The 103,290-nt window shown below is 41.8% G+C and overlaps 1 protein-coding gene across 3 annotated transcripts; it reads left to right on the top strand.

Annotated features, from left to right (window-relative positions):
* The first annotated feature begins 17,200 nt into the window (after positions 1-17,200).
* On the top strand, positions 17,201-76,364 carry rmp24 (ribonuclease MRP subunit p24). Of its 3 annotated transcripts, none has more exons than XM_080204470.1 (6): positions 17,201-17,272; positions 38,097-38,210; positions 41,656-41,678; positions 41,767-41,966; positions 67,752-67,972; positions 76,150-76,364. In XM_080204470.1, exons 2-6 carry the CDS (start codon positions 38,122-38,124, stop codon positions 76,301-76,303), a joined length of 687 nt encoding a protein of 228 aa, XP_080060596.1. In that variant the 5' UTR covers positions 17,201-17,272; positions 38,097-38,121; the 3' UTR covers positions 76,304-76,364. The 3 variants fall into 3 exon arrangements, with proteins under 3 accessions (XP_080060596.1, XP_080060608.1, XP_080060601.1); XM_080204482.1 differs by lacking the exon at positions 17,201-17,272 and adding an exon at positions 21,978-22,068; XM_080204475.1 differs by lacking the exon at positions 17,201-17,272 and adding an exon at positions 36,670-36,806.
* Positions 76,365-103,290: the final 26,926 nt, after the last annotated feature.

Raw genomic sequence — 103,290 nt, 5'->3', positions numbered from 1 at the left:
ATAGTGACCCGAGCCGGGAATTGAACCCAGGACCCTGGAGCTGTGAAGCAGCAGTGCTAACCACTGTGCTACTGTGCTGCCCACAGAAGATAGAGATAGCAGGGGTATAGCATTGAGCATTATTTTGAGGCTGTGCCCTCTAGTTCTTGTTCTGTGGATCAGCCATACTCAGCAGGAGTATTGCATAGAGGTAGAGGATCAGCCATGCTCATACTGAATGATGGAACACGATTGAAGGGCTGATGAGAATGTTAGGATGCCCCTCTGTTGAAGACTGAGATGTATAGTGGGAGTTTGCATCCAAGCTTAGGCTGGATAGGGATCTGCTCCCCAACTGAAATGAAGGTGTGGCAGTCTTTCTACTTTAAAGTGGTGTATGTCCCATGGCAACAAGCAGGATTGGAAGGCAGTGGATCAGTTAGACAAAGCTAGGATGGGGAATAAAACAGATAAGTGAAGGGAGAGTGAAGATGGGGAGGAAGTGTTTTGGATGCAATTTGGGCCCTATGAATAGAAGAGAGTGGGAAAGGAAGAAAGGGTAAGGAGATCTGTAAAATATGTTAAGCATAATTTTGCAGTGGTATCCTGATATGATTTTTTTCAATAACTTGCATCATTTCACCAGCAATTCTGCCAATCTCCAGCTGGAGATCAGAAATTCTCTCTACTCCTGGTAGAATTCCTTAATTCATAAAATTGCCTATGGTGTATTTGCATTTAATCAACAAAGGCCTTTTGCCATCTAGTAAAAGGGAAATAAGATGCTAATTACCATCACAAGTTACTGCATAAGTAACCAAGGTGTAACAATAAAACGTTTGAATGTTTTACAGTTTATTAAACTGTGTGCAGTGCCAGCAACTAGAACATAATGCATTTAATAAACCATATCTATATTCCTGATAATTTTTTTCAATTCACAGGAATTTCAGTTTCTTAAGTAATAGCAGATGCATTAGTAGTTATTTATCAAAATTTGCTGGATTCTGGGGAAGTGCTGGCAGATTGGAAAATAGCTACCGTTACGCCGCTGTTTAAAAAAGGTAGCAGACAAAAGGCGGGTAACTACAGGCTGGTTAGCTTAATGTCCGTAGTTGGGAAAATGTTAGAATCCATCATTAAAGGAAGGGTTCGATCAAGCAGACGCAGCATAGATTCATGAAGGGAAAGTCGTGTTTGACGAATTTACTGGATTCTTATGAAGATGTGACTAGTGCGGTAGACAGAGGGGAATTGGTTGATGTGGTGTTTTTAGATTTCCAGAAGGCGTCCAATAAGGTGCCTCACAAAAAGTTGCTGCAGAAGGTTTGGATACGTGGAATTGGGGGTAAAGTGTTAGCGTGGATTGAGGATTGGCTATCTAACAGGAAGCAGAGAGTTGGAATAAATGGGCACTAATCTGGTTGGCAGTTGGTAACTAGTGGCATGCCGCAGGGATCGGTGCTGGGGCCTCAACTGTTTACCATATACATAAACGATCTAGAGGAGGGGGCTGAGTGCAGGGTAACAAAGTTTGCGGATGACACAAAGATGAGTGGAAAAGCAAATTGTGTGGAGGACGCAGAAAGCCTGCAGAGAGATTTTGATAGGCTGTGAGTGGGTGAGGATCTGGCAGATGGAGTATAACGTTGGCAAATGTGAGGTTATGCACTTTGGAAGAAATAATAGTAGGATGGACCGTTATTTAAATGGTGAAAAGTTGCAGCATGCTACTGTGCAGAGAGACGTGGGGGTCCTTGTGCACAAATCACAAAAACTCAAGTCTGCAGGTACAGCAGTGATCAAGAAGGCAAATGGAATGTTGGCCTTTGCGAGGGGGATAGAATATAAAAGCAGGGAGGTCTTGTTGCAATTGTACAAGGCACTGGTGAGGCCGCAACTGGAGTAGTGTGTGCAATTTTGGTCCCCTTATTTGCAAAAGGATATATTGGTCTTGGAGAGAGTACAGAGAAGGTTCACCAGGTGGATACCGGAGATGAGGGGGTTAGCTTATGAGGAGAGAGTGAGTAGATTGGGCCTGTACTCGTTGGAGTTTAGAAGGCTGAGGGGGGATCTTATAGAGACTTACAAGATAATGAAGGGGCTAGATAGGATAGAGGTAGAGAGATTCTTTCCACTTAGAAAGGGAACCAGAACTAGAGGGCACAGCCTCAAAATAAGGGGGTCAATTTAGAACAGAGTTGAGGAGGAACTTCTTCTCTGAGGGTAGTGAATCTTTGGAATTCTCTGCCCATTGAAGCAGCGGAGGCTACCTCGTTAAATGTGTTTAAGTCATAGGTAGATAGACTTCTGATCAATAAGGGAATTAAGGGTTATGGGGAGCAGGTGGAATTGAACCACTATCATAAGAACATAAGAAATAGGAGCAGGAGTAGGCCATCTGGCCCTTCGAGCCTGCCCCGCCATTCAATAAGATCATGGCTGATCTGTCATGGCTCTGATCTTATTGAATGGCAGGGCAGGCTCGAGGGGCTAGATGGCCTACTCCTGCTCCTATTCCTTATGCTCTCAAATAAGAGTCTAGAAAAGACACGATGATGCACTTTGAAAATCAGTGCAACTGACAGAAATATAAGTTTTCATTGGCTAAAATCTGGCTCCAGCTGTTTTGGTACAAGTTTTAAACCAAAGTATAACACTTAATAATCATATCACTAATAATTCCAGATCAACCTTTTGTCATGTTTTTTGATGCAGTCAGATGTTATCCGGCTGGATAACTTTACTGGCAGCACTGGAAGGGTTAAACTTCAGTGAGGAAGAAAGTTAGTTTAGGTGTGATTTAATGCTGACAAAGGGTTAAAACAATTAATTTAACCTATATCAGTTATTGATAATAAATAGTGTTATGCTGATAGCTTAGTAAGCTTATTTAAACAAAACTATAATGCTGGTCTATATTGAGCTGATCCAAGTCAGGATGGACTCAAAGACCAGGATTTTATCATCCTACCCCAGAAGGTTGGAGGAGGGAGGGGGTCAGAAAGAATGGTTTCTCAACCTTGACATTTTACCAATGGTGGAACAGGATGAGAAGAGTCTGACCACACAAGTGGGCAGGCAGTGTGTTTACATAATTGTAATAATGCCCTATTCAAAGCCAATAGCAGGGTGACCTTCCACTCCAATTGCCACATGTTGTGGGGAGATGGGGCACTGTCTGAATGGAGACAGCCTCCCTGCTGCAATTAGAGATGTGGGTGGGAGGAATGGTCATTTGGGCCAAAGAAGAGACTGCAAGCAGGGAAGGCAGCACCCATGGCCCTGACCACTTTCCAGGAGTTTATCCTTCGCCCTGTGATTTTTTTTTAAACTTAACACCATTAGATCAATTCCTCAGTGGAGCCCATTTCTCTTGGTGGCACTGCTGAGGCATAAGAGCTGCTGATCCCATGATTGAGCTGGCAGCTTCAGTATCTTGCCCAATGTCCTTAATTGAATGTTGGACCCATAGGCAGCCAATTAAGAGGTTACCTATGTAACTGCTGACATGCTAGCTTGTAACTTTTTACACTCAGTGTTGTGATGTCCTTTATAACATTCAGTACAAAGGCACTAAAATTATCCAGGGTGTACCTGTAATATAGAGGTATGAAGTTGGTCAGCATCTCTGCTCAGCAGTTCAGTGGCCCCTGTGAGAACTGCAGGTATAAGCTTAAAGTGAGACTAAGCTTGGGCTACTGTCTCAAAAATCACCATAAAAGCTAATACAAGAAGATGATTTGGACCTGATGGTTATCATTGTCTTTGGAAAACCAATAAAGAATTCTGCATTTTGGGAAGAATTGGAGGAATAAACTTTCCGTGTGACATAACGGAGATGGCCCATCATTGGCTGGCAGTGGGATCTTCTGATCGCACTTGTCAAAAGGTTTCTTGTTCAATGCAGACCCACCACCAGGAAACCGTGGTGTGGTTTGCCATCAGTGGGCCTGGAATATCCTGGCAGTGAGAATGGTCAGAAAATTTTATCCATTATATGTGGAAGAAGGAAATGAAAATGATTGACTGGGGTCCTGTGGACTATAGTGTGTACTTCATGGCTACAATAACAATCCATGAATGATAAATTCATGAGTATGTTACAGTCAGCAAGTAGGAAAAAGATTGTCCCTCAGGTCCTCATTGTATATGTTGTTTTGCTTTTGCAATATTAAACTGATTGCTTGCTTAATTAGGAACTAAATTGGTCCTATTCACTAGATTCCCCATAATGTTATCTAGTATCTATAACAACGTCTTCAACTTTTTATGAAAGGGATGTTAGTACAAATAGTCTAATTCAAAACATTATAAATGTAATAGAAGAATTTGAGTGAATTTGTTAGAAAGCATAGTAGAGGAAATAGGGGATCAATTCAAGTCTTTGTTTTAATATTACACCTCTAAAGGAATTATTACATTTATAAGCAATTATATTTTAATGTAGGATTTGTTGTAGACCATCTCTTCTGCAGTGTTCTATTCTTGGTGTGATAGAATGGTGTGCTTTAAATGCCGTGGTAGATGTGATTTCTGGCAATGTTTCTTTTTTTAAACCTGTTATTAAAGTGAGCAAGAGAGAAGAGTAGTGAGAATCTTCTACAGATTTATGGTATGTAAAGGAATACAAAATAATCCAGGAATGAACATACTTGTTCATTAATTGCAGCAAGTAATATATATACAATATACATATATTACTGTATTATATTTAGCTTTCAGTTTGTGCAAGAGACAGACTTGTTGAAGGAAATGACCTTTTATGATGTGAGCATGAATGAAAAATATTGGGAGAAGCCTGACTTGTAATAAATATGATGTGGAGATACTGGCATTGGACTGGAGTAAACACAGTAAGAAGTCTCACAACACCAGGTTGACGAAGGGGCAAACCCTGAAAGCATTTACTACCAAATAAACCTTTTGGACTTTAACCTGGTGTTGTGAGACTTCTTGTATAAATACCCAGGTCATTTGAATGTTGTAGCTCAGCTTCATATTTGCTGAGAAGCTGGAAATAAACATAGCTTTGCATCACTAAGATGAAATATTCTTGTCAGGAATTTAAAGTGTATACTCAAAACATAATTTCTAAAAATACAGTTTTCCTATATTTACTACTTACAGTTTTTTAAAAAACTAGATTCTTCAAGCATAAAATATAACAGAAGTTCTATCAAAATATAACAGATGTTCTGTCAAAATATATTTTAATCCCTTAATTGCACCACCTGTCAATGGATAACTAATGAATCCAGGAATGTTCTAGTCAGCTACCTGATCTCAAACGCGCGAAGACTTTTATTGCTAAATAAAGAGACATGCTGTTGAAGTTTTTTCATCTTAAACTCAGGACATATGCAAAAATTTCAAAGGGAAAAACAATTTAAACTGTATGAGAAAAGAGTTGTGATGGTTGGTTAAGCCAAGCAACTCTGGTGGAGGCATTGCCATGGGAGAAAAGTAAAAAGGAGCATGTTCAGGTTTGCACCTTTTTTTTGAATTAAACAATATTGTAGACAATATTATCTAAAAATAGAAATATACAGACAACAGTTCCCTAATGTATTCTCCAGTGATTGATTACAAAACAAAAGCTTTGACAGCGTGTCTTTTTTCAACACAATACTTTGTGTAATCTTACTAACTCCAATGTACTAAACTATATTGATTCATGATTTTAATATTTTTTAAAAATGTGTAATGGGTATCATCATCAACATTTCTTGTCTGAATGGATGATTTCTTCATTATTTTCTCATTTGTTTTACTTCCTAATGCAGTTGGTGACAAAATATACTGGCAATGTCATTAATTCATCAAATTTTTCAATGCTACATTCTACTTTGGTTTTGTAAGATTAGCAAAGTAAGCTTCTGCTACACCATAGTACAATAGACTGGTGGCTCAGGATGCCAAATCTTGCAAAGAGAATTGTTATGGGAACAGAAATAGGCCGTATAGCCTTTTGAGCCAGTTCTACATTGTTATATTATGGCTGAATTATATCTTAATCCTGGTCTTTGCCAATAAAAATCTATCAATCTCAGTTTTGGAATTAGGGATTGACCTAGCATCAAGGGCTTCCTAGTGAGAAAATTCCAGATTTCTAATACCTTTTGAAAATGATTGTTTATTGACACGAATCTGAAATGAATGGCTTTAATTTTATGTCTGTCTCCTTGTTCTGGACCTCCCCACCAGAGGAAAAAAGGTTGATAGAGAAACTATCAATTGCATTAATCATCTTAACACTCCCTTAATCTTAAATACTCAAATATAAGCCTAATCCATGCAACCTTTCCTCATTTAACTCATTATCAAAGAACAAAGAAAATTATAGCACAGGAACAGGCCCTTCGGCCCTCCAAGCCTGCACTGATTGTGCTGCCTGGCCGAACTAAAATCTCTGCCCTTGCAGGAATCATATCACTCTATTCCCATCCTATTCATGTATTTGTCCAGATGCCTCTTAAAAATCACTATTGTATCTGCTTCCACTACCTCACCCAGCAGCGAGTTCCAGGTACCCACCACCCTCAGTTTAACAAAAAATTTGGCCCTCGCACCTTAAATCTATACCCCCTCATAATTGACTCTTCCACCATGGGTGGGGCGGAAGTTTCTGACTATCCACTCTGTCCATGCCCCTCATATCCTTGTAGACTTTTATCAGGTCGTCCTCTGAACCTCTGTCATTCCAGTGAGAACAAACCAAGTTTCTCCAACCTCTCCTCACAGCAAATGTCCCCCGTACCAGGCACCATCCTGGTAAATCTGTTCTGTACCTCTCAAGTCTCCACATCCTTCTGGTAGTGTGGTGACCAGAATTGAACTCTATATTCCAAGTGCGACCTAACCAAGGTTCTATAAAATGGCAACATGACTTGCCAATTTTTAAACTCAGTGCCCCGGCTGATGAAGGCAAGCATGCTGTTTGCCTTCTTGATTACCTTCTCCACTTGGGTTGCCACTTTCATTCTGGTAAATCTGCACTGTATTCCATGCAAGGTGAATATAGCCTTCCTAACATGTGGTTTCCAATATTTGAAATACAGTATTCTAAGTGGAGTCTTATCATAACTTTAACTGTAATATAACTTTCAATCCCTCATATGTCGATACATTGCATTTACTTTAATTTTTTTGTACCTGACCACCAACTTTTAATGGTTTCTTAAAAGTTTCACAATGTTTCTGTAGTCTTGGGTAGTCAACTGTTGCAAGGTTGATTGGTGTTTATAGAATTGTAAAACACTAGGAAAAGCATTGCATGGTCCCTTTAAAAAGGTGGTACTTTTTCTGTGCTTTAGGATATTTTACAAATATTTCAGTCTTACGTACTGATATTTTTTATCAGAAGGCCAAGCAGCAGGATTACCAAGGCATCAGGCTTTTTACATTTTTTTGAATACAGCCAATGAATTTGAATTAGGCACTTGAATTCCAAGATCCTATAAAATTTGAAAGTGTCAATAACCTAGGACCAATCATACTTTGGGGGATATTGATATGTTATCACAGATGTAAAAGTAGGGTGGCTGTAGGATAAAAACAGAGAGCATCTGCCAGAGTAATGACTCTTAGTTCAGCTGTAGAGGGAGAGAATTGCTAGCTCTGTTTCATTTGTACATAATGTTCCTGTATCATAGAAGCCTACAGTGCAGAAGCAGCCATTTGGCCCATCGAGTCTGCACCAACCACAATCCCAACCAGGCACTATCCCCATAACCTTACTTACTTATTTTGCTAATCCCCTGATACTAAAGGACAATTTAGCATAGCCAATCAACCGCACATCTTTGGAGTGTGGGAGGAGACTGGAGAAAATCCATGCAGACATGGGGAGAATGTGCAAACTCCACATAGACAGTGAACCAAGACTGGAATTGAACCCAGGTCCCTGGTGCTGTGAGGCAGCAGTGCTAACCATTGTGCCACTGTGCCACTCAATGTCTTCAGAGAGAGTACCATCTCAGTAGAAAAGGTAATAAAGAACAAATTCCATACAGAAGAATCAACCAAACCAACCAAATTTAGAGGTGACTAAAATTCTACTTTTTTTATTAATAAGTGGGAATTATATTTATCTGAACAGCATTCCATTAGAATTGTATTTCATTTGGCTAATAGTTTAGTTAACTTGTTAGATAAATAGTTACATGTTGACTTTTAGAGGGAGTCAGGGAGTTACTTTGATTTAACGACCAAAAATTGCTGAAGAACAAATCGTACCACTTCACACGCACTCTAACAGATTATGAGGCAAGGTACTCCTCTTTGAGTGATTAGGTGTTAGTTCTCAGAGGGGGGAATCCACCTCTGCTTCATAACACCACTGTTCATCCTTCATCATCTAGCTGGATAGGAATACACTCACCTCATTCCATTCTTATCTTTCCAGTTGTAGCCAGAGATCACCACTAATTTTTTTTTTCCCCTTCTGCCACACCGTTATCTCTGGAGTACTCCATCTATGCTTCGGCTTTCTATTTCTCATCCACTTGCTGTACCTCGGCAATATCTAAATATACAGTGATGATTTCCATATATGTACACTGACAGCCAGGTCTACCTCTCCACCAACTCACCAGATCCTCTCATTGCCTTTGATTTGTCTCGCAGTTGTCTGATGTCCAGTTGCTATTTTGGAAAGATTTTTCAACTGTGCCTTTAGTAAATGTATTTGGGATCTAAGCTGACTCCATAATATATCTTGGAGTTTCTAATCTGATCCCTAACACAATTTGTATGTTGACAGTGACATAAGTAGAAAAACAGAGGGCAAAAGGGAAGGAGAAACTCATCACCATCACTATGCAGACAGAAATGAGAAAACTAATGGGATAAAAAGTTGACAAGTTCCCTGCACCTGATGTGCTAATGTTGTACCTGTTAATTCTCAGATACTTTCAACCAGTTTGCTTACTCTAAGGTTTTACCCAGTGCTCTTATTTGCAAGATGGATAAAGGATAAATACAAGTAAAGGTTCAATAAGTTTATTAATAATACCATTAACCCTTAAATTACCCACATAAAACAAGAGGATACCCCAGACTCATAAGAACATAAGAAATAGGAGCAGGAGTAGGCCATCTAGCCCTTCGAGCCTGCCCTGCCATTCAATAAGATCATGGCTGTTCTGAAGTGGATCAGTTCCACTTTCCTGCTTTCTCCCCGTAACCCTTAATTCCCTTGTCTATCAAAAACCTATCTACCCGTGACTTAAATATATTTAGCGAGGTAGCCTCCACCACTTCAATGGGCAGAGAATTCCTGAGATTCACCACCCTTTGAGTGAAGAAGTTCCTCCTCAACTCCGATCTAAACTGCTCCCCCCTTTATCTTGAGGCTGTGCCCTCTAGTCCTGCTATCCTTTGAGTGGGAAGAATCTCTCTACCCCTACCCTATCCATCCCTTTCATTATCTTGTACATCTCTATAAGATCCCCCCTCATCCTTCTAAACTCCAACGAGTACAGACCCAGTCTATTCAGTCTCTCTTCATAGTCCAACCCCCCTCATCTCCGGTATCAGCCTAGTGAACCTCCTCTGCACTCCCTCCAAGGCCAAAATATCCTTGTGCAAGTGTGGCGACCAAAACTGCACACAGTACTCCAGCTGCGGCCTCACCAGTGCCCTGTACAGTTGCAGCAAGACCTCCCTGCTTTTATATTCTATCCCCCTCGCTATAAAGGCCAGCATCCCATTTGTCTTCTTGATCACCTGCTGCACCTGCAGACTGGGTTTTTGCGACTCGTGCACAAGGACCCCCAGGTCCCTCTGCACCGTAGCATGCTGCAGCTTTTTGCCCTTTATATAGTAATCCCTCCTACTATTATTTCTGCCAAAGTGGAGAACCTCACACTTGGCAACATTGTACTCCATCTGCCAGGTCCTCGCCCACTTGCTCAGCCTATCTAGATCCCACTACAGACTTTTCACACCCTCCGCACAATTTGCTTTTCCACTGATCTTTGTGTCATCAGCAAATTTTGTCACCCTACACTCAGCCCCCTCCTCCAGATCATCTATATAAATGGTAAATAGCTGAGGCCCCAGCACCGATCCCTGCGGCACTCCACTAGTCACCAACCACCAATCAGAATAGTACCCATTGATACCAACTCTCTGCCTCCTATTAGACAACCAATCCTCTATCCATGCTAACACCTTACCCCCCACTCCATGCACCCTAACCTTCTGAAGCTAGCTTTTGTGAGGCACCTTATCAAACGCCTTTGGAAAATCGAGAAACACCACATCCACCGGTTCCCCTCTGTCTACCGCACTTGTCACATCCTCATAGAAATCCAATAAATTCAAGTATACTACCCGCAAAGATGGTTTGGTTAAACCGCAGACTCGATTCTCTGAGTCCCTCTGGTCTGTTATCACAAAGGTGAGTCTTGATGGCAGCGCCTTCCTTCTCTGATCCATCTTCCAGATGGTCAAGATCTCCTCCCTCGTCAAATCTTCGCTGCTGATGTGTCTGAAATGTGTACCTTTATCCCCCGCCTGCCTGCTTTTCCAGAAACTTCTCTGGTTTCCGGCCAATGAGGTCCTAGGAGGAGGTTCCAATACTCAGTGGGTTTCTTAATGTCTGCCTGACAGGACCCCAGGGCCCACCCACAGGTGTCCATCTTCATGCTGTTGTTTACATGTAACCTGTTGCCAGATAAGGTAACTGCAGGAAATCTACGTGACAGAAAGTCTGACCTGATCTGGGCTTCTAACAATAGGCCAGTGCATTTCAATGGGTTCCAATTTCTCCTGGGTCTCAGTAGAGTGCAGTGATCTTTGACGGGTGATCGATGGGCTAGGCCCAGACATAGAACCGTAGAAAATTACAGCTCAGAATCAGGCCTTTTGGCCCTTCTTGTCTGTGCTGAACCATTTTTTTTGCCTAGTCCCACTGACCTGCACTTGGACCGTATCCCTCCAAACCCCTCTCATCCATGAACCCATTCAAGTTTTTCTTAAATGTTAAAAGTGACCCCGCATTTACCACCTTATCCGGCAGCTCATTCCACACATTCACCACTCTCTGCGTGAAGAATCCCTCCCTAATATTCCCTTTAAACTTTTCTCCTTTCACCCTTAACCTGTGCCCTCTGGGTTTTTTTTCTCCCCTAGCCTCAGTGGAAAAAGCCTGCTTGCATTCACTCTATCTATACCTATCAAAATCTTATACACCTCTATCAAATCTCCCCTCATTCTTCTGCGCTCCAGGGAATAAAGTCCTAACCTATTCAATCTCTCTCTGTAACACAGCTTCTCAAGTCCTGGCAACATCTGGCCGCACCTGCGCAAAGATATTTTGGCCTTGGAGGGAGTGCAGAGGAGGTTTACTAGGCTGATACCGGAGTTGAGGGGGCTGAGCTATGAGGAGAGGCTGAATAAACTGGGCTTGTACTCATTAGAGTTTAGAAGAATGAGGGGAGATCTAGAGGAGACGTATAAGATGATGAATGGGATGGATAGGATAGAGGTGGAAAGACTCCTCCCGCTCAAAAAAGACAGTAGGACTAGGGGGCACAGCCTCAAGATAAAAGGGGGGTGGTTTAGAACGGAGTTGAGGAGGAACTTCTTCACTCAAAGGGTGGTGAATCTCTGGAATTCTCTGCCCGTTGAAGTGGTGGAGGCTACCTCGCTAAATATTTTTAAGACGCGGGTTGATGGGTTTTTGATAAGAGAGGGGATTAAGGGTTATGGGGAGAGGGCGGGAAAGTGGAACTAAGCAGCGACAGATCAGCCATGATCTTATTGAATGGCGGGGCAGGCTCGAAGGGCTAGATGGCCTACTCCTGCTCCTATTTCTTATGTTCTTATCCTTGTGTTGCTGTTAAAATACAGAAACCAGTTTGGAAGAGCACTGTCTCACCTGGAGCATGATATTGGGATATTGCAATTTGCCTCAGTGCCCTGGGCAAGGCAGGGGAGAGAGAAACCGGCAAGCAATGTTGCTGCTGCCTGCTGCTGCCCTGTCGGAGGAGCAGTACCAAGCAAAGTGCCCAGTACTGGGTAAAGGTGAGAAGTAGCAAAGAAAAGTCACTGATGGGAGTAATTCATTGGCCCCTTGACAGTATACATCATATAGAGTATAAACCCAGAAATATTCGGCTTGTAAGAAAGTGACTGCAATCATTATGGGAGATTTTAATCGTTGTATGGAGATGAATCAGAGAGTTGGTGCAGGCTCGATGGGCCAAATGGTCTGCTTCTGCACTGTTAGGAATTCTATGGTTATATGAATCAAATTGGCAAAAGTAGCCAAAGGATGAGGTCATAGAGTACTTGGGACTGTTTTGTCAAACAATAAGCTTGGGAACCAACTCGGCACCAGGCTATTTTGGACCCAGTAGGTCCAAAATAGCATGATTAATTATAACATGGTTAGTTAATAACCTCATAGTGAAGGATCCTCTCAATAAAAGTGACCATATGTTTGTGTATTTGTACAACTGGCCTACCCAAGTTTTGACACTGTTTGATTTTAATATGTCTAACTCTTTAATTTAGGATATCCAATTTAATCAGCCTTAAAACCAAGCTCTGATTATATTACCACATTTGCATCCCAAGGTCTTAAAAGAAGTGGCTGCAGGGAAAGTGGGTATATGAGTTGTACGTGGAATCTGGAAAGATTCTAGCAGATGTGGGTGGGGGGGAGAGGCAGTGGCGCAGTAGTATTGTCACTGGATCAGCAATCCAGATACCGAGAATAAGATCTAAGGACCCAGGTTCAAATCCCAACATGACAGATGGTGAATTCAGTAAAAAATCTGGAAATAAAGATCTAAGGATAACCATGAAACCATTGCCAGTGGTTGTTAAAAACCCAAGTTTTAAAAAGGAAATCTGTCATTCTAACTTGGTCTGATTTACATGGGACTCCAGATCCACAGCAATATGGTCAACTCTCAAATGCTATCTGAAATGGGGGTCAGTGAGGGATGGGTAACGCTCATGTCCCGTAAAATGAATTACGGAAAAAAAAGGAAAGCAACTATTCAAGAAAGGAGGGAGACAAAAAGCAGGAAAATATAGTTAGTCTAACATTAAGAAGTCTCACAACATCTGGTTAAAGTCCAACAGATTTATTTGAAATTACCTTCATCACCTAATGTCCAAAGATGTGCAGCTTAGATTGATTGGCCATGCTAAATAGCCCCTTAATGTCCTGGCTTGTACCATTTAGAGGGATTAGCAGGGTGGATATCTGGGGTTGCGGGTATAGGGCCTGGGGTGGGATTGTTGTTGGTGCAGACTCTATGTTTGAATGGCTTCCTTCTGCACTGTAGGGATTCTATGATCCTATCTGTGGGGAGAGAATAGACACTTTGTCAGAGCTGAGAGCAAAGAAAATCAGAAAAGGTTTATACTATGAAGGTGGTGGGGGATGGGGAGGAGAGGTTTGCTGCAATGGGACAAAGGGAATGTAAATGAGAATGAAGAAAGCTGAGAGGTTTCATTCATGCATTCTGAGATCTTATTGGACACCAGAAGTGATATGAGAGTGACAGCTCTTGACATCAAGACAGCATTTGACTGAGTGTGGGTGGCATCAAGGCACCCTAGCAAAACTAGAATCAGTAGGTATCGGGGGCAAACTCTCTGCTGGTTGGAGTCATACTTACTACATAGGAAGATGGTTATGGTTGTGGAGGTTCAATTATCTCAGCTCCAGGACATCACTGCAGGAGTCCCTCAAGGTAGTGTCCTAGGCCCAACAATCGTCAGCTGCTTCATCAATGTGTGATAGTGTCCAAATGAAGCAGTGGCCTGATGGGAAAAATGGTCAAGTATTTAGTAATAAAGTAAGGACAGCAGACCAAGCCGTTTCAAAATGCCAGGCCCCTGTAAAGCTGACTGACTGAACTAAGAAATGACTACAACCAGTGAAGGCCAAATGCTTGGCCTCAGTTGGCCTTTACACAGATGACTCCATACACCGTGAGATAACATACGAGACATTAGATAAGGTCAGGAAGGAGGGAGTCATAGAATTTGTTCATTACAGAAACCAAGGCATGAAGGAGTCACAGAACCAAGGTCGGGGATGAGGGAGTCACAGAATTTGTTTTGTTCAATTTACCACTGCTTGTATTACTAACATCATTTAAGCTGATAAGAAAATGTATGATTATTGAATTGATCCTTGTAGTGGACGCAGTCTTGGCATAGAATCAGCAGTTAGTGTGGACTGCTCTGTTTCCAAGATTTGGCCATATGCTGCATGCAGTTTTGTGATAATAAAAACTAGTTGATTTTTAGAAAAGCAAACGTTGTTAAGTTTAATTATCACAACCTAGGAAACAAGAGATTCTCCAGTACAACAACTGACCTTCCCTCTGTCATAAGGTCAGAAGTAGGGATTTTCGCCGATGATTGCACAATGTTCAGCACCATTTGCAACTCCTCAGATACTGAAGCTGTACATGTTCAAATGCAACAAGATCTGGAAAATATCCAGGGTGAAGCTGACAAATGGCAAGTAATATTTGCGCCACATATACCAGGCAATGTCTACCACCAATAAGAGACACTCTAACCACCTCCCCCTTGACATTCAATAGTGTTACCATTATTAAATCCCCCACTGTCAACATCTTTGGGGTTACCACTGACCAAAAACTCAACTGGACTCACCACAAAAACACAGTGGCGACAAGAACAGGTCAGAGGCTAGGAATATGGTGGTGAGTAACTCATCTCATGGCTCCCTAAAGCCTATCCACCATCTGCACTGCACAAGTCAGGAGTGTGATGGAATACCCTAAACTTGCCTGAATGGGTGCAGCTCCAACAACACTTAAGAAGCTCGACACCATCCAGGACAAAGCACAATTGATTGGTACCACATCTACAAACATCCACTCCCTCCATCACCAATGCTCAGTAGTAGCAGTGTGTACTATTTACAAGATACGCTGCAGCAATTCACCAAAGATCTTTAAGGCAGCATTTTCCAAACATGAGCACTTCCATCTAGAAGGACAAGGGCAGCAGATACATGAGAATACCACCACTTGCAAGTTCCCTCCAAGCCACTCACCACCCTGACTTGGAAATATATCACCGTTCCTTCGCAGTCACTGGGTCAAAATCCTGGAATTCCTTCCCTAATGGCATTTTGGGTCTGCCCACAGAACACAGACTGTTCAAGAAGACACCTTACCACCACCTTCTCAAGGGCAACTAGGGATGGGCAATAAATAAAGCTGGCCAGCCGTGATGTCCATGTCACATGAATGAGTAAAAAAAACTTCTAAGCACCTCTTTCATAAGAACATAAGAAATAGGAGCAGGAGTAGGCCAACTAGCCCTTCGAGCCTGCCCCGCCATTCAATAAGATCATGGCTGATCTGTCGTGGCTCAGTTCCACATTCCCGCCCTCTCCCCATAACCCTTAATCCCCTCTCTCATCAAAAACCCATCAACCTGCGTCTTAAAAATATTTAGCGAGGCAGCCTCCACCACTTCAATGGGCAGAGAATTCCAGAGATTCACCACCCTTTGAGTGAAGAAGTTCCTCCTCAACTCCGTTCTAAACCGCCCCCCCTTTATCTTGAGGCTGTGCCCCCTAGTCCGACTATCCTTTCTGAGCGGGAAGAGTCTCTCCACCTCTATCCTATCCATCCCATTCATCATCATATACGTCTCAATGAGATCTCCCCTCATTCTTCTAAACTCTAACGAGTACAAGCCTAATCTATTCAGCCTCTCATAGCTCAACCCCCTCAACTCCGGCATCAGCCTAGTAAACCTCCTCTGCACTCCCTCCAAGGCTAAAATATCCTTGCGTAAGTACGGCGCCCAAAACTGCACACAGTACTCCAGCTGCGGCCTCACCAATGCCCTATACAGCCGCAGCAAGACCTCCCTACTTTTATATTCAATCCCCCTCGCGATGAAGGCCAGCATCCCATTCGCCTTCCTGACCACCTGCTGCACCTGCAAGCTGGGTTTTTGCGACTCATGCACAAGGACCCCGAGGTCCCTCTGCACCGTCGCCTGCTGCAGTTTTTCTCCACGTAATTAATAATCCTTCCTACCATTATTCCTACCAAAGTGGACCACCTCGCACTTGCCAACATTAAATTCCATTTGCCATTTCCTGGCCCATTCGCCCAGCCTATCTAGATCCTTCTGTAGACTCTCCCCACCCTCCGCACAATTTGCCTTTCCACCAATTTTGGTGTCATCAGCAAATTTCGACACCCTACACTCGGTTCCCTCCTCCAGATCTTTCTTCATCCTCATTGACATTCCCTTTGTCCAATTACAGCCCCAGCCCCATAGTATAAATCTTCTCTGATTCTCTTAGCTCTAATGAAGGGTCATCCAAACTTGAAACGTTGGCATTATTACTTTAACCTGGTGTTGTGAAACTTCTTACTATTATTACGTCTCCACGGATTTTTTTTAAATGTCCAATCAAGGCGAATTCAGAGTCTTATCAAGTGAGACACTCCCGATCCAAGCTAAGACAGGGTTCTCACCACCTGTCTTCGACTTGATCTACATGATCCAAGCTGATTGGATTAGGCATTGCACCACCTCCAACGCTTGAGGTTATTTGCATCTTACCAAAAGGCCAATATGCCACTTTTAATTGAATTGACTGAATTGGAATAAAAACAAAAAAAATCAAGTCCAATTCAAAGTCTCAACAAGTTGAGACATTCCAGATCCAAGCTGACAAGACAGGGCTCTCACTTCCTATCTTGAACTTGATCTACATGATACAATCTGATTGGAGTAGGCATAGCTCCTCCTCCAAGGCTTCATCTCATTTGCATCTTAGCCAAAAGGTCGAGAAGCCACTTCTAAAAGTTGCTTCAAATGAAACTACGATATAACTTAATGACTTCAACCCAGCACAGCATCTCGATACTACACTTGATCTTAGCCAAAAATCCGAGAAGCTCCACAGATGCTCTCAGACCTGCTGAGATTTTCCAGAAAACATGACGGGGAAACAGCGCTCCAACCCAGACCTGCCTCTTCCAACAAGCTCCCCCACCGCTATACGTCACCACGCTTCATCCCCCGCTATACGTCACCACGCTTCATCCGCCCCGCCGCGCGTCACCACTCTCCACCCTCCTGCCGTGCGTCACCACGTCCCACCCTCCCCCCCGCCGAACGTCATCATCCTGCACCTCCCCCTGCCTGGCGGAATGCCACGCCTCTTTCCTGTCCCGCCCACACAGTCCAGCTAGGAACTTTCCGAGTGAGAACTGTCTCTCTCCCCCTTCCTGTCCTTCCGGGAGCGGCCCTGAGGGTGAGTGTGGCTGGGTTATACTGACTCTCTAAGGCAGCAGAGGTCCCTGTGGTGCTAAAGCCGGTTCGTGTCGGCTGGGCGCAGTGTGTGATGATGTGAGTCTAGTGACGGGCGGGGTGTTGCAGAGAGGGTTCACGCTACACGCCAGACATCCAACATGGCACATGTTCACTCATCTGGGATATTATCCAACTCCTGCTGGCCCGAGCTTCTTCATAATCAGAGTTGTGGAAAGGTCTAAATGCTGGAATCACCGGCAAATAGTTCCAGACCTGTTCATATGGTGTTGAGGAGAGGAAAGGGCATAAACGAAGCAACTGGAGTTAGTTTGCCCTCTGGAATGATGCTCCAAGGCTTTGATAACTAACCAAAACCATCTTCCTTTGCAATATATAGGAGTCCAATCACTGGATAATTTTCTTTTTGACCCCCCCCCCCCCCCCCAGTTACTTTTTGAACTTTGTTGGATTTTCAGTCCCCTACCCCCACCCCTTATCTGATGCATCACAGGCTGTACCATGAGGCCTGGAGCCAAGTGTTTCTGGCTAAACCTGAACTGAGCAATGTAGATCAGATTATTGATGTGTAGGTGTTGTCGATGGTTGGAAGAATGGAGATAGAACAGTTAGATTTTTCTGTATTTCTGTGGAGATAAGTTATGTCCAGATAGTCAGTTTGTCAGTCGCATGATTGATTACACTGGAACAGCTTGTAAAGACGCCAGCTCTGGTACAGTTGTTTCCAGTGCAGTAGCTGGAATATTATCACTCTGCAGAAGACATTTACAAACACTGTAGTGTGGTCTCTTTCAGTGGTGGTGTTCTTTAAAGTCAGTGGGAAATGGCCAACTGCCTTTCTTGATGTGTCACTTCTGTGGCGTGGATGTTGTCTGCTACTTGTAACCTCACAGCTCGATGTTACCTGTTATAAGCTGTTAATAGTCTATTTAGATTATCTAATGACTCCCTATTAAATTTATAAGACAGGTATCATGTGAGACTGAATATGAAATTATAAAAATTGAAATATACAATTCTTGTGAGAAGCATTGTTTTGGATTATAGTGAACTGCTAAGTAAAATATCATGTCATTGCTTAGACCCATATGGAGCTAAAGAGTAACGTGGATGCAGCTGACTGTAAGCAGTGGAAAATGCGTACATATAATAAAGCGATATTGATAGATTATGTGAGTAGAGCAGCAGTTTGGGTAAAAGTAAGCAGCATTGGTCAGGAAGGGGCAATAAGAGTGACATGAGGGCAAATCAAACAATACTGAAGGCGCGAGATCTATGCACAAAGCATTCATAACAAATTAGTGAATATATAGCACAGATAGATGAAACCCATCAATTTCTAAAAGTCATGATGGATTGGAAAAATATTCCAGGATACTTGAATTTTAAGAGTATGCTAAATGGAGAAGATGGAAGAATAACGCTGATAAAGGATTGGGCAAAAATAGTAGACTAAAGGATCTTAGCTCAAAAATTGAGAGATAGAATTAGTTTGGATACTAAGAGGCAGAAAACATAGATAGGAGTTGTTCATGGACTCTGTAACAGTTGTTGTAATTTAGGATAGAGAATAAATCAGGAAAATTGAGAGTAATAAAGTAATTGGGCAATCTGAAATTTGCAGTAATAGGATGGGAGTCAAGTTCATGAAATGTATAGCAGATAGTTTTCTGAATTAGTATGTTGAGGAGCTAACAAGGAATTAGTCTATTTTGGATTGTACTGTACGATGAGACAGGATTAATTAGTAACCTTGTAAAGGGGCCTCTAGGCAAGAGTGACCATAATATGAGAGAGTTTGAAAGTCAGAATATCTGGTCTTATATCTAAACAAAGCAAACTATGTAGGTGTGAGAAGTGAGTTTGGGTGAATTGGCTAAGGTGGATTAGAAAACAACATTAAAATATACAGTAGATGTGCAATTGCCAGCCATTTAAAGAATTATTATATAATTTGCAACAAATTTACATTATTTTGAGCCACAGAAAGATTTGAATATACATGCTGATTAGGTATTACAGAACAGTAGATACCAGAAAGGCTTACAATGTGACCAAAAAAGGTGGGGAGCCCTGAGGATTTGGGAGGATTTTAGAATTCACCAAAGGAGGACGAAGAAATTGAAAGAGAATATGAGAATAGATGAGCAAGCGACATACAAGCAGAGTGTAAGCATTTCTAAAGATTCGGTTGTCATGGAAGAGATTAGCAAGAATAAACTTTGATCTTTTAGAGACAGCGATTGAAGAAACTATAATAGGGAATATGGAAATGACAGCGGCATTAAACTTTATTTCCGTCCTTACGGTAGAAGGCAGAAAGAACATTCTGGAATAAATAAGGATCCAATGGTCTAGTAAGATTGACGAACTTAAAAAGAACCAAAGAAATGAATAGGATTAAGTGGCAATAAATCTGGACCTGATCCCCTCATCCTCGTATCTTAAACGTGCTAGTTCAGAGATGATGGATATAGTAGTTTATATCCAGAATTTCGTAGATTCTATAATAGTTCAAGATTCAAATATTTCAACCATTATCTTGCTATTTAAGAAAGGTTGGATGGAGGATGCATGGAATTGTAGGCCAGTCAGACTAATCGCAATTGTATGTAAAATGCTAGAATCTGTTATTTAGAACATAAGAGTATATCATAATATAAATAAGCAGAGTCAACATAAATTTATGAAAGGGGAACTTTGTTTGACAAATCTGTTGAGGTTTTGAGGATGTAACTAATGAAATGGATAAAGGGTATCACTGAAATATTTGTATTTCAAAACGCAAGTTGTAATGGTGCAAAAGTTAATAGTAAAATTAGGACTTGTTGGATTGAGGAATAACATATTGGGTGGATTTATTAAAGGATAGAAAACAAATTTGGGAGAATTAGGCTGTTCTGAGGTTGGCAGGCTGTCGCTGCTTGCTACGACAGCAAAGGTTAGTAATTGGGCCCCAGCTTCCTACAATCTATAATAATGAATTTAATATGGGAACCAAGTGTAACATATCCAAGTTTGTTGACAATGCCAAGTTAGATGAAAAAGTAAACAGGGAGAAGATTGGAAAGATTCTGTACGGATTGGGTGAATGGGCAACATTTTGGTTGATGGAATACAATACGTGGTGAAATATGAAGTTATCTACTTGGGTTGGAAAAATTAAAAAAAAAAAAATTTTGAGTGGTGAGAAACTGAGAAATGTTTGTATTCAAGGGACCTGGATGTTCATGCATTTGATGGGAAATTAACACACCACTGCAAGCAGCAAGGGCAGCAAATTCTGTGTTAGCTTTTGTTACAAAGGGATTGACGTATGAGAGTAAAAAAACTTGCTACAATTATACAGGACATTGGCGAGGCCACACCTGGAGTACTGACTGCAGTTTACCTTATCTATGACTAGACATATTTGCCCAAGAGAACTACAACAAAGATTCACCAACTGGTTCCGAGGATGAGGGAATATTCTTATGAGGAAAGGTTGAGAATACTAAGCCTATATTTCCTAGCATTTGGAAAAAGAGAGATCATCTAAATTAAACATACAAAATCCTTGAAGGGCTTGGCAAAGTAAATGCTGAGAAAATATTTCCTTGAGCTGAGGAATCCAAAACACAAGGTCACAGTCTGACAAGGGGTTAGCTATTTAGGACTAAGGTGAGAAATTCCTTTACTAAAGTGTTATGAATCTTTGGTGTTGTCTACCCCTGAGCATTCTCAATCAGTCAGTATATTCAAGACAGAGATACTAAGGGAATTAAGAGTATTAGAGTTAGTGCAGGAAAGTTCAGGTACTGTTGAATTTGGAGCAGGCTTGAAGGCCTAAGTGACTTATTCAAGCTTCTATTTGTTATATTCTTAGGAAGGATTTTCACTTACAGCTAATTGGTCTCTTTAGGTCCGCACATGTGTATGTAGTCAAGATAAATTTGAGTCATTTACTTCAAGCTTAGAGATGATGTGTAAAAAAACCAACGCTGAGGGTTGGAGAGGTGGATGAAGAGAGAAAAGGTAAGTGAAGAGTTAAACAGAAATGGAGAATAGACAAGAAATGAAGCGGCATGTCGGTGGGAAAGATGAAGTGTTCAGTTCTAAAGAAGAGGAATTCAGATCAGCTTAGGATAAGCAGACAGGGATTGAGCAACCAGTCAGCCACTGGTAACAAAATACAGCTGGTTGGGAGGATTTGTAAAATGCAGTCTGACAGGTAATTACTATCAAAGGACAATGAAACAGGCTAAGTGTAACCTGTGAATGGAGACCTGCAGCTCATGAGTTTGGTGTTGAGTGGAATAGAAATTGCCAGGTAGTGGAGGAAACAAAAATGCAATCAGCAGTGAATGAATGGTATTTGAGCTGGAGGTATGGCACCTACCCAAGCAGCTCCTTTTTGGGGAACTCTCTACTGGAGGGCAGAAGAAACGTTTCAAAGACACACTCAAGGCCTCCCTGAAGTCGCTTGACATAGACACAACCACCTGGGAAATGCTGGCACAAAACTGCCCTACCTGGCGCTGCCTCATCCACAAGGGCTGCCAAGCTTACGAAGCAAGGTGCATTGCTGAAGCACAACTTAAGTGCGAGCTGCGCAAGTCCAGAGCCAGCAGCACAACAACTACAGTGCCTACAAAAGTCTGTCCAGTATGTGCCAGGACATTCCTTGCCCGAATTGGCCTGATCAGTCATCTTTGGACACGCCGCATCCAGGTTCAAAATGACTAATGGTGTCGAGGTCCTAGTCAACAACAATGGACGAACAACATGGAGTGGAACATGGTTAGTTAATTCCTACACAGTGGTTGGGGGTATGGGCAGCTAATGGTTTTGTTTTTCAGTTTGCTTTCGGATGGAACCTCTACCGGTGCTTCCAGAAACCTTGATACTAACTAGTTGGATTTGCTGCTTCCCAGCTGTCGTTCTCCAGGAATCTTTGGGAATGCTTATGTTGCACAGATTCCATATTTCTGTTCTGTGGGGCGAAGAGGGACCATCATCTTTGGAGTTGAGAAGGAGATCAACATCTTGCTTGGTGGGAGTGGGTGTGGTGACAGGCAGTTTACTGATTTACTGTGTTGGGTAAATGCTGATTACTTGCTCTGTGTGATGGTGGGGGTAGTGAGGTTTGGGGTCTGTTTTTGCTAAGAGGAATCTTAATGCTTTATTGTGTATGAGAGTTATTGCAGGGATTTCTAGTTCTCAAATATACTGTTGGGCTTGGAGCTTACAACCCAGTAAGAATACCAATTGATTTGACAGTAAAAGTAGATTGTGGTGCTATATGAATGTATCGTCTAAAGGATGAAGTACCTCGTTCTATACATGATGATGAGGAGCTCTTGTTGAATTATGTTTACTGTGGCCCCATTCTGCTGTTGCCAGGATCAGTCCAAAATTCCCTGTCCTCCTGTTGATGGTCTGGTGTGTGCTATTCCTGGAGGCCATCAGGTTGAACTACCACTTGAAATTAGTTTGATAATATCATTTTGTAAAGCTCAGGGAGGGATAGTGTGAAGATTTTCTGTGTCTCGTTGGTATTATTGCATTCTTGGGTCATGTCCTTACTGACAAAGAAGAACCTGTTAGTTTGTATAAGTGTCTATTGTGCTCCAATAAGTTAATTGGTGTACTGCTACCCAGTGGCAAATGTAAAGTAGTGCACTGAGTTCAGATAAGCAACAGATCAGCCGTCACTTTACAGTAGGTGCTCTTGAACTGTAATCAACAAGTTATGTAACAGTATCACCTGCAAGTACAAATCTTTAGAATCCTAAAACCACTCTCTTTAATGCATACATAGTGAATTGTTGCTCATCTCACTAGCATATTTCACATTAATTTTAAAAATTACTTGATTGTATGACTAATCTTTATACAGAAAATATAGCTTTTGTTGCAGTGGATCTGTGGAAGTTTGATTCTAAAGCATGGTCAGATTTGGGATCTGGGGCGCCTCAGAAGCAAGAAGATTGTGAACTTCTGCACTACAGTGGGAAATTTCCAAACTTAGATTTGTTTATGTTATCTTCATGTCCTCCAGGCTTCATTCCAAATTAAATAGCCAGCCTTTTCTTTATTGAGAAACAGATTGAATTTTCCAAGTTGTTCTCCACTAATCTTAGGATGATGCACCAATGTCCTACAGTTGCCTAAGTTGCAGACGATATTTAAAGAGTGATAAACTTTCCAAGATTAAGATAATTTGTTTTGACATATTGTGAAATAAAGAAATTCTCTTTAGTTCTAAACGGGGCTCTAAGCCATTACTTAACTGAAAATTGAAGAGCAGCCTTCCAAAATTATTACTGTGTGTTTAATGCAAGTTGATGTCATAGGGTGCAGAACCCTTGATAGAATTACAACTTCTTATGTCTTTGGGACTTCATTCACAACCTGCCCATCCACAAAATGTGAGTAGAATGTAATATCCATCTGTTCATAATTCAACAAGAGCTACTCATCATCAGGCTTAGAATAAGGTACTTCATTCTTTAGACGATACATACATGTAGCAGTGCAATCTACTTTTACTGTCAAATCAACAGGTGTTCTTCCTAGGTTGTAAGTTCCAAGCCAATAGTATAGTTTTAAAACTAGAAATCCCTGCAACAACTCTCACACACAATAAAGCATTAAGGTTCCTCTTCTCATGCCATCAAACAAGCAATGAGAAAGAGTCAGGCTTTTGTCAATAATTATAGAGTAGCTTAAGGTAATTAAAACCATGGATCTATAGTTTTACAGTAAGAAATCTCACAACACCAGGTTAGTTTTACCACAGCTATTGGTCCTACATTTTTTCTTCAATTCTAATAGATATTTGCTAGGCATGTATTTGGCAATTGTCAGGGTGGCAAGTTTGAAATTAAACTCTCATGGATAATGGGTAATTAACTTGTACTGCAGCAGATTAGGATGTAATTTACTGACTCTTCAGGTGGGATCCAGCAGCTTTGAATGGACAAAAATGAGAATAAAGGCACTGAAGAATTCCATATGTAGAATACAAAGCAAGGAAATTGTGATGAACTTTTATAAAATACTGGTTTGACCTCAACTGAAGTTATGTCGAATTCTGGGCATCCCTCTGAAGGAAAGATGTGAAGGCTTTGGAGAAGGTGCAAAAAAGATTTACAATATGTCAGAAGTTGCAGCGTGACATAGATAGGATGCAAGAGTGGGCGGAGAAGTGGCAGATGGACTTCAACGCAGGTGAATGTGTAGTGGTCCGTTTTGGCAGGACCAATGGGATGAAGGAGTGCAATATCAAGGTTAGGAGTCTTAGCAGTGTTGAGGAGCAAAAGGAGCTTGGGGTCCGGGTCCATAGGACTCTTAAATCGGCCTCACAGGTGGAGGATGTGGCCAAGAAGGCGTATGGTGTACTGGCCTTCATTAATCAAGGGATTGAGTTTAGGAGCCGGGAGGTAATGCTGCAACTTTATAAGACCCTTGTCAGACCCCACTTGGAGTACTGTGCACAGTTCTGGTCGCCTCACTACAGGAACGATGTGGAGGCTATTGAAAGGGTGCAGAGGAGATTTACAAGGATGTTGCCTGGATTGGGAGGCATGCCTTACGAAGATAGGTTGAGGGAGCTAGGTCTCTTCCTGGAGAGACGAAGGTTGAGAGGCGACCTGATAGAGGTTTATAAAATGTTGAGAGGAATAGATAAGGTAGATTCTCGGAGGCTATTTCCCAGGGCTGAAATGGTCACTACGAGAGGGCACAGGTTTAAGGTGCTGGGGAGCAAGTACAGAGGAGGTGTTAGGGGTAAGTTTTTCACTCAGAGGGTGGTGAGTGAGTGGAATCGGCTGCTGTTGGTGGTGGTAGAGGTGAACTCGCTGGGGTTTTTTAAAAGATTTCTGGATGAGTACATGGGATTTAATGGGATTGGGATTTACAGATAGTTCTATGGCCTGGTAGGTATGGATACGATTGGCGCAACTTGTGGGCCGAAGGGCCTCTTTGTGCTGTAGCGTTCTATGTTCTAATAACGAAGGACTTCAATTATGAAGGTAGATTTGGAAGACTGCCCTTGGAGAAGAAAAGATTGAGAGCAGATTTAGATCAAAGTGTACACGTTCCTGAGGGGTCTAGATGGTGAAACGGGAGAAACTTTTCCACTTGGTGGAAGGGTCAAAGACCAGAGGAAACGAATTAAAAGTGAAAGGCAAAAGAAGCAAGGGGTTAGGATGTGGATAGAGCTCCTTGAGATGATGATGGAGACAGATTCAATTATGACTTTCAAAAGGGATTTGGATAAGCACCTGAGATAAATTTTCAGGGTAACAAGGAAAGGGCAGGGAAGTGGAGTTATCAAATTATTCATGCAGAGAGCAAGCACAGAAGGAGTCCTCCTATGCTGTAGCCATTCTATGGTTTTGTGATTCAAAGGAAACATGGGGTTGAGATATTTTTAGAAGACTGCCGCATCAGTTGTTCAACTGTGCTCCTTTCAACATAGTTACCTGCTGGGAGAACAAGATTGGGGAATTTATTCAGCTATTGAGCTATTTTCAGCTATTAGAAATTCAAATTAAATACAAAATTGTATATAACAGCAAGGAATTGATGTACAATTTTATTGCAGAAGTAGGTTCATCTTGAAGATGGGGCTGATTTGTGTCCCGGAAAATTTAGATTCCAAGAGGTTGCATAAAAAAAATCTCCTTTAAATTAGCAAGCATGTGTAAGACTGGATTAAAAACAGCATCCATAATGGACTCCCTGTGCAGAATAAGGATAGGGTGGCAACCAATAATTTAATGAAATAAGGGTACACCAAAACGATATTATTGTATTGATGGCTGACTATGATCCCGAATTTGAAGACAATAATTATAAGGCACATTCTGTACATAGTTTAGTTTAGTTCCGTTTTTTTTTGCATCACAATATAGTACAGTAATTAAATATGATTGGGCAAACCCTCGATAATGATTCAGCAGATGGGAATAATAACTTGCATTAATAGTGTTTTTAATGTAGGAAAATGTTCAAAAGGTGCTTCACTCAAGCATAATTAGAAAAAAAATTGCCAAAGAAGGAGAGGTGACTAAAAACCTGGTCAAATCATTAAGCATATGGCATTTTAAAAAAAAGATTTTGCAATAAAGGTCTAAAATGAATGGTGGTTCTGGACTATAGCCTCAAAAGTGTTAACTTAGAATTTGATGTACAAAAATTACCCATAAAATAGGGTACTCAGTTGAAAAAGCTGCTGCTCGCAGTCCATTTGAGTGTGAAGGGCAAATAGAACTATTATCGAAGCAGGAGAGTTCAATAAACTACAGTATAACATTTTTAATTAACATAGGACTGAGCTAAGTCTGTATTTTTAATTGAGTGGGATTTCTAATGATTTGCAATTAGCAACTTTGAGAAATTAAAGCTGAGTATATGAAATTAGTCAGTGCAGCAATCAACACTTGACCACCTGAGCTTCTGATTAATTGAGATCACACGGGATTCATATTGTCCCATTTTCAAATTAGGTATTGTGTGGACATTGTTGCCCTAGATATTAGGCAAATCACTGCAGTTGGTGCTGGTAGGAGCTGGTTCTATTGTAACAGAGAAAAAATAAAACTGCTTTTTATATGGTGTGAGCTCCACTGGTCTATTCAGATCCTGACATTTATTTATGTGTTACATAAATAACTAGCTACATATGAGCTGCACATTGGGAGGCTAGAACCATCACCAATTCAGTTGGGATATCACTCAGGTGATCAGATTCTGAGTGGACCAAATAGTTGTCCTTAGAAAAGGTCCAAAACATTGAACAACATCTGTTTTTCCACAGATGCTACCTGACCTAAAATATAGACAGAAGTTTATGTTTAATTGTCATATTTAGAACATCTGAAATACTTGATTTCTGACATTTCGTATTATTGTAACTGGCCCAGTCATTCTATAACCACTTGCAATGGCAGGAAGACTTACCTGCCCCTTCTGATGTTTAAACTTGATGCTTGGGGGAAAAATATCTAGTGAGCATCAGGTCAGCAAATGGTAAAAGGGAAAAAGAGTGGGCCCTTAGAATTCCTAACTGATACAAATGGAGGTGAAAATGCAATAACAAGAAATAGGAACAGGAGTAGACCACACAGCCCCTCAAGCTTGCTCTGTTGTTTAATGGGCTCCTGGATGATCTTGGAGTTCAACTCCGTTTTCCCACTCACTCCCCATTTCCCTTAATTCTGTGAGCCCAAAAATCTGTCCATTCTAGCCTTGGATATGTTCAATGATGGAGCATCCACAACCCATGAGATAAAGAATTAAAATATTCACAAACCTTTGAAAAAAAAAGTGGTCAAGAACCATTACAATTTTCCTATTGATACCTTGTGTGGACCCTTTTCAGTAAACTATGTATTTGATAGATAAACCAGAACATATTACTATAGAATTTGTTCTTATTGAACATTAAATACAAATAACTTCTGACTGCGAATGCAAATATATTAGCATTATAGAACCGTTAAGAGCACATTTTTGTGTGATTTTTAGATACCTCATGCTCAATTAAACATTGTGAATCCTCTGCAATACCAATGTGACAGGAACTAGCGATGTACAGTATGAGGAGAAGAATGAAATCAAGCTTACCATCATTGATGGAAAAAAAGCTGGACAGAGAGACTAGTATAATGTGATCTATATAGGTTAAATAGCTGATGGTGAGTACAGAACTAGTTCAGAATGAACCAGCACAAAATGAGACTAGAGGTCAGAAAATTTGTTTCATTAACTCTCGCATACATGTGACATATACTTTCAGCTCAATCAAATATGCCGTTGTTGATTATCGCCTTAAGACAATCCAAGCTGGATAAATGGCTAGATATGGGATTAAAGATGAGGAGGAAAAATATAGATTGAATTACCCTTCAGGCAGGCTGATTTATGCGGGGTTAGTTTGGGTTGAGGAAGATTGTTTTGAGCATGGAACCTGTTTCAGGGTTAATGAAAGAAGATTGAGATACATCAGAGATTTTCAGGGTTACCGTTGAGACCACGGAATTGTATTCAGAATTTTTCATTGTTGAAATTAGGGATATAATTCAAAATAAGAGTTAGAAGTACATTGATAAAGAAAGGAATGGACCATGGAGTGGCAATAATGGATGAGTGGATATAATTTTGTGGGTACGTGGTAGCACAGAACCATGTGGGAGGCACGGTAGCACAGCAGTTAGTACTGCTGCTTCACAGCGCCAGGAACCCGCATTCAATTCCTGGCTTGGGTCACTGTCTGTGTGGAGTTTGCATGTTCTTTCCGTACGTGCGTGGGTGTCCTCCAGGTGCTCCAGTTTACTCCCACATTCTGAAAGACGTGCTGGTTAGGTCCATTGATCCGAACAGGCGCCAGACTGTGGTGACTAAGGGAATTTCACAGTAACTTTGCAGTGTTAATGTAAGCCTTACTTGTGACTAATGAATAAACTTTACGTTGCTACCCATGTAGGTTTCAAGAAAATGAGGGAAGGAGTTCTGTGTTTGTTCACTGTCTTTGTTGTGGGGTTGCTGTGTTAGTGACATTCAGAGAGCTATTCCTGGTGCTGCTTTGTATTATTACAGTGCATTTTTCCACATATATATATATCCATATTTAAGGGTTAATGCAATTCCCTTGTCTGATGGTTGTGGTTCTGATGCTCCACCTTTGCCTTGGCTCTGCTCAAATTCTCCAGACTTGTCCATTCTAATGTATTCCTGGCCAGTCTCCCATTTCCTAAGCTCTGAAAACAAGGTAATCAAAACCTGCCTGGAGTTCGCACATTCTCCTCGTGTCTGCGTGGGTTTCCTCCGGGTGTTCCGGTTTCGTCCCGCAGTCCCAAGGTGTGCAGGTTAGGTTGATTGGCCATGCTAAAATTGCCCTTTAGTGTTCTGAAATGTGTAGGTTAGAGGGATTAGTGGGTAAATATGTAGGGATATGGGGTTAGGGAATGGGTGGGATTGTGGTTGGTGCAGACTCGATGGGCCCAATGGCCTCTTTCTGCACTGTAGCGTTTCTGTGATTTCTATGATACTTTGCTAATATTTTCTTGCCTAAGCATGGTCCATGTCCTTCTATTCCCTGTCATTCTTGTATCTATCCAGATGCCTCTTAAATGTTGTTATAGAATCTGCTTCCACCATCACCTATGGTTGAGTATTATGTTTTGTTTTATAATGTTCCTTTGAACTGTCGCAGGATTGTTTATTACATTAAAGCGCTGTATTAATCCAAGTTATTTTTGTTGTTCCTTGACACCAGGTCGTCTTTGGAATTTTTGGGGCAAGTTTTTAATATTTTTTCACACATTGTCTATCTGTGTGGAGTTTGCACTTTCTGTGTGGGTTTTCTCCTGGTACTCCAGTTTCCTCCCACAGTCCAAAGATGTGCTGGTTGGGTGGATTGGCCATGCTAAATTGACCCTAATGTCAGGGGGATTGGCAAGGTAAATATGTTGGTTTACGGGAATAGGGCCTGGGTGGGATTGAGGTCAGTACAGACTGAAAAGAACAAAGAACAACACAGCACAGGAACAGGCCCTTCGGCCCTACAAGCCTGCGCTTCAGTGAGTGCCTCATTCCAATCCTCCTCCTACCTACAACTTCTGTCTACGCCTCTTGGACTCCACAATAAAGGGATGCAAATTTAGAGAATTATATGTGCACCAGATTAAGGGAGGTCTAATTTAGGGACAATTTGTTAACAACAATCAGCCTAAAAGCATGGTTTTGGGGCGTGGGAGGAAACCGGAGCATCCAGAGAAAACCCACGCAAGCACGGGGAGAATGTGCAAACTCCCACAGACGCCGACCCAAGTCAGAGATCTGACCCAGGTCAATGGTCTCCTTCTGTACAATAGGGATTCTACGAATGTGGGTGTCACAAGCATTTATTGCCTATCACTAATTGCCCTTGAAGATGGTGATGAGCTGCTGTAGTCCATCCATGTGGTGTAGGTTTACCTATGATGCTGTTAGGGAGGGAGGTCCAGGATTTTGACCCAGCAACAGTGAAGGAGGAGGGTTATGATATTAAATTCAAGTCGAGTGTTATGATGCCGTTTGGGAGTGGCACAGCTATTTTCGGGGAGAAACTGAGATTTGTGTGGCTGACCGCTGTTCAGAGTGTGGCTTAGCTTCTGTTATTTTTTGCTATTGAGCAGGGAACATTGGAAGTATGTAGTGCAGAAGATAGTCACTGAAATTTTAGTTTTACTACCTTTTCTATTTAACTAATGAGCTAGGGAAATACTTGTGCTTAGCTTTCTGATTTTAGGCATGCAAAGAAACAGACAAGGACAAAGTTAAAAAGATTGAGCACTGATATGTTCTTTGATTTGTAAATCTATGTGTACGATAAATAATGCTGCTGGAACATAGGTCTGGACTAATGATCCCACCACCATGGCAGCTGGAGAATTTAAATTCTGTTTGAATAATTTGGGGATAAAAAGGAAGTATTAATGATAGTGGCAATAAACTATCGAATTGTCGTAAAAACACATCTGATTCTGTAATGTCATGCTCGGGAAGGAAATCTGCCATCCTTGACTGGTCTAGCAGTGTTTGACTGTTGACCTACAACAATGTTTAACAGCCCTCTGAATTAGTCTAACAAGCTACAAAAAGACACTTTGGTTTCACCCTTATCTGACTTTTTTTTCAAACCGGCCACATAGCATGAACCTAGACATTGAACACAACAAAGGCACACCCACCCATCTACCCTGAGATGCCACCCTCACTAACTAGTCCAGCAATAGCCTGGCAGTCACATTCTCAGAATTATATCTTTCAACCAACATCCCAGACTTCTCCATCGCTATCCCTGGGTATGTGTTGTCCATCCTATAGAACAGATCTACCAGAGATGGCAATACTGTGGGGGACAGGCCGAAGGAATAGTCCTGAAATTCTTACAAAAGAACATAAGAAATAGGAGCAAGAGTAGGCCATCTAGCCCTTCGAGCCTGCCCTGCCGTTCAATAAGATCATGGCTGATCTGGAGTGGCTCAGTTCCACTTTCCTGCTTTCTCCCCATAACCCTTAATTCCCTTGTCTGTCAAAAACCTATCTACCCGTGACTTAAATATATTCAGCGAGGTAGCCTCCACCACTTCAACAGGCAGAGAATTTGAGATTCACCATCCTCAACTCCGATCTAAACTGCACCACCATCCCCCCCCATCTTGAGGCTGTGTCCTCTAGTCCTGCTATCCTTTCTAAGTGGGAAGAATCTCTCTACCTCTACCCTATCCATCCCTTTCATTATCTTATATGTCTCTATAAGGTCCCCCCTCATCCTTCTAAACTCCAGCGAGTACAGACCCAGTCTATTTAGTCTCTCTTCATAGTCCAACTCCCTCATTTCCAGTATCAGCCTAGTGAACTTCCTCTGCACTCCCTCCAAGGCCAAAATATCCTTGCGCAAGTGCGGCGACCAAAACTGCACACACTACTCCAGCTGCGGCCTCACCAGTACCCTGCACAGTTGCAGCAAGACCTCCCTGCTTTTATAGTCTATCCCCCTTGCTATAAAGGCCAGCATCCCATTCGCCTTCTTGATCACCTGCTGCACCTGCAGACTGGGTTTTTGCGACTCATGCACAAGGACCCCCAGGTCCCTCTGCACCGTAGCATGCTGCAGCTTTTCGCCCTTTAAGTAGTAATCCCTCCTACTATTATTTCTGCCAAAGTGGATAATCTCACACTTGCTAACATTATACTCCATCTGCCAGGTCCTCGCCCACTCGCTCAGCCTATCCAGATCTCTCTGTGGACTTTCCCCACCCTCCGCTCAATTTGCTTTTCCACTCATCTTCGTGTCATCAGCAAATTTCGTCACCCTACACTCAGCCCCCTCCTCCAGATCATCTATATAAATGGTAAATAGCTGAGGCCCCAGCACCGATCCTTGCGGCACTCCGCTAGTCACCAACCACTAGTCAGAATAGCTGACTTCAACGTTAATATCAGATCTTATGAGATCTCATGGCCTTAGGCCACACAGAGGAAAGAAAACCTTCTGCTGATTATCAACAACTGCTCTACCTCCACTGAGGGTCAGTACACCTTCATGCTAAACACTATGTGGAATAAGAACTGAGAGCAGCAAGGGTACTGAATGGACTCTGTAGGAAACTTTATTGTCCATCTATGGCTCTGTAGCATCATTGCTGGCCGAGTCCTGAAGGACAGCTACCGGACTGGCATGTGACAGGAGTACCTAGAGGGAAAAATTTACTTGACCTCACCCTCACCAGTCCATCTACACAGATGCATCTATCCTTGGCAGGCAGTGACAACTCGTTCTTGTGAGAACAAAATCCCACCTCCATACTGAGAACACTCCCTCTAACTTGAGTGACACTATCACTGTACAAAATGGGATTGATTCAGATTTAGCAATTCAGAACTGCATCCGTGAAGTGCTTTGGGTCATTATCAGCAGCAGAATTGTATTCATCCACAGCCTGTAAGCTTATGGCTTGACATGAGGCGGCATGGTGGTTAGCACTGCTGCCTCATAGTGTCAGGAATCTGGGTTTGATTCCAGCCTTGGGTGACTGACTGTGTGGAGTTTATATGTTCTCCCTGTATCTGCATGGGTTTCCTCCGGGTGCTCAGTCCAAAGATGTGCAGGTTAGGTAGGTTGGCCATGTTAAATTAACCTTAGTATCCCAAGATGTGTATGTTAGGGGGCTAAATACTTGGGGTTACAGGGTCAGGGTCTAGTTAAGATGTTCAGTCGGAGAGTCAGTGCAGACTCGATGGGCTGAATGGCCTCCTGCGCTGTAGGGATTCTGTGATTCTGATATGCCTGACTCTAGCTGTTTTCCCTAGCTTAATGAATCGTGTAGAAGAACATGCCAGGAGCAGCAGCAGGCATACCTAAAAATAAACTGCAACCTGATGAAGCTAAACAGCATGCTATAGAACAGAGCTGACCAATTGCAAAACCACTGGATCTGATCAAGCTCTGCAATTCTACCATGTTGAGTCATGAATTGTGGCAGCAGTTAAGTAACTAACTGGAGGAGGAAATATGCCCAATTTAAAATGATGACAGAGCCCAGCATGAAAGACAAGACGTTTGCAAATACATTCAGATAGAAGTGCTGAGCTATTGATCCCTCCTGCTTTCTCCTGAGATCCCCACCATCACAAATGCCAGACCTCAACCAATTTGACTCACTCCATGTCTTATCAAGAACTGGGTATGACAAAGACTAGGGTCCCTGACAACATTCAGGCTCTTGGTGCTAAAGACTTCTGTTCCAGAATTAATTGTCACTCTAGCCAAGCTGACCCAGCACAACTACATCACTGGCATCCAACTGACAATGTGGAAAATTTCCCAGCTATTTATGCCTAGCCCGCAAAAAGCACAGTCCGATCTGGCTAATTACTGAATCATCATCCTTTTCTTAATCCTAAGTAAAGTGATGGAAGGTGTTGTCAGAAGTGTTAAGAACATAAGAAATAGGAGCAGGAGTAGGCCATCTAGCCCTTCGAGCCTGCCCCGCCATTCAATAAGATCATGGCTGATCTGTCGTGGCTCAGTTCCACTTTCCCGCCCTCTCCCCATAACCCTTAATCCCCTCTCTTATCAAGAACCCATCAACCCGCTTCTTAAAAATATTTAGCGAGGCAGCCTCCACCACTTCAACGGGCAGAGAATTTCAGAGATTCACCACCCTTTGAGTGAAGAAGTTCCTCCTCAACTCCGTTCTAAACCACCTCCCCTTTATCTTGAGGCTGTGCCCCCTAGTCCTACTGTCTTTTTTGAGCGGAAAGAGTCTCTCCACCTCTATCCTATCCATCCCATTCATCATCTTATACGTCTCAATGAGATCTCCCCTCATTCTTCTAAACTCTAACGAGTACAAGCCTAGTTTATTCAGCCTCTCCTCATAGCTCAATCCCCTCAACTCCGGTATCAGCCTAGTAAACCTCCTCTGCACTCCCTCCAGGGCCAAAATATCCTTGCGCAGGTGCGGCGCCCAAAACTGCGCACAGTACTCCAGCTGCGGCCTCACCAATGCCCTATACAGCTGCAGCAAGACCTCCCTACTTTTATATTCAATCCCCCTCGCTATGAAGGCCAGCATCCCATTCGCCTTCCTGACCACCTGCTGCACCTGCAAGCTGGGTTTTTGCGACTCATGCACAAGGACCCCGAGGTCCCTCTGCACCATCGCCTGCTGCAGTTTTTCGCCACGTAAGTAATAGTCCTTCCTACCATTCTTCCTACCAAAGTGGACCACCTCACACTTGCCAACATTAAATTCCATTTGCCATTTCCTGGCCCATTCGCCCAGCCTATCTAGATCCTTCTGCAGACTCTCCACACCCTCCGCACAATTTGCCTTTCCCCCAATCTTGGTGTCATCAGCAAATTTCGACACCCTGCACTCGGTTCCCTCCTCCAGATCATCTATATAAATGGTAAATAGCTGAGGCCCCAGCACCGACCCCTGGGGCACCCCACTAGTCACCAACCGCCAATCCGAATAGCACCCATTGACCCCCACTCTCTGCCTCCTATTTGACAACCAATCCTCTATCCACGCTAACACCCTACCCCCAACTCCATGTCCCCTGACCTTCTGCAATAACCTCTTGTGAGGTACCTTGTCAAACGCCTTCTGAAAATCCAGAAAGACCACATCCACCGGCTCTCCTCTATCCACTGCCCTAGACACATCCTCATAGAACTCCAGTAAATTTGTCAGACACGACTTCCCTTTAATGAAACCGTGTTGCGTCTGCCCTATCAAGCAATTCCCTTCAAGATGCCTCGCAATTTCCTCCTTAATGACGGATTCTAACATTTTACCTACCACAGACGTTAAACTAACCGGCCTATAATTCCCCGCCTTCTGCCTGGCACCCTTCTTAAACAACGGCGTAACATTAGCCGTTTTCCAATCTTCCGGCACTTCCCCGGAATCCAGCGACGTCTGGAAAATAACCACCAAGGCATCCACTATAACCTCCGCCGTTTCTTTCAGAACCCTCGGATGCATTCCATCCGGTCCTGGCGACTTGTCCACAATCAGCCCCTCCAGTCTGTCGAGCACCACCTCTCTAGTAACAGTAATGTCATTAAGACCCTCCAGTCCTACCACCTTTCCATCGCTAACACCCGGCAAATTATTCACGTCCTCCTCCGTGTTATCAAATGACAATTACTGTTAGGAAGCCATTTTTTAAAAAGTAGAATTTCTAGTGACTGACTTAAAGGAATCTGTACAAAAACAAGTTATGTTTTAAGATTTTTAACAAACTAAAATCAACAAATACTACTCGGGTGACAAATGCACTAAATTATAGAAAAGATAACCCTTGTTAATGACTCTACCCAACTACTAATCTCTCGCTCTGTATAAAGCTGCAGAATTGCAGTTTTATAGGAAACTATCCACAATCATTCCTGGCTTTCAGTGGGTTTAATTCTTCCAATTTTGCTGAGTTTAAAATCTCTTGCCTGCCAAAGGTCCTTTCCATCAGTTTCCTGAGAATTTCCAAATCAGCTTTCAGCAATAAGAGCCACTGTGGTCATTCCTTTTCCCAGCCTCACCATGGCAAATCTCCTTAACTCTCTTAACGTCTACAGGTTTCTTCTCTTTGACCAGTTGGGAAACTTTCCCCAGCATTCTATCTGGAAGCCCTTCCCTCTGCAGACCACATTAGTTGTGTTGCCGCCATTCCTCTATGTCTCTGTCTCTCTTTGCAGGGCTTTTATTAAGACTGACTGGCAAACTGCAAGTCTATAGAAAAACAACAACAGCTGCCTTAGAATCTGTAAGTCTCCCCATTGTATAACAGCTGCCTCTGTTTTGTGTATTTTGTGAAATACACTTCAATAGGATTTAACCTGGGCCCCTGGTCTTCATGGTAACCATGCCCCACAGTTGTTGGCAGAACTTGTCAGTTGACATTACTGCTTTTTACCTTGCATTAAAAAGACAGCCCAAAATCTGATAGTGCTTTTAAAACCTCTTATTTGTAACATTATTTGCCAATAACCTGCTCATGGAAACACAGTTTGTGTTCTGGGAACCACTCTGTCATTACGTGATGCCTTGGTCCAAACACAGAAAATATTTGAATTTGTGAAGTGAGATAAGAATCACTGACACTTGATGTCAAGACAGCATTAGACAAAGTGTGGCATCAAAGATGGCCAATTAAATTTATTTATTATTAGAAATTTGGCAGGTCGTAGCGAACTCTACACATGTTGGGATCATACCTAGAACATAGAAAGATAGTTGGGTTTTTGGAGACCAATCACCTCAGTCCTAAGTCATTGCTGCAGAGTTCCTTGGGGTACTGTCCTCTGCCCAACAATTTTCAGCTGCTTCTTTAATGACCTTCTGTCCATCATAAGGTCAGAAGTGGGTATTTTTGCTGAAGATTGCACAGTGCTCAGTTTTCTTGCCTTCCTCATAATGAAGCAGTCTTTGGCTGCAAAGAACAAGACCTGGACAATGTTGAAGATTTGCCTGGTGAGTAACAAGCAACATTAGGGCGGCACAATAGCACAGTGGTTAGCACTGCTGCTTCACAGTTCCAGGGACTTGGGTTCAATTCCCGGCTCGGGTCATTGTCTGTATGGAGTTTGCACATTCTCCTCGTGTTTGCATGGGTTTCCTCCCACAGTCCAAAGATGTGCCAGTTAGGTTGATTGGCCATGCTAAAACTGCCCCTTAGTATCCTGGGATGCTTAGGTTAGAGGGATATGGGGGTAGAGCCTGGGTGGGGTTGTGGTTGATGCAGACTCGATGGGCCAAAGGGCCTCCTTCTGCACTGTAGGGTTCTATGATTTATGATCTATGATTTGTGCCACACAAATGCTTGGCAATGTCCCTCCCCAATCAGAGAGAGTCTAACCACCTCCCCATGATATTCAGTGGTATTGCTGATGCTGAATCACCCAGCATGAACATTCTGGAGGCCACCGTTGACTAGAAACATGATGCACAAATACTTTGATTATAGGAACAGGTCAGAGGCTATTTTAGGAGTAACTTACTTCTTCACCAGCTGCTCCCCACTTCCCTCAACCAAAAGATTGTTTACCAAATATAAGGCACAAGTCAGGAGCATGATGGAAAACTGTTCACATACATGACTGCAGCACTAACACTCTAGAAGCTTAATTGCACTCAGGACAATGTAGCCCACGTTATTAACACACCACCTGCCATTTTAACATACACTTTCTCCACCACCAACACTGTACCACTTGTAAAATGCATTGCAGCAACTCACAAAAGCTTCTTCAACAGTACCCTCCAACACAGTAGTGTCTATCAGCTTGAAGGATAAGGGTAGGTGGTGCACAGGAATACCTCACCTCCAAGTTGCCCTCCATTCAAACTTGGAACTCTATCGATAGTCCTTGGCCACAGTTGTTGGCCTAGAACTCCCTAGATTAACACCACTGCAGCTGCACCTTCATGAAGACTGCAGTTGTTCAAGAAGCAGACTCCCCACTATCTCCTTGAGGGCAATTGGGGATGGGTAATAAATGCTGGCCTTGTCAGTGAGGTCTGCCTCCCAATATTCCTGGTCCTGCTCAGTTAGGAGCTTTGAGAAAAGGCAATGCTGCTTCCTTATGGGTTGGGAAGTCCAGTGCAAGTTCGATGTCAATGGAAGCTAGAATTTGAACTGTGGGCTCCAAGAAAAGTTCACTAGAAATAATATCGCAACAAAGAACACTGTTTCTTTGTATGTAAGCAATCTTTTGGTAATTAATAATTGGTACTGATTGATATACATTTCAATTTGTCTAGATCTACAACCTGCTGATGCTGTAAAATGGTCGATCTTGCCAAAAGACTGCTATTTCTCAAGAATTCAGCTTTTCAGCTGAGGGAAACATGTCCAGCAGAGGCACGTTACCTCTTGTAAGTAATGTACATTTGGCTAACTTTAACCAACTTCTTTCACTGATTCTGTTACCATATTACTGATCAATTGGATTTAAGACTGTACTGTAGAGATTATGTCCTGCCAAATTGAGATGTTTTAGATTAGAAACACAGAAACTAGAAGTAGGAGTATGCTATTCGGCCCTTTGAGCCTGTTTCACTAGTCATTATGATCATGGCTGATGATCAAATTCAGTATCCTCATTTCCCACCCCCCCCCCCCCCAAATATCCCCTGATCTCTTTAACCCTAAGAGCTATTTCTAAGTTCTTGAAGTCGCACGATTTGGTCTCAATAACTTTTTGTGGTAGTGAATTCCACACATTCACCACTCTCTGGGTGAAGAAATTTCTCCTCGCCTCAGTTTAAAAAGGTTGACCCCTTATTCTCAAACAATGACCCCTGGTTCTGGACTCCTCCACCTTCGGGAATATTTTTTCTGGATCTACCCTGTCTAACCCTGTTAGAATTTTATAAATTTCTATGCGATTCCCTCTCATTCTTCTAAGCTCCAATGAATACATTTCTAACCAACTTCATCTCTCTTAATATGGTAGACCTGCCATCCTAGGAATCAGCCTGATAAATCTTCACTGCACTGTCAGTATAGTAAGGCCATCCTTCCTCAGATAAGGACACCAAAGCTGCACAGAATACTCCAGGTGTGGCCTCACCAACATCCTATACAATTGCAAAGTGGATTTTAAATTGATCCACCTTTGGGTTGACCAGATAGTTTGCAAATAATCTGACTGACTGTGCCAGTCTATTCATAACACCTGTTTGTAAACTGCTAAAAATATATTTTAAAATACCTTAAATCAAAAAGATTTGTGATTTTGACACATCCCCTTTTCAATCTTTTTTCAGTAGTTAACTTGCATTTCAGGGCGGGAGCTCACTGCGCAAATGAGACAAGCAAGCAGTCTCCATGCTTGTAATAATCACCACTTTAAAGTAAAGGAGAAATTAGTTTTAAACAAAATGGTAACCACGTTCGTACAGGGGAAAAGTGGAAATCCAATTTTGTCCATTTTGGATGAATGTCTCTATAATTAGATCAGCACTGTGTTAATGTTCCCACCATGACCCCTCTTAGAAGCTTTCCATATATTCATTATATGGAGATGTTGGAAGCTGTGTACAGATATTTTCTAATTTGACACACAGTGAATGATTGTGAAGTACTAGGGAATCTCAAAAATCATTCCTGATTATTTCAACTTGCTCACAAAAAGAAAAGTTTGCCTTGTCATTTTGGGCATCACAGAAATTGAAATGCTCTAAACTGCTTTGGGAATGGAAGCAATTTTCACAGTAACTTTATTGCAGTATTAATGTAAGCCTATATGTGACACTATTAAATAAACTTTAAGTGCTGTTCCATTTCTTAGTTCATGGTTCTTCCTCCCCAGGTCTGAATGTCACAGGATGCTGGGCAGCTGCAGATAGCCTAGCCAAAAGTGTATGAGTTAATCATACTGCTACTTTTCAAAGTAACTTTTTATTCCCAGCTGAAGGGGATTCAAATGGAAGTAACTATTGGTGAATCATGTTGAATAAATTGTAATTCCCCGTCTGCAGTATTCTTTTAAAGCAACAAAGTTGCTGTAATCATGGCTTCACTAAAACTTTCTAAACCAAAGCTTTTCTGAGTGGGTACTTAGGACCTTAAATTGTCTTCAATATTTTGTATTTTTCTATAATTCTTGACTTATTAGAACATTATTTCAGTCCTATTATAATACAGAATCACAGAAATGAGAATATTTGGCCAATCAAATACACCAGCTCTTCAGCAAGCGTCATGACATACTGCCATTCCCCTACCTTTTCCCTGTATCCCAGCACACTTTCTATTCAAATAGTCATCTAATGTCTTCTTGAAGGTCATGATTGAACCTGCCTCCACCACACTTCAGAAAGTGCATTCCCTAGACTGGAACCATTTGCTGAGTGAAAAAGCTTTTTCTCCCATCACACTTGCTTCTTTTGCAAATCACTTCAAGTCTGTGCCCTCTAGTTCTTGATCCTTTTATGAGTGGGAAAAGTATCTCCAACGATTCTGTCCCACCCCCTCATGATTTTGAACATCTCTATAAAATCTCCTCTCAGCCACCTTTTCTCAAAGGACAACAATCCCAACACTCCAATCTATCCTCATGACTGAAGTTTCTCATCCTTAGAACCATTCCTGCAAGCCTCTTCTGCACTCTATCCAGTGCGTTCAAGTCTTTCCCATAGTGTGGTGCCCAGAATTGTACACAGAGCAGTAAGGTTTAACTTCTAAAAGTTCAGCATTACCTCCTTGCTCTTGTACTCAATATATATTTTGCAATGAAAGCACTCTTTCTTTTGTGTGCTGCCTTTGAATTCTGAGTAGGTTAATATGGGCGGAGGTGTCAGTATTGCATAAGTTCAGTAGGAGTGTGTTAATGTTTGCAAAGGTCTCCGGGAGGCATAGCAGTATGTCCAGGAGGTTTGATGTAATGTGTCAACATTTGCAAGTGTCTTCAGGAATATATCAATATATGTTGGGATTTCAGGGAATGTATCCATCACATGAAGAGGATACCACCGTGCAGAAGTTTGGGAATCGGTATTAAAATAAATCTATTGTTTTAAACTAAGCTGACCACTGTACCTGTACTACTGTTTTCAGTAAATAGAAATTTTATAAATTACAGTGATTTCAAAATAAAGTACGTGTTTGTGTGTTGGTGTGCTAAATCCATGTTGAAATCTTTCAGCTTGTTTTTACATAACATTCAAAAAGCAATTGTTTCAAAATGACCGCCAAAGATCAATGGAGAGAATAAGGTGATATATCATTGTCAAATGTACCTTAATTATTCTAGAGAAGCGAATTTAGAAATATCGGAATAGCTGTAACTCAAACATTTCCTAAAAATCACTGATTAGGGTGATTACAGGGGAGCATTCTTGCATTGTTAGGTTTTATAGGCCTGAAGCTCAGCCTACCTACATCTTGTGGCCATCTTTGCTGCCGGTACCAATTCCTTGCCAGTGTCAGGTGTTTGTTCAATTTTAAGGTGATATTTTCTCTGCCTGTTGGAATATAAATAGAGTCCTACCAAAGCAAAAGAAAGCTGGTATAGATTATTCAGATTTTGAACACTTAGTTATCTGTTAAACCTTAAGCTTTTTGGTGATCATTTTGTGAAATTGTATTGCATCATTCTAAGAGCTAAGAATTCTAGATTATGGAAATGTGAAATTAAAACAGAAAATGCTGGAAATACTTGAGTTTGGCAGCATCTGTGGTGTGAGAAAGAACGTTAATGTTTCAGACTCTTCTCCAGCTCTTTGCACAGGTGCTGGACCTGCTGAGTGTTCCCAGTATTTCTTACTGCATAATAAAGTCTTGGTTTAAATAAATTTTTATTTTTTTTTCTTTCAGGTGGACGCATCAGTCTGTAACAGGTTAGCATAAAACATTGTGCTGTTTCATTGTTTGGATTGACATGCAAATTTTGAACCAAATTTCATTAACCATGCCTGTTCCTTGCAGGAATGCAAGTTAAACAAGAAGGAGTGTGTAGCCACTGCTTCGAAAGCTTTTTTCTTGGAAACCACAGAGTGCGACTGAAACCCAAAAGGAGGATGATGAGGCAGATAAAAAAGCTACTGCAACATGAAGCAGCCAATTGGAAACTTAATTTCAAACAAATACGCCAGCTGCAGAAATATAGAAACTCTAGGAGTACATTGGTAAGATTTGAACCAATCCTCTCACTGTGTAAGCAACTGCTGTTATTTTTACCCTGATTTTTCTCTCCGTTTTCACTATATCTTTGAGCTTCAACGTCCTAGAGCAAATTCTGGCCTTCAAGTCAAATAGGGCTGTCTGACACTGAATTAGGATAATGTCCAATATATATAGCAAACACCATAGAATTCAATGTGGATATGTCACTGTAGATAAGTGGGCCTAAAGCAGGAATTTCTTTCTGGAGCAGCAGAGTCTTTTTAACATTTGTGTGTGTGAGACACTGTAGGTCACTGTGCTGTCCTACCGTAGGAGGAGCTTTGGAAAAAAAAATCGCTTTGTCTAACTGTTTTTATTTGTCATGTGATGTGAGCATTGCTAGCAAAGCTGGCATTTTTATTTTGTCCATCTCTGATTACTGAAGAAGATATTGGTGAGCTGTTGCTTTGAACCACTGCAGTCTGTATAACTACTATGCTGTTAGGAAGTGATTTCCATGATTTTGACTCAGCAACAGTGAAGGAGCATGATATAATTTTGGTTCAGGACGATGCATGATTTTTGAGGGGAACCTGCAGATGATAGAGTTCCTGTGCACCTGATATTCTTGTACTTCTTGGTTTCCCAAAAGGAATCAGGAATTTTGAAACAATCAAGAATCTAAATGAGTGCAATGCTGGAGAGTGTTTTCCTTTGTTTACCTTGCTGCAGCAGGGAGAATTTAGACAACACCTGGATTTGTAACTGCTCACAGTGATAGGTTTGCAATGCTGTTGGATTCTGAATATTGTCATTTGTACTGAGGAATTCAGATGGCTATAGAGGACTACATACCTATCATCATCTGTACCCTATTCCTTTCCTGTAAAGTAGTAATAACTGCACTATTTAAAGGTAATTTAAATGATATCATGCTTTTGAGACAACCTGAGGATGTGATATGGTGCTATTTAAATGAAAGTTCTTTCTTTCTCTTATTACCAATGTAACAGATGCCATCAGATCTATTAGGAAAATAGTGTAAAGTATGAAGTAATTTTCAACTTCAAATTTGGCACAAAGGGAATGCCAGCTATTCGGACCTACAAGTTTTTAATCATCTTAAAAGATCAGAAAAATATTCTTTGTACATCGTCTTGTTACAAGGTACAACACTGCATCAATTTTTTTATGGTTACAATGATGGAGGGAGGGAAAGAATTATTAGCTTTCACTACTTCCAGGATGTATGATCTATAAAATCTTCTGATTCCATTTTCTGATATTTACTGTATTTGGGCATTTTAGCAAATCTACATGCTGACTCAGATATACTTCTATCTGAACATCCAACTCAACAGATTCTTGGGCCCATGAGACACAGGGTGACCACCCTTTTTTGTTACTTTTCCTGGTTTGGCGTACCCTCTTTATGAAGCGCGTCTCATTGCCTGACATGATCCACTTCATGTCTCTTTTCTTCAGGTACACTCTATCCCGCTACTTCCATCACTACCTTTTGACTCTCGCTGTCCAATACTTAGTTTCCATGTTTTAACTTAAATTCTGGACCAAGACTCAGACAAGGCCACCTTTTACCACTTGCTTGTACTCCATACTGTGTGTATACCCCTACACCATTCCAACTCCAATTCTCTGGACTGAAGTCATCCCCAAGTCAGAACTACAGTATTGAGCTCCCATTTCCCTAGTCTTTTAACCTCTTTTATATCAGGAGTGTTATTGATTTTTCTCAATTACTTGATTGCCACATTTGTAACTAGCAAAACTTTGAGTCTCCCAACCTAGTTATTCCACTTTGTACAGCCCTGTTTTTCATTCCCTCAACAGACACAGCTGTTAACACTGTTGCTTCACAGCCCCAGGATTCATTTTGGTGTCTGCATGAGTTTCCTCCAGGTGCTCCGGTTTCCTCCCACAGTCCAAAGATCGTAAAATCCTACAGAGTGCGGGAGAAGGCCATTTGGCACACTCCCACCTTGGCCCTATCCCCAAACTCCATGCATTTACCCTAGCTAATTCACCTGACACTAAGCTGCAATTTTAGCATGGCCAATCCACCTAACCCTCACATCTTTGGACTGTGGGAGCACCCAGAGGAAACGCGCACAGACATGGGAAGAACGTGCAAACTCCATACGGACAGTCACCCAAGCTGGGAATCGAACCAGGTCCCTGGCACTGAGACAGTGGAGCTAATCATTGTGCCACCCCAGATGTGCAGGTTAGGTTGATTGGCCATGCCAAGTTAGTGTCAGGGGGATTAGCAGGATGAATATGAGGGGTTACAGGAATAGGGCCTGGATGGGATTGTGGTTGGTGCAGACTCAATGGGCTGGAAGGTCTTCTGCACTGTAGGAATTCTATGAATAGACAGAACAAAACAATTTGACAGTCAACAGATCTGAGAAAAGCTCTGCATTCCTGCCATGGCAAGTCATGAATGGTAATGGGCAATTAAACAAGTAATTGGATGAGGCAACTCCGTGAACATCCCTGTCCACAATAATAAGTCAGCCCATCGGTCATCTTCAGTCAGAAATGGTTGATCCATCTTGGTCTCTTCCTGGGCTTCACATCAAAGAGGCCGGTCTTTAGCCAATTTGATTCACTCCATGTGATATCAAGAAATGTTTGAATGCATTAATACTCTAAAGACTATGAGATGTCGCCAAGGCTCAGCTTATTACTGAGGATTGGTGCACAAGAATTAGCCACATTCCCAACCAAGTTGTTCCAGTAAGGTTACAGCACTGGCAACTACTCAATGTGGAAAGTCACCCATTTGTCCTGCTCACACAAAGGAGAGCAAATCCAATCTGGTCAGTTATACCATCAGTTTACTCTTAATCACCTACAGGGTGATGGAATATGTCATTGACAGTGTTAACAAGCACTAACCTGCTTACCAATATTTAGTTTTGAGTTCCACAGGGGTACAGGGTTCCAGATCTCATTATAGCCTTGACCCAAGCGTGGACGAGTTGATTTTCAGAAGTGAGCGCGATTGTCCTTTTCATCAAGGCTGTATTTGATAAAGTGTGGCATCAAGGAGCCCTAGCAAAACTGAAGTCAATGGGACTTTGTGTGTGTGTGGGGGGGGGAGGCGGGGGAGGGGGGGGGGGGGAGGTGGTGCAGGAGAATGTTGTGGTTGTTGAAAGCCAATCATCTCAGCCCCAGGAGTTCATTGCATGTGTTTCTCAGTGTAGGCCCAATCATCTTCAGCTGCTTCACAACTGATCTTTCCTCCATCATAAGGTCAGAAGGAAGGATGTTAGTTATGGTTGCATTGTGTTCAGTGTATTACACAACTCCTCAGATACTGAAGCAGTCTATGCTTGCATGCAGCTAGACCCAACAACATTCAGGCTTGTGATAAGTGGCATTCATGACATGCAGATGCAAGATAATGACCATTTCCAACAAGACAATATCCAAATATCTCCCCCTGACTTTCAATGGCATGACCATGTTGAAACCCACAATATCAACACATTGGGCCTTAACGTTGACCAGAAACTTAACCAGACCAGCCATACAAATAGTGTGGCTATAAGAGCAGGTCAGAGGCTGGGAATTCATCTCCTGTCTCCTGTCTTCTCTCCATATCAGTTCCAATATGTCACTAGTGGCTAACATTCCATAACTAGATGAACACTTTCAAGATGGAGAAATGTAATGGTTAATTACTTGGCCTCAAATTCAGTCTAATCCTCTACTCTTTTCAAATCAATGGGCATCTATGGTTCATATGTGAGGCTCGATAAGAATGTCAGATCTCATTTCTGCCTCTGCAATTAATGACCTTCACACTCAGAAAAGCCTGGTGTTTATTTATTCAAATTGATTTTTTTTTAAACTGCAAAACATTGTTTATTTAAATGTCCTGATTTTTGTTTCAACTCCTGTTCTCGAAAGGTCACAGGAAAGCACTTTAACCAAGGACAATATATGGGGTCAGGTGACCTGCCTTTTGAAGTTGAAGAGCCTGCTGCCATACACTTTGAGGCTCACACACACAAGTAACTGTAAGAGAAAAGATTGAATAGTGGTAAAAAGAGAAAATTGGCATTTTTTTCCAAGTCTGTGGTTTTAAAAAGTTTGGCTTCAAAATGCAATGTAATGAAGCCTGACTGGAAAGGAACATAATTTATTACAGAACACGGAGTGGTGTACACGCTAGTTCCTACCCGTTGCTACTGCTCAGCAGGCCCAGTCCAGGGCCTGCCTTATAAAAGGCACAGGTAATATGTTCCTGTTGAGCAGGCCACAGCCTGTTACCAAGGGAACTCCTACTCAGTGAGCCCCAGAAGGAAATCAATCAGTGATTTCCCCATGGACTTCGTGAGGGTATAGCCTTGTATGACCCTGCCATGTTTCCTCAAATAACTCCCAGAATCCCCAGAGAGCCATTGCCAAAGTTCCTCACATGGACTATATCTCCTGGTTTGAAGTCTGTCTAATCTCTGATCATCATGGCCCCTTTCCTGAGCTTCTTGTTTTAACTCTTATGCTGCTGACCAAATTTGAAAACGGCAGTTTGGTCTGTAGTGTTCCTCGTTGTTCGGTCGTTGGTACGCTTCTTTGCAGTAATCTGTTCCGTTCGGTATGACGATGGCCAAATTTGAAAACATCAGGCTATGGCTAGTCTGAAGGCATCAGTCCATCAATAGTTCCGCTGGGCTCTTTCTGTCATCATCATAAGCAGCGTAGTCCTACAGTTTAAAAAGAAAACTTGCGAGCTTTGTTTCTAGAGAACTTGTGGTTTCTTCATGCCACTTTTGAATGTCTGGACCGTCTGCTCAGCCAGGTCGTTTGAAGATGGGTGGTAGGGTGTCGTGTGGATGTGCCTTACTCCGTTCACCCTTAGGAAGGTCTGAAACACCTCATTGGTAAATGGGTCCCGTTTTAAAAATTAAAAACATGGAATCCATAAATGGCTGTACAACATCTGCATGTACTCGCACTCACGATCTCCCTGGCCATTCCAAGGGTGCGCCGAGGCTACTGGTGGGGCCTTCTGCATTTCATGATAGGTTTTGCACCATTTGACCAGGTTTGCGATGTCACTGTCTATGCCAGGCCACTGGACATAGCTCCTTGTGCACATTTTCATCTTTGAAATTCCTGGGTGGTCATTGTGCAATTCTTGAAGTAGCGGTCGCTGGCCTAGATGCAGGACAGCCACATGGGCTGCTCACAAGATGACGCCATCTTCTATACTCAACTCCTGATAGAAAAATAAGGTTTCAAATCCTCTGAGGTACATTATCACGTTGATCTGGAACACACACTCTTTTCCTTTTTGATGGGACGCCAGCATCAGGAAAAAAGGTGTAAAACCTCCTCCAAATCTTCCTTTGCAGTAGCTCCTGAGATTAAAATGTCATCCAAGTAGAGTGCACTCCGGTCAGCCCTTGATGGATGTTCTCCATCACCATTTGAAAAATGGTGCAAGCCAAAGACACCCCAAAGGGCAAGTAAGTAGACTCATACTGCCCTTTTGAGTATTTATCATAGAAACCCTACAGTGCAGAAGGAGGCCATTTGGCCCATTGAGTCTGCACCGACCTCAATCCTAACCAGGCCCTACCCCCATATTGCTAGATATTTATGCGCTATTCCCTCTAACCTACGGATATCATGACTCTAAGAGGCAATTTTAGCATGGCCAATCAACCTAACCCACAAATCTTTGGACTGTGGGAGGAAACTGGAGCACCCAGAGGAAACCCATGCAGACATGGGGAGAATGTGCAAACTCCACACAGACAGTGACTCAAGCCGGAAATCGAACCCAGGTCCCTGGAGCTGTGGGGGAGCAGTGCTAACTACTGTGTTACTGTGCTGCCCCATTCTTCCTGTGTGACATTCTACCTGGAAGACACTTCCAGCTTCAGTTGGAGGTAGGCATGGCTTGTGTCTAATTTGGAAAACATGTGACCTGACCTCCCCCCGCCCCCAGCCAGCTTTGTATACAAGTCTTCTACGCACGGTATAGGGTATCTGTCTAAGAGGAAAATTTGACAGTCAATTTATAATCTCCACAGAGATGGACCAAATTGTCAGGTTTCAAAACTGCAACAACTGGTGTGGCTCATTCAGCAGATTTTATTGGGCGTATATTGCCAAGTTCCTTTCAGATGTTCCAATTTGGCATCTAATTATACACACAGAGCATAGGGGACCAGTCGTGCCTTAAAGTATTTAGGTTGGATCTCTGGATCCACATAGATTCAGTAGCCTTTACTGGGGCAGACCCTATGACTACAAGTACAGCACGGGTATGCTCACTCTTCAGTTTATTGTGGAGAGACTTCCTGTCTAGTTTCAGAATCTCTCGGCCTCCAACAACAATCACCCTTCCTTGCCAGCCCGAGTGGTTGTCCTGCGTCTAGGCAGCGATCACTACTTCAAGAATCGTACAATGGCCACCCAGAATCTCTGGGTCCACGTAGATCTTGGCTAGGGCCAAGATCTTTGAGGCCTTCCTGAAACACTTAAGGATACTTCCCAGTGACTTAGTTTAAATTGCTAGTATCCATCTTAAAGATCTGTTGCCAATCCAGGCAGATTTTCTATCACCAGTCTCTTCCCAAAAGACTGGACCCTGGTCTTTGCACCACTGTGGGGGAGTCAGACTGCCTGTTGTCTATGTGTACATGATTACAGTGGTCCAACACAATACGTATGGACAATCCAGCTGTGGTGTCCCACAGGCTTAAAGACGATGCATAATTGGAGTCGCCTTATGATTTGCTTCCTAATAATAAACAACAGCCCCTGTGTGTGTCTCCATGTTTAGTGGGTGGCCATTTACCTGGCGTTTGATCTTGATTGGAGCCACTTTGGGTGTGGCAATGCAATTTAGCTGCACCTATTCCTCTTCTCCAGCTGGTTTATTTGCAAAACCCTGTCCTGATGTGGATTATGCCTGGGCAGTACACATTTTGCCAATTTCAGCAGCTTTGTCTGGGGCAGACCGTGTGACTTCAAGTGCAGCAGTTTATTGTGGAGAGACTTCCTGTCTAGTTCCAGAATCTCTCGGCCTCCAACTCCAGTCACACTTCTTTGCCAACTGGGGACTTGGTTCTGCAATATGGGGTCACTCTGAGGGCTGTACTGTCTATGGCCTCTGAAGCTCCGGGCCCCTGTTTTCGCAGGAAGGGGCATAATTCTATGGCTTTTTTGAGACTTAGAGTTGGTTCAGTCAGTAGCTTCCTTGGGGTCACAATATTATTAACTCCACTTACTTAACAATCCTTTAACATTTCCGGAAGTGCTGACTCGTATTCAGTGTTCTGCCAATATCCACAGTCTCATCAAGAATTCAGTGACTGGTTCCCCAGAGTCCATTTGCCATGTTAAACATCTAATGCTATAATATAACAGTTTAAGGTTGAAGAGGTCTGATACCATATCTACCGATTCATCAAAAGACTTTGAATTGGGGCTGCCAAGTAGGTTAAACTCCTAATGATGCTGAAAGTCAGGGCCCCACAAGTGGTCAGGAAAATGAGTTTCCAAATTCCCAATTAGCAACATTTTCATCGTCCCCCCCCATCACTGTCTTACCGGGTTAATTGAAAGGCGAGGCTGTCCAAAACTTTTCTTGTTCTTTGTCGCTTATGTAATGACTCAGGAAGGCCGACTGGAAAGGAATGTAGTTTATTACAAAATGCCAGAGCAAAACCACCACCGTGGTGTACGCACACCAGTTCCTACCTGCAACTACAGTTCAGCTGGCTCAGTCCTGGGCCTGCCTTACAAAAGGCTCAGGTAATGAGTTGCCTGTTACTAGGGGACCTTGTACTCTGCAAGCCCCACAGAAAGATCAATCGATGAGTTCCCCATGGACCTTGTGGGGGCTATCACAGAAAATAAAGGAAGAGAATTTGGATTTATACACCACCATAGCATATAATCAATGGTAATTTTGAAGAGTAATCACTGCTATATAGACAAATTGGCAGCCAATATGTGCTCCCACAGATAATGAGTTAATGTGTAGGTGAATAACAAGATAATCTAAGTTCATTGTAGTGAAAGTTGAGGAATATAGAGTACTCCCTGCTCCTCTTGATATCACCCTGGGAATGCTTACATCTATCTGAGCAAGAAGATTGAGACTTTATTTAATATGTTGCCTAAAAGGTGGCATTTCCAATACTGCAGCAGTTCTTCAGTAATAGATTGAAATGTCTTTCTAAATTGTGTTCAAGCCTGTGGTGGCACTTGAATTTACAACCTCTGACTCCATGGCAACAACTGATCGTCGTTCACAAAATGGATATATTTGGTATTCACTACTGCCCCTAACCTTTTTCTTTGGCAATCTACGTTTTCTCCCCTGTAAATTTACATCCTGCTCTTATCAGTTTTCTCTTTTCTGTTTTTTGAAAGATATTTTACAGTTTCATGAAAGCAAGGGAGCATTGAAAAACTTGGGCCGCATTGTGGTTAGCATTGCCTCACATCACTAGGGACCTAGATTTGATTGCAGCCTTGGGTAACTGTGTGGAATTTGCATGTTTTCCGTGGGTTTCCTCCCACACTGCTGAGTTGTGTGGGTTAGATTGATTGGAATATACTAAATTGCCTCTTTGTCAGGAGGCAAATACTAGTGATGTGTTTACAGGATTAGGGCTTGTGTGGGATTGTTATCTGTGCAGGCTCAGTGGCCCAAATGGGCTCCTTCTGTATTGCAGGGATTCTATGATTCTCACATAAGCCTAATTTATGCTCCCCTACTGTATTCTTTCGTTATTCACTCTTTCACCTGATGGCCTGCAGGCCAGGGTACTAAAGGAGATGGCAACAGAGATAGTGGATGCATTAGCTGTGATATTTCAAAATTCCTAGAATTCTGGTCAGACCCCACTGGATTGGAATCATGCTAATATGACATCCATATTCACAAAGAGAGAGAGTCAGAAAGTAGGAAATTATAGGCCAGTTAGCTTGACCTCTGTGGTGGGGAAGTAGCTGGAATCAATCATTGAGGAGGAGATGACTGAGCATTTGGACAGACAAAGCTAAATCCACCATTGTCAGCATGGTTTTATGAAGAGTAAGTCATGCTTGACAAACTTGCTTGAGTTCTTTGAGGGCGTAACCAGCAAAGTGAGTAGTGGGGAGCCTATGGATGTTGTATATCTAGACTTCCAGAAGGCATTTGACAAGGTGCTGTAAAAAGACTGATCCAGAAGACGAGATAGCAGGGGATTTGGGCAGAGTACTAGATTGGATTGAGGGCTGACTGACAGAAAACAGAGGGTCGGGATAAATGTGTTTTTGGCTGGCAAAATAGAACTAGCAACATGTCGCAGGATCAGTCCTTGGACCTCAACTATTTACAATCTATATAAATGATCTGCAAGCAGGGACAGAGTGTAATATAAGCAAAATCTGTGTATGATACCTAAAATAGGTAGGAAAGCAGGCAGTGAAGAAGGTACAAATAATCTACAGGTAGATATAGGTAGGCTAAGAGAATGGGCGAAAATTTGGCAGATGGAGTTTAATGTAGATAAGTGTGAGGTTATCCATTTTAGCAGAAAAAATAGAAAGGCAAGTTATTACTTAAAAAGGAAAGCAGATTCAAAATGCATCCGGGCAGAGGGATCTGGATGTCTATGTTCATGAATTGCTGAAAGTTGGTATGCAGGTGCAGCATGTAATAAAGACAAATGGGATGTTGGCATTTATTGCAGAAGGATTGACGTATGAAACTAGAGAAGTATTGTTGCTATTGTATAGGGTGTTGGTGAGACCATATCTGGAATATTGTGTCCAGTTTTGGTCTCCTTATTTGAGAAGAACGGATGTAGTGACATAAGAAGTTGTTGAAAGGAGATTCACTAGATTGATTCTGGGGTTGAAAAGGTTGATATATGAGGAGAGATTAAACAGTTTAGGTTTGTATTTGCTGGAGTTTAGAAAGATGAGATATATTGAGGTATATAAAATTTTAAAAGGGGTTGATAAAGTAAATGTAAACCAAATGCTGCTTCTTTGGTGCAATCTAGAACAAGAGGTCACAGGTATAGGTTGAGAGGTGATGGAGTTAAAACTGAGATGAGGAAGAACTGCTCAGAGGGTGGTGAATTTGTGGAACTCTCTGCCCCATAGCATGGTGGAGACTGAATGGTGTCAAAAGGGAGATAGACATATTTCTAATATTTAAAAAAGGGGAAAAGGAGAAATGGGAACAAGTGGGAGGTGGATTTGAGACCAGGGAGAGAGAAATCATGATCTGATTGAATGGCAGAGTAGGCTCGAAGGGCTGATTTTTGCCTACTTCTGCTCCACTTCCTATTTTGGAAAGCTAGACACAGTGGAAGACAGAGATTTAGAGGCCCATGTACATAGATCACTAAAATGTAGCAGCCTGGCACAAAAAATAGTCAGAAAGACTTGTGAGATGTTAACCTTTGTAACTGGAGAGGAAGTTTTGCTATAGCTATACAGTGTCCATATACAGTGGGACGGCGGCACGGGCTCGTTGGGCCGAAGGGCCTGTTTCCCGTGCTGTGTTGTTCTTTGTTCTTTGTACATCACGTCTAGAGAAGAGGTTCTGGCACCATGCTTTGGAATTAGTTCTGTGCAGGCTAACTAGAATTCTACTAATGATCTTGAGATTTAGATTTCGAGGAAAGATTAAATGAGTTAGGCTTCTATGCCCATGAATATAGGAGTTTTAAGTAGCTTGGCAGCAAAATTGAAGCCATAAAAAAGGGTAGTGATGGCATGGATATGAACTTGGCTGAGTGACAGGCATTAGTAGTGGTGAACAGTTGTTTTTGACTGGAAGAAGGAATGCTGTGGGGTTCCCAGTGGTCGCTATGATGACCATTGCTCTTTTTGAAACATATTTATCATCAGGAATTGGTGTACGGGGCACAATTTCAAAATTTGTAGATGACACAAAACTTGGATGTACCAGAGGTTTTGTGGAGGATAATGATGGACTTCAGGACAACATGGGCTGGTGGAATGGGCAGACGAGTGGCGGATGAAAATTTAATGCAGGTAAGTGATATTTTTTGGTAGAAAGAAAAAGAAGAGGATTATTTGCTTAAGGGCACATTTAAAAAATATCAGTGGCTAGGCTGGCATTTTTTTCCATCTGCAATTTCCCTGAGAAGTTGGTGGTAAGCTACCTTCTTGAATGACTGCAGTCCATTTGGTGTAGGTACACTCAGTGCTGTTAGGAAGAGGATTCCAAGGATTTTGATCCCGCAACAGTATAGGAACAGCGATTATAGTTCCAAGTCAGGAAGGTGTCTGGCTTGGAGGGAAATTTGCAGGTGGTGATGTTCCCATACATCTGAAGAGGTCGAAGAAGAAGCCTCAATGAGGTTCTACAGTGCATCTTGTATATAATAGGCACTGCTGCCACTATATGGTGGTGGTGGAGGGAGTGAATGTTTAGGTTGGTGTAGAGAGCGCTGTTCAAATAGGCTGCTTTATTCTGAATGGTGTTGAGCTCATCGAGTGTTTTTGGAGCTGTACCCATTTAAGGAAGTGGAGAGTACATATGCCTGACTTGTGCCTCATAGTTAGTGGACAGGCTTTGGGAAGTTAGGTAAGTTGCTCACCTAATTCACAGCCTCTGAACTATTTTTGTAGCTACAATATTTATATGGCATGTTCATTTGGCTTCTGGACAATGGTAACCCTTAACATGATGATGGTTTTGAATCCATAACCCAGAGCATTATCCTGGGTCTTTAGATTACAAGTCCATTACGGAGAGCTGGAATATATTGGAGAGGCAGTTTTCGTTATACAGATTGCGGATATTACCACTTCTCTACCCCCACCCCGCCCCCAACTTCTACCTATACTGTCATGGGCAGTTGCGTCCGCAACAGGTAAATTGGTGTGGATAAAGCCAAATTTGTTTTCAGTCTGGCAGTTGTCCTTTAGGACCTTGTTGGCTTGGTCAGAGATGTGCCACCAAACTGTTCCTGAAGATGGACAGTTATGTCCCCAATTCAGAGTACATTCTGTGTATTTGTTACTTCATGCTTCCTCCAAACTGTGTTCAATGGAGAAGTGTTGAATCATTACACTAGCAGCTCTTTTCAGCTAATGGGTGGTAATCAGTAGGAGGTTTTCTTGTCCGTGTTTGACCTGATCTGTGGAGACTTCATGGGGTCCAGAGTTAATGGTGAGGATTTCCAGGGCAGCTTGTTCCTGATGAATACCACTGTGCTGCAGGCCCTGGTGAATCAGTCCTGCTAGTGGGACAGGACATGTTCAGGAATGGAAATGGAGCTGTCTGGACTTAGTCGTAAGGAGTAGGATCCTGGGCTTTATAATGAGAACCACAGTAAGTGAGTACAACAGTAAGAAAGATATGAGGGATCTTTTGGAATGCTGGTTTTGCCTCAACTGCAGTATTTTATCCAATTCTATATACCACACTTTAGGAAGAATATGAAAGTTTTAGAAAGGGTGCAAAAAAGATTGATGTGAATAATTCCAGGGAATTGGAGAAAAGAGAAAAATTGCAGGGTTACTAGCTGAGTTGCTTATGCAGAGAGCCAGCATGAACACAGCAGACTGAGTAGCCTCTTACTGTTATGTAACCATCCTATGATTCTATTCTTAGTTCCATGAAATAAATAGAAATGTTGTAAAATGTACACAGAAAATATTTGCTACTAATAAAATTCATTTCCGACCTACAATTATGAATCACAACAAACTAAGCCAATACTAAAGTATTAGGTAAATATTCACACAATATAAAACACAGATTTGAAAACCGAAAGCCTCCAAAACAAATTTCCAACAGAATATGAAGGAGCACACCGGCATAGTGTAAACAAACCATTATTCCACTTTTCCCACTTTCAGTGCAGACCATTGACTTCTTCAGTTTTCCTTGGATAGCAATCATCATATCAGATTTATGTCATATCAAAAACCCTTTCACCTGATCAGATCTTTAGTATGAACAAAAAATTACAATGCAATCATTTTTATTTTAACCTATTTATTTTCCTTGAAACGGGACAATGGATAAATTTTAATTGTAATCAATTTCTAAAAGTAAAGGTTGTGGATTGGAAACAGTTTATCAGATTCATTTTGCATCGCCTGGAAAAACCACAATGATGCTCTCAATGGCAAAATTAATGAGAACAGTCCCAATTCTAAATTGGATGCAACACTTGTTTGGCAAATGCAGAATTTCAGACTTGCATTGAAAGCTTCCAGTGGTCCTTCAATACGTAGATTCCTTACAGTGCAAAAGGAGGCCATTCAGCCCATCAAGCTTGCACCAACAACAATCTCACCCAGATTTTACTCCATAACCCCACGTATTTACCCTGCTAATCTCCCTGACACTAAGGGTCAATTATCAACCTAACCTGCACTTTTTTGGACTGTGGAAGGAACCCAGATGAAACCCATGGGGAGAATGAGCAAGTTCCACACAACAGTCACCCAAGGCTGGAATTCAACTTGGTCCTTGCCACAGCAGAGCTAACCAAACCAAGATGGTGCCGGAGCAAGGTGATTTCTTGCAAGCTGTGCCCAGCGTACATTCTAATTCTGTGTTTATAAAACTTCATTCTAACTCTTCTCTCTCTCCTTTCCTTCCCTACGTTCGGTATATTTTGTCTGTCTAGTACGCAAGAAGCAATACTTGTCACGTGTATTAATATACAGTGAAAATAATAAAATCAAGCACTGTACCATCACGCTGCCCTTAAGAATAAACATAAATTATCTTCTTAACACAGTAGCAGAGTGGTTAGCACTGCTGCCTCACAGCGCCAGGTACTTGGGTTCAATTCCCGACTTGGGTCATTGTCTGTGTGAAGTTTGCACATTCTCCCTGTGTCTGCATGGGTTTCCTCCAGGTGCTCCGGTTTCTTTCCACAGTCCAAAGATGTGCAGGTTACGTGCACTGGTCATGCTAAATTCTCCCTCAGTGTACCCAAACAGGCACCATATTGTGGCGACTGGGGGATTTTCACAGTAACTTCATTGCAGTGTGAATGTAAGCCTACTTGTGATTAATGAATAAACTTTACTTTTAAAAAAAATATACTTTTTATGTGGTAAACACTCTATTTGTAGTCTATACTGTACTACTTTACATTGGCAACTACTTGTTTTCTGACAGATTATTGGCACCCAATTTTATTAATCAATTGTAAAAAGGATCCTTTCAAATTAATGAGATAAGGAAACTCAAATCACGTTTTCTTTGAGGTTCAGATGCTATTTCAGTTCTCCACCATCGTAAGTAAAATTAATCTTAATATATTACAGAATTACCTATTTCAACACACGGTTCTGGGTCTTCCTGCGCTGCTTCTCAGTATGTGATGCAATTATTCCTTCAGATCTTATTCTAAATTCCAGATGCACCTTCACCTACGATGGACCATACTTGCCTACACAATTGTAATGAACAACAGCATGACTAAAATGTTGTTCAACGCAAAACACACAATTTGTGTACGACTGTATATTATGTTGATCAATGGAATGTAAACACAAACATTTTAAGGATCTCAGTATAAATGTCAGCTTCAACTCCTGAAGCAGGGAGAGATAGTCTTTGCTCATGAGCAATACCACAAGAAATTCATTTGTATATAATAGAAATAATATGGCACATTTGAAGCCTGTATTGAAAGATCCTTGAATTTAAATTTGGTGCATTTTCTGCACCAGTGCAGAAGGCAGCCAGTTGACCCATCAATCCTGCACCGACAACAATCCCACCAAGGCCCGATCCTTCATAATCCCATGTATTTATCCTACTAATCTCCTGACACCATGGGCATAGACACCATTTAGCATAGTCAATCAACCTAACCCGCACATCTTTGGGAGGAAACCAGAGCACCCGGAGGAAACCCATGCAGATACGGAGAATGTGCAAACTCCACACAGTCACCCCAGTCTGGTATTGAACCTGGGTCTCTAGAGCTGTGAGGTTGCAGTACTAACTGCGGTGTACCTAAATAATGAATTGATAGGTCATGGCCTATTTTAGGGTTTAACTACTAGAATCATGGACACAAACTGACCCAGCTTTCTTAATGCACCACAAATAGAATATAAATGTTCTGATGGTTCAGGAACTTGAGTGAGCAGGAGGCAATTCGATGTACACAACCCATGGATTTTGCTTGAGTAGAGGTAGTCCTTTTGATTTTTTGGAAGGCTGTTAAATTTTCTTTGTCTCAGTAATTTTTTTCAATCTATCTTGTTTAAATTGAGAAGTCCATCTGAAGGCACCAGAAAAGGGCTATGAATGGTTAACGAAAAATTACCATGTGAAAATTAATATTCAAAGAGCTTGTCTATGCCAGTTTACATTGCAGATTAGTGCAACAGATGAAACTTGTTATTTTGTGATATCTGAGCTAAGAAAATTGACCCTGTAACGGCTGTAAATTTATGGTGTGTCAAGTTACTGTTCACTTATACATTTACTGTTTAATGAATCACTTTGACAGTTTTATAGCCAAAGCTACAATTTAATGAGGCATTTACATTACCTGCCTAAGTCAAGTAATGACATGTTATAACCAGCAACCAAATTCCTGTGACCAGCAAATTCTGTCCACCCGCTCATCCTGCTGGGTATTGGGACAGGTTGTGGTTCATTTGGTAATCTGACCTCGTCTGTGTGACGAGGTGTCATCTTCTGTTTTGTAATTTTCTGATGAAGCGCCTATGAAGAGATATCTTACTGCATTAAAAGTGCTTTGTGAATATAAGTTGTTATTCACAAGTCCTGGCTTACCTATGGAAATGGTCTGTGACACTAAATTCAAGTAAAATGTATCTTGAGTAGAAGCCAAAAAAAGTAGTCTCTAAAATGAAAAGCGGTGGTTATTCCTACCTTTAGGTACTTAAAATTATCAATAAAAAAATTAGAACCTGAAGTTTTAATCAAGATTTAGTGTAGTTTTGTCAATGCAGACTCAATGTGGTGAAGAATCTCTTCTGTACTGTATGACTTTAAAATATCCCAGTATTAAATATCTGAGCTATGATTGAGAGAAACATTTTTGTCTGTTTTTTTTCAAAGTAAGTTTTATGACCTATATTATTAAATTAGATTCTTTGGTAAAGCAGTACTTCATATTACAAATTCCTGCCCTGGTTTAAATTGCTCAGTTTATAGTGGTTGAGTCATTATCACAGTTACATAAATTTGTCACTTTGTGTAAATCTGCTCAAGGCTGATGTACTGCATAGTTCTTTGTATCCCTCTAAACTAATTAGAATACAGAACACCATGAATGAATTGATGATCCTCCCTTGTGGCAGGGGATTGGCTCAACATTCTGTGAAGAGCTAACAGTGGCTACAACTAGCCCCACCCAAATCAGTACTCCAGTCTGACTAGAAGCTAACGCGTTTATCTGCCTTCATCAGAAACCATTGTTCAGTACGATACAGCTGTACAATTTGTAAATCGTAAATGTCAAGTTTATTTTGTTATGGCAGCATTCGTGTCAGTAAGTATTCAATCTTTTTAAAATTAGTGTTTTTAAAATAATCAATCTTTTTGTTAAATTAGTGTATTTAGTTATTTACAATTACCTGTAGATAGATTATGGTATTTATGTGAGCTAGCACTATAATTAACAAGTCAACAAATAGAAACATATATTTTAAACTGATCTCTTTAATTGTGCATGAAAAGGTTCAAGCAGAATCTAGTTCAAAGCTTAATGGAAATTCGCTATTCTGTGCTGCTAAATAAAATTGAACTGACCTTCAGATGTAAGCATGCAGTGCACGTCTGTTCATCCAAAGCACTCTGGAGAAACCCGTTGGGTTTAGATAACAAGAAGTGCATCAAAGAGTTTGACAGGCTGTCAGCAGCATGCTGCGTTCATAGGTTCTTTGCCAGAAATAATAGAAATCTGCCCACAGGAATATTTATAGGATTTCGGTACAATCATGCTTTTGCAGTGCTAATGAGCTTGTGTTTCAATGGAACTGATTTTTCGCTGTATATCTCTGGATTAGCCGTATAATATATGTCTTGGGGGCCATTTAATAAATACTGCATATTAGACTGTTAGCCTAGATAGACAGTGCTTTGATTTACTGTCACTTGGCACTGAGTTGTGACTAATCCTTGGTTTATTGTAATATATTGCTTCATATGACATCTGTGCAATGGAGTTGTTAGTACGCATGTTGCATATCATGTATAAGTAATTGTTTCCCCCGTCAAGATGTCTCTGATTTCACTCTACGTTTGGAAAGGAACAATAGTTAATGCTTTGTCATAAAATAATCATTAAAATATTCTAACCCAGAAACAGGTCGTTCAGTTCATCAAATCTCCCTATGAAGCACACAATATAATCCGACTATTGTGCTACATTTTCATACCCTTTAATAGTCCCTCTTTTCAAGCATTTTCTCTCTAAAATGGACTCTGCATCAACAACTATTTCTGACAAAAGGATTTCTCATTTCTGTGTAAAATCTCTATAAAGAATTTTCCCTATCTTTGAGTAAATATAAAATTAATAAATATAAATTATGATTCCGTTGACACTTTACCTTAAACTGCTGTCTTGCTATTATCCATCAGAATCTAAATATATCACAATTTCCTAATTTTTATTGCTGTCATTTTTGTTCTATCATGCTGTACAAAACCTACTCCACTGTTATAAATACAATATTTAGTTGTGCAACAAATCTTGTAGGCAGGGATTGCAGCTGGCTATTAATAAAGGAGCAGTTAGAAGATTGAATTTATTTCATGTCACCTAATATAGCTAAAAAAAAAAATACATTCACAAAAGTAAAATTATGTTCCCAGTCCTTCATAATATTTTTTCAGACTAATCTTTTGGTAATGGCTCCTTGTTAATATTGAGGTCACATACTCTGGTCACCCTTTGATACCACAACTTATTCATGTCTGAGACTTGGCATCGTTTCAACAGGCCATTTGAATGCAAAGAGCATTGACCACAAATGTCTACACACCTTCATTTTCAAATGTGAGCAATGATTAATTTTCCTCCTTAATAGCCCAGAATGTGATGAGGCAAATTGTAATGTTCTTGCTAGCACTCTGAGAGAGCAGTCCAGAAATAATTCCACTGCGTTGTCTTTCTGACTTCATGCCATCCATCGTCTGATATCTTCATCTAGTTCAAATATTTAGTAATTTTTTTCTTAATTTTTAAATTCTTTCATGGAATGTGGGCATTGCTGGCTAGACCAGCAATTGTAGTGTATCCCAAATTGCCCTTGACAAGGTGACGGCCTTCTTAAACCGCTATGCTCCATCTTGTGTAGTTACACCCCATAGTGCTTTTAAGAAGAGCATTCCAAAGGTTTTGACTGAATGACAGTAAAGGAACAGTGATGTAGTTCCAAGTCAGGATGATGTGTACCTTGGAGGCCATCTTGCAGGCATTCCCATGCACTTGCTGCCTTTATCCTTCTAGGTGGAGGAGGTTGGAAGTTTATAAGTTGAAGGCAACTTGGTGAGTTGCTGTATTGTATGTCATACAAAAGCAAATTACTGCGGATTCTGGAATCTGACCAAAGGCAGACAATGTTGGAAAATCTCAGCAGGTCTCTCAGCATCTGTGGAGAGAGAATAGGAGCTGATGTTTTGAGTCTGGATGACCGTTTTTTGAATTTGATGTTATATAGTATGTGTAGCTGTCACTGTGTGCCTAGTGGTGGGGGGAGTGAATCTATACAATGCTGGATGGTGTGCCAAACAGTTGGTTGCTTTATCCTACTTGGTATTGAGCATCTTGAGTGTTGGAGCTGCACTCATCTAGACAGATGGAGAGTATTCCAATAGTAAAGTTTATAATGGAAACATTTAAAGTTTATTTATTAGTGTTACAAGTAGGCTTACATTAACTTTGCAATGAAGTTACTGTGAAAATCCCCTAGTTGCCACACTCCGGTGCCTGTTTGGGTGCACTGAGGGAGAAATTAGCATGGCCAATGCATCTAACCAGCACATCTTTTGGACCGTGGGAGGAAACCAGAGCGTCTGGAGGCAATCCACTTAGACATGGAGAATGTGCAGACTCTGCACAGACAGTGACCCAAGCCAGGAATCAAACCCAGGTCCCTGGCGCTGTGGGGCAGCTACAGTGCCACTGTGCTGCCTCGATGTGACATGAATCCGGTAATATTGAAGGATTTGTATTGAATTCAGTTTATGAAATTTCATCATGTGTAATTCAGATACAAAATGGGTTTTTTTAAAAATCTATTCACAAGATGTGGGTATTGCTGGTTAGGCTAACATTTATTGGCAATCTGCAACTGCCCTTGAAGATGCCATTGAGCTGCTGCAGTCATTATAGTGAAGGTACACTCGTAACTCTAACATAGGAAAATAAGAAATAGGAGCAGGATTAGGCCGTAAGACCACAAGACAGCTCTGCCACAGATTAAGACCATAGATTTAAGGACAGTCTCGAGGGACCAGACAATTGTTTTTCTATATATGATCTACATATACCTAGAAATTCGGTGTCAACCTGATGAAACTATAAAACAAGACAATGGGCCTGATTTTATCATTGCATCGTGCTCGTTTTCAGGCACAAAAACGTGGTAAAGTCGGGTGTGAGACCATTAATGCAGTCTGCGCAAATGGCCACTTTACCGAGGCCCGGGAATGGCCGCAATCCAATTTACACCCGAAAAGAGCGCATTTGCATGCATTTAAATTGAATTAATGAACTGCCTGCCCAACTTTTGCAGCATTTCCCCCTTTACCACCACGTTTGCCAATCTGGAATCGTGCCGAAATAAACATGCTGAATAAAAGTCTATTTCAGGCACTCCAGCTGCTGAAGAGGTGAGTTCAGAGCTTCCAACAGCCTCTGACTCAGATTGGTGGCGGGTGCAGAAGAGGGAGGTGGGTCAGATCATTCTCTGGTAGTTGGGGGGGGAGACAGGAGGAAGGCCTGGTTGGGTGGGGAAGGTGGGTCAGATGTATCTCTTTTTGGGGGGCGGGGGGAGCAACCATTTTCTGGAGGAGGGAGTGAGGCCAGATCTTTCTCTGGTGGAGGTGGGAGTGAGGCCATGTCATCCTCTGGTTAGGGAGGAGGGAGGCAGGTAAGATGTATCTCTGGTGGGGTGGGGCAATCACTCACTGGTGGGGGGGGCAGGGAGGCCAGTGGTGGGGGGGGGATGTCCACTGCCAGTCTCCAGGCGGTTGGTGGAGGGAAAGGGCACAGGGGGTCACGATTGGTGTGGGGATGGGGGCTGGATGAGTGATGTCTGTGGGGGCCATCACTCCCGCTTTTTTGCCCCCGGGCCGCTTTTTGTGGCTTGGGAGCAATCTTGACATGGGCGCACTTTTTCAAATTGTTTTCTAACTGTGCACGCGCAGTTCAGAGCTCTGATCGTTACGGGCATGCTAAGCCCAGCCCATTGTGCAATTCAGACCCGTGATTTTTTTTCAAGCTAAGTGCACCTGAAAGCGGATTTCAAAGTTGGATCTGAATTGTGCCCAGATTCAGCACTTAGAATGAAAATGGTAAAATCAGGCCCAGTGTGTATGCTAAAGAGCAGAAGCGGCATGCAGTCGGGCTAAGTCATCCTACAACCAACGGATCAAATCAGTGCTTGCAATGATTTTGCATCTAGTCATGATAGTGGGAGACAAGTAAACAACTAACTGGAGGAGCAGGCTGCACAGACATTTCCCATCGTCAATGATGGGGGAGCTCAGCACATCAGCGCAAGGCTGAAGATTTTGCATCCATCTTTAATCAGAAGTGCCAGATGGATGATCCCTTTGGCTTCCTCCAGAGACCCACAGCATTACAGCTACTAGTCTCAATCAATTGGATTATCTTAATGTGATATTAAAAAAAACTTAATGTACTTGATACTACAAAAACCATGGGCTTTGATAAAATTGCAGTAATAATGCTGAAGACTAGCAGCAGAACTAGCCATGCCCCTAGCCAATCTGTTTCAGTATAGTTTCAACACTGACATCTGCCTGACAGTGTGGAAAATTGCTTGGGCATATCCTGTCCACAGAGGGCAGGGCAATTAATGCCTCATCAGCGTACTCTCAATATGGGGACGAGATAGGCTTGGATTGTTTTCTTTAGAGCAGGGAAGGCTGAGGGGGATATGATTGAAATGTGTAAGATTTTGAGGGATACAGACTGGGTGAATACAAAGTAGCTGTTCCCCTTGGTTCAGGGGTCAATCACAAGGGGGTTTTGTTTCAGAGTGAGGGGCAGGAGATTCAGAGGAGGTTTGAGGAAAACAAAATCACTTGGTGGTGAGAATCTGGAATGTACTGCCTGGGAAGGTAGTGGAGGCTGGAAACCTTACAACCTTTGAAATGTATCTGGATGAGCACTTGAAATATTGTAATACCCAAGGAAATGGGATTAGCACATCTTCAGTGAGTTATTATTGGTGCAGACTCAATGGGTAAAAGGACCTTTTCTGTTCTGTACAACTAACCCCATTAACAAAGTGACAGAAGTGCAATCAAGTGGTATTCAGCAACAACTTGCTCACTGATTCTCAGTTTGGATTCCATCAGGTACACTCAACTCTGACCTCATTACAGCCTTGCTCCAAATATGGACAAAAATTCCAGATGTGAGATGAGTGACTGTCTTTGACACCAAGTCAGCATTTGACCAACTGTGGCATCAAAGAACCCTAACAAAATTGAAGTCATTGGTAATGAGAGGGACAATATCCATGGTTGGAGTCATGCCAACGTAAGGGAAGATAGTCAAAGTTGTTAGAGGCCAATCGTTTCAGCCCTCGGACCTCAGGATGGCCAAGAACTGCTTCTTCATCAACCTTGCCTCCATGAGTTCAGAAGTGGGAATGATTGATTGCATTATGTTCAGTACCATTTGTGACTCCTCCAGATATTGAAGTAGTCTGTGTCCATATGCAGCAAGACCTGGACAACATTCAGTCTTGGGCTGATAAATAACAAGTAACGTTCAGACCACTCAAGTGCCACGTGATGACCATTTCCAATAAGAGGGAATCTGACTTGATGTTGAATGTCCCTTTGATGTTGAATCCTCCCACAAACAACTTCTTAGGGGTTACCATTGACCAGAAACGGACCTAGACCAGCAATTTGAAAATTATGGCTACAAGCAGTGGTCAGACTCTAGGAATTCTGTGGTAAGGAACTCACCTGTTGACTACATTGCAGTTCCTACACTGTCAAAAATCTTCAACCCCCTTAATAGCAGTTTGGATGTACCTACACTACATAAACTTCATTCAATGATGCAGAAAGGCAGCTCACCACCAGCACTTTAAATAGGGATGGACAGCAAAAGCTGTTTTTATCTAATCCCATGAGTAATAACAAAAAAAAAGTCATTGTTGAGGATGGTTACGTGTTCATGGAGCCTCCTTAATTGTCTACAATTTTCAGAAGAATGTGGCAGTACTGCAGTAATTTGATCTGTTGTTTGTGGGGTCACTTGGATTTGTCTGTCGCATGCTGTTTATTTACATTTGGTCTTGTGTTGTAACTTCAGGTTGCTGTAACTTTCAGTTATGTCTGATGTTGCTGTTGGAATGCTGTTCCTTACACTGTATCAAGCCAAGCTTAATGGCCAAGTCTGATGACAATGGCAGTGGTCAATGCTAGGCCACAGGTTTGCAGATTTTGGTGGAGCACAGTTCTGTTGATGCTGGATGCCAACTGGTAGATTGATGAGGATGAGGCCTAATAGGTTTGTACACGCTATGTCCTTCAAGACTCAACCAGATTGGTCAGTTGTTGTGCCACAAGCCACTCTTAGCATGTATCCAGTCTTCTTTGCCATGTTCTTACTATTTTCACTGCTTCTTCCAAATTTCCAAGTTGTGTTCAACGTGGAAGAATAATGATTCATTAGCTGATAGGTGATAATCAGTTGGAGGTTTCCTTGCCTATTTTTGACCTGATGCTATGAGACTTTGTGGGGTTTGGAGTCAATAGGAGGACTTTGGTTTTACTGGGCTAAATTAAGGACAATCTGGAATTGCATATCAGACAGACTGGATAAGGAAGGCAGGTTTCCTTCCTTAAAGGAGATTAGTGAACTAGTTAGGTTTTTACAAAATTTTGTTAGCTTCAGAACGAATTTAACTACCAGGAATAAATCTTCTCCGTCGTGCAATCAGTCATCACCATTATCACAATGCTTACCTAAGTATTCAATGTGGAATGAGTGAGGGGAAAAGAGAATAATAAATCACATTGTGATGTTCTCCCAGTAGGTCACAGAACTGTCATAGAATCATAGAGGTTTACAACATGGAAACAGGCCCTTCGGCCCAACTTGTCCATGCTGCTCTTTTTTTTAAAAACAACTAAGCTCATACCAATTGCCCACTTTTGACCCATATCCCTCTATACCCATTGTACCCATGTAAGTACCTAAATACTTTTTAAAAGACAAAATTGTACCTGCCTGTACTCCTACCTCCAGCAGCTTGTTCCAGACACTCTCCACCCTCTGTGTGAAAAAAATTGTCCCCGGACACTTTTTTATCTCTCCCCTCTCACCTTAAACCTATGCCCTCGAGTTTTAGACTCCCCTACCTTTTGGGAAAAGATATTGACTATCTAGTTGATTTGTGCTCCTCATTACTTTATAAACCTCTATAAGATCACCCCTCAGCCTCCTACTCTCCAGAGGAAAAAGTCAGTCTATTTAGCCTCTCCTTCTAACTCAAACCTTTTCTGGACTCTTTCTAGTTTAATAATACCCTTTCTATAATAGAGTGACCAGAATTGCATGCAGTATTCCAAGTGTGGCCTTACCAAATGTCTTGTATAACTTCAACAAGACATTCCAACTCCTGTATTCAGTGTTCTGACCAATGAAACCAAGCATGCCAAATGCCACCTTCACCACTCTGTTCACCTGTGATTCCACTTTCAATGAGTTATTTGTTCTGTAATTCTCCCCAGTGCCCTACCATTAATGAGTAAGTCCTGCTCTGGTTCAATCTACCAAAATGCATTACCTCACATTTATCTAAATTAAACTCCATCTGCCATTCGTCAGCCCACTGGTCCAATTCATCAAGATCCTGTTGCAATTGGAGATAACTTTCTTCACTGTCCACTGTGCCACCAATCTTAGTGTCATCTGCAAACTTACTAACCATGCCTCCTATATTCTCATCCAAATCAGTAATATAAATGACAAATAACAGTGGACCCAGCACTGATCCCCAGGCACACTGCTGGTCACAGGCCTCTAGTTTGAAAATTCTCTACAACCACCCTCTGGCTTCTGTCAAGAAGCCAATTTTGTATCCATTTAGATACCTCACTCTGGATCCTGTGAGATTTAATCTTATGCAACAACCTACCGTGTGGTACCTTGTCAAAGACTTTGCTAAAGTCCATGTAGACAACATCAACTGCATTGCCCTCATCTACCTTCCTGGTTACCCCTTCAAAAAATTCAATCAAATTTGTGAGACATAATTTTCTACTCAGAAAGCAATGCTAACTGTCCCTAATCAGCACTTGCATCTCTAAATGCTTGTAGATCCCATCTCTCGAAATACCTTCCAATAACTTACCCACCACAGATGTGTGAGGCTCACAGGCCTGTAGTTCCCAGGCTTTTCCCTGCAGCCCTTTTTAAACAAAGGCACAACATTTGCCACTCACCGATCTTCAGGCACCTCACCCGTGACAATCGATGATTCCAATATCTCAGCTAGGGGACCCGCAATTTCCTCCCTAGCCTCCCACAATGTCCTGTGGGGTCCTGAGGATTTATCTACCTTGATGCGCTTTAACACATGCAGCACCACCTCCTCTGTAATATGTACACTCCTCAAGACATCACTATTTATTTCCCCAAGTTCCCTAACATCCATGCTTTTCCCAACAGTAAATACTGATGAGAAATATTCATTTAGGATCCGCATGTAGATGACCTTGTTGATCCTCAGCAGGTCCTACTCTCGCTACTCTTTTGCCCTTCGTGTATTTTGTAGAAGCTCTTTGGATTCTGCCAAAACAATTTCGTGTTCCCTTTTTGCCCTCCTGATTTCTCTCTTAACTCGACTCCTACACTCCCTATACTCTTCAAAGGATTCACTTGATCCCAGCTGCCTATGCATGTCATGTGCTCTTTCTTCTTCTTGACCAGGGCCTCAATATCCCAAGTCATCCAGGGTTCCCTACTTCTGCCAGCCTTGCCCTTCACTCTCAGAGGAATGTGTCTACCCTGATCCCTGGTTAACATACTTTTGAAAGCATGCCACTTACCAGATGTCCCTTTGCCTTCCCACAGACTCTCCCAATTAACTTTGGAAACTTCCTGCCTGATACCATCAAAATTGGCCTTGCCCCAATTTAGAATTTTAACTTTTGGGCCAGACCTATCATTCTCTATAACTATCTTAAAACTAATAGAATTATGCTCACTGATCCCAAAGTGATCCCTCACTAACACTTCTGTCACCTGCCCTTCCTTTTATGAGTGGGAATGGTGTTTCCTATCTATTCTGTCCAGCCCCCTCATGATTTTGAACATTTCCTCAAATGTCCTCATGGCCTTCCTGTCTCCAAGGAGAACAGCCCCAACCCCTCCAATCTACTGTAAGGGTTCCAGGGTTTCTTGAATAGATTTTGAGGTCATTACTGAATTTCTGCTTCCCTGCAGCAGTTTGGAAGAAATCTAACTTACCTGCATTTGCTCTAAGCTATATGTATGATTTTGAGCACACTTGTGTTTCACCTGAATGTTTTTTTTTGATTCATGCAGTTGGTTACATGTTACACGTGTAAAGAAACTTCAAGATTCTATGGAGCAAATAGAGCATCGCTTCCTACAAGGCCCCGCATCCCCAGAAGCTTAAGTAAGACAAAAACAGATATGAAGACACTTGAAACAAGAGCACCACAATCCACACAACAACGAACCAGCTATTCCCCACTTCTGAATAAATCGGGTTCGAAAAGCAAGAGCCCAGCTATAACTCCACGGTAATCTTATTTTTTAAAACTTAAAATTTCCTATTTGTTTTGTGTGTACATTTTCGTTTCCTATTGTCGTCACCTATTTACACTAATATCCTGAAGAAACGTTGAAGTAATTTTTGTAAAAACCCTTTTTCACCTTTTATGGTAATATTATAATTGTGGACAAGTCCCTGTAGATTCCATCTCTAGCAAGTCATGCTGTTGGAAAATGATGGGGTGCAGATGGACCAAATGTTGGTCAGTGGCACCTATGAGGCACTTGCCTCAAATCATTTTGAAGATTTTTGCTGTTTTTAGTTTTACCCAGTTAATGTCCCTGATGTCCAAGTTTTTTGTCTTCATTGGCTGCCCATGGTATAGATTGTGGAGCTTTAGATTCCTGTTCATTTGCATATTTGCTGGATGGGTATGCAGGAAGTGTTAAATGAACTGGGTGTAAGGAAGCTTGTGTAGAACGTAAACTTTGCCGTGGATGAATTTGGCTGAATTTTTCTGTGATATAAAGTCTATGTATTTCAAGTTCTGATACTGGTGGATCTTGGAATTTTGATTGGGGTTTACCCAGCAATGAGACAACAATGCTAAAAACAGATTTAAAAAATAGGATGACTTTTACGGGATTTTGAGGGTCAGGTGGGCTGCAGCAAGAAAACATAGCCAAAGTTCTGATCCTTCTGCTTATGATTCTTCTGCCAATCATCACACCAACAATCAGCATTTTGGAGTCCTCGTCGGTGTGATGGTATTTGCTGACGTAACTCACTGCAGACTGGGCACATTTGCTTCTGCCACCAGGTCCACTTCACCTTGAGTCCAGCTGTTAATATGCTGGACCTGGTCACACTTCTTACATCGTGCTGCTTTCATTAGCCATTTCTTTGTATACTATAGGTGTGTACACGTGTAGAATGTCAAACTCTTATTGGTATTCAAAGATTCACTAATCTCTGCCTTTTGTGCCTGCAGCATGTAACAAGTAACCAAGCCCTTAACAATAACTGTAGGAATAGGGCAGCAACAGATTGAATGGGACAAATTGATGACTGTTGAATTGGGCAAATGGATGACAATGAAAGGAAGAGGGGAAAGGTGGGTAATGAAGGAGTTACATGATAATTGAGGAAGTAGAGGAGTTACACCACAGAACTGTAGAAGAGTTATGGTGCAGAAAAAAAGCCATTCAGCCCATTGTGTCTGTGCCAATCAAAATGGAGATAGCCATTCATTTCAATCCCACTTTCCAGCACCTGGTCCATAGCCTTGCAGGTCACAGCATTTCGGGTGCAGATCCAGATTATGAGTCAAGCATTTTAGTACCAACCATCAAACTAGGCATGAACTGGTATGGAAAGCAGAATGAGTGCCAGGTGGGTTGAAGGTTGGGAAGCTGGGTACGAGCTTAACTAAATTATGCGATAAGTGAACACTGCCAGATTGAGTCCATAATGGAGAATGAGATGAGGGCCAGAACTTGGTGTTGGCAAAGAGCTGTAATGAAAGGATGAGGTGTTAGAAAGGCTACAGTTTCTCAGAACTGTCATTTTATGAACTTGTGTGTTTAGGGAGTTGAATGTGGAGAGTGAATGTTAATGTAAATGATGGTCTACTGAAAAACCAAATGTAACTTCTTTAAGATGGACCAGAATGTGTGCTATTTAATGCAAAAGTTCACAGTGTTCCAGTTCATAATGTCATCATGGTGAACCTTCATGGTTTACAAAAGTGAGAAGATTTTTTTTCCGCCGCAAGTCATTCTCAATTCAACAGTTTAATAACGTAACATTGGACAAAGAGCTAGCTGACAATTGTACAGGTATATATTTTGAAACACGAAGGGATATGAATAGTTGCAACAAAAAAAATTAATTCCCCTTAAATTTAAAATTAATTTTATTAAATTATTAATTAAAAACAATAAGATGCATTTGTTATATCACTTATGATGGAGAGGCATTCCAAGGTGGTTGTAAACAAAAAGGTGGGTACGGCTGAAGGGGGGGAAAAAAAAAGGAGTTGGAAAGGAAAATCAGAACATGGGGTCCAGGTGATTGAAGGAATGGCTGCAAGTGGCGGGATGGAGGAATGGCTGCAAGTGGCGGGATGGAGGAATTAGGTTTTACACAATAACTCAGGATCAAAAGCTTGGAGAATTCAGGAGTAGTGGTGCAAAGGTAAAAAGGGGTGGAGTAATGGGGCAATTTAACAAAAGCATTTGAGAAACTGGGACACCAGGGACCATGTAGGTCAGTGAGGACAGAGGGTGATGGGCAAATGAGATTTCAATGATTTTTGAATGAACTGAAATTTACAGAAACAAAAGTAAAAAATGCTGGAAAATCTCAGCAGATCTGACAGCATTTGTGGAGAAAGAAACAGAGTTAACATTTCAAATTGAATATGACTCCAGGTTCCCCACTTTCTGCATCAAATTCACTTTTTAAAATCATAGGCATAATTGCCCCAGTGCTCAAACATGGCAATTCCAGACTCAATATTGCCCCACTGTGGTTAAGAAGCAAATTATACTTCACTAACCCAAACACACCAATGGTTCCACACTAATTGTACATAGCAACAGCAGCACTGAACTAAAATACCACACATCCCCAAACATAGTGAGCCAAATTATCAACAGCTGTATTCAGTTCTAAACAAAAGGATGATATTTATTATTCCCAATTTAGCTAATTCATTTTCCAATTTACACTAACAATGATCTGAAATTCCATTTTCCATTACAGACCAGAGGAAAAGCCAGTACAGGATGATTACAGGATTGTGGCATATGTAGCTATTTATTCTCTTATATTTTTCACTTAACGATAGGTGACAATATTTCTCAATCATAATCCACATACTGTCCATAATATTATGGATTCCCTTTTTTGGAATATACACAAACTGATATATAAGGACTGTCCAATCCTTTGGAAAAGTGTTAGAACCAGTGAGTTAGCTACATATAGTGATGCAGAACAAAAAGTCTGCTTTACAAAAATAAATCTGAGCTCCTGCACACAAATATTGAAACATCAAAAATTTATGGCTCAGAAACATACCATTTCCCACTCATCTGTGCCAGCTGAAAGTGATCCCACCTATGCCCACTTTCCAGCATTTGGTTCATAGCCCAGTATTGTCAGAGTGCCTCAAATGCATATCCAAGTAATTTTTTGAATGCAGTGAATGTTTATGCCTCTACCACTCTCTCAAACAATGAGTTCTAGACCACCTTGGTTGAAACTCTTTGGCTGCCCTTTAATCCTTTGGCTTTTAAATCTATGCTTCATGGTTATTATTCTCTCTGCTAAAAGAAATCAGTCGTTCCTATCGACACTAGGCTGCTCATAATTTGATATACCTCAATTAAAATTCCCCTCAGTCTGCGACAAAGAAAACAATCTAGTCTACCTTGACTTCTTCGTAGATAAAATTTTCCAATCCTGGCTAAATGTTCAAATCTCAAACCCCCTTCAGTCCAATCATATAATTTATGTAATAAGGAAATCAGCTCTGGATACAGTATTCTAGCTTTCGTTCACCTGCTGGATCACCGGAACCTGCAAGTTTATTTCCCTCAAGTGGCTGATATTCTGTTTTTATATTTATTTCTAAAATAGTTTTGCATCTGTGTTGTATCAGCTGTACCTCATTTATCTTGAGATAAATGTAAATGTTGTTTTACCATTCAACCATGTAGGATGTTGAACATGGGAAGGATCCTCAGTTTAAATATCTGTCAGGTGGATATTTTTCTCTGTTTCCTTTAAAGTGCGAGCATTTGATTAAATACAAATATTTATGTATTTTAGTATTTTCCAAGCACAGACTGGTAAATGAAGTAAAGCGTGAAGATTTAATTATTCAATTTGTAGCTGTAGGGAAGGACTCATAGTAAATTCTTGGCAAGTGTTGGTGAATAAATTTACATATTGACTGATACATTCAGTGCTCTATTAAATTTTATATTTGCAGATTTCACCAGTAGTGAAAATCTACAGTAGATTAAATTATTATGAATAGTTTTGTGAATAAATTATATGTTAATATTTTTAGAAAAACAAAACTACAATGCTCAAAATCGGAAATAAAAAACAGGAATATTGGAAATACTCAGCAGGTGAGGGAGCATTTGTGGAGAAAGAAGTAGATTCATTGTTTCAATTCATCAGAACTGGGAAAAGTTAGAGGTCTAAAAGGTTTGAGCGAAGAGCTGGATGGTACAGTGACAAATAAAAATCTGAAATGTTACTACTTGGTTTACTTGTGGCATAAAGAACTATGAACTAATTTGCTTTGTGAATGTACATCCAATGCATCATCCTCTAGCCACATGGAGAGATGTAAGAAATAACTCGATGAAAATCCAATATTTTGTATCTTAATAATGTGATTATTTTAAACTCCTGGGAACAAGACATAACAAGTAGAAGACAGTAGAGATTGACAGAAGAGTTAATCTTACTGGGCTAAAAGGAAAGGTAATGGGACAAGAAAATAAAATAAAAGATGTGCCTAGAGCAGGCCAAGTACAGAGATGTCACGCTTCATTGTTCCAGCTTGCAGACAGCGCCTCATTTTCTGATTAGGCACATTATAGCCTTTCAGGCACAACACTTAAATTCAACAATTTTAGACTATAATCTCTGTTTCTCACACTCCTCTCCTCCCATTTTGTTTCCTGTGCTTGTTTTGAATTTTCTTTTAATTTTGCTTTCAGTACACTTGCTGTAGGCACAAATTTTCTTTCTTTGATTATTTTCTTACCCCATCAACATTTCCTTTGGTCCTGTAAATCTAACTCCTCTGTCTTTCAATCTCTCTTGTCTTCCACTCTATCACAAACCTTCCTTTCTCCCTATCCCTGCCTTGCTCAAAACCTATCGCATCTCCAATTTTTCCCAATTCTAGTGAGAGGTCATGTACCTGAAACATTCACTCTGTTTCTCTATGCCTAAGCTCCTGAGTATTTTCAGCATTTTCTGTTTTTGTCAATATCTTTTGTTTGGGAGTTGTAGTGATTGAATTGTTTAGTTTCAAGTTAGTATGTAGTGTGGAAACGTAATCAATTTTATGTTTTGCATTACAGTGCATGCGCTTAATATAATTTTAATTTCCATGCTAAATGTTTACATTGGAACTTTCATTGGAAATTTGCACACAGAATTTTATTCTGTAGATAAAGGAATAGTGTTACAAATAGTATTGACAGAAATAAGAGATAATTGAATAACAATTCAATAAGAATTAAGAAATTAATAAAAGCTGGAATTAATATTCAGTAGAGGCAATTTATTTAATTGTGAGGAACTTGTTTAGGGATAATGAGAAAATGAATTACTCATTTTAGAAAAATGGCAGAATTAATTACTGACCAGATGAGGGATTAACATCCAGAAAAGGGGGATACCGTTGACACAGGCAAAGGGCCAGCTATTAGCTGACAGAAGAGTAACACTGGTGAGTAGATGTAAAGACTGGGAAGGGGAGGGAAACAGAATGTGACAGGCAAATTGTCTTGCAGGATGAGAATTGACCATAGTGGGAGATCAACAGAGGAAATAAATCATCTGAAGTGTGGAGTGTGCTTCACCTTTTGAGGTGGCTTGAGGGAATCAGTGGGCTGTGAATCTGGTAGAGTGTAAGATATTGCAGATTTCAGAGGCAACAACTGGTCTGGAAGTGTTGTCTTGAACGGTGTCACTTAGCCTGTACATCCCTGGGGCTACTGACCTCTAGCAGGAAGCATAGAACAACCAGTCTACACACCCTGGGTTTCTGCTATAACATCATTGATTTTTTTTTAAATCACCTGGAGGTATTTGAGTCCAGAGTCACAGTGTAAACACCAAGGTTTTTATTCCTGTACAGACTGAGCATGTGGGGTGTTAAATTGCTGAGTGACAGCCTCCAACTGCTTGCTGAAGAGTGATTTGTGGTGTTGCAAGAAATTGTTACGAGTTAGGAAGCAGATTAACCTTGGAAACCCAATCTGAGCAAGGAAACATCACGTGAAAGCTAAGATCTATCGGTGGACGTTTTGATGTGAGATTTCCCACAGGAATGTTTATATAACACTTTGGAACATATGACCAATGCACTAATTTCAATATATTGATTTACGTTTTCATGCACTACCCATGGTAAGTTGAAGGAGAAGTTGTTGTATAGGGAATAGAATATTATGTAGAAGTCCAGTGGGCTGGCTTTCCTTGTATGTTTTGTACCTGGATTACACTTATTTTTCACTTACAAAGCAAATTATAAAGGGACAAGGACATGAGACCAGATCTCCACTTGTTTTGTGCTGCATGATTACCTCCAGGGGTTTCTAGGTGTAGCAACAGCACCTGGAGCAGGTGCAAGAATTTAGATGAGATGTTAATAAGGCTAGAGTAAGAACACAACATAGAAACAGAAAAAAATGTAGGCCATGCTATCCCTCGAACCTGCTCTGCCATTCAATAAACTCATCTATAACCTCAAGGGTACTCTTGCCTTTTGGGTGCAACAAAGGTTTGCCAGACTGATTCTCTGGGATGAGAGGGTTGTCCTGTAAGAAGAGATTGAAAAGAATACATAGTTGAGAAGAATAAAAGATGGTCGCTTTGAACCATATGAGATTCTTAGAGATCTTGACAAGGAATTTGCATGCTATGAAACTGTTTCCTCTGGCTGGAGATTCTGGAGCCAGGATAAGGGTTTGGCAATTTAAGACTGGGATATGTGGCATTTCTTCAGTAATGGTACCATGCCTATCAACTCATTTTCCCATTTGTGGAGACCCAAAAAAGATTGTGTCCACAGGAAGTGGGACTTTGCTTGCACCTACCCCTTTCAAATCACAGGATTTGAGTAAAACCTTGCTGAGACCATTCCCAGAGTACTGCTAACTGTAATAATTTTCTTATCTAAATAAGTATTTACTTTCCTTAGCAGGAAGGCAGTAGAGGTTCTCTGCACTGATTCCTGGGCTGAGGTTCTTGCATTATGCAGAAAAATAGACTAGACCTATATTCCCTGGAATTTAGAAGAATGAGAAGTATTTAAATGAAACAAATAAAATTCCTTAGGGATATGACGAGGTGAAAGCTATTTCTTATGGCTGAGGAAATCTACCACTAAAGGTCACAGGCTCATAATAAAGGTGTCAATTGTTTTGGACTGAGGTGAGGTGAAATTTCTTCATTGAAAGAATTGAGCGCCTCTAGAATTCTCTAACTAGAAGGCTACGGCTGATCAAATGTTGAGTGTATTCAAGTCAGAAATCAAAAGATTTTTAGATAACACTGAAGTTGCAGAGTTGGTTAGGTGCATTAGCCATGCTAAATTCCCTTTGTGTACCTGAACAGTGCCAGAGTGTGGCGACTAGGAGATTTTCACAGTAACTTCATTGCAATATTAATGTAAGCTTACTTGTGATACTAATAAATAAACTTAATGTGGGAAAGTATAACTGAGGTAAAGATCATCCTGGATCTTATTGAATGGTGGAGAAGATTCAAAAGGCTGAATGGCCTACTCCTGCTCCTAACCCACAGTTAGTTAAAGATGATGGAGTCACTTACATGTCTGCCATCTTTATATTATTGCTTCTTATCTCTGTTTCTGTCCAGTTTGTTATTTCTCTGCTCTGAGTCACTCTAAAATGGGAAATCTGGAGAATACTCAAAATGGCTTTTGAGGCCTCTGGCCTCCTACACACTGCCTGTGTCCCATTTTCCACCAACTCTAACCATTCTGAGCTTTTTCAAAAAAAATTAAGTTTTAAATTTTTAAAGAAGTATTTAAGAAACTTACACTCAGCAAGCCTCAGACAAGGTGGCTAAGTGCCAACGGCATTACCCAGTTTCAAGGTACAATCTTGGGAGCCAGAAAGGCTGGAAGGTGTATATAAGTACATAGGAAATTTAAAACTCACTAACTCAAATTCTGTGTGTGACAGAAATAGTATGATGTGACCTTCCTGTAACCACATTAAAGCTCTTAATATAAAACTATATTTAAGTGAGGTAGCCAACAAATTTTTCTCTGCATCACTTGTGTTAGTTAGCAATGGCATTTTTCTACTCAATGTTTGATTTCAGATTAAAGAATTTAGCAAACCATAAACTTTCAATGTAATGATCCCTAAGTATATAGTGCTTTAGTATTACAATGTTCACCTTTTACCTTTTTAGAACATCAGTTTCTACGCCTTCCACATCATCGCCCTCATTGAAATCAATCAAAGGAAAGAAGCTACATTGCTCTCGTCTAAAGATGCTTTTGAATTGTGAGCAGAAACACCAGGACACTAAAGGGACTCTTCGAGATTTCCTATCTTCAGTGTAAACTGCAATTTATGTGATCTTATTTTATTTGTAATGCTTAAACTTTGTGCCTGCACAAGTCAGAGCAAAAAAAAAGTAAGTGGAAAAGATGAACTATCTGTCAATTTGCATAATCAGCTGGGTGCATGACTGTATAGCTTTATGAGAATTGAGTTTTGTGATGTTGCCATAAAATGAGTTTTTCTTTGCTGTTTATAAATGTCAGAAGTGCTCCAAGAGCAAGCATGTTGGAGCTCTGACCAACAACAATGTATTTCCAGATTAAACAGAAGCATGTGCACAGCCTGCTAAGTGGTAAGCCAAGCTGCCATCTGGTTTTCTCTGATGCATACTGCTATCTGCAGAAGGATACTAATCCATTAGACTTCTACATATTGAGGTTCAAATGGGAGCAGCTGCCAGGACATAAATGGGTAGAGATTTTTTATTCATCAATGTGACCACAGGTCGGTTTTGTTATTGCAAAAGGAATGATGAACTTTACATTTTTAGCTTCTCTAATTGTGTTTCATGTTTGTAGAACTAAGTAATTTTTTTTCTCCTAATTACTCCTGCAATCAGCCTCAAGCAGAGACTGTAGGTGGAAAAGATCAGACTGGCCAGTTACAATGGAAAATAACATTGAACGGTGTGGGGGGGGGGAGGTGGTTGGAGGTAGGCTGCAAATGGTCAGGACAGATAAATAAGAGGAATAAATTGAAACATAGAAAAGCAGGAAACGTGTTCATTGATAGATGTAATAATATTGATATTCTAAAGGTTATATCTCTCTTAATGCAATGTACCTAAGCAAACATTTTGATAAAAATGTAATTTATTAAAATATTGTTCAGCCTTCTGTTTCCATTAAAACCAAAATTGTTGCTTAGAGGTGAAAGACTGTCATGCTAGAAAATGAAATAATGCCTAGGCCAGACAATATAATTTTAGTCTTTACCCATTTAACTGTGCCAGTGTGATTTATTTCCCACACCAGTTTGTGACATGGCCAAAAGAAATGAAAGAGTAGGTCCCACAACGTCTCACCAGCATGGCAAACACTGATTGAGCTTGTCTACAAGCAACTTAAGGGTACCCTGATGCAAGAAATTAAAATACACCCACAAACACACACACACACGCCTCAGGCTTAGAAACTAACCCCCCACCACTACTACTACCACTACTCACCTGAGCTCCTGTGGTGGGTTTTGCGTCTCAGGTGCATACTGTGGGAGACTTGGCATAATTCACATGTACAATCTATCAGGCATACAGGCTTGATAATTACATTTAAATATATTCAAATGAATGTCACAAATCCTATTCTGTTTTGGGCAATCGCTATGGGAAATCCTACCAGCGTAAAATGCATTTTGAACTGGCTTTCACCACCAATCCTATACCCCCTCCTCCACCCCCCAATAAAACAGGAGGGGAAAATCCACAACCCCCCCCCCCCCCCCCCACCACCACCACCACCACTGAGACTTCTGCCTCGTTGGAATTTCTGAATTTGAGCCTATATCACAAGAGTTGAAAAGACAATACGATCACCAGTCTTTTATTTGCAAAGCTTTCCTTACAAGTGCCAGGAACCTGGAGATAAATTTACAAATAATAGTCTCTGATGTTCTTCCTTGGCTTGAAAAATGTTTTAATACCCTTGAAGAATCAATTTTGCTAGGTTCTATTTGGAATTTCTTTTTTGGGGTCATGCCTAGAATGATTCACATTTTAACAGCTCAAGTCAATTGTACATGAAGAAAAGATGATCAAATACCTCAGAACACTGTATCTGCTTATAATATCTCCACAAACAATTCAAATGTTGCCTTTTATTGTACTCAGTGAGGAAGAGAGTTCTGCGTCGCTGAGTATGCTGCCTTTTCAATGAGACTTTAAATTGTGATTTGTCTCGGGTGGAAGTAGATTAAATAATAACTTTCAAAAGGATGTTTGAAAGGGAAAAGTTTGTAGTGTTATGTGGAAATGGCAGGGGAGTGGAGCTAATTGAATCGACATTTCATAGAACCAGAATAAAAAAAGGATGAGCTAAATGGTCTTATGTGTTAAGAAGAGATTGAATAGTGCAAGTCAAAGAGAGCAGGAAATTATGGGAGACACAGTAGCATAATGGTTAGTTCTACTGCCTCACAGTGCCAGGGACCCAGCTTCAATTCTGGCCTTAGGTCTGTGTGGAGTTTGCACGTTTTCCCTGTGTCTGCAGATGTTTCCTCCAGTTGCTCCAGTTTCTTCCCACATTCCGGAGATGTGCTGGTTAGGTTGATTGGCTATGCTAAATTGCTCCTTAGAGGCGGGGACAAGATAAATACATTGGGTTACGGGGATAGGGCCTGGCTGGGATTTTTGTTGGTGCAGCTTGATGGGCTGAATAACCTCCTTCTGTACTTCAGAGATTCTATTCTATTCAAATATTGTCAACAATATTCCTTCAAACATCAGTAATAAATACTCTAACTTACAGTTGGTGGACTGTGTGGGTTGCCATATTTCCCTATGTAGCATCACTTCCAAAACAAATTGTGGATATCCTGTAAACATAATATTCCATAAAATTGCAAATTCTGTTCCTTAGTGTGTTTTCCTGAGCCACTGTACCTCAGATATATATATTGCATCTCAGATGTTTCTCTAGAGCATAAATCATGATTGAATCAAATGTAATACTGATCCAAAGCTAACAAATTCACTGGATCAACTATAAGCACTTAACTTTGCTATGATTAGCAATCATCAATTACCATGACAAGCTATCCATCAAGTAGCTCAATGCCCAGTTACTTTCAGCGACCACTTAGCTTTCTCCGAGCCAAGTATACAGGACAACTGAGATTTATCACCTTTGGTGTAATTAAATGTTCCCAGATTCGAAGCCACGTAGATACATTAGGACAGGTGACGAAAGTTTGGTTGAAAACATAGATTTCAAGATGTGTCATAATGGAAAAAAAAAGCAGAGAGTTATGGTGAGGGAATCCCAGAGCCTACAGCCTTGATGGCTAAAGGCACAACCACCAAAGTTGAAACATTTAAAATCGGAGGCCAGAAGAGGGGAACACATATCTTGGAGGGTTAATGACTGGAGGAGATTACAAAGATGGAGTGAGGCCCGAAAGGTTTGAAAACTAGGATGAGAAGTTTAAAAATGAAGTATTGTTTAATTGGAAAAGAATGTTGGTTAGCAAGCATGGATGGTGGTTGAATGGGACTTAATGCAGCAGTGTTTTTGGATGAGCTCTGGGTTTTACAGATTTAGAATGTGGGAGGCTGTGTAGCAGTGGATTGGAATTGTCAACACCAAATGTAACACAGGCATGGATATCTATTTCAGTGACAAATGAGCTGAGGCAAGGACAAAGATAAAAGATGTTGTGGAGGTGGAAGTAGGCAGTCTAAGTGATGGTATAAATATGAGGACTGTATCTCTGCATTCCTAAAATATTTGAGAAATAAAAGTATTAATTAGTTCTAGAATAAAATGCCTTAGTAGCTTAGAAATATATTTAGAAGTGTTCACCTCAAACTTGCTCCTCTGGTCTGGAATAATGCTGGATTCTTAGTCCTTACGTTGGGTGTAATCTGCACACCCTTAGAATGCCTTAGCGCCCAGGTACTAAAGGAATTGAATGTAAAGACATTAGCAAGAAAAGAAAGCTTTTGAAAAGGAAGTTGCTCATGCTCTGGATAGAAATGGCAACAAATAACCACACAACAAGATTCCACAAACGATAAAGAATGAATGAATTTAGTTTATTTTTGTTTGTGTTCTTTGAGGGATAACTGTTGGCCAGGACCACCTTATCTTCAAAAATGTAGCGTAGAACTTGTTGTATTTAATGGAGAGAACAGATGGGAACTTGGTTTAATGTGTCCTCTGAAAGACAACACCTCTGACAGAGCAGCATTTCTTCACTGCTGCACCAGAGTGTCAGCTAGATTGACTCATGTCCCGAGTGATGCTTCAGCCAGCAAACAGCTGACAGAGAAGCAAGACAACTACTTCTGCACCAAGCTAATGTTTGGAAAAGAATTTAATAAATAAAAGTGAAGGGAAACAGAAACACAGTGAAAGGAAAAGGTTTAAGATGTTGGAGCCTAACCTTTGAGAATTTAAGACTACACAATTGGTTTGATATGCGTATGAACTCTGATTTATTTATTTTGGCAGCACTGCCACCTGGGCACTGGGGAGGAAAAGGACCCTTTTGAAGATGGGAAGATTGACAGGACAGGAATGGAGAAAGAGAGCAATCCAGTTGCAGGGTGGGGGCCCTTTGGGACTGTTGGATATGAAAGGGCCTGCTGGTGTTGGGGCTTAGGGGGTTCATGTTATAAAATAGCATCCTGTAAACTCAGTTCACAGTGAGCATCATCTGCTCGTATTAAATATGAGAACATAATTTGGAATGTTTATCCTACTCTCTCTTTCCCACACAGTAAATTGTTTTGCAAATGGCAATAATTCTGTGACTCTGCAATGAAAGCTAAGCGCCACCATATTGTAACCAACCTGTTTTGTTATCTTTTACATGAAGAGAGTGAATTCACCTGATGAAGGACCAGTGCTCTGAAAGCTCATGATTCCAAATAAACCTGTTGCATTTTAACCTGGTGTTGAGAGACTTCATAATTCTCCATGAATGAAGTGGGAAAATGGAATGTATTGATTGGTTAAAACTTAAATTGCAGTGGAGAACAGAAAGATGGCCAAGTTAAATCAATACCTATAATATAAATCCCAGTTACCTATTAAAAACTTTCATTAGTTCTTCAGAAAAAAACTGATTTCTCTTCAAAAATGTAGGGATACATCTGGCCAGCAATATTCTAGGGCTTTTAGTTTCCTGCTGTGTATTACTGATTCCAGTTAGGGTATGTTAGGACTGCATGCAGTAATTTTCATGTAACCATTTATCAGAGACCAAATTAAAAAGTTGCTGAAAGGTACTTTTAAAGATTCAGAATTCTGCAATATTTTACTAGTAACTGTTCATATGTTAAGTAATTCAATTATTGTGTTAATTACTTGTGAGTTTCTACATTGGTGTAATAAATTCATTGTAAATTTGGTTAGTGCGTTGACCCTTGATGTAATGGTCCAGTATTTATTAGCTGTCAAACTGAACTGGAATGCATGATGGGCAATATAATAAAAATAAACATATGTTTATATAACACATTATGCTATTTGCTTTCTGTCTCCTAACCCCCACTGAAGTTGCAGTTAAATAAAAAATCCTTTCTGCTGATACACATCAATGCAGGGTCAAACAACTTGGAGGCAATTTTAAACCAGCCTTCCTGGTGTGAGATTATTGGGTGGAATCTTGAGTCCAATTGCACAGGAATAGCAGTGTGCACTCAAAATCCAGAGTGTTTTGAAAAATGTGATTAGCACCAGCAAGATGGTCTTTTGCACTTTTGGCCCAAGCGCGCAAATGGAGTGGCACGGAACATGTTGCCAAACATCGTGACCCTCATTTTAATGCATCAGTATTTCATTATTGTGCACTCTCTCCAGCTGTTGAGCTGCATCTGGAATAACATCACACTAGCGTTATTTACAACAGCTCTACATAAACATAAACCTGGTACAATCACTCCCTAAAGGGATAGCAAAGGTGAGCACTCAGGCAGCCATCTCTCCACAGCCTGACCAACACTCAAGGGGAACCAGGGAGAATGCTGGTGTGTGTTTTTAAAGGAAATGTTCTTAAGTTTAACGTTTATTTATCAGTATCAAAACACAGCAATGAATCTTCTTGTCACCACACTGTGGTACCTATTCAGGTATGTGGAGAGAGAATTTAGCATAGCCAATGCACCTAACCAGCATGTCTTCTGGACTCGGAGGAAACTGGAACACCCAGAGGAACCCCCCCCCACACACACACACAGACACGGAGAATGTGCAGACTCTGCAGTAACATATTGGGTGGCACAGTGGTTAGCACTGCTGCCTCACAGTGCCAGGGAGCTGGATTTGATTACCGCCTCAGTCACAGTGGAGTTTGCACATTTTCCCTGTGTCTGTGTGGGTTTCCTCCAGGTGCTCCAGTTTCCTCCCACAGTCCAAAGATGTGCTGGTTATGTGGATTGGACATGGTAAATTTCTCCTGAGTGTCAGTGGGATTAGCAGGTGTTACAGGGATAGGGCCTGGGTGGGATCATTGTTAGTAGAGGCTCGATTGGCCAAATGGTCTCCTTCTGTATTGTTGGGATTCAATAACAGTCATCCAAGCTGCAAATCGAACCTAATCCATAGCACTGTGAGGCAGCAGTGTTAACCACTGTGCTATTCCCACATGGGGGGGGGTCATTCCTGCCATATGGGCAGGATGGGTGGTTCACATGCCATTTTAGAATGGAGGCTCAGTGTTATTCACCCAGGTGGTTTACAGGCGACATAATGTAGGGATATGGCTGTTGTTGCCGGGGGTTGTGTTGAGAAGTTGGGGGGGGGGGGGGGTGGGGGGGGAGGCTGCACAATTTGGGAGCATCATGGAGCCTGTGGAGTTGGCTTTTCTGCTCATCGTGATTGTCTCTGCTACTAGTCAATGACCTGGCCTGCAGTTGTTCAGGGAGCAGGAGCACAGAATCAAACTCGGAGACAGAACTGGCCCAGAATCTTTCCGCAAAGGTGCTCATTCTTCAGCTGTCTGAGCCTCAGTGCTGGTGAAGGCTGCATCTGTCCTGAGGGACATTGGACCACTTCTACCACATAATGCATGAACTGGCACTTCATGGAACTGGAAGACACCCAACACTTGTGGCCCTTAAAGTCAGAGCCATACTAAACATTTTCACCAGTGGTTCTTTCAAGGGCAGCATGGGACGACGGGCACAATCTGTGGCATCTCGCAGTCTGCCACCCACAAATGTATCAGGGAGGTCATAGGTCATAGAGGTTTACAGCATGGAATCAGGCCCTTTGGCCCGACTTATCCATGCTGCTCTTTTTTTTAAACCCCTATGTAATCGCAATTGCCTTCATTTGGCCAATATCTCTCTATATCCATCTTAACCATGTAATTATCTAAATGCTTTTTAAAAGACAAAAATTGTACCACCTCAGTTATTACATCTGGCAGCTTGTTCCAGACACTCACCACCATCTGTGTGAAAAAAACTGCCCAATGCATGCATCTCTCCTCCTCACCTTAAACCTATGCCCTCTAGTTTTAGACACCTCTACCTTTGGGAAAATATATTGACTATCTTGCTGATCTATGCGCCTCATTATTTTATAGACCTCTACTAAGATCACCCTCAGCCCCCTATGTTCCAGAAGGAAAAAGTCCCAGTCGATCCAAACTCTCCTTATAACGCAAACCATCAAATCCTGGTAGCATTCTTGTAAATCTTCTCTGCACTCTTTCTAATTTAATAATACCCTTTATGTACTATGGAGACCAGAACTGCGCACAGTATTCCAAATGTGACCTTACCAAAGTCTTATACAACTTCAACAAGACATTCCAACTCCTGACCAATCAAACCAAGGAGCTATGAACATGTACCCCCTAGATCTCTTTGGTCCGTAACTCTCCCCATGCCTTATACCTGAGAATGTCCTGCCCTGGTTCAATCTACCAAAATGCATCACCTCGCATTTGTCTAAATGAAACTCCATTTGCTATTCGTCAGCCCACTGGCCCAAATGATCAAGATCCCTTTGCAATCTGAGATAACCTTCATCACTGTCCACTGTGCCACCAATTTTGGTGTCATCTACAAACTTACTAACCATGCCTCTGCTATTCTCATCCAAATCATTAATATAAATGACAAATAACAGTGGATGCAGCACTAATCCCTGAGGCACACTGCTGGTCACAGGTTTCCAGTTTGAAAAAACAATCCTCTACAACCAGCTCTGGCTTCTGTCAAGAAACCAATTTTTGTATCCATTCAGATACCTCACCTTGGATCCCGTGAGATTTAACCTTATGCAACAACCTACCGTGCGGTACCTCATCCAAAGCCTTGCTAAAGTCCATGTAGACAACATCAGCTGCACTGCCCTCATCTACCTTCTTGGCTACCCCTTCAAAAAAAACTCAATCAAATTTGTGAGACATGATTTTCCACCCACAAAGCAATGCTGACTGTGCCCAATCAGTCCTTGCATCTCTAAATGCTTGTAGATCCTGTCCCTCAAAATACCTTCCAACAACTAAGCCACCACAGATGTGAGGCTCACAGGCCTGTAGTTCCCAGGCTTTTCCCTGCAGCCCTTTTTAAACAAAGGCACGACATTTGCCACCCTCCGCTCTTCAGGCACCTCACCCGTGACAATTGATTCAAATATCTCAGCTAGAGGACCCACAATTTCCTCCCTAGCCTTCCACAATATCCTGGGATACACTTCATTAGGTCCCAGGGGTTTATCCACCTTGATGCACTTTAACACTTTCAGCACCACCGCCTCTGTAATATGTACACTCCTCAAGACATCATTATTTTTTCCAAGTTCCTTAACAGCCATGCTTTTCTCAGCAGTAAATACTGATAAGAAATATTCATTTAGGATCTCACCCATCTCTTCTGGATCCGCACATAGATGACCTTGTTGATCCTTAAGAGGCCTTACTCTCTCCCTTGTTACACTTTTGCCCTTTATGTATTTGTAGAAGCTCTTTGGATTCTCCTCTGCCTTATCTGTCAAAACAATTTCGTGTCCCCTTTTTGCCCTCCTGATTTCTCTCTTAACTCGACTCCTACACCCCCTATACGCTTCAAGGGATTCACTTGATCCCAGTTACCTATGCATGTCATGTGCTTCTTTCTTCTTCTTGACCAGGGCCTCAATATCCCAAATCATCTAGAGTTCCCTACTTCTGCCAGCCTTGCCCTTCACTCTAAGAGGAACGTGTTTACCCTGAAGGCTGGTTAACATACTTTTGAAAACATGCCTCTTACCAGATTACCCTTTGCCTTCCCACAAACTCCCCCAATTAACTTTTGAAAATTCCTGCCTGATACCATCAAAATTGGCCTTGGCCCAATTTAGAACATTAACTTTTGGGCCTGATCTATCATTCTCCATAGCTATTTTAAAATTAATAGAATTATGATCACTGGTCCCAAAGTGATCCCTCACTAACACTTCTGTCAGCTGCCCTTCCTTATTTCCCAAGAGGAGGTCATGTTTTGCCTCCGCTTTAGTCAGGCCATCCAAATCCTGAATGACAAATTCCTCCTAAATACACTCAAAAGATTTCTCTCCCTCCAATCCTCTAATACTATGGCTGTCCTAGTTAATGTTGGGAAAATTAAAATCTCCAACAATACAACTGTACAATGCAACTGTACAGGGAGTACTGTGTGCAGTTTTGGTCACTGCACTTACACAAGGATATTTTGGCCTTGGAGGGAGTGCAGAGGAGGTTTACTAGGCTGATACTGGAGTTGAGGGGGTTGAACTATGAGGAGAGGCTGAATAAACTAGGCTTGTACTTGTTAGAGTTTAGGAGAATGAGGGGAGATCTCATTAAGACATATAAGATGATGAATGGGATGGATAGGATAGAGGTGGAGAGGCTCTTCCCGCTCAGAAAGGACAGTAGGACTAGAGGGCACAGCCTCAGGATAAAGGGGGGGCGGTTTAGAACGGAGTTGACAAAGAACTTCTTCACTCAAAGGGTGGTGAATCTCTGGAATTCTCTGCCCGTTGAAGTGGTGGAGGCTGCCTCACTAAATATATTTAAGACGCGGGTAGATAGGTTTTTGATAGGCAAAGGGATTAAGGGTTATGGGGAGAGGGCGGGAATGTGGAACTGAGACACGACAGATCAGCCATGATCTTATTGAATGGCGGGGCAGGCTCGAAGGGCTAGATGGCCTACTCCTGCTCCTATTTCTTATGTTTTTATAACAATCACCATCCTATTTTTCTGGGTCACAGGTGCCCAGGCTGTGTAAAAAGCTTGTTCAGCCTCCAATGGCCATTGTGCCCTGGAAGGATGTGAAGGCATTAGAGGGGAGGGTGCAAAAGTGATTCCAGAGATGAAGAACATCAACTCTGTGGGTAGATTGAATAAGCTTGGAGCTCTTTTCTTTGCAGAAGAGGTGATTAAGTGAGGGTTTGACAGAATTTTTATAATCAACAGGGTCCTGTCATAGTAGATAGGGAAAAATTGTGGGTGTTGTGAAAGGATTGAGAACCAGAGAACTGATTAAAGGTGAATGATAAAAGAAACATTGGTGACATGAGGGAAAAAATTTTAACAAGTGGTTGGGATTTGGAATGCACTGCTTAAGATTGTAGTGGGGATGAATTCAGCTGAGGCCTTCAAAAGAGAACTGGATAATTATCTGAAAAGAAATTGGCTGGGAAAAAGGCCAGGTGGGATTAGGTGGTTTAAAGAACAAAGAACAAAAACAGCCCATGAAACAGGCCCTTTGGCCCAACGAGCCCGCGCCGCCATTTTAACATTACCAGTCCCCCCTCCACCCATGACCCTTATCTATTGTTTATGGCATTCCACATTGAGGGAAACTAATTTAGGGGCAATTTATTACCTCCAATCAGCCTAACAGCACATCTTTGGGGTGTGGGAGGAAACCGGAGCACCTGGAGAAAACCCTCGCAAGCATGGGGAGAATATGCAAACTCCCACAGACACTGGCCCAAATCCATGTGTCTGCACAGCAAACAGTGATAGTCACTGAGCTGTCGTATTGCCCAGCATCTGGTCCAGTTTAAGCACACACTAACGACATGAAGCACTAGGCTATTCTCGAACATCCAAGAGCAGCCCTGGTACGACCCATCGCGTGTATGCCCCTTGTTTGACACAAGTCGGACCGACTTAAAACCTGTGGGTTAAAAGAGAAAAACATTAGTATCATACCACATCCTTTTACATTACCAGGGACGTCCCAATGCTAATGAACCTTATTTAAAACAATCTCCTATATCCTCCCACCTCTAACCCACTCATGTGCCTGTCTAAGTAACTCTTAAACAACTCCAGTGTGCCTGCCTCCACCACCTTACTTGGCAGAGCATTCCATACCCCCGCTACCCTCTGTGTGAAAAACCTCCCTCTAATATCTGTGTTATACCTCTCCCTCCTCACCCTAAGCCTGTGACCCCTCGTACTGTGTGTCTCTAACATAGGAAATTTACTTTTGCAGAAAGCTGGAATAGACATGATGGACTGAATGGCCTGTTTTTGTACTGTAACCACTCAATGATGACCAAAACTTGTTCAAAGAGATAGGTCTTTAAAGAGGAAAGGGAGGCAGTTAATGGCAGTCCTGACAAGGGTCACTGATTGTAAATATTAACCCCCTCTCTCCACAAATGCTACCAGGCCTGAGTATTTCCAGCATTTTCAGTTTTTATTTCAGATTCCCAGCATTTGCAGTACTTTAGCACCTTTCTTAACAACATTTCTTGTCATGAATGGCTCATGATGTCAAGTTTAATTATTGCAATCAAAGCATAAACGTGGACATTCGAAACATAAAGCTGATAATATAGGTCAAGCTGAAAGCTTCACTTTCAAACTACCCCAGCTGATCTGAGACTACACTTGTCTTACCTGTTGATTGAAATAACTGGATAAGCATCATCTCCTTTCAAAAGAGAAGCAAAGAAATTAAAAAGTAGTTAAAAGCACCTTGGCTGCAGAAACATTAACTCCCTTAGAAGCTTTAGATTGTTAGAATGTAACCAGTGACAACTTTGTATTGGATTATGGTGACTAATAGGAAACAGATGTAGTGGTCAGCTGACCCAGTAAAACATGGAACAGAGTGATGTAATAGTCAGCTGACCAGCTGATTCACTGTAAATACGGAACTATGTAGCATTATAAAAAGCTTGAAGTGGCCTAGGTGGAGTAATGATGTTTCTTTATTAAACCCTTTCTTTGATTTATAAGTTGGAGTAAGTTTTGTTGTACTTTCATTAGCTGCCTTTTGAAGAGTTCCTTCTGAAGAAACATTGGTAGCAGAGGAAAGAACATTGTAATTTGGTATTTGTTTTTGAAGAAGTGCTACAACCATGGCAAAAGGTAAAATTAAACCAGTGAACATAAGAACATAAGAAATAGGAGCAGGAGTAGGCCATCTAGCCCTTTGAGCCTGCCCTGCCATTCAATAAGATCATGGCTGATCTGAAGTGGATCAGTTCCACTTTCCTGCTGTCTCCCCATAACCCTTAATTCCCTTGTCTATCAAAAACCTATGAAAAATCCAGTGGGATTGGATTGTTCCCCCTATTTTTTCAGATGCTGAACCATATCGGTAATGGAAAGCAGAGGTGGGAATGTGGACCCTTGTCATCACAATACCGAATTGGGCACTTAGTTTTTTTTGGGAGAATCCCGGCCATTATGTGGGTTGATGGTCTGTATCTTGCCCTTGTTGCTGATTGGCACACCCACAGCAGGCCCACTGACCGACTTCTGGGTATGGAACTCACCGTCAGCACACGTGTATTATTCATCCCATGCATAGTTTTTTGATGATATATTTTAGAAGATAGGCAATTTAACCTACTTCTAAAAGGATATTGATGTATTGAAGAGATTTTGAAGGCAAAGTGATCAAGGACATTCAACAGTGAATAGTTCAGAATTTTCCTTTCAGCCACAGATTGTATTCAACTCAAAGCAGACCCAATAATGTTCTATTGGAGTCACAAGAGAAATAAAAGGCACCATATTGATGATTCCTGTTGGGAGGATTTGTAGCATTTGCACAATGGGTGATAAATAAAAGCAAGAAGGATGGCTGGAAGTCAGGCTTTAGGGATTTTTAATTATATAGGATTATTTATAATAAGTCAAGACTGACCTTGAATCAACAGCCTTATTTAGAAAATGTGGACAATTGAACTGGCTATGCACTCAGAACAGCCCTGATGCTAGTTATGAGTCATAGATAGAGTCATAGAGGTTTACAGCATGGAAACAGGCCCTCCGGCCCACTTGTCCATGCAGCCCTTTTTTTAAAACCCCTAAGCTAATCCCAATTACCCGCATTTGGCCCATATCCCTCTATACCCATCGTACCCATGTAACTATCTAAATGCTTTCGAAAAGATAAAATTGTACCCGCCTCTACTACTATCTCTGGCAATTTGTTGCAGATGCTCGTCACCCTCTGTGTGAAAATTTTGCCCCTCTAGACACTTTTGTATCTCTCCCCTCTCACTTTAAACCCATGCCCTCTAGGTTTAGACTCCCCTATCTTTGAGAAAATGCGCCTAGTTTGGGGGCGTTTAAGAGATCTGTGGATAGGCTTATGGACGAAAAGGGATTGGTTTAGATTAGTGGGTCAGTGTTTTTTTTTTGAAAAACTGGTCGGCGCAACATCGTGGGCCCAAGGGCCTGTTCTGCGCTGTAATGTTCTATGTTCTATGTTTTGTGAATGGAATTGATCACTATGCTATCATCAGCAAACAGTCTCACTTCTGACCTCATGATGAATGGATAATCATTGATGAAGTGGCTGAAGATGGCTGGGCCTAGTCCACAATCCAGAGGAATTTGTACTTTGATGCCCTGGTTTGACCTGCAGCATCCACAACCATTTTCCCTTGTCCTAGGTTTGACTCTCCCCATTGGTCGGTTTATCCCTATTCCCATTGATTTCAGTTTTACTGAGGCTCCTTGACATCACGCTCAGTCAAATGAGGTCTTAATGTCAATGGCAAGCATTCTCATCTCACCTCTGGAACTCAGCTCTTTTGTCCCTGTTTGAACCAGGATGAAATGAGGTCAGGAGTGAGCATAGTTTTATCAAATCCAAACTGTACATTGGTGAGCTGAGTAAGTGCTGGTTGATAGTAGTGCTGATGATGCCTTCCATCATGTCAGTGCTGACTGAGTGTTGGGTAATTGTCCAGATTGGATTTGTCCTGCTTTTCGTGGACAGGACATACCTGAGCAATTTCTCATTTTCAGGTACATGCAGTGTTGTAGATATACTGGAACAGCTTGGTCAGATGTACAGCTAGTTCAGGAGATAGCTGTACATCTGATGCCGAGGGCAATACTTTTAGCCAATTTATTCCAGTTTCTTCAGTCAATTTAGATAATTTCTCTTTTAAAGTCCCATTAGCCCTTTCCACAATTCCCGCTGCCTGCGGATGATATGCGCAGTGCAGTTGTTGTTTGATTGCGAGTACTTCGCATAATTCGGTATTAATCTGAGCGACAAAATGTGGTCCATTATCTGAACTCACCATTTTGGGTACCCCGAAACGGGGAATAACTTCTGTCAACAATAACTTCACCACTGTATGTGCAGTACAATTTGTGGTGGGGAAGGCTTCAATCCATTTACTAAACACATCGATTATTACTAGACAATATTTATAGCACTGTACTTTCAGTAATTCAATAAAATCAAGCTGTATAAAAGCAAAAGGGCCGTCTGGCAAGGGAGTGGCTCCAGGAGGGCATTCAATACCTTTACCCTTATTATTTTTCATGCATATAAGGCATCGATCCAGCCGTGTTTGTGTTTCTGTACTCAACTCTGGGTGCCACCAAGTCTTTAGAAATAGCTGGACCATTCCCTTCTTGTCAAGATGGGTACAAGAATGCAAATAGTCAATAAATACTGGCAATAAAGAATCCAGAACACAAACTTGACCAACCGGTGTAAGCCAGGGGTCCCGTGCCAAGGAGTATGAATACCCCATTGATTTCCATAGTTTGCGCTCAGAATCAGAGGCATCCCTCTGTAAACAGTGAACCTCAGTTATCTCTGGCATGCCCTTCGTCCCTAATGCAGGTACCTGATTTAAAGCCTGATTACCCCCAGTGGGACCTATCACAGAGGCCAATATAGCTGCTACCTTGGCAGTTCAATCAGCACAGGCATTCCCTAATTGCACAGGAGTGTCCTCCTTAGTATATGCAACACATTTAATAACAGCCAACCGATGAGGAAGCTGAACAGTATCAAGGAGATTTTTAACCCAAAGAAAGGGAGGGTTTGGGGGTGGGGGCCAACTCTTCCTCTCCCTCTGTATTGCCTGAATAGAGAAACAGTGGCATGCCAGGGCAACTGGGAGGATCCTCCTGTTGTTTAACCTGATGGGCTAGCCCAACCTGCCTATCACCCAATGCTTTCTTAACCTTACTCCAGTGTTTCATCTCATAATGCTTCCTACCCCAAAGCTCATACTCCAATTTCAAAGTTTCCCAATCCTTTGACTTCCCATCTACACATACATCAATCCCTCTTCGACGTGCATTATCCCTCCAACTCATTAATAACAATTGTTCGTAGCACCTAGTCAACTCTTTGCACAAAGTTACTTATTCTCTTAACTTCTCAATTAACTCTCGCATAATTTCTACTTCAAGGTAAAGGAAGGAGCTCCAAGGTCTACATCATTTCTTAAACTTCAATTTACTTTCCAATTTTCATTTAAACTCTGTATCAAACCCACTGTTGTAAAATCACAATTAGGGGAAGAACATTAAAGCAAATAATAAGGAAATAGCTACGCACACAGACACACATGGAAGCTTCCAACATGCATTCCAAAATGGGTAAAAGTTGCCTTCATTTGTCTTTCTTCCAAACCGTAATTAAACTCAAAACAGAAGTAAATTGAATTCAAATTCCACCACCTGCCATGGCGGGACTCGAACCCGGGTTCCCCCAGAACATTAGGTGAATTCCTGGATTAATAGTCTAGCGATAATGTCACTCGGCCATCGCCTCCCCATTTCATTCTCAGTTTTAACAATTTCTCAGCCCCTTTGAGTTAAACTGAAATGTAAAGCATTGTATTTACTGCCCACAACAAACATTTCACAAAAGACAAATGACCAGACCACACAAATACACTGAAATACAAAAACTAAGATTACAACAGAGTGTGTTTTATGTACAGCTCTACTCCAGGTTTGTAGTTGATTCACTAGCACACGTTTTAAACAAACGCTCCTATTCTACCTTATGTAACTCCCTTTTCTGTTAGTTTTTTTGACTTTATGTCCTAAAATTACTGCAAGTCTTATAACACTAAGATCCATCCTGTCTGGGACAGAATGGGTTAATTCTCTGCTTGTTTAAGCAGAAGGCGGGGTGGGGGGATAAGTTCACTCAGATGGACTCTTCAAACACTTAAGAATAATTCTTTCATTGTCAGTTCCATCAAGAACACATTTTAAATTAACAAAAGTCTGATCCAGAAAATCCAAAATAGGATTTATTTTTATCACCTTTAAATATCCCTACTAAATTCAGACCCTTGCACATTCTTACAATTCTGACACAGTAAAAATAAATTTCACAAGAGCACACAACAGGATCTTATCACCTGGAGCATAGATGCACAAAGAAATACTGAAAGCATTCTAATGTGCAGCAATCTACATGATTAATTATTTCTACAGTTCTGCCTTTGTAACTAACACAGGCAAGTACAAAATCAAATCTACTGTGTGCCTAAATGGTTAACTCTCCTTATAACTTTTCAGATGTAATGTAATGCCACCTTTCCCACATGGCAGAGCTCAAATCTCTGTCCAATCCCTACATAATTTATTAAACTCGAAGCAATTCACTCTGATTGGCTATACCCTACTATACCACATGAGGCTCTCGATCACACAATTACGCCCTCTCTCTCTCTCTCTGTACCATACAGAGTCAGCCTGCTTGTTTCTTTTTAACCCTTTACTGATGGGAGCTCATTGGCCTCTAATATATCTGGCCATGTTTGACTCAGGTGCCTCCTGTTGTGACAAATTCCCCTTCTCCCCCAAACAGTCATATGGTCATGTCCCAGATATAACACCTGTGTTTTTCCGATTTGAACCTTTTTCGGATTCGCCTTTAACCCTTGATCTTCTAAGTGCTTCAAGATCGAGTATAATGCTGTCTGATGTTCTGCTTTAGTTTCAGAGGCTATCAAAATATCGTCTACATACTGTAGGATTGTGCTCCCTTTCGGGAGTTCCAACTGTTCGAGGAATTGCTCACTGCTTTGTGAAATATGACTGGGCTATTATGGAATCCCTGTGGGAGTCTAGTCCATGTATACTGTTTATCGCCTACTGTGAAGAAAAATTTATCCTGTGAGTTAAAGTTCAAGGGGATGGACCAGAACTCATTAACTATATCTAATACTGTAAATATCTTGTGGGACGATGATAATACCAAAATTTGGCATTTGCACTCCAGGGCTGGAGTTTTCCCAGTGACACTAGGATCTGATGTCTTTTCCCTGGTGTGAAGGATTTATGTCGGTCAATGGGATTATTTACTGTTCCTCCCCTCGTTACTGGAGTAAGGTCACAGACCTCTTCCTCAGTATCAAAGTCGCCCCCAGTTTCACGGTCATACTGCCAGGGTAGGGAGGTAATGTCCCCCTGCAGTGGTCTTCTAACACTTGGTTTTGTTTCTCCAGTTCCCTTACTCTGAATTCTAATTCCCTAATCTTTTTTATCCTCACTCCACTTCTTAGTGGAAGTGACTACTTGTTCAATTAGTCCAGCTAACTGATGTATTAACAATACTCCTATCTTCTTTGTCTGATTTCTCTTTTCTAACTCTCTAATCTGTGATTCCGATGTTTTAATTCTCTCCATGTCGTCAGCCCATTTTTGTTCCCAAGACTGAGACCTGTAAATTAAATCGGTCAATTGGTGAACTAAGAGAATTCCAAATTTCTTAGTTCTGTCCTTTTTTTTCAACCATTCCCATTGTTGGTCTAGCGGGTGAGATGGATCCCAACCCCTCTTTCCTCATCTGTTTAATGAATTTGTCCCATCTTGTCTAAAATCTGTCCCATAACGTCATTATACCGTGTCCCTGGCAAAAACGGTAATAAAAAGAATTCCTGGCACCAAAATCAAATCACAGGGTCCCTGACCCAAACTAGTACCAAAATCAAATCATGGGGTCCACGACCCAAAAGTCATGGGGTCCCTGACCCAAAAGTCACAGGGTCCCTAACCCAAAAGTCACGGGTTCCCTAACCCAAATTTAAGCCTGTATAACCTTGATCCGGATCCAACACGAGATCAAGGGGTCCCTGACCGTAGGCTGACAACAACTGGGTCCCTGACCCTGACCACTACTCACAGTATAATTTAGATTCGAACACCGTCACCTGTCAGTGTGTCCTCCATAAGGGATGAGGGGTTGTAGCACCGATCCGAGAGAAAGAGAGAGACCAAGGAAAATCTTACCTTGTGCCAGCGTCCGTCTCTTCCTTCCGGGTCGTGGCTCAATCACTTCTTCAGTCCCCCACAGAATTCACCTAGGATATTGGTTTCTGCTGTCCCAGCGCTATATGCTGTACTGGAGAATTTCTTGTTTTCCAAGCTGTGATATTAAAACTTAACAAAGTTTGCTTTGAAAAAAACTAGTCTTTATTACCACAAAACTGCATGCAGTATATGGCAGAATCTTGGAAACAGAGAGCAGTCCACACTAACTGCTGATTCTATCCCAAGACCACGCCAGCTACAAAGAATCAGTTCCATAGTTATACCTTTTTCTTATCAGCTTACACGTTCAATTAGTAATACAAGCAGTACTACATCATCAATTGTATTAGGATTCAGTGACCTCTGAGACATCTTTGTCTCATCAATAATATCATTACCTTGCACCTTGAGGGGACAAGAAGGTTCTGTGATCTCTGATCATGAATGTTTCCTGATGTAATAAGAATTTCTGTGACTCCCTCATCCCTGACCTTGGTTTTGTGACTCCTTTATGCCTTGTTTTCTGTAATAAACAAATTCTGTGACTCCCTACTCCCCGACCTTATCTAACGTCTTGTATGTTATCTCACAGTATATGGAGTCAACCTTGTTAAGACAGGCGTTCCTGGTGTTAATCATATCTCACTCAGGCTGTGCAAAGTCAACCTTATCAAAACAGACTGAGGCCAAGCATTTGGCCTTCTCTGGTTGTAGTCATTTCTTTGTTCAGAGTCAGTCAGTTTTACAGGGATCTGGCATCATGCCACTGCTTCATTCGTACTGTGAGCAATAGGTAAAGATGTTGTTAACACATATATTTGTAGAGCATAGAGAAATAGCTTGAAGTCAAATAGATTGGATATTGTTAGGCATATTGATAACCCACTTTATGGAAACAACTGTGAGTTTAGTCACAAACATAGGACATAAGGTTCGATGCTGCTAACACAGCAATACTTAGGGATAATAAAAAGACTGCCTGTAATGCAGAGATAACATCAGAGATGTGATGTGCAGTGAAGCATACACCACATCCTGCAGGAATGTAAGAGGCCCACGTTATAAAAAGCAAATGGTCTGCAAGATGTGTTGTTTATACAACTAAGCATAAAAGGGGGAAGGGGTCACTGAGATAGTCGGGACAGCAGTGATTAAGTTGGCAAAGGATTGATTACTGCCAATCTGAACTGGACATGTAACAGTATTGGATAAGATGGATGAGTTTGCTAATGCACTCTTGTGATAACAGGAGACATTGTTAGATGGGATAGGAACTTAGGGCACCTCGAGCCAATAGGAGAATGTCAACACATAGATGGGACAGGGACCACCAATTAGGAGAGAACATCACGTTGCAAAGCCATTACAATGCTTGTAAAAAAGGTATAAAATGTGCTGTAAATCTATGTGAGGTGTGCCTATTTCGCTAGACACCTGGTCTTGCAAGAACGTCAAATAAAATCTTGCTCCTTCAGAACTTGACTTGACTAAATTGTTTAACTGTGAGCTGTGTTTCTCACAGTACACTATCACACTAGTCTTCAGCCCAACAGCTGGGATGTGGTCAGAGCCCATGGACTTTGCAGCACCCAGTGCCTTCAACTGTTTCTTGATATCAATTAGAGCAAACAGAATTGGCTGAAGACTAACATCTGTGATACTAGAAATCTTCAGAGAGGGATCATGCACTCGGCACTTCTGGCTGAAGTTGTCTGTCACAATGCTTATCAGCATCTTGGGAACAGTAGCCACGTGTGTCAGAGGTGTTACACAGCAGTGACCTACTCTCTAGGAATTTGTGTATTTCATGTAAATTCTCTCATAATCCACTTAGAATCTCGTTTGAATGTACTTGTTCAGAGGCTGTTTCTGTCTTATGCCTCAGGCTGAGTTAGTTACAGAAGGAGTTGAACAAATGACATTTGTTTCTTGATTGTTTTAGACTTTCAATGCTGGCAGCTCTGCGATTCTACCATCATATTTTTCATTTCATTTCAATCTCACGGTGTCAGTTCTTGGAACATAGGAACAGGAGTAAGCCATTCAGCCCCTTGAGCCTGTTCTGCCATTCAATATAGCTGATCTGTGGATACACATACCTGTTTAGTCCATGCCCCTTAATACCTTTGCTTAATAAAAATTTATCTGATTTAAAATCAGCAACTGATCTAGCATCAACTGCCATTTATGGAGGAGAGATTACTCTTTGTGTGTAGAAGTATTTCCTAACATCTCTCCAGAATTATCTGGCCCTAATTTTTAGACTATGCTCCCCAGTTCTAGAATTTCCAATAGTTTATCTACCTTGCCTTTTCCTGTTAATATCTTGAAGACTTCAATCAGATTGTCCCTCAACTTTCTAAATTCCAGACAAAACAGGCCTAATTTGTATAATCTCTTCTCGTAACATAACCCCTGAAATCGATACATCATTCTTGTAAATCTATGTTGTATTCCCTCCAAGGCCAACATATTCTTCCCAAGGTGTGGTAATTAGATCTGCTCAGTGGGGTCAAATCAAGGTTTTGTATAGCTGCACTGTAACTTCTGCATCCTTACACTCCAGTTCTCCAGCATTGTTATTTTCTGCATCTGTTTGCAGCTTTTTAAAGATCTACACACCTGAACCACCAAGTTTTTTTTTGAACATCCACTGTATTTCATTTCATACCATCTGGAAAGTACTCTTTATCTATCCTGTGTGGGTCCAATTGCATATCTGCCACAGTTTTGCTCACTCCTCTAGTGTCTCAATATCCCTTTGTAATTTTATGTAATAGTCTACAGTGCTGCCCAACTTTGTGTCATCAGCAAATCTATGTCCCTCTGTAACCTGCAACATCCTTCCACACTGTCCACAACCCCATCGACTTTAATGTCATCCCAAATTTACTAACCCATCCTTCTATGCCCTCATCCAGGTCATTTATAAAAATGACAAACAGCAGTGGCCTCAAAACAGAACCCTACGGTACACCACTAGTAACTGAACTCCAGGATGAACATTTCCCATCAACCACCACCTTTGAGCTAACCAATTTCTGATCCAAACCGCAAAATCACTCTCAATCCCATGCCTCCATATTTTCTGCAATAGCTTATTGTGGGGAACCTTATCAAACACTTTACTGAAATCCATATACACCACACCAACTGCTTTACCTTCATCCACCTCTTTGGTCACCTTCTCAAAGAACTCAGTAAGGCTTGTGAGGCACGACCTACCCTTCACAAAACCGTATTGACTATCCCTAATCAAATTGTTCCTTTCTAGATGATTATAAATCTTATCTCTTATAATCCTTTCCAAAACTTTGCCCACAACAGAAGTGAGGCTCACCGGTCTGTAATTCCCAGGATGGTCTCTACTCCCCTTCTTGAACAAGGGGACAACATTTGCTATCCTCCAGTCTTGTAGACAATGACAACATAAAGATCAAAGCCAAAGGTTCTGCAGTCTCCTCCCTAGCTTCCCAGAGAATCATAGGATAAATCCTATCCGGTCCAGGGGACTTATCTATTTTCACACTTTGCAGAATTGCTAACATTTCCTCCTTATGAACCCCAATTCCGTCTAGTCTAATAGCCTGAATCTCAGTATTCTCCTCAACAACATTGTCTTTTTCCTGTGTGAATACTGAAAAATATTCATTTAGTGCCTCTCCTATCTCTTCAAACTCCTATTCAACCTCTCTTCACAAGAATATTCCTCCATACCCGGGATCAGCCTAGTGAACTTTCTCCAAAGTGTCTCTGGTAACAGTACATCTTTCCTTGGTAAGAGGACCGAACCTGTTCACAGTATTCCAGGTGTGACCTGACTAATGTTTTGTAAAGATTTAGGAAGACTTCCTATTTTTATACTCCACTCCCTTTGGAATAAAAACCAACATTCCATTTACCTTCTATATTACCTGTTGAACTTTCATGTTAACTTTTTGTGATTTATGCATGAGGACCCCAAATCCCTCTGTGCTACAACTTTCTGCAGTCTTTCTCCATTTAAATAATACTCAGCTCCTTTATTCTTCCTACCAAAGTGTATCACTTCATATTTTCCAACATTACATTCCATCTGCCAAGTTTTTGTCCACTCACTTGGTTTGTCTATATGCCTTATACACTTCTTGTGTCATCCTCGCCACTTGCCTTCCCATCTATTTTTGTATCATCCGGAACCTTGTCAGTAGTACAATCACCTCCCTTGCCCAAATCATTAATATATTGAAAATAATTGTGACCCCAGCACTGATCCTTGTGGTGCTTCACCAGTTACAGGTTGTCTTCTTGAGAATGCCCCTCTTATCCCAACTTTCTGTCCGTTATCAGTTAGGCAATATCCACACTAATATATTATCCCAACACCATGGGCTCTTATCAAGTAACCTTTTGTGTGGTACCTTATTGAACATTTTGTGGAACGTTCACCCTGTCCTGTCTCCCTCCTGGGCTCCCTTGTCCAAGTCACTCTGTCTCCCTCAGGCCTCTCCCTGTCCTGGACCCTGTCCCCACCAGGCTCCTCTGGGTGCAGGGTCGCTCTCTCTTTTGGGCCTCTCCCTATCCTGGACCCTCTCCCTCCCAGGCTCCTCTGGTTGGTTGGGGGGGGCGGGTGTCAGACTCTCTCATCTCCCTCCCGGTCACCCACTCTGTCTCTCGCTCTGTCTCCTCAGGACACATGTACGAAGTTGTAGGTCACTCACAGAGTACCTGCTGTGCCCATTTCACCAGCTTTGTCCATGAACTGGTGATTGTGTGTGAATTGTTCATGGTGAGTGAGTTCACTGGTTATCTGTGAAGAAGGTGGGCACAGTAAGAAGTCTCACAACACCAGGTTAAAGTTCAACAGGTTTATTTGGCAGCACAAGCTTTTGGAGCGTTGCTCCTTCATCAGGTGAGTGAGGACTTGTGTTCACAAACAGGGCATATACAGACACAAACTCAATTTATAAGATAATGGTTGGAATGCGACAGGTAATCAAGTCTTAAAGGAATAGACAATGTGAGTCTGTCCACTCACATTCTCACTGCTCATGCAGGGTTGAACATTTTCATGTGGATTAATGGTACTGGCCTGGGCAGCTCATTGTATAGCACAGACCCTCTTACACACTCACTCAATGGAACATCTCACCTCACCAGCTGACAATCTGCACCCAGGGGTTAGCAGCTTGGAGAGAGCCAACACCCTCACTGTGACCCTAACAAACCTCCATATCTCCCTCATTAATAGGGATTGTATCAAAATGTGCCCCTGTCTCTCTGTTAAGAATCTTTTTGTATTTGCACCATTCTGTCTCAACCTCTCCACGTCCTATCTCTCTGTCAATATATTCCAACATTGCCTTTTGCTTCTGTCTCTCCCTTTCAGAACCTTTCTCTGTCTCACAAATTCACGAAACAGTTCCTGATGAAGATGGCCGTTCAGCCCATCTCATTTCTTCTACCCATTGAGATACTAACATTCTCATCCTCTGACATTGCACTCTTTTGTCTGCCCTCAACTCCTGTCTCTGGAAGTTTATACCCACAGTGGGGTAAATCTTTGTGTGATTGTAAATGGGGAACATGTAAGACGGCAGCTTCTATTAACTCTCTGTGAGATGTTGGGTCGGATTTTCAATATAATGGGCCTGAGGTGGGAAATTATGCTGCCCAACCTCAATATAAAGGGCCCATCACGTGTGATTTACATTCTGGAGAGGTGGGTGGGATCAGGCCAAGCCCACTGAGCCTAGGAACAGCTTGGTAGTGGTCATGGAGCTGGTACGTCTGATGCAAGCTGCTAAGAAGGCCTCAGCTTCTGAGACTTCCTCCTGGTTATTTTAAAAGCTGTTAGGACTTTTAACCCTCAGCTCTGATACCCCCATCATCCCTCCATTTGCTCCATTGCTCCCCTTCCATAAAAACTCGTGCCCTCTACCCACTCCTCATGGACCTTCATCCCCATGCCACTTCCATAGCTATTCATCCAATATCCACCATGGGCAACTTTCAGGAGACTTGTGGAATGAAAAGTAAACCTTCCAAGATTCATAGTATTTACAGTGCAGAAGAAGACTACTTGACCTATTGAGTCTACACTGTCTATCCAAAAGAACATGCTACCTAGTCTACCTAATCTGATGGAACTCTCAATAATACTCACCTTATATTGAGAACAACTCTGATTCATTGTAAGATTTTAAATGCCCCTTATATTTATGAAAAACAAGCCTTGATTCAATAACCACACCAAAGACAGCTAATCCCTTAATAAATTCTATAAACCATCAATCAAAATGTGAGCTGAGCCTTCTTCCCCTCCCCCCTGAAGTGAGTGCTTTTGGAGCTTTTGAAAGTCAACCAAGATCATTAGTGTAATGACTTTAACAGGGTCCATGAGTTGGACCTGTTAGAATATGAGTTCCCTCATTGAGGCAGTTGTAACTGTCCAGTCTGGGAGCCCTGCAGAGGTATATAAGGTGGTGTGACTACTTGGTACTGAGAAGTACCTGCCTGAGCATTACACTTACAAATAAATCTGGATTTGATAAAGGAACACCGACCTCGCAGGAGTAATTTCAATAAGGACCTCAACCAAGTGACCAGAACTGGACACTGCTCAGTGTGGGGAATGTCCTGAACTGGACACTGTGCTCAGTGTGGGGAATGTCCTGAACTGGACACTGTGCTCAGTGTGGGGAATGTCCTGAACTGGACACTGTGCTCAGTGTGGGGAATGTCCTGAACTGGACACTGTGCTCAGTGTGGGGAATGTCCTGAACTGGACACTGCTCAGTGTGGGGAATGTCCTGAACTGGACACTGTGCTCAGTGTGGGGAATGTCCTGAACTGGACACTGTGCTCAGTGTGGGGAATGTCCTGAACTGGACACTGTGCTCAGTGTGGGGAATGTCCTGAACTGGACACTGTGCTCAGTGTGGGGAATGTCCTGAACTGGACACTGCTCAGTGTGGGGAATGTCCTGAACTGGACACTGTGCTCAGTGTGGGGAATGTCCTGAACTGGACACTGTGCTCAGTGTGGGGAATGTCCTGAACTGGACACTGTGCTCAGTGTGGGGAATGTCCTGAACTGGACACTGTGCTCAGTGTGGGGAATGTCCTGAACTGGACACTGCTCAGTGTGGGGAATGTCCTGAACTGGACACTGTGCTCAGTGTGGGGAATGTCCTGAACTGGACACTGTGCTCAGTGTGGGGAATGTCCTGAACTGGACACTGTGCTCAGTGTGGGGAATGTCCTGAACTGGACACTGTGCTCAGTGTGGGGACTGTCCTGAACTGGACACTGCTCAGTGTGGGGAATGTCCTGAACTGGACACTGTGCTCAGTGTGGGGAATGTCCTGAACTGGACACTGTGCTCAGTGTGGGGAATGTCCTGAACTGGACACTGCTCAGTGTGGGGAATGTCCTAAACTGGACACTGCTCAGTGTGGGGAATGTCCTGAACTGGACACTGCTCAGTGTGGGGACTGTCCTGAACTGGACACTGTGCTCAGTGTGGGGAATGTCCTGAACTGGACACTGTGCTCAGTGTGGGGAATGTCCTGAACTGGACACTGTGCTCAGTGTGGGGAATGTCCTGAACTGGACACTGTGCTCAGTGTGGGGAATGTCCTGAACTGGACACTGTGCTCAGTGTGGGGAATGTCCTGAACTGGACACTGTGCTCAGTGTGGGGAATGTCCTGAACTGGACACTGTGCTCAGTGTGGGGAATGTCCTGAACTGGACACTGTGCTCAGTGTGGGGAATGTCCTGAACTGGACACTGTGCTCAGTGTGGGGAATGTCCTGAACTGGACACTGTGCTCAGTGTGGGGAATGTCCTGAACTGGACACTGTGCTCAGTGTGGGGAATGTCCTGAACTGGACACTGTGCTCAGTGTGGGGAATGTCCTGAACTGGACACTGTGCTCAGTGTGGGGAATGTCCTAAACTGGACACTGCTCAGTGTGGGGAATGTCCTGAACTGGACACTGTGCTCAGTGTGGGGACTGTCCTGAACTGGACACTGTGCTCAGTGTGGGGAATGTCCTGTACTGGACACTGCTCAGTGTGGGGACTGTCCTGTACTGGACACTGTGCTCAGTGTGGGGAATGTCCTGAACTGGACACTACTCAGTGTGGGGAATGTCCTGAACTGGACACTGCTCAGTGTGGGGAATGTCCTGAACTGGACACTGCTCAGTGTGGGGAATGTCCTGAACTGGACACTGCTCAGTGTGGGGAATGTCCTGAACTGGACACTGCTCAGTGTGGGGACTGTCCTGTACTGGACACTGTGCTCAGTTGGGGACTGTCCTGAACTGGACACTACTCAGTGTGGGGACTGTCCTGAACTGGACACTGCTCAGTGTGGGGAATGTCCTGAACTGGACACTGCTCAGTGTGGGGAATGTCCTGAACTGGACACTGCTCAGTGTGGGGAATGTCCTGAACTGGACACTGCTCAGTGTGGGGAATGTCCTGAACTGGACACTGCTCAGTGTGGGGACTGTCCTGTACTGGACACTGCTCAGTGTGGGGACTGTCCTGAACTGGACACTGTGCTCGGGGTGGGAACTGTCCTGAACTGGACACTGTGCTCAGGATGGGGACTGTCCCGAACTGGACATTGTGCTCGGGGTGGGAACTGTCCTGAACTGGACACTATGCTCAGGATGGAGACTGTCCCGAACTGGACATTGTGCTCGGGGCCGGGACTGTCCTGAACTGGACACTGTGCTCAGTGTGGGGACTGTCCTGAACTGGATACTGTGCTCAGTGCAGGGACTGTCCTGAACTG

This window comes from Carcharhinus amblyrhynchos, chromosome 2 (genome assembly GCF_965287045.1).
Source record: "Carcharhinus amblyrhynchos chromosome 2, sCarAmb.v2.hapA, whole genome shotgun sequence".
In the NCBI taxonomy this organism is placed as follows: Eukaryota; Metazoa; Chordata; class Chondrichthyes; order Carcharhiniformes; family Carcharhinidae; genus Carcharhinus; species Carcharhinus amblyrhynchos.
The sequence above is the reverse complement of the archived record's forward strand: the minus strand, read 5'-3'. Positions and strand labels throughout refer to the sequence as shown.

Bases quoted from the DNA above. Each gene is read 5' to 3' on its own strand.
- rmp24 (XM_080204470.1), top strand. From the start codon at position 38,122: ATGGTCGATCTTGCCAAAAGACTGCTATTTCTCAAGAATTCAGCTTTT. The intron at 38,211-41,655 runs GTAAGTAATGTA...TTTTTCTTTCAG, and splicing joins GCAGAGGCACGTTACCTCTT to GTGGACGCATCAGTCTGTAA. The intron at 41,679-41,766 runs GTTAGCATAAAA...TGTTCCTTGCAG, and splicing joins GACGCATCAGTCTGTAACAG to GAATGCAAGTTAAACAAGAA.